This window comes from Melanostigma gelatinosum, assembly GCF_949748355.1.
Source record: "Melanostigma gelatinosum genome assembly, chromosome: 13".
NCBI classification, from domain to species: Eukaryota; Metazoa; Chordata; class Actinopteri; order Perciformes; family Zoarcidae; genus Melanostigma; species Melanostigma gelatinosum.
Window position 1 is genome coordinate 11,432,039 of NC_136646.1, and position 144,179 is coordinate 11,576,217.

The following is a 144,179-nucleotide window of genomic DNA, read 5'->3' on the forward strand; positions in this document are numbered from 1 at the left end:
CACACACACACACACACACACACACACACACACTGAAACACTTTGTGAAGTGGATTGTTGCAGACGTGCTGCAGTGTTACTCCATTTCCTCAGAGAGAATTGTTTGGGAAACTGTAACGTCTAATACAGGATGAACACAGGGTGGGAAAGTAGCTATTCGTATAGTCACGTGCACCGCTGGAAAGAATGTCCAAATGCTTTCGCGTCTTTTCCCATAGTCATGTTCTAAAACAGTCCAGAGTATCTCGTTTCTACGTTCTCTTACGTGAATTTGTAAATACTTGTGTGTTTCAGGGGGAGCCTCTGCCTGCAGCCCTGGTGGAGCTGGTTAGAAACAGCCCCATCTCCTCCATAGAGGACCTTCAGCTGCTGCTGCTCACTGACTCCGTAGGTAAAGACCAGCGCATTCTGATATCACTGTTGATAATACGCTCAAACCAGACTCAGATTTGGGGCTGTTATTATGGATCCTAACACTGTTACATTCTGTTCACATCTTATTTTAACCTTAATAACACTGGTTGGATTCTTCATTTTCTGTATTGTACAAATAAAATGTTGGGCAACATTGTTTAGAATGCAAAGATACTAAGGCAGAAAGTATCAGATATGTAGGCAACAATTTCATGGGAAACACATGCAGTGCACAGTGAGTTATCATTATGTATCGTTACATAAGAATATATGTTTCTGTATGAGTGCATGAGAGCGTTGCGCAGCCTTTGTGCTTACGAGTATCCTTTCAAAATAAATGCTTTGAAATCAAGCAAAGGCGGCACTGTAGATATACAACACATGAATAGTGATGATGAATGATGCACAGACAACACAAATCTAAATACTCACTTATGTAATGATGTTTTCTCATGAATGCAGACTTAGTCATTTGTAGTTTGCGATGATAAAAACTGAATCGAGAGATCACTAAATAATACATGCAATGCAGTGATTACCTGAAAACTAACAAGACATAATAATAAGTGGCTACATTTCGACAATGATTGTGATAAGTAAACATCGCGAGTGATGAAACCAACTCGAACAAACAAATGGAGTTATAACAGGGAGCAGAGAGGATACATGATCTTATCAACACAGATGGAAATAAACAGAGTAAGAATTATAACAACAATGACTTGGGTCTAAGTCTCTCTCTCTCTCTCTCTCTCGCTCTCTCCCCTGTCCACATGCAAATACTGTTTCCTCTCTGTACATGCAGAGGGCGCTAGAGGGCCTTAGAATAAAACGTACACCACATGGCAAAAACGGACCATTCATAAATCAGTTGCCGTGTTTACGTAAGTCAAATGCTGTGTTTGTTTATTGTTCTGTCTCAGATGAGGAGGACGGGACTTCTGCAGCCAATGGAGTTCATAGACTACCAAGGAGCCTCGGTGAGCTACCCCCCCCCCCCCCCGCTCCTTCCTTTCTATTCCCCCACAGTGTCATTTGAAAAACTGGTTCCTGGTTGTGATCAAGGTGTCAATTGTTTGTACATCACATAAGATGGAAACATCACTGCTGTTGCTCTTCTTCGGCTCTCAAAAAGGATCATTCTCATGGTACGGCTGACACTTTGTGAGGATACATCTGTGTGTATTCATATCTATTAATGGGTTAATAGAAGGTTGTCGCGCTGACATGGAGGATTCCTGATTTTCCTCATGAATGTAAAAGTACTCCATCCTCATTAGTGGAGGGCTGCGGGTGTTTTCAGTCCGCCTTCCTGTGAGTTGATTAATGTGACAAGTATGGCTTTAGTGACACGGTAAAATTCCTCGCATTAACCTTTTTTTTCCCGCTATCATAATAAAGCAGATGTCTGAATTACTGGACCCCAATTTACAACCGTCTGGGTGACTTTGTTGGATTCCCTCTAGCATGAGGAGATACTAATGGCCTTACATTAATCATCGTGTAAACTATACCAAGCATCTTCTTCATGTGGCCTTCTATGTTCAAACAGAACGGTCTCGTTGAACAGTGAACCTTTGTGGAATGAAATTCCCTCATGTTTCTCCGTAACTGACCAACACAATGCAATATTAACAATAAGTCTGATTCGAAGAAGCTGTGACATATCTACTCATTTGAAATGCCTGAGTTTCATTTTCACCTGCTTGTTTCTGTTCAACAACAGCAAGAAATCAGTCATCCCATAAATACACATGCAAACAAGCTAGGTGAGTCACTACGGACGCTTGAGTCCGCACAAAGGGATTGAACGTAATTAGGCCGCTCATATTTGCCACAAGCTCAGCTCCTAGCAACTTGGGAGGGTTTAGATTTCTGCAGCAAATCATAAGGAGTCCCATGTGCATGTAGATGTTTTACTTATTGGTTGAACAAACACTCAGGGAGGGGGTTTGCTAAAGTCAGTGGTTAGTTGTCTTAATAGTCAAATAGATCAAAATTATAAATTTAACAATAGCGAATAATAATGCTAACACAAGTTCAAACAGTCATACTCACACTCATGGATGGATTACTGAACAGGCCTACGGGGCAGAGGCCCAGGGGCCAAGGGGTCAGGGGCCCCCTGAGTTTTGCCTGCAAAATGTCACAGAAAGAGACGCCAAATAACCACAAAGACACACAGAGCCACTACAAAGAGATGCAAGATGACCAAAAGACCAGCAAAACAACTATGAAGAGACGCATTAGTGACCACATAAAAGACACAAAATGACCACATCGAGATGGAAAACGGCCACAAAGAGATGCAAAATTACCATAAAGAGAAGCAAAATGCGTTAAACAGATGCAAAATGATTTTGTGTCTGTGCTCAGGAGCCCATTGTTTCTTAATCCCTCCATGCTCAAACTCAGTCCATATCTCGTCCCTCAGATGCCCAGCCGGCTCAGCAGGCTCTGTGCAAAGTTCGTACAGAGGTGGTTGAGGTCACCAGGGCGATGTTGGACCGCAGCAACGCTAACTTCCTGTTATGGCCGCCATGCGTCGAGGTGCAGCGCTGCTCTGGTTGCTGCAACACCAAGAGCCTGCAGTGCGTCCCTATCGTCACGCACACCAGATACTTGCAGGTAAGTAACCAGAAACGCACAGAAACATACAGCACACAAAAGTCTAAAACACACACATGTAAGGCTGAACTATGTTTGTGTTGTACTCAGAATTATTATTGCCATCGTCTGCAGGTAATGAAGATCGAGTACATCAACAAAAGACCCACTTACGCTAAAGCTGTGGTGTCAGTTGTCGATCATGTGGAGTGCCGATGTCAGCCGGCTCCACAGCCTCCTGTGCCCAAGAAAAAGGCATCGCGCAGACAGCATAACCACCAGCATCGAAACCACACACTCAGCCAAGGACACGGACAGGTAAATTATGAATGCTATTTTGCATGCTAATCTGCTGCTGGGTGAGTGCTATAGAAGTAATATTTGTGGATATGTAAATGTAGATATCGACCAAACTCTAACCTTCTACTCTGTGTGACTGATACATTGAATTTGTAGGATTAATGAACTGTACTGAGATTTAGCTGAACTGTATGTTGTTTTGTTTTATTGTGAAAGGTCAAGGTGCACACCAAGGATGAACTCCATCAGTGGGATGATCTGAAGCAGAACCAGAGGGCCAACCTGGAGGACCTCCTGGAGCAGCACTGGAGCCCCAGAGGAGACACCTTCACTCAGCCCGAAGAAGGGTACAGCCTGGCTGGGAAAGACACATCTCGCACCGGAGAGGCTGTTCTTTTTGCTCCACATTGGGCGCATAATGCCACCAGGCTCCTTGGGACTAAAGACCAAACTGAAAATCTGGAGGATGTGGAGAAGAAAAATGGAAGGATCTCAGATGGCAACAAGACTGTTTCCTCAGTGGATAATGTTGGCGTGGAGGTAAAGAACGAGTTGGTAGAAGGTGGGGAGGGGTTGCTGCTCCTCAGCACTGAAGGGAAGGTTAACGAGGGAAACGGTAGCAGGGACGAAGGCACGCAAACACACAGTCCATTATGGCAAGACGACAAATCCAAACTTTCAAAGAGCCACACGAGTGGATCTTCTCACCCTGGTGATCAGAATCCTGAAGCCAAGTTCAGTCCTACTGAGGCGCCCAGTGAGAGAGTTGGGAGCAGGTTAAGAGCGACTAAAGAGCCAAATCCGGAGCCTCGAGAACAGGCGAGACGGAGAGACAATGAAACTCCTGAGGAGGTGAGGATATTACAGATTGAGGAAAAACTGGAGCAGGAGAGAAAAGAGCTTCTACTTCTCCACAAGAGGCTGGACCAAGAGAAGGAGATACTGAGACAGCAGCAGGTGAAACGAGAAGAGGAGGAAAGACATCGCCTGCATGGTAAACATCATCATCATCTGCAAACAACGACACATTATTTAATACTTTGGGTTAATAGAAATAACACAAATAAGAAGAGCATTTAGATACATGTCAGTAAAATGATGTGCTAAAAGAAAAATTTGTTGTTTTCTCGGTTGTTCCATTGTACATTTTAAACTCAAGTATTTTCACAATAATAAGCAAGAAAAAAAAGTAATATATTTTTGGTAATATTAATTAATAACATGTAAATCCTATATTAACAGCGGCAAAATCTACGACCACCACACGGCAGCCATCGGCTCCAGCAGGCCCCAGACCCCCAGCCCGTCCAAGGAAAAGGATGAGGAAGAATCGCAAACGAATCAGCAAGGCAGCTATGAGAGCAATGCTAATGTAGAGCTAAAATAAAGCCAAGTGAGTTCACCGAATATTTAAATAATGAAGAAAAACATACTGAAATCATTTATGAACCATTTAAATTGCAATGACTGAGTGTAATATTTCTATTTTCTGATTATGAAGTTTAAAGTACGTCTTCATATGTTTCCCCCCACAGGACACCAAGTGAACTTGGTGTATTTCGTGGATCCAGAGGTGAAGCAGAGTGACTCCCTTCATATAAGTACTTATTCACTCCGTAACACTACTAATGACTGTCTGGTGAACCTGTAACTACACCTGTGTGGAGTAAGACGAGGGTAAGAAGAAAATGGAATTTAAATAAAAGGTGGACCTTGTCAAGAAAACTCGCTGGCCTCGACAACGACAGTTGCTGGTATGAACACTTACAAATTGTGTTCAAGCGCAGAACCTGTGGGGGACTGAAACGGCATCGCTGTAGAACTGTGGACAATAGTGCAATTTCAAAACTCTTCTTGAAACCTTGTTTTGATATCAACAGAGAGGAACTGCACTTAGATAATGACAGAACCAAGTCTATATGGGGTTTAAATGACAAAGTCTGTGGCTGAAAGACTTTTGTCGATTGCCACAATCAGATGGACGACAAAGGACATTTGATGGAAAAATGGACATAAAAATGGACATTACTCTTTTGTGTCATTGAAGATTCTGTTTCATTTTAATCAGATAATCTTAGAAACAATCATCTGCAACAACGAGTGATGCTGACTAAAATGAGCAGGGAGGGGCTCAGTGTTGGGAAGATAAGGCTGTGCAGATCTACCGTACCAAGGCCTGATATCATCTATTAGCTCCGTAAAACAGCAATGGTCTCTCATTAACCGTATTTAATTATATTTAACTCATTGCAAACACTGGAATTACACAGATGTGATAAGAGAACAAAAACATAAATTGTTGCATTTCAAAATCTCATCGCAGGTGTGAAGAAAAAGGTGTTATCTGAATACGAGGTGATAGCGTTACACCTGTGACTTGACGTCGCGCTCTGTTTCTTATTTATTTATCTCTGCCATTTTCTTTGGATTAACTTTTTTTTTATACAACATACTACAAACAAGATGTGGTTCGTGATGGCTGGGCGGTTCAAATTGAAATATAAGATGGCAAGATTATAAAAAGATCAAACACTTCTGTGTTCCTCCCAGGATCATGCAGTGTTTAACTTCTATGTACAAAAAAAAGTGTTTGTTTTGTATGACTAAGAGTGGTGTGTGTAAGGGCTTGGCCCCACACCTACACTGCTGTCATGTATCTCAATACTCATGTAGAAGAACTAATCTGTTTGTCTCTCTCTTTCTCTCTTTGATAAAGACATGTCTCTCTTCCACTGAAACAATCATATTCCTTTAAACTCTGGGAGGAGGGGAAAGAAATCCTGACCTACACATGTTTCTTTACGTGCCCCCACTGTTTTATTAATCTACAACACATTGTTTTTGACATTTCAATTACAGGAAATGAGACGGGTTAAAACAAGAAAATCAAGAGTCACTTAAAAGGACAGCAAAAAGCTAAACATTGCAAATTTAGACACTGTTTTTGTGTCCTTTATATTTCCATTAGTAACAAAATGTGGAAACATGCTGTTGATGCTATTTGTGTACAATCACCCATAATCGGCCAAACATCTTAAGTTATTGAAAACATGACCCACACGTTCTTTATGCCAACTTACAACTGTTACTGTTTTTGTCTGTTTTATTATGACAAAAAAACAAAATGTTTGCAATAATTAATGCTATTTTCATATGGGTATAAGAAGCTAATGTGCTTAAATCTACTTTGTTTTGTGTTTTTATTCCATTTTCACCAGTTTCTCTTCTATATCCACGAATTAGCTTCCAAATGTTTTGTCATGAAATGTATAACATGCCATTCAGAGAAACTCTCACTGGGCCATGAATACCAACACGTGATGAGCAACAGACAAATTAGAACGAAGCTCATTATGTTATTTTAAGAGTCCATAGTCATGCTAGCTGCTCTGCGAGGTTGTGCTTATGCACAGCGATGCTTCGAGCTAAATGCTAACGTCAGCATGCTAACATGCTGATGTTAAGCAGATTTCATTTTCACCATGTTTTGCATCTAAGTTTAGCATGTTAGCATGCTAAAATGTGCTAATTATTATTACACAAACACAATGTAGAGCTGAGGCGGCTGGGAATGCCATTAGTTTTGCTGGTATTTAGTCATAAACAAAAGATTTTGACAAATTAAAATGTTGACCTGATGATTGTACTAGAGGAACTGAAGGTATCACCAAAGTGATTGAAATTCATCCTTTTGTGGCACATTCATGGAAACCCATCTAATAGTTGTAAAGGCATTTCATTATTGTCCAAAAATGACACGCTCATTGTGTTTCTAGAGCTAAAGTCAGGGGATCACCAACGTCGGTAGGATTCTCCCTCTAAATGCTATGGATGTCTGCATCAAATTTGAGAGCAATCAATCCAATTACTTTGGTATTTTAGTCTGAACCAAAGCATAAAACTCTAAACTCTTGAAGGAAGAATAAAACCTTTTTATGACACCATGAACTCACTGACTTTCCTACCACCTCGTGAACCCAGGTGGATTTATTTAGTAAGCCTGTTGTGTCTACACAGTGCATCTGTAGCCTCCAGAGACGTTATTGGCTCACTAAATTCAGAGTTCAGCACTGGCTTGTATTGAGCGTTAGTCCCAGTGATGTGCAATGAGGTTTGTTCAATCTGACAAAAGAGAGAGAGAGGGAGAAAAGAAAGAGTGGGGGTTGATGTACTGTAGGTGAACTCTGGCACACGCTCTCTTTGTGGTTTTTCACATTTACCCACTTGACTCTTGGCTGAAAAAACTCCCTAACTCAGCAGCCAGCTGCACAGTTTGTCTGCTAATTATCTCGTCAAGAATCTGCTCCACCGTCTAAATTAAATCATACGAGGACTGGCTTTCACAGTAAATGTCCTCAGATGTAAACCATCTTTAGAGTAAAGGAGACTTACTTACATGTATGTAATTACGGTCTTCACACATTTAGTACTTAAAGAGCTGCGTCCTTGGTCTTCACTTTATATTATGTGCATTAATCACTGGGTTTGATGTGTGTACCAAATGACAATTTTGAAGACCGCTGTTAGCATCTGTCTCACCCTTAAACCCCCTTGTACGCAAATTCAGTGTGTATTCTGGGATTCATGCATTCCTTCCTGTTACCCCACTGTCAATCTCACACTGACGTACTACCTCGAAACAGCAGACTATCTCCAAATTCAGCATGGAGGTGGGATGCCTGTGTTTCCGCGGGTGTCCAAGTAGCTCCCCACCCCCCGCGGACTTCAAACAAGAGCGGGAAAGAGAAGTGCGTGGAGGCTTGTTGGCTGTGACAAACACACACAGGGGTCGACCACCATGACAGAGTGGGAGGTTCTCTGAGGGACCAGAGACCGTGACTAAAGACACGAGATGGTTCATAGCTCACTGATTGACCTTAAAGGACGATATGGCTTGTTGGGTCTAAACAACACCGTTACCTAACCAGCAAACAACCACTGGGACAATATCATGACCCATCAAGCCCAGTACCCTACAAACAATATATGGAAGACCAACCAGCTTACAAACCATGACCCGACCATTATCATTAGTTAGTTCCAATCAAAGCCGGTTGCTTAATGTTGTCTGTGTTGGGATTTATTGGTGGAGCACAGTTGGTGGTTTAACTCACGTCGTGGGGACATAAGTCTCACAGTCACATTGTGGGGACTCGTCCCAATGTCAGGAAAAAACGGTGTGTCCCCAAAGAGTTGGTTTAAAGTTTGGTTTAGGTTAGAATAAGGGTTGTGTGAAGCGTAACGTGGGGTATGGTTAAAGTCAGGGTAAGTTTCTAGAGAATTACTGAATACAAGGTCCTCCTAAGTAATAAAAACAAGTTTGTGTGTGTGTGTGTGTGTGTGTGTGTGTGTGTGAAATCATGCATTGAAACATGTGGTGGGCCTCTGGGAGTGTGCATCCATACAGAACAGGAGCAGCTTCCATTGTTATTTAACTAAAAGCCTGTTTAGGTTCTATTCTTGTTCTTTTCCCCTATCTCGTTGATCGGAGGGCGGGGGACTCCCTTCATTTTTTTTTAAATGTCAAACTGCACATTTTCAAACATCAATGAGAAAGCATCGTTATTTCTATAAACCTCTGTTCCAGTTTCGTCAGAGTTAGTAGTGAAAAGGTCATTAATCGTAATTCTTTTAAACCGCTGTGAATGGTGGTAGTTTGTACCTGTGTGACAGAGCATGCAACTTTATATTGTAAGACCGCTTATTTCACACTGATTTCAGACAGAGAGCAGAAAAAAGGGGAAATGTATTTTAACATCAACAACAACAACAACAACAACATAGTATAGTGCCCTGACAGACTTCCTTTAAAGACATTACTGTCTGTGTTTTGGTATGACCTGGATTCCCTGATGTACAGTAGTTAGGAAACAGGAGGCCTCTGAACAGGAGGTTACACAAGCATCCGTGTGGAGCCACGCACTCCCTACACCTTCCAGCACTTTGATCTTCCTGTTTTTATGTACGACAAAGGAAAGGGACATGTTGTCCACAGATGAGCACACAACTACCCCGTCATCAAGCACATACACACCTACTCTGGTCTTTCCATTAACACACTCAACGTTGTTCTTTCTTTTATGTTTTCACTGATTCATATCAATATGAAGCCTTCACTTGTTCACTCACCCTTTCCTTAACAGGGAACAATAGCGGACCGACGGCGACTGTGAGGAATGTGACTGTTTTTTTGGGGGCTGAGCATCTGAAAAAGCCGGGAATGCATGGGAAAACACATCAAATCGGTCAAGGCCAAACAGAGGAGCGGGTGAGCGCCTTCGCGGGCATCATGACTCAGTCGGTGAGTGTCAAAGTGCTCCTCAGCTTCATCGGACAGGAAGTTGTACCTAGCGATGGGCTGAAAACACAGGAAGTCGATATCGGCATGCCTGGAATTCCAGCATTGTGTTTTCTCTACAGAGACGAGAAAGACTTGTGCATCGCTTTATGCACATGATATAAATGTGTTACAGCACTGCAACCTCATACGCGCATGTACACCACACACTTGCTTCCATAAACTGACAGACCCTGAATACTATGCACAGCCCTGTCAGGCTACACAGATGTGCAGTTAAACAGAGCAATAAATTAGATCACAATGTGTGTGCATGTTAGAGAAAGAGAGGGCCTATACACAGTTCTGCAAAATCCTTTAATCTAGACCTCAGCTGCCAAATTATGTCCAGGCCACATGTGCACTGGCATTTTAGCTTTTTCTATGCATTGTGGCCTGTAGTCCACACCCAAATGCCGTTTTATGTCACTGAAAACTGAGCTTTTGTTAAACTCTGGCCAGGGTGAAGTTATTCAGAAACTACGATACTAGACAGGGAAAACAGAATTTTTGGCATTGGAGATTTTTGAGAATGAAGGAGAAAAAATATGCTGTTCACAAAAACACCGGTGTCCGTGCAGACTCTTAGAAACATTACAGCTCAGGCACGTTGTAGCACTCCCTCATTCTTTGGTGCTTGCTGTCATTTCCCTTTTCCCCCCAATTAATTTTCGCTGAACGTCACAATTCCCCTGAGTTGATTGGAGGGTTATTCAGATCACCTGTTGAGCAGAGTGTGATTACCGGCTCCTAATTAAGTATTGAGAGCAGCTTGGTCCAATCAGAGTGTGAGGACATCCTGTCTTTAGGGCTTAAATGAGGTGGAGAACTGAACACTCAGGGCATTCTGGGCCTTCCTCGACTTAATGTGGACCTTATTTTAGCAGATTCAGCCACAAACTCTGGTCTTTAGGCCCATTTGACGTTTTTCTGCCGTCTTTTCTTTTCTTCTGGTTGAGTTTTTTTTTTAAGATGATGCAACACCACTTTCTGCTTGGTTACCTGAATCTGGGCAGATCTTATAGTGTTAATCATGCAAGAGTTTGTACTTGCTTAACAATAACGCCGGCAGGCTTTATTTTGGATTGTTGTGAACATTTTCATTGAAATCCCTTTTCATGGACATTTATTTTTTGAGACATTTTATGACAATACAAGAGTGATCGATATTTTAAAAGATGAGGATGACAGACACAGTTTGAAAACCACTGATCACAATACAATTCAAGTTCTCTCTATAACGGTTTCAACAAATACTGAACATTACAGCCTTCTATTGCAGGACAGTTCCATCAGACTGCATTCGTTTTTAGCTTGTTTTACCTTATAAACTGGCAACTAAGAGGCCAACGCAGTTTGCCAGCCAGCCTGAAAACTTTAAACACCTTGTTTATGTCTGGGTTTTTGTGGTGAGAAGGCTTTCTTAAAACATAATTTAAATTATGAGCACAATGCAAAAGTGCAGCAGACATTACTAACTTACATTATTTTATCAGCAGTTCTAAAGCCTGTACTAACGTACCTGAAGGAGATGGCAAGTCTCATGTATTGACACTGAACATGTTCTATGTACATTGTCATTTCATTTAATGTCTCTGTAGGCCCCAGTCGACAACTAACGACTTGCACACAGCGACATTGGTGGTGCCACGCAACATGGCAGCACATCGGCGTGTGCATAACATACTGTATATATACATTCAGCAACACATTGGCTACAGTATTGACAACAAGGTCCTAACTCACACACCTTTGTGCAAACGTGCATACATGACCGCAGCGAACATGGCTGTCAGCAAACTTCCACACTTTTCCCATGAAATGCAGTTGACATAATTCTGCGTCTTCCACCTCAGCTGTGAGAGAGAGACGGGGAATTCAGGGAAGGAATAATAAATGGCAACATCTCAACACAGCTCTTAAGAATCTGTGTGTGTTAGACATGTCCATACATCCTGTGAGCAACATATTTACATGTCTGGGAAAATATACAAGGAAGGAAGTGATGATTATGATGAATCTCTCTGACCAGGAAATGAAACCATCTGAACTTCACAAAGGTATTTATTTTAAGGGGGGCGGTTGTATTGTACTATATCAGAGTGTAAGGTGCTTCTGTTATTCCATTCTGACCTGGAATGTGTGAGGAAGTTTAAAAAAAAAAAAAGTCTTACTGAAGTCCATCCCGTAGATTTACTTGCATCCCATAGACTCAAAAGGCTCAGCTCACTACTGCCCTCCATTGTCCAGGCATCCAGCCCGATGTTTGGTCAGATATAAACCAATCAAAATGGTTAATTTCTAACATATAAAATCTAATTCAGTGAATGCATTTGTTCACATGGAAGCATATGTAAATCACAGATTGATTCATTGTTATATCTGCTGAGAAAGCCTCATAGGTCCTCCTTCAGTTGACTTTGCTGCTCTCATGAAAGCAGCGGGGAGGTGGCAGTACCCTGAGGCCAGTGCGGTGCCCCCCTGAGGCCAGGGGGTGAAAGGTTCTGAGGTGTAGGCTGGAGGCTGAGGGCTGCTAGCGGCCTCGCTGGGGCCCGGCTGGACGTCCGTTTCGTCTGGACACTGTGTGTTCGCGTCGGCGCCGCTGTGAGATACAAGATCTTGTGTGGACCTGGAGACGCTGCGGCCGGGCAGACACACATAACCTTCCCCGTAAAGGGCAAAATTCACCGGCGAAGGAGATGGAGAGTCGTCTGATGGGGTTTCTTGGTCCTTCTCTTTCTCTTCACACTTAACATCCGCTGACTTGAGGCTTGCCACTGACGACTATCGGATAGAAACAATGCAGTGGGACACTTAATGTCGGCAAAGTTTAGAAATGAATGACATTTCTTTGATAACGACAAGAAGGAATCAGCTACCTCACAGATGAGGGCTTAATGCCGACACACTTAATACGTATCAAAACTCTGATGCAATGTTAGGAATACGTTATTGGACAGTATTTCAGCAGTTATTGCATAGTTGATTTAGAAATTCTCAGCACCTGGGTACCTGACAAAAGACACTGGTTGTGAGTAACTAACCTGACAGAAGATGTAGGGGCCGCTGAAGCTCATGGAGGATGTGTCACAGTGTTTATCCTTCTCAGCAGGGGGGGGCAGGTTATCGTACTTCCAGCAGCCCTCGTCCTGCTCCAGACGCTTTTGTTCCGTGTCCTTAGTTGGCCACAGCAAAGCAACTTTGTTGATGGTCATGCTCTCACTCTGCATGAGGGTCCGGTTGGTGGAAGACTGGATCACAAAAAATACATCATGTTTTACACATTACAACATTCCTTGATGCACCAGAAATGGAGGTAATTACAACAAACTGTAGAATTATCAAGTCTCACCTTGATCTCAGACAGGATCTTGCTTTTGCCTGGAGAAGGGACTGAGTCCACCCACAGAATTGCCCTTCTGTTTGTTCAAAATATACCACGTAAAAAGAGTTTTATTAAAGACGACACGTCGTTTATGAAACTTTATTGGGTATGTAGTAAAGCCTGTGTGCTCCTTTTTAATGTTTTACAAGGCAATATATTTCCATAATGAAAACATCTGTTGGTTCAAAGTAATGTGAGGTATTGCTTGTATTAAAGTACATAAAGTACCTTTGACAAGCTGGAATGGTGCAGTAGAGTGTGAGGAAGACAGCGGCCACAAACACACCGATGGTGAAATAGATCAGCGTTGTTGGGGACCAGATGGCTGTCAGGGGACAGAAAACAGAATTAATGATGATACTGATAATAATCTCTCATGGTATGTATTATGATGGGGTTTTTTTGGCCCCATGTTGTTTACCGTTGAATAAACCGGACATGAATAAAACACAATAATATAATGTAAGTCCCGCAGGAAATAGCTGAAATCGGTTTCTTTATGTTTGAGCTGTGCATTATTTTTGTACTGTCTGTGCTGCTATTGTGAAGTACCCTCTTGCGAGGTCCAGTCCACAGGATTGGTCCATTCAGAGGGGATTCCTTCATAGTGCTTGGGGATGACCAGCGACCTGACCTTGACTTGGTAGTCCTGGGACGGGTCCAGAGAGGCTTCCAGGATGCTCAGGGGCCCCTCTGAAATGTTCTGCAGGACATACGATCCCTGAAAAAAACCATGTATGGAGTAAATTAACTGTTCATAGTTAGCATGAAGGGATTGCAACACAGGGGAAAACACTCACCTGATCATGTTTCCTGTAATAGCACACCTGATAATACAGTCTGGGTTTTGAAGCTGCGCTTGGATTCGTCCATTCCACCATCCAGTTGGTGCCTTTCGGCCTCACCTTCACCTGATGCGGCGGGCTGGGACGAACTGCGCAACAAGAAAGTGTTGTAGCATACAGTCTTGGAAAAGATTTGTTTTTGTATTGAAACAACCAAATCACGTGTAGGACATTTTAGAGAGGGTTCAGTATTTAGCAGTAAGTCATGGTGAGTCCTAAATGGTGAGGCACCAGACTGCTGTGTTTGAGCACATGGATGCAGTAGTGCCAATCAAACACTAGGTGGGGTCCCTCAATCACAGCTCTATACCCAGCGCTGTATGTCTATCTGCACGGCTCCCTGCAGTGTTACTGTATGTCTTCGACACGTGATGTCAACTCCCTCCACCTCTCGATCTCTCTTACAACGTATAACGCGTCCGTCTCCTGTCCACTCACTGTGTTTGTCGACCTCAAAGCTCTTGGCTGTGCGTGCTGGAATGAGCTCCACCAGCAGATGTGCGGGGTCTGCGACAGCCAGTGGGCAGCTGTACCTCAGCACAGCCCTGCTGAGGTCAGAGCTGACCGTTGGGTTCACACAGCATCTCTCGGACCTGAAGGCAGGGAGTAAAAGGAGGGGAATGAATGCATGATAACGGGATGCATTTTGTTTTTCAGCCTCAACCTTGTGGCATTGTCCACTTACGGCGCACTCTGGTTGTGTCGACATTTCAGCTGGTAGGTGATGAAGTGATCCACCTCTCTGCTCACCTCCCAGCTACACATCACCGCCTTCTCTCCATCCAGCACGCAATGCAAACTGGGAAACTGCCCAGCGTCTAGAGTCAGAAAGAGAGAGAGAGCAAATAACAACAGCTGCAAAGCATCTGAGTACTCCCATGAAAAATGGTCAGAGGGAGAAGATTAGAAGTGTGAGGAAAGGAGATAAGGAGCAGGGTCTGCATCAGAGGAAAAAGACCCGTCTGGAGTAAAATGATCCAGTACATAAAAAATCCCGAGCCAAATGGTTTCACTCACAAATGTCAGAGACGAAACTAATTTGTACACACACAGAGAAGTATGCGCAGTTAATGGGTTGCATTTAGGTTTTGACTCGCCTTCAGTGCGCCAGGTTACCACAGGACTCCAGTCGCTCCACTGACCCACACTGACCCGGGCCCTCACCCTGGCCTCATACCTGCAGCCCGGGAGCAACAGTCGCTCCTCTAGTTTCACACTGGTGTTTGTGAGGTCCTCAGTCTGTAGAGAATGGAAAGAGACGCGTGAGAGTTCCAGGAACTGCTGTGCATTTATTTTGGCATTGTGAAGATTTTCTTGCAAAACCTATGTGCTACACGGAAAAACACTCAAGTATACACAATTACTCCTGATATTACAATAGCCAAGCTCCATATCAATGAATGTACATTCACATGAAAGAAGAAAAACATTGCTTATTGCCTTTAGCAATGAGTTTAAACAATACATTCAATCATTCAATTCAACACTCTCCCAACCAAAAAGCAAACTAAACCGTTAGTGCTTGTACTGTGTTAAGAATGATTATTTATAGATATTTAACCCCAGCCTCATACCCCAAAGTGAAACTGAAACGTAAGTGTTTTTTCTTCTTCTTCTCTTTATTATGTGTTCCCTTTTGTACATCTAAGTTGTCGTTAGACAGAGAAATCAAGGCGCATCTCTTGAAGTGGATTTGTTGGTAAAAACCCTTGAAAATGTAAGATGTCTTTATTATAAGAAGGAAGGACACACAAAAAATAAGATTCAGTTAGTTTACAGAATATTCAATTTCATCGTTTAAAAAATATTTGGAACAGTGCTTTCGTTTTTTGTTTCTGCTTCTGTGTGTTGATAATAATTAAGATCACTTCATATATTAGTGTTATCAGCGAGCTAAAAGTCAACAATGCCTTTTGTTTTTAGCCAAACAGTTTAGTTAGCACAACTAAGCTGGTGAATGTGGTAATTATTACACACGCTGAACATTAGCATGTTAGCACTGTCATTCTGAGCGTGTTAGCATGCTGCTAGCATCACTACAGAGTAGGCCTTTGCAGTGGATGCTATTTTACAGTTTTATATCAGAGGAAATCGCCAACATGATTTACAGACAACAGCTTTTGTTATTTTTACTAAATACAAAGCAGGAAGCTATTTTAAATGTCAGTTATTACAGTATGTCGGGGACTGCAATTGTACAAGAGTCCATTAATGCTACTGTGTTAAAAATAGACAAATGCTAATTTCAGTTTTAACTTTTGACATTTCACTCTATTTCCTGACCTTTTTAAAGGCCCACGCCATGATTTCATAAACGTTTGTCACTTCAGTAATGTGTCTCGTAGTGAAAGGCTGGCAGCAGATTGTGTCGCGTAAGACATATGCTAACCGTCCAGTTGTCCTGTCTGTCTGTCCTGTAGCTGAGCTGATAGGTGATGTGCTTGTTCAGGGAGGAGGAGGAGGGGTAAGGGCTGGACCAGCTGAGCCGTCTGCCTCCATCACCTGCACCACGTGTGGACAGATTCACCGGTGGGCGGGCTCTCACTGTACAACACAGACACACATAACAGGTCAAGTGAAGCGCTGTCAATATTTCCTTATGAAACTGTAATCATTGCTCTCTGTTATTATCCTCACAGTAAAAGTGGCCGCTATGACAGACGGGTAAACTCACAGTGCTCAGACAGATGCAGGCGCTTGTGTGGGACAGATGAGCAGAAGGTCAGCGTTTTGTTCTTGAGGAAGAACACGGTGTGTACGATGCCAATGGAAAATGCACGGGTTTCATATCTACACTGGACAGTCCTGGGCTCGCTTGGATCCTGTACTTCACCGTAAGGCGTGCACTGCTTCCTGCGAGGACACGGACACAGAGCTGTGGGACGGAAGACGTTGGTGCCGAAATGACATGTTCCCCATAATCCCATATCCTCAACAAACGCTGTTCCCCCTGCTCTTGTTCTTACCTGTTCTTTCCTTCCTTGAACCAGAGCTGCAGTGTTTCGTTTGCGCGTTCCCTCCACGTGCAGTGGACATGAGACCTGTAGTCGTTGTGGCACTGTAAGGATTTCAGCAACGGAGACGCTGGTATAGGGAGAGAGACGAGTTGTTTTCAGATGATTGCCCATGGGTTAAATTACTCTTTGTGGCTTTTGGTTTGTGTAGAATAGACATTGTAACAAAAAGTATTGAGATTCTTGAGTTTATATATCGATGTCAAAATACTCCGTTAGAATAAAAATGAATCCGTCACTCAACCTCTTTCTCAAGTCAAAATATAGAAGTATTGTAAGTACATATACATCTTTTACAGATCTTCTACAGCTTTTTATTGTTGCAGATAACTGCTTTAGTTTTGGGAATTAAATCATCAAAAAACTTAAATATTATAAAGGTATTTCTGTCCTAATAATCTTTGTGCAGTAAAAATACTTAAACCTGTTTTTAATTTAAATCAACATCTAATGATGTTCTAGAAATGAGCTTCGGTATCTTAAAACATTGGAGAAGAAGTATCGGAACATAGAAGTACCCAAGTACAAGTACTTACTCAAGTATGATATCTTTTTGAAATCCAATTGTTATTGAGATTTAGGACATGCATTGAAACTATTAACTAGTAGTCAACGATAGTACTAGAGTAAATGTACATAGTTACGTTCAATCACTGATTGTAACTGCCCCTGGTATATTTATATGATGTATCTAACAAAAGACATCCCAGGATGTACAGAAGTAACTGAACAATGATCCAATTTAGAATCTGACATATGATCAAACTGGGAAATGTTCTAAGATTTGATTCCTAAAAAATCCTGATGGTGCCAGGAGAATACTGTGGAGACTTACTTTTCTGCAACTCGCTGCTCTCGTGGACGATACAACAGTCTGGACCACAGGAGAGAGCCAGAGGAGGGAGCATGAACCAAAGCACAACCCAAAAAAGAGGCATCATTCCTGGGGCGGGGGGGGGGGGGCCCTTGTTTTTCCGACTCTGCCTCGGGAAACGTTCCTGTGTGCATTCACATCATCCAGAAGTCTGTCGATGAGATGAGAAGTCGGGCATATACAGATAGAGCGAGGGGAGAGGGAGTGAGAAAATTAGTACAATTACTAGAAATACTGAAGAAATGAGTCATGACCACACTGCCAGCACTCACTTCTGCTTTTGCTTTAGTTTGCTTGTTGTGGGATGTTACCACACATCTGCCTGCTTCTTATCTCTCTCTCTCACATGTGACAGACCAAACACACAGTCACTGGGGTCCATAAGCGGTGACACAGATGAGCGTTTTTATACCACACTGCTTTAATATACTGTATGTTAAAATATACAGCCTGGCACAGAACATGCTTACAACGTTCAAACTGCAGCGTCTAAGGCAGTTAATGGAAATCTCACCAGTGTTACTGCTGGTACAGTACTATGAACACTTTTTTAAAGATATAATACCATCAAATAAAGCGATAAATAAGCAATTCAAGAAAAATAACGTGAACGTATAACGAGATTAAAGAAAAAGAAGAGATAATCTCAGTGCTCTAGAATAATGCTAAACCTAAAGGGGGGATTTAAGGGTCACTCAGGCTTAACAGACTCCACTTCTGCCTTTCTGCAGTAGATGCTGTTTACGGTAGCAGGTTTGGGGGGAAAGCCCCTTCAGGAGAAGGTGGGAAACCAACGCTGACTTTGAAACCAAATAATGTAGTGCAGCAGGTCGCACAACGGCAGGTCTGACACGAGAACAACCACTAGACTCGTGAGATCAAAGGCAACCCCAAAAACAAGCAGATGGAAAACAAATAGCAGCATGCATAAAGCATCTGAGAAGATATGAAGAAATCACGTTGATGTATAATGATGGAAACTGATTTTGCTCTTTGCACACTTAATACCTACATTTCCTCCCGCGTTACTCTGTTACAACATTATCGTCTGATTGGGAAAATTTACTGTAAGTAAGTCACATCTGAGTCACAGGATGTCAACATGTAGGATTTCATGTCGTCACTCAACACATCAGTGCCAAAGCAGGTCCAGTTGCCGTTGACTTCCTCCTTTCAGATATACTAACACGATGGAAAATGAGTATGAATATCACCACACATGAGCTCTTTGACACGTCAGGGCCGTCACAATATCATATATTCACTGAGAATTCACGAAAGCAATATTGCGGCGATATCTACTGAAAAATAGTAACGTAAGTAAGTCAAATTGATCTTTAACTTTGTTAATTGTGATGTGAAAAACGAGAGAGTTTGTAACCATATTTGTGTATACAATTATTTTAGAGGCGCTGGATTATTTACCTCCATATTATTATATTTGTATGAATATTTCCTTTTAAAATATCACAGTTCTATTGAGACATCAGGTGATATTTACAGCATTCAGACAATTTCAAGCTGTAAAATGACACATTGGTTCAAAGTACAACAACCTTCCACTAAAAGTCCTCTTGTATGTCCAGCTAATCTTCCGGTCACATACCTCTCATAATGAAGACTTTCAACATCTTTCTTGGTCCGTCTGTCAGCGCCGCTTCCTTCTTGTCAGCCGGCTCCTCATCAACACTGTCGAAAACTCTGTGGGAGTTTCCTATGTGACGACTTCAGTTTCCCCTTTCTGTCCTAATGTCAAGTTCACTTTAATGCCGCTTCATTTTGTTACTGTATTCTGGAGATACAGCTCAAGACAAAACCTATAAAACACAAAAACACTCGTACAACGATTAGGATGTGTTGCCGGCACTGTTTGGCACAGAAGGTGGGAAAAACATCAATTATAAGCACTAAAAAGTTGTAATAGTGGTTAATTGTTATGGCCTGCTGAACCAGGACACCTGCTACAGCATGTTCTAACAGGCCACGAACGTGCACGTTTTCTTTCCTGTTGAAATGCAATGAAGCAAAAACAATGTATCTCTCTGGTGTCACAAAGGATTTTGGTTTCATAATACACCTACTGAAGGTTTGTTGTCGAAATACAAGTATCAGTGGTTAATCGACCGCGTGCTTGAGATAAGGTTGCACATTTCCTGAACGTATCTCGGCCACATGCAGCTGTCACGCTCAGGATATTTGTTTACATTTTGAAACATTGTAATTTGATGAGTTATGTGTCATTGTTTATAGCTACTGCATCACTTAAACAGCGACTTTTCATTTTCCTACCGGTGACTTTAAAGTCCCACAGACCTGCCCTGACCTTACTGCTGTCAGTCAAAGGTGGGTGAAGTGAAGAGAGTGTGCTCATTCTTCTGAGGGGGCACAGTTTCACTACTCTGTGCTAGTAAAATGTGCAATAGTGCCTCAATTCAGAATTTACTTGCGATCAAAGCACAAGTGGTTAGATTAGATTTGATTAAATTAGATCGACGCAAGAGTAAAATAATTTAGTTTACAAGATAAAACGTCTATTAATAATCTGTATGATGGAGATACAAGTTAGATGTTTTTAATTTATGATTGTGAGGTAGCTGTACTTTGTTATGCTACTGTGGGCCTCTACTCTAGTACATTTCAGCAGGAAATACTGTACTTTTTTTTTACACCATTCAGTATTTGACAATTATTATTTTGCAGATTTTACACACAGAACATATGATCAGCATCTAAAATAAGATTTATATCAATAAACAGGATATAAAGTAGATAAAGTCAGCGCCACCTCGAGCAGCCAGAACATCAAATTAGCACTTGCATGTTTAAGCATCAATAATAATGTTATGTATAATATTGTAACAGTCTAAAAAGCCATATTCTACATGAAAAGCACTTTTGATAATTTAAGTATATTTTGCTGATCGTATTTTGAACAATAAGGTACATTTACACAGTTCTATTTTTACTGTGAGTAAAGAATCTGAATTCTTCCACAGAGAGGGAGAAGCAAAGACTTTTTCAAACACTGAGATTTGATTTACATATTTAATCATGTAGTAACTCATGATAAGTCCTGAAAGAATCTCTGCGAAAACGTTTGTCCCGTTGAAGACTTGTTCCATAACATATTAAATCCCTCATGTAACATTACAGCAGCAGTTAAATGTTAAGTATGTTGTTTAAAAAATACGATCATAACCATCATTTTTTCAATGAGCGCTCTCTCAATGTTTCTCTGCTCTGATACTGAGTCATTTGGGTTGGACGCTTTCTAGTCCACACAAGTCATATTGAGTCAGAACATCTCAACCACATTAAATACTTACCATTACACTCGTTCCGAATACGCACATTTATAACACACTACATCTTCACACCAAGAGAATAAATTCAATAAAAAAATTTCTCTCTTTTCACCTGTTTCGACCAGTTTAGAAGAATAAAAAATACTCATAAACTGCCTTTTCATAATACAAATGATCTTTTACTCAGTGTGCATCAGTACTTGGAGCCCCTTTCACTTTCTCGTCATTGCAATAATTCTTCGAAAACCAAAATTAGAAACTGAACTCTTTCAGATCGTCTTTATCTGAAGCACGGCCTTTGAGGCTTGGCTTCTGGTCCCCACACTGCCCTGCCTCATGGACCGTTACACAGCAGCACGCTATGCATACATTCATGCTACGGTTACTCTTGTCCTTTCAATAAGTCTGCATGCTGTCCGACAGATCCTGCAGTTTACTTGTCTCGGATCATGAGCCGCATCGCAGTCTGACAGCAGTCTTGGCTTGATGCCTTTTGAGTCACGAGGGAGAAAATAAAACAAAAAATGAAAACAGCTAAATGAATGTGACAAAGATAAAAAATGTAAAGGACATTTTAAGGCCATGTTGGAAGGGTAAAAAAAAACATGCATGTGCTGCATTAGATGTTAATGACCAGAAATAAATCTGGAAATCTGACAAAATAAGAAACCCCATCAGTTTAATGTTTAGTCTTTCTGATCAAAAAGCCAGTTCATGTCAAGTCAACTTCTTTATTCGCCCTACTTGTCATTCAAAGCTGACCCTCTCTCTCTCTCTCTCTCTCGCTCGCCCTTTGACTTCCTGCTGACAAACATCTTGAAGGCCACAGCCTGAGAAAAGTTGATCATGAGTGAAGATGCAGCCCGACCAATTCCTCATTTCAGCTGCTGCCGCTTTGCTGTGACTCAAGCGATTCACATTTGCTCCACATTTTCATTTTAAAGCTAATGGTCGCTGCCGAGCAGTGTTAGCTGTACAGTGGTGTTGCAATCCCGTCATTAACTAGTCATTGAATCACAATATGCTAAAGGTATTATTGATGTGCACAAGGGGCTCCAAACAAAAAAACATCCTCCGTTTCTCTCAACATGCACAGGTTGTCATTCTTTTTTCATTTTCATACAGACATGGTCATGGTTCACGGAAACGACGAGGAACTCGCCAATCAACCTGCTGATCTGTACACATCGGCCACTTGAGGTTCATTTGTGCCATGTCATGTGGTCGAAACGGGGAGGAAATGTATCAGAGTGTGGTATTTTGCAAAAGAAAAGCTCAATAAATGTTCTTTGCGCTGCACAAGAAAACCCATAGATCATGAGCTGATGAAGTCCATAAAAGTGAAGTGAATAGAGCCAATAGTGCTGTTGAGCTGTAACTTCAGTTTCCAATAACATGAAAGTATATTACAGGTCATGTTGCAGGTCTTATGTGGCACATGGGTCACCATGAATAAAGGTACTGAGCAGACTTTTTCCTGTATACAGTACATGCACGCTGCATTATCTTCATGTTATTCAGTCATGAACTCTGAATCAGACTACTTCATAAACCTCTACCGTGCCACCTAGTGATCGCTAACTAACACTGCTCTTTACTGTGGGCTCACACCCTGCTGTGGATAGCAAGAATGAACACAATGGCATGCTTGTAGTGCTTTATTTCAGTCCTTGTTCTTATTCTGGAGTGAACAAAGCCTTTAATTCCTACTAACTGGAGTGAATTTAACCAATTCACAGGACAGCCAACAAAAACATCCAGCCGTGCCAAGTAGTGCCAAAGGTTCGGGTTATAATTATGCAGCCACCTCTCGGGGTTCAAATCGGTTTCTGTTTGAATGACTTTATCTCTGTTTCAAAGAGCGGTAAATAACATCCGTCCAGGGGCGTTTCTAGGATTCAAAGAAAGGGGGGGCCGAGCCCCAAGGGGAGTGGCATGTTTGCGCGCGGACCGTGTGGCAATTGTTTTTGGGGCCGCGGATATCCATTGTTTCAGACAGTTCATAGATTGGTTCAATCAGAAAGAGTGTCTGCAGTTTTGCTTGCATTCAGTATATGATAACACAAGAGATAGAATTTCAGGGTCATAGTGAAATTTGACAACATAAATATGAACTTTTCTCAAATAAAGAGAGAAATAATTTTCCTGCTTGTCAAGGAAAGACGGATAAACTAGCTTTCGTATATATTGCTATATATAGCAAACTATACAGTGCTTGTTACGTATATCCATGCAAGAAACACACCATTAAGGTCATATTTTCAAAAAGAAAATCAAACTGAAATGGCCAGACATTGTGTGGTACATCAGTCAACATGCGGAGTTTAACTTGATCTCAGTTTAAGGAACAATATTACCTTTAATGTTAAAGTGGTAACTGCTTTCTAATACAGTACAAGCTCACATGGTGAGAACAGACGGGAACATTTTATTACATTTTCAACACGATCAGCCGTGTGGGCAAATGTACAGAAACAAAACAAATCACAGAAATCTGATTTGACTTTCTTTATTATGTATCATATATTTTGTTGTTGGTGGACACCACAGCTTTTTTTCTAAAGGAACATTGTGGACGAGGGAACATATTGTGCACTGCTTTTAAATTACAACCATTTCCGTCGGATGCGGCGCTCTTCTGCTGCTTTGTGATACCGATAAGAAAGATGCGGAGGTATAAATCTTGCCTTGTGCAGCTTCAACAGTGCAGGGCATGAATTGATGGTCTCAATTATAGGCTCACATTCACAGAGATGCAGTCGTTGTTTTTGGTCATCCACGCAACAGTTAAGTAAAAGTCATTCGCTTGCAAAATATTTGTATTGAGGTTTTACACAGTCTTACACAACACAGCATCATCTTCAAAATGCCGTTTTAGAGTGGAATCCCGCTTTCCCCTCAGAGAGAGGAATCTCATTTATGAAGACACAGAACTCTCAGCATAAATAAGCATTGCAATTAAAAACAGGCAGAGGTTTGATTTCCACACCGACAAATCAGATTAAAGGGTTGTGCCCTGCATCTGAAATCATTGTTTTTGGGGAAAATTTTACAGGTGAAATGGAAAAATAAATCATGAAAAAGAACAATACAGTTTGAATTAATCCAAATCAATGCTGATGGCATTTATACACAGCATGACCTGAATGCTTGGCCCCGTCTGCTATTGTCAAGTAATAGTGCTGCTTTCACCATTGCACAGCCATCAACCAGCTGGTGTGAAACTAAATACTCTTTGAGGCTAATGAGAATGTAATGCAAATGAATGAGATCAATAGTGAGTGTTTCAGAGGGAGAGAGGAGGACCGGAGCAGGAGAGAGAAGGGAGACAGTCAATTATCGGACTCTTTATTAAGAAAGACATACTTGCCCAATAAGAATACATTATAGTAATTACGAAGTAGTTGTAGTTTAATCTGAGCAGAGTGCTCTGGGCTGATAAACAGTCTTGCTCTCTTCCTCCTGTCTCATGAATTGTGTTCATTCTCTTTCTATCACAGGACACACACACACACACACACACACACACACACACACACACACACACACACACACACACACACACACACACACACACACACACACACACAAACAGTTGAGAACAAATGAAAGCAAGGCTAGAAAGCACATTGAAAGTTCTGCAGGTGTGAATGGCATTGAAATGAAGCACTTAAAAGCTCTCACATAGGTCTCCAATGATTATTTGTATATCAGTTACTCAACCTGTGTTGCCTTGAATTCTCCAGGCTCTTGATGAATTGAAGTGAAGGGAGGTTGTGTTTAACAGCAGCAAAACTAAATCCAAACATCCGTTTACAAACTTTTTGCAAGCAGAGGCGTCACCCCCCCCCCCCCTGTTTAAGTTTAAGACACTCACACATTCGCTTCCCCTTTCAGAACCGGAGGTTGCCGTCTGATTGCTATTTAAAACGCGTCTGCACAAACAGTTTTGCACGTGTACAGCCACGCTACACATTACTATGCATACGTGTTTTAAATAGTAGGGTTTCAGCGAAAAAATGCATGCGTTTGGGAAGTAGTGAGCATAAATAAGACTTTGATTACCTGCCCAAGTTATGTGTGTGATATATGTCGTTTCACTTCGGAGAGCGTGCACTTTCTTCCTCTGGTATTGCCGGTGGTGCTTGTGCAGGACGGACAGCCAGTCTGATCTGTGATGCTGAAGCTGCTAGAGTCGACAGAAACGTAACAATGTAGAAGACAAAATCCCTCACAGCTGGCCTGTATCTCTTGCTGTCCATCATTTGGTACAAACACAAAATAGAATAAAGAATAGAAAAAATGGGCTTCATTTGCAGCTCAAATTCATGCACACACAATCCGTGGCGGGATGGGGGGATGGGGGGGGGGGGGCTGTAAAGGCCATAGTGCAGCACATCCGCGTGTGGAAAACAACACATTACAGACAAGCCCTGGGAAATTCTCCATTTTTTTTTCTGAAGCTCTGTATGGTTGGTTTTGAAGGCTTTTGTTGAAATGGACTGTCACTGTCAGGAATGTGTTCAAACAGCTGAGCACAGCTATTTTTGAATGGGAGACCGGCCGTTCCAGGATTAAGCTCCGTGTTGGCCATGCGTCCACCGTGCTGAAGTGTCCTTGAGAAAACGAATCCTCGCCTCGTCCGCTCCAGAGAACTGTATCTGACCCGGACCCCTGACACGGGATACAAGTAGAGATTTTCAAATGCATCACATGTATTATCACAGGTCCTTTTACGGCCTTCGGGAATAAGACTTGACTCGTAAATCAGTACCGTTTCCCAAAACCATGTCCCGAAGCCATTCTACCGTCCAGAGAGGGATTCACTCATCTGCAAAACAGTCACATACACAGCCACACACATGCACAGAGAGAAAACACTCAAGCTTGCCCACAATTCAACACCTCACTGGATTTCATTTCATTGTAATCATGGATGCATTACTGACCGGGCCTATTGGGCGTTGGCAGGCAGAGCCTCTGTCTGTGTGTGTGAAGTGACTTTTAACATTTCTTGTTGAAAAGTCAATCAAATGTGAGAGATGTCGAACAACTAAAAACAGACGCAAAGCAACCACATGAGAAGATGACAACAGAAATGCAAGATGACGACAAAGAAATGCAACACGACTGCAAAAACCAAACGAGTCTACAGAATTACTTGACACTCCAAAGAGATGCAAATGACTACACACACTTCCCAAAAAGAAACAACCACAAAATACCAGAGATGCAAAAAGGAGAAACATTACAAAAGATACAGCGATGTTTTTTTTGCATATGGAGTCCTGCTCTATATGGGGGGGCATTTTACTCGTCTGTGCCCAGAGGCCTGTTCTTTCATAATTCGTCCATGAGTGTGTTTCTAGGTCGCATGCGGTCAGTGACAATGTACGCTACCATTCACATACCCCCCCCCCCACCTAAACTCTCTGAAAGGCACATGACAGATCAGTGGATTCTCACAATATCATCATCCTCCATTCAGCCTTCTTCTTTCTTTCCTCTCTTCTTCATCGTCCTTTCATCTGAGTGCATTTAGCCAGAGGCTAATCTGCTCCTCTGATCTCCAAATGTCCTGTATAATGCCCTCCGTCATTATCACTCCATCCTTATAGGCTACCATGCTCCCCAATTTCATTTTTGCCATCAGCGCTTCGAAAAGCTCTTCCTCCGTCACCTTCTCTTGATTGTCTCCAGCGACGGCTGGACATGAGTTGTACTTGTGTGTTTTTTGGTGGCTGTGAAAGGTCACAGTTGTAATGGAGTTCAGAGTTAAAATCAAAGCCCTTTAGCGTGAACATATATGTGTTCATGCTGTCTACCTTTTTGCCTTTTTTCAATGTTTCTGGTTATTCCCCTTCTCTTTCTCTCCTCCAACCAGAAGTCCCCCTCTTTCTTCTGTGTCTGCATCCTCCCCCTCTCTCTAACTTTCCTCTCCCTCCCTGCAATCCCTCCTCCTCCTCCTCCTCCTCCATCTCCATCACACAATCCCCTCCTATCCCAATCCAGCGCACCCTCACTCTCTCCCTCCCTCTTCCTTTATCTCTCCCTCCCTCTCTTTCTCCCCTTCATCTCACCTCCAGCCAGCCGGAGCACCCTCCTCCTCTTCCTCTTGGATCCCACATCCCGCCTGCTCTCATCCACTTCCTCTCTCTTTCTCTTTATACCTCTCACTCTCTCTGCTTTCTCTTGTCTTTTATCTCTTTCTGTCTTTCTGTTCTTCACTTCTCTTCAGCCGCCAGAAGCTCGCAAGCTCGTCGCTCTTCCTTCAACTACTGAGGATTCAGAAGCACTCGGGACGAAGACTCTGTCACTGGAGGTAAGTGTCCACAGTATGTCTGTGTGTGTGTGTGTGTGTGTGTGTTGGTGGTCATTAACCTTACATGCATCAGCTGCTGCTTTAGGAGGCAGGTGGAGTGACTGGTGAAAAGAAAAGAATAAAAAGGGTAGTGGAGAAAACCAGCTGTTCTGCAGCATACGGCAGAGTGACGTAAAAGAAACAAACAGAGCTATTTGACGATGATGATGATGATGATGATGATGACGGTAATGGTGTGTCAGGGGAGAAATGAAATAAAAGCAAGGAAAAAGAAAGGGAGTCAAAATCGACTACTGCATCCAAAAAAGACAAAACAAAAGAGACAGAGAGAGTTCATGGAGATAACGGCAAAAATTGGAAATCAGGGCGCGAGACAAAAAACAACAAAAAACATTAAAAATGAATTATAGAACAGTCAGAAGAGAGTGGGAGAAATAATTCAGAAATGAGAATGGGATGCTGATGTTTCCCGGTGAAGCCGCTGCATGCCTCAGCGGTGCCTGCCTCCTCCTCTCCCGTAACAATCCCATTCACAAACAGGACCTGAGAACAGGAGCTGGTGATTGGTTCCCCGAGCGCTGTGTGTCTGTGTGTGTGCTCCATTGTGTGTCTGTGTGTGAAAGAAAGAAGGGGAGTAGGGGGATGACATCCCATTACATTCCTATGCGGTTGATGCTGAGGCTGCCGAGCAGAGGCTTGAATGAAACTGCAGGGTATGCGCTTGTACAATAACATCCATACTATACAGTAATGTAGAGAAGGTGAAAGATGTATCGTGAAACAACATTGGCACAACTCCACAGCATCACAATGACATATGTGTGGACAGACTGGGGCGCGAGTGGTGATTATTCCCCCCCCCCCCCCCCAGACTCAAATTTCGTCTTTCTCCCTCATTGCGTCATTCCCAGTGCTGCTCCAGATTTTCGTCCCTCTCCCTGCCACCGCCGCTGTCAACCCTCTTAGATTAACAGCTGTCCAAAACGAAAATGCTCTCCTGCCTTGCCAATGCGGGCCAATTTAGAAAGTGACATTTGTTTGGGGAGGGGGGAGGTGCTGTTGGTGCGTAGAGTTGAAAGGCAGGGAGGTGATGGAGAAGGGAGAGAGATGGAGGTGAGACAGGGAGGAGGAGAGAGAAACCTTCTCAGGTCACAGTATAGAGCCAGAAAGTGAGATGGGAACAATCAGGCAGCTATTTGATGAGAAGTTCAGGAAGTAGATGTTGAGATATCAAGAGGAAGACATTCACACAATAATCCAGATGGGACAAATAACTTTCTCTGTGTCATAAAAATGGTTTGATCCAGGCCGGGGGTTTAACATGTAATCCCACTCTTGCCCATGTTGAGATGGAGAACATTACATGTCATGCAACATCTTCAAATCAGTCCTTTAGGGCTGCCACATTCCAAGAATCAGCAGGGTTGACGGGATGACACAATTGTGTATCAACTGCATATATGCGACACTGTATTATACTATATACCTTGGGGAAATAGAAAAAGGAATAGGGTCCAGAATCAATCCTTGAGTTACACCGCAAGTACGTTTCATAGATGAGGAAACAGACGGATAGGAGTTGAACCGCTCGGGAGATAATGGTGAAACAGAGGCTAGAAGAAAAGCAAGAATTGTTATCAGCCTTACAGACGAGAGAATAAAAGTAAGAAACCATTATTCTCCTCCTCTCACTCAAGTAGGATCCTATAGATGACAGACTATACTTCAACCAATCACCCTCCTCTCTGGACATTCCCTTCTGCTCGTTGCGATCTCTCTCTCTCTCTCTCTCTCTCTCTCCACTCTCAAACCCACACATCATACGTCCCTTTTAACTTCATCACCACTTCTCCATTACATATAAAAGTCAGGAGTGATGCATGGTGGCATCCTCTCCTGATTTCATGGGAAATCAGTGATTTAACGAGTGTGGAGCTCTGTGGAGTGTGAAATACCCAGGTGTGATATAATGCTCCTGGGGGAGGAAGCCTGGGTGTGTGTGTGTGTGTGTGTGTGTGTGTGAGTGTGAGAGAGAGAGAGAGTGAGAGGTTTTGCATGTGTATCAGTTGTGTGAGGGAGACAGACAGGTAGAAGTGTGTGTGAGAAGGACAATGAGAGAAAGAAAGAAAGGTACGGTAGGTGTGTGTGTGTGTGTGTGTGTGTGTGTGTGTGTGTGTGTGTGTGTGTGTGTGGAGCTATGCAGTACTGATGACTGGTGCATTTAGGGAAGTGTAGAGAACCAGTGTAGGAGAAATTTCAGACCGGTGTCAGTGGGATTGACACCGGTCGACTGGGAAAGGCAATAAAGCACCACACCAGTCAGCCTGTGGATTCATTCAGCGGATGTACGTTTGTTTGTATCGACAACATGTGGTGTAGTTGGTCCTTTAAAGCGCTCTGACGATATAACAATACTCGAAGTGCTGCTAAATGCTGGTCTGAGGAGGCTCTTATGGACTGTGAATTGAGATAAAAATGTGTTAATCTGTGTGTGCGTGTGTGTGTGAGCGTGCACTTCCCTCTCTCCATCACAGCATACTGATCCAGACACACTTCACACTTCGGTTCAGGGGCAAACCACCAACAAAAAACAGAATTCGTCAAGGAAAATTGCCACAACAAAATTCACCACTTGGATAAGCTGACACTCATTTCTGCAAAACGTTTAAACTAAATCCACACAGTCATTTTTCTACTACTGTACAGGCCACTCCTGTAATGTGTTCCCTCTTGGCGGGTGATGAACTGTTCCTTTGTCTGTACCACCGCGTAATGGCTCATGATTGAGTCCATAATGAGGTGAATGATCCGAAGATGACTTGCTTCAATGGTTTGTTTTAAAAGTCCTTATCGTTAATGATTATCATTAATGAGGCATGCAGTCATCTGCCCAGATGTTACCGCAAATAAAAAAAATCAATCAAAAAGTGTGAAATCATTTAAAACACTATTAGGCATGGTCATTTTAAATGTAAGCATCTCAGCTGGTTTAATTTCAGACCCATTGCAACGGCACGAATGTAAAACAAGACTAAGAATCTGCAGCCATGCTAGCAACATGGCAAGGTTGTACCGCAGTGCTTTGGGCTAAATGCTAAATGCCAACCAAAAAAAGAAGCAAAAAAACCCAACAAATGAACCTCTGTAACAAATGTCACGACGATCCATCCAATAGCTGTGAGGCACCAAAGTTGGCCGATGTTGCCATTCCTAAAAATGTACAAAGGAACAGAAACGCACACAAACAATTTGTATTTTCAACCCGCACATAGAAATTGATTCCTTATCTGTTACTACCGTGCAGACGCATGCAGACGCATGCAGACGCATGCAGACTTGATGCAAAACCACACACAATGAAAAAAGACACTCCCATAGCAGTTGTGGTGATGGTTGTGTGTAGCGTGTGTGTGTGTGTGTGTTTATTGTCTGGCAGCCTATCATTTGTGCTACATTGCCAATTGCCCTCTGGTTGTCTATCTTCTCTCCTCTGCTGTGCATTGTTGTGTGGCTGCACAACGGTGAATGTGAGCGAGTATGGAAGACCGCCAGTGGGCGGACTGGATAGAGAAAGGCCATTTCACTGGGAAAGATAGAGGGATGGTTGTTTGTGTGGGCTTGTTATCTCAGAGGCAGCACGGCCCTTATGTAGTTATTGTCTCTGGTGCCTTTCTTTTGATCTTGTTTTTCATCTTGACTTTTATTTGTATTTTTTCTCTCCTTCTTCCCATTCCCTACTTTTCCTCATTTAACCTTTGTTTGAATCAGTTGTGATCTTTTCTGCACATCCTCCACCACCTGTGAGCTGAAATGCGACCGCAAGATACGTTGCGACTGCTGAGCTTATGGTCACCACAGCCTGTCCACCACTTAGGAGGTTTTCTGGATAATTAAAACAATGTTTCCAGCCTCGGCACAAAGCTCGCCCGGAGACAATTTGCATTTGGGCTGATATTCTCATGAAAAGCACCCGGTGTTCGGGGCCCTTGTTAAAATGCATTAATTAAAACAGATTTTGATAAAAGAGAATGAGGAAGAGTTTGTTCTTTTTTTTTGCTGGGGTGACCGATTTAAGAAAAGAAGGGAAACTGGGGGGGTTGGCTGCAATCACAAACACTTAGAGTCATCTTGTACAGCTTGTATAGCATGCATAGCGTACTTTATGCTGTATTTGCTTATCGGGCTGCATGCAAAGTCCTCTAGGTTGATAACACACGCAAGTTCTGATATACCGTATAGCAGCACGGGTCACTGGACCTCGTCCCGCAGATGCAAACTGATACAAATTGGCCCATGCAGGTGCGCACATGTACAAACTGTGCACTGATGCAGAGCAGGTCACAGATAACACAAATCTCTCCCACCAACCACAACCACAACACACACACACACACACCAGCATTTAGAAACGATATCATAATGGGCCTATTGACAGAGGGCTGCAGACAGGCTCGTCACCAGTGAGCCCTCATCGCCACGGTCAAGGGCAGATGCTGTGCGAGGTGTCTGGAGAGCGCTTGATGGTCGCACTGATACAGAAGTTGATCAGTGAAAAACGTGCCCGACGCAGCCGGTTTGGGGCTTGTTAGTGTGTGTGTGTGTGTGTGTGTGTGTGCCTGCAGTTGCTCAGCTGGACTCCGTGAGGTCATGTGAAGGTGTTGCACCCAAAATAAAAGCTCTCAGTTGTTGTGCTGCACTTATGGTTGGATAAGTTGCAATACCTGCATTACTATGAATACCTTTTGGTTTGATTGTGTTCTCTGTTGTTGCTCCTTTGCGCTTAATTAACCCCTAACCCTCTTATAGAACCACACATGCACACTAGAGAGTCACTCACCTTTTGTCAAATGTTCTTCATGCAAAGCACTTCTTTTCCTCAAGGGGGGAACTCGGGTCCAAAAGGTGCTTCGAGCTATTTGAAGGGTTGTTTCTGAGGACCGGGCTGACAGAAGCGTGAGCATTTTTTAATAAGGTCAAAATGTTTGAAACTAACTTTAGACTGTGACAGGTCAGGCCGCTTCCAATTAGAAAACCTGTGACCTCTTAAATGAGAATTTTAACGAACCCGTGGTCAGATGGGAGCGAACGTGAGCAAAAATGGATTTTTTTTTTTTAGAAAAGAAAAATGTAATAGGATGATGATGTGACCTATTTTATGAAAGCCACTTCAAGCTTCCATCTTTTGGGAACAAAGTCAAGTATTTTTAGAGTTACGTTGGTTTTCTTAGGCAGTGAATCAATCCTCAGGTGAAACGTTTACCCGGTCAACACATTGTCATTTTGTTCTGTGTTGGGTTGTGCAACGTCGGTGCTGAATAAAGCAAAAATCTGCTCCCTCTGTGGTTCTTCTGTCACACAGTGTGTGTCTTCTGACACACACTACGATCTTTGTTCAAAACTTGAAACAATCGACTCATTATTCATGCAAATATTACTGGAAATGAACTCGCATGAGAAGATTGATTGAGTGTTATTTAACTCAAAAAAGGAATAAGCTTTTTTTCAAAAATGTCTACAATACATACATATTTTACAGCATTTATTTAAAATTTTAGAAAAAAACCCTCTATAAGGCTGCATCCCTTTCCTAGGGGTTAATCTTTAGTTGCGTTCTTCAAAGTATAACTTTCTGAAAATGGAGCACCGCTTAAAATTCTTCACCTGTTTCCTGTTCCACATCTAATATTTTCAAAGTCGGATTATTCAAAGTGAGAGAAAAGTTTCTTGCCTCCCAGCACAGCACAAGTGGGAAAAGGAAAAAGCTGCCGTACAGGCCTGTAGTGCCGTGTATGCAAAGCAGAGTTATCTTGAAACAGCTCAAGTTAACGTGGAGCAACGAACTGTCAACGGTCAGATGGAATTACATCGTCAAACCCGCGAAGTGACTGACAGCTCATGTCAGTAGCGGAGATTAGGCGAGATGAGCCGCTGTTGTGGAAAGCAGCGTTCATTGTGAACAATATCCATCACTCCCCGGCCGCATCCCGCCCCTCAGGAACAAAGGCCGGGGGGGGGGAAGTTTCTCTTCCATGTATCGCTTCCTCCCCTTCCCGTATTCCCCCTTTTCGTCTGACCTTTATTTCCAATTGCCTGAGTCTACATTTCATGTAATCTGCATTCCTCATCCCATCACCCTCTCTCTACAGGTGTAGAATCTCTGTAATTTCCCTACAGTACTTTGCTGCTCGGCTCAATGCTGAAACATTCCCAGCGGAGTGTGGGCCGGAAGACTCTGAAGCTGGGCTGATTCATTCGGGGCCAGAGCCATGGTCAGGGCTTTGGCTCAAAGCTTTAGGCCCAAATCTGACCTGAAGCTGGCCCGAACCCAAAGCTGATGATTTAACATCATTGCTTCCCGCGTCTCTCTCTCATTCTCTCTCTTGTACACACATTTGCTGTGTACAAGAACACAATATGTATGACTCTACTTCATGAACAGAGAAGGACAAGAAAAATAACTGAATAACAGAATCAAGTCAGACTTAACAGAACACAAGTGAATATTTTGTCTCATTGTCACGGATCAAAATGGAACACAAAGGCTCCGTACCTCCTGTAAAATACAACGACAAACACGATTGAACTTGCATTGTATTTCCCTGTGGGCTGTGAGCAATAAAATACGTCTCAAAGAGTTTAAATACTGTGATGTTTTCATTCAGGAATTCATATCAGTGATCTGATCCAGCAGGATGAACAAAAGGCAGCAGCAGAGGCAGCACTCAATTACACAGTTCATCCGAGGTTTGCGCTCCCATTCACCTCAGTGTCATTCAATCTGGTGACTCCACCCTGAGGCATCATCGGCGAGAGGAGTTGGTTTGGAAACAGACGACGCTTTTCTGAGCCTTCAAATTGCACTTCGAAGGAGCAAACTCTTTCGAAGTTGACTACTGTCATGGGTGATTGTGTGTGTGCTTTTCTGTGGGAGTGATGACACACATTACCTTACATGTTAAGAAGCCGTGTGCTCATGGAGATTTTTTAGCATGTACAGTCATACAAGTACGCAGGACTTTGTTCACGTCTTCCCCTGAAGATATACCTCGTTTACACTGTCTCTGTCTTTTGTGGCTTGGTGAATGGCTGCACATTTCTTTCCTTTGCGTGCATATTCCATCCTCAACCCCCTTGCCTTCCGTTCCATCTTCCATCCTGCTCTCGACTCTTTCTCTTGCTGTGTAAGACGGCTGGCCTCGGCAAGCGGGCCCGAGGCCAGTCCTGAGCACTAGAGTGTGGACCGAGTGCCAGAATGAACATGAGAGATGAACACAGGGAGAGTGCGTGAGTTGATATGCAATGCCCCTCTTGGAGCGCTTGTCTTTGTGTGCGAGCAGCCGAGAGTGTGCTTCTACTGCTGTGACTGTTCGGGTTTTCTGCTGCAAGGTCAATGGAGCTCCATCCCCCCCCCCCCCCCCCGTCCCACCTCCTCAATCCCTCTCTTTTACTGCAGGAGTTGCTGCCAGTGACAAGAGAGTGTCAGCTGCTGCTGCTGCTGCTGACCGGGCATCACTGCCGGGGTGAAGGACACAGGGCAGCGCACACATACTGGCATGAATTGGCACCAGTGCGCACACTCGTTTGTGCGGCCCGGCGCTGCTCGCTCGAGCGAATGCAGATTCTAATGCATGTACGCACACCACGTCGTGTTGCAGCGCTGAGGAAAAGGGTATTGACGAGCGCTCGAGTTGATGTGCGGCTCTCACAGACTCTCGCACGCATCCTTATCCAACTGTGAGGCCACTCGATATTCAGACACCACTAAACAACCACCAAGCGCAGTGCAGTCATGTCATGTATCAATATACGAACCACTTGTGTAATGACGCACAGAATTAGATGGGTGAATAATACTCAAATAGAGGAATGTCTAATTGCAAGTAGCAGCAGAAGTGGGACTCATAATTATGATATAAAGTGGATGTCTTTTGTCTTTTGATGGCTTAAGGTCAAACTTCGCTCCTTAAGAAGAAAGAAATCTGCCAACAATGTAGGCGAACGCCCCCAGATACTCTATGTCCGATGGATTTAACCAACTTCAAACTGTGACTTTAACAACCCCCTCCCCTTCTCGCCCCCACCCTCTCTCCGCTTTCCTCTCACATCGCAGACGTGGCCCAGAATACAAATTGTGTTTTCCTTTCTTTATTTGGGTGGCCCGTAATGCTGTGGGCCAGAAGACAATGGGAGAGGGGAGTGTATGCGTCCCACCGCAAGAAAAGGGAGGCGACAATGAGGTGGGAAAGCTGCTCGACAGACAAAAAGACGAGAAGACAAAGAGAGGTAGAAATAGAGACACGCCGAGAGGGAGAGAATTTAATAGAGATGAATGGAAGGTACGGGAACAGGGTGAAAAGACACAAAGACAAAAGGTAAAATGATGACAAAGGAGGCTGTACTTGAGATGTGTTTGATAAAGGACAGCCTCTTGAATAGTCAAAGATGTGGCTAATTTTTTGTTCCGAGCAACAATGACACAAAGTCTCCCCAATACTGGCCGGAAGCTGCATAATGCTGCAGAGTGGGGTGTTGATTCTCAGTGGGATCGACAGTACGAGTTATAGCGAGTCCTTTGATTCCATGATCAGATCAAAAATATCGATTGATGTAACTTTGAGTTTTCCCAGTTAGATAATACAACACTCCAGGTACCGCCTGATTAAATGAGCTTGCACAGGGTATATCAGATGTGGCTCGTTGTGTAAAACAAAGAGCAACGAGAAACAGTGTCCTGGGACAAATTTAGAAAGAGAATCAAACTACTTATTTTCCCTTCGGTAGTTTTTAAAGCACAGATCAAACTTTCAAAAGCTCTTCGGTCTGGTTTCCTAAAATTACATTCCCATACACCGAGGGAAATATATTTTTCATCCTGACTTATCAAAAATACCTTTCTCATCAAAGTCTGTTTAAGTCCACGGAGGGAGGAGGTGGCGTAAGATGGAAAGGTCAAACAAACATGGGACTTTCACCCATGAGACCACTGTTCGTGTGTGAAACCAGAACGCGTGTACGTAGGTTTACTTACATAACGTACTAAACTTATGTAGCATAGTCTACTTAACTTACATAACTTAAGCTATGTAACAAACATACTTGTTTTGACCACACTAGCACAAAACATGATATTTTTCTAAAATAAACCAAGTACTGTCGTTTCGTTGCCAACCAAGTTTTTGTTTCAATCCTGTTTCGCTTTTTGAATTGGGGCTGAAAATTTCAGCTCTTTTTTTTACCGTTGGCCAGACCTCAATCTTAAGCCGAATTCTTTGATGCAAGTGGTTCAACAGGAGTCCCACCATACCTCCGACATGCAGTTTATTCAGACAGATATCTGCCAGGGACAAAAGAAGAACAGGTGATGAGACCCAACAAGTTAAGAGGGCACTTAGAAACATTTTAGCTCAGTCACGTTGTAGCACTCCCTCATTCTTTGGTACTTGTTGTCATTTCCCTTTTCCCAATTAATTTTAGCCGAATGTCACAATTCCCCTGAGTTGATTGGAGGGTTATTCAGATCACCTGTTGAGCAGAGTGTGATTACCGGCTCCTAATTAAGTATTGAGAGCAGCTTGGCGCATTTTAGCTCTTGGCCAATCACAGTGTGACGACGCCCTTTCTTCAGGGCTTAAGAGAGGTGGAGAATTAAACACCCAGGTCACTCTGGTTCTTCCTCGACTTAATACAGACTCTCCTGAGCAAGACCTGTTCCAGGCATGGCATTGCCCCCACAAATGGTCTGCCTGCCCCACCAACTCCAAGGAGTATACTGTACGCTTTACAAAGCCTGCTCAAAACTACATTAAAGCATGATAAGTGCTTCACTTTAATGAAGTTGGCAAGAGACTGTTTGAAAGGGTCAAACTCGAAGCAGTAGAGGCCGAGATATCAGTTGTTGTGCTGTAGTATCGGTGAAGCTGAAAGAACACTGATTTCCCACAGTGCCACTCAATAACTCTTTCGTTACTACCACCCTGCCTCCTAAATGCCCCTTCTTTTTTAAACCCAATTCAAACTTTGTAAAGCTTTCTCCAGAGCCACCGAAAACATGACCCGGTGGTTTTCACTGGCTGAGTAGTAATCCAGTTGATGGGTGAATTGAACTCTATGCAAATGTATCTTTCAGTGACCTAACAGGGAAATCAAACTGAACTTGGAGGTGTAACCCCTGTGTAGTTCTGCAGGATGCAGAGGCATCAGTGGGGCATCGTGAGTGTCCTTCTGTTTGTGTGGTTGTGGACGCCTGTATTTCATGTTGTGTGTGTGTAGACCACTGAACATTTTAAAAAGGAGACATTGGACGCTCCCCATTTTCTCAGGGCTCACGCACTTTTTGTGTTGTATTGCCCTAAGTGCCACAGCAGCACGCACGCATGCACGCACACACACGATCAATGTCTGTCTCATTTGATTTAGTCTCTTCCCATTACAAAGCACAGCGCAACTAGACTCCATCACTTTCAAGCAGCCGAGGAGAGAATAGGCCCTTACATCACACTGCTGTGAGCCAGCCAGGCATGACGAAGACTGCAGTATTTTCAGCCAGGGGAGACACAAACACACACACTATGGCCCCGCCGCGCTTCTAAGAAACTACAGCAAACACCCCCTCTATAATGCCGCACCATCAGCGACAAAGATTCTTATCTCGTCGAGTATAAATTGGTGAGGAAATGGGTAAAAGCGTGAATGTCTCCTGGTGAAGGTTAAATTTACGCATTGGTTTTTTTTGTTTTTCCATTGCATGAATCCCTCAGTGTCAAAGACAATCCTAAATGTTGATGATAAGATATGTTGAAATGAACTTTATGTATGACAGTGCTTTGACTCTTCCGGTCAGTAACTCGTCCGGTTGTGAAGTGTGTGTGTGGGTGTGTTTTAAATGTGTGCTGCAGTACCTGCTCTCTAAGGGTGCATGAGTGTGTGGGTGGATTTCTGAGGTGTGTGTGTGTGTGTGTGTGTGTGTGTGTATTATGGCAGCAGAGCCTGCAGGACGCTGAAGTATGTTTTAAATCTCCTTTACTTTTGCCTTTATACTTTTAATGGTTTCATGTGAAGCACTTTGAATTACCTTGTTGTTGAAATGTGCTGTACAAATAAACTTGCCTTGACACAGATCACCGAGAACGGTTAGAAACAGACATTTCACAAGTCAAAGTCAAGGGCATGTGTATCATTCAAAACATCACATCCTGCTCTCAGTGGGCTCATATTCGGTTCAATATTCAAAATGGGAAACAAAATGCAAGGGACTTGATGTTGTCTCGTGGTATCTGCTCGGGTCAGAGTGGGTTTCCTTCCACAGTCCAAAAATGGACTCGCAACCTGTCCAGGATAATTTGGCTCTCGCCCAATGCATGCTGGGATTGGCTCCAGGGAGTATACAAAAGGCGAATGAAACCCAACTCTGTAAAAAACAGTTAAATGATCTATATGCCTTTTAGGATTTGCAGAGACTCATCTTTCTCGACAGCGCCAACATGCAAATAAAAACAGGTTTAGAATGTAATGACTTCTGTTATTAAAGCGTTTGTAGGGGAGGAGATGAGGTTGTGGTGTACTATTCCCGAGAAGATTCTCAACCTTTGTCAACATCACACAGTACGTCCTAAACTTGTTCTCTTTTCTGCTTGGTTGCGCAAGAGAAGAGCCCATCTCTCTCGTTCTTCACCCTGAAGTAAAAGGCCAGTGAAAGCATATGCTACGACAGAAACAGAGCTACCTTGCACAGCTAGTTAAGTACAATTTTCTCTTGAATACCAAATAACTTGATGCAATAACAACTTGTATACTTGACACAGGCTGTTGTGAGTAAAACTGTTTTGTAGCAGCAGTGTTGACTGGTTAATTAGCTGTTTAATTTATCATGTCCACATTGTTTTGCTGCATTTCAAACCCTTTTATCTACTTTGCCAGATTGAGCTTATACTAACAATGGAGCTATTTCCATTTTGTGATGAATGCAGAAACTGCATCAATCTGTCCCTCAAGGCGAGCTCGCACAAAAAATATCAATAAAAGTAATTAATTCAGAAATGCTCCCCGGCTGTTGCAAATGTCTTGCTGATTTACCGTGAACGATGACTTCCATTCACAAACTCCCATCGAGATACAATGAATCTTCTGTCTCTCCCAACAAGTTATAATCGCCATTTTTACACCTCATTGAGCATCGAGGCAAGATTATGATAGCGCAGTCTTGACAACTATTGATGCCGTGGCCTATTTAATCAGCTGGTTGAATTAATCCATTTGGAATGAGAGAGGAAAGAGAGAGAGTAATGGCTCTGACGAGGACCCAGTGGATGAGGAGATGGCATGGAAGACACATTTGTCCCATGGAGACTTAGACCTCAAAAAGGACTGGACCATGCTTATTGGCACAGTAAATAAGCATATAGTTATATATTATATAAGCCCATGTATTAGTCACAGTGTGACAACACTATTATCTGAATCGGTTATTAAAGCAAAGGCTGACTGGCAAAACATAACAGATAGTTTTCCTGGAAAGAGAAGAAAGAAAATAGGAGAAATGCTGGTTACTGCAATGATGGAGCCATTGGCTGCTCACTGTGTGTGTGTGTGTGTGTGTGTGTGACATCCTGGTCCTCCTGTGGTCATCATTCAATGCGCCACACCTGGAGCACAAGAGCCCCTCTGCTGCAGCCAAATGATCCTGCCAGACGAGTGGAGGGACACAGGAATGGAAGGAGAGAGATAAACGAGAGGGAGGGGGAGGGTGAGGGAAAATCAAGGATTTAAGGGTGAGAGAATGGGGGATACAAAATGTGCCAGGGGAGGAGGATGATGCGACCACATAGATGTGTGTTGTTAGAAAAAGAAAAAAAAATGTAGGGTGTGTGTGTGTGTGTGTGTGTGTGTGTGTGTGTGTGTGTGTGTGTGTGTGTGTGTGTGTGTGTGTGTGTGTGTGTGTGTGTGTGTGTGTGTGTGTGTGTGTGTGTGTGTGTGTGTGTGTGTGTGTGTGTGTGTGTGTGTGTGTGTGAGAGAAAGAGAGTCAGGGAAGGACAACCAAATGAGAGGGAGGAGATGGATGGAGAGGAAACGAGATAGATGGCCGTGTTAATTCGGGATGCATGGGGACACATTGTCTCGGCAACTTCAAGAGGATGGAGAGGAGCCACACAGACAAACGATGGGAAATTAAATAAAAACATACAGAAAATCAACAAAGCAAAAATCAGGAATGGAGGAGAAGATGAGAGCACACTGAAATTGAAATAAGATACAAAACAGACAATTGGAAGAACAGGTAGGAAAGCATCGTAGTGTTGCTAGTCAGAGTTGAGCTCTGCTGTCCAATCTGGCTCCAGTCCCAATTTGATTTCAGAGCTCTACTTTGGAGCTACTCTATCGTCACTCTGGCTTTAAATGAATAAAAGTAAGCTCCAAGGACACCCCCTCCCCCTCCCCCACTCACACTCACTCACCCTAAATAAGCATATTTTAAAATGTGAAGCTGGCAGCGACAGGCGGACACAGTGTGTCATTACTCTGTAATACGCAACCCATGAAAAGTCTTTTTGTTGAGTTTTTCCTCAGGTTGGTTCTTTTACTTTGGTGTGAAATTGGAAACGAATGAAGTGTGAGATGCAAGGTTAAAGTAAAATTCTGTTTTAAAAGACCACATTTTTCTTTACCAAATTCTCTTAACTGCGCAAGTAAAGCGCTCGTTCCAAACTGATGAATGTCTCCCGACCAAACACTGGTTCAAGTGAGAGACTTGCGTGACCTGGAGGCCACCGTAGTTCTCCGCCACGCTTGGCAAAATCGCGGTAAGGTGAGTCGCTGAGTGCAAGCCGATGTCTGACGTCTGTTGCTCTTCAAGTAGTGTTATAATGATAAAGATGGCTTCTGATTGAGGTGAATAGAAGAATAACATTGCCTTATTTTTAATCTAGTTTGAAAACATGCAGTGAAAAGTTCGGGAAATGATGGAAGTTTGGATTTAAAATACAGCAGCGCTTTTAAAAAAGCTTCCTCTCAGGATACTTTTATTTACTGTAACTCAGTAAAAGAACTGACCCATTAGGAACTGTCCTTTCTGGGGAAATGCATTAGTTTCAATTTTGGTCTTAAAATGTTTTGGTCTTCTCCCGTTCTCGCTTTGAGCTGTTTGTTGATATCTGCTCGACATGAAGCATTTGGTAGCTACTTGAGATGCAATGACAAACACTTACCCATTGAAGCGCAGCATCTGATCTGGACTCGTCTCACCTGAACAGAGAATGGCGTGATGTCGAAATGAGGGGGATGAGAAAACCATCAGAGACCTTGATGAAACTGACAGATGGCAGCACTCAGCTGAGAGACGGATGTTTCACCCAGAAGGACGGAAAGAGAGAACGCATTCCTGTGGCCTGGAGTCAGATGTTACCGGGACAAGAAAAGAAGAGAAGACACGGGATGGAAGAAAAAAAGCCGATAAGAGGAGACAAGTGAAATAAACCTGAAAAGCAAACTAAACCTATGTTTATTGTGCATGTACGTTTCTGCTCGGAAAGTGACACCACGTCCAAAACGGACACTGCATGGGTACCTAAGAACGTCATAGTGTGAACTGGGGAATGGATGGATTATTGAACAGGCCTACTGGGCACAGGCAGGGGCCCTAAGTTTAACTGGCCACCCTGGCCTTCACCTCCAAAATGTCAAAGACATACGCTTCAACAAGGAAGAGATTCAAAATGACCACAAAGTAACACCAAAGGACAACAAAGAGACACAAAAGGACCATAAAGAGACCAAAACAACTACAAAGAGATGCAAAAATGACTATGGAGACACAAAGTTTCAGTATTCGTCGTGTTCGGAGTGAGAATAGCTGAGACATTTAAGTCCGGACCAAAGTGGTACACCGGTCAACTGACCGTCCCCGCCATCAATAGTTTGGCCCCTTATCCGTCTCATCGCAGCAGTTGAATCACGCTCGCCACTGGATGGGGGGGGGGGGGGGGGACGTCAGTCCTGTTAGATTCCCTCCTTCACCCTTCACCCCACCTTTCCACTCTCAGCTATCCGTCTCATCTCTACAGTCACCTTCCCCCCCCCATCCCTCCTCCCCACCCCATCGCATGCCTCTCCTAATTACTCCCCCTTTCCGTCTCCTTGTCTCCCCCCCACCTCCCCGCTCGCCAACTCACCTGTCTCGTCTGTCTCCTCCGATTCCATGTCAGCAGCATTTATTGACGGCCCCCATTCAACGACTCCTATAACCGAAATCCTCTGTGTGTGTGTGTGTGTGTGTGTGTGTGTGTGTGTGTGTGTGTGTGTGTGTGTGTGTGTGTGTGTGTGTCTCTGCGAGTGTGTGTGTGATGTGATTTGAGAGAGGGTGAGGATGTGTGTGTGTCCGGACTCCTGGCAGGTGTTGTTAATGTTGCACGCAGGGGGAGACGTACAAACCGCTGTTGAACGAATGATAAAGCTAAGCCCAGCGAGGGGACTGGAGGAAATCACTCAAACACACCTTCTGCTCCTTCTCTTTCAGCCACTCACTCCCTTTACTCTCTCTCGCTTTCACACATCATCTCATTGCATCTACCTTCTGTTCATGTCTTTATGTTCTGCGAGATGACAGAAGTAAAGAGTTAAGAATCTTTGGAATACTGTGCAGCATGTCGGATGCACTGTGACCCCTGCAGCTGTATGTGTGCTGCATCTAAACACACACACACACACACGCTGACACGCGGTAGTGAGGTGTTTAAGTTTTGAGCGCTGGCTCCCGTGGGTGCGGCAGCTACCCTTCGGGTGGCAACAACAAAGGTCAAAGTATTGATCATTATTCATTCCCACGAGCTCTGTGAGTCAGTGAACATACTTTTTCTCCCTCTTACAGACACATATACACACATGCTTGCTCTATAGGGGACGGACCGTGGTGTGATGGTGTAGAAACTGAACATGCAGTTGAACCCTGAGGTTGTTGATGATTTTTCAGAGAAGTTTTCTAAAACAACTCTCTCACTTTTCTCTCCTCTTTTCTTCTTCTCCTAAATTAAATTTAGATAAGTAGTTACATTTCTACCAAAACATACGCCATTGCATAAATATTTAAAGTGTCCACTGGCCGACTTGTTCCTTTGGGGATTTTAAAACTTTCCATTAGCAGTAAAATATCAATGACATCAACACTTAGTGTGGCGACCAAAACTCTGGAGCCACGGTCATAACTCAGCCTGAAGTTAACTTATTTGTGAACTAATATTCTCAAATCCGGGATGATGCAGGTGAGTGGTGATGTATCTCTGCAGGTGGAACAGCGAGGAACAGCGAGAAAAAATGCCAGTCTTTGAAAGATGTATTATGTCTGTTTCTGTTGAGAAGTCATGAATCATACAGTATGTTCAAAGGCTTGGAGACACTATACCCGAACTGCTCGACTATATCTCCACTCTGCTTCTACCTCCTCCACAAAACACACTGCAGCTAGTTGTGGATGAACTCATTCTAGGAATTAAAATAAACCAATTTCTCTTTTCACGGGCTATAAAATGAAACACCGTGTTGCGTTTTCTCGCTGTACTAAGATAAGAAGACTTTGCATTTCTGGGCTGCACAGGGAAAAAAAAAAGAAAATCCATCATTTGCGTGACTTCATTAAAACCGTCTTTAATGCTGCTGCATTCAATGACAGCACCAATGACTCAGCGTGCAGGTTGGGTGGATGCCCTCTGAGCCGATCTAATCCGATCATACTGTGGTTGTAGGTGTGCACTTCATAGGTCCAACAAGTCAAGCTGCTGTGGGACATTAGCAGGGAGCGGATCAATGCACATGAGATGCCAGTGCATTAACTTGACTGAATCATAGTGTCTCTCAAGGGTCAAACCCAACCTCTTCACTCGCTGCAACACACATACAGGTCTATGCCTAGCTAACACTGATGCAGTCATTGTTGTAATGCTCAGCTTTACACGTGTTGAATTAACGTTGTGCTCATTTTGTAGGTGAGAGTTTGTGGCGCAGTTGAATTGCAATGTCTTCCCATTCATATCTATGACAGGCTTCTCCTCTTTGTGTCATAGTTAGCAGTGTTCTCTAGCTCCTGTTGGCTGGAGCGACCACATAGACAAATTGTATTTTTTATTTTATTTTTGCTCTAGCTAACAGAAACTTGGTAATAATAATAATAACCACTTTATTTATAGAGCACCTTTAAAACCAGAGTTTACAAAGTGCTCTGACAGACAAAGCAGCCAAAGCAAGGCAATAAAACAGAAAGGTCAACAGTATTATGGTATGGTAGTAATATCAACCAAGCCAGGAAGAGCGCCGGGCTTCGAAGAAACATTTCATTTTCGTTCTGAGCAAACATTGGAATTTAGCATCTTCTGGGTCCGTCATGCGAAGGCATTGGACCCAAACTATTTTTTTCCCATAGACTTACATTGGGAAACAGTTGTCTGTAAATTAGAACCAACTTCTAAATAGGAACACTTAAATATCCCTTACCTAAATCATTAGGTCCTACAAGTTGAAGCCATGAATAGCCAGAGTGGTCATCTATTAATTATAAATGAGCCAGAGAACAAGGGCTGGGAGGCGAGGTTAAAGGAAATGCTGGTGCGCTGCTCTATGGGCACCACAGAGCCGGAAGATCCGGTTATTTCATCACTCTGCATTTGAGCCATCACGCACCACTGAGCACCTTTTCATAGAAATGAACGGGAACCTGCCTTTCAACACTGACTCCAGTTCTCGTTATACATCCGTGGAACGAACACGCAACAGCAACACACACACGTGTTGAAGACACGTCCATACACAAATGTGAGCGCCTTATGGACATAAATAAATGAGCTCAGAATAATCTGAAGACAAACACACACACACCCCTCATTTAATGTTCACTCATGGCTTTAATCTGCTGTTTAACTGATTGATGGATATAATGATAGAGGACCCTCCTCTCTGTCTCGCAACTGGCAGAGTGTTGTCCAGGAGGATCCTTCACTCGAGCGAGTCCTTGACTTACATTAGATTGCGACTGCAATGCGGCTGGCTTTCACAGCACACGGTTAGCATAATGTGTGTTAATGGCCCATCCACTTAGGAATGACTCTTCAACCTATTCTGGCCATAAAAGAGCAAATAAAATCAGACGTCTGCAGGATGAGAGAGCAGAGCAGGTGCTGTTTTCCCCACGAACGCCGGTCTTGTTATCGGCCTGATGTTTTTATATTGTGCAGCATTTAGTAGTGTGTTGACACAGAGTCGCCCTCGGATTAACAAATGGATCGTGTAAACATCAGGCCGTCTGTGACAGACAGGCGTCGTTGCTTTTTATCATAATGGCCAGATGTGGCCATGTGCTGCTGGTGTGATACAAGCTTGTGTGGTTCTATTGTATATGTGCATATTTGCACATATGCTTGTAAACATGAAGGAAACAAACATAAAATCTGTGACTATGCTACATTTACTGCCATTTAGATCAATTCGCATGTGAAAACGGATCAATGTTATCCTCCGGTTACATGTTGGATGATGGGCTGATCCATAACTCAAACATTAAAGCCACAACATGTGACTTCCTGACGCCGCTCTTTCTGCCCACCTGCCACATCGACTCAACAGAATTCACATTGTCTTTGCACAACGGACATTAGAATATTTAATAAATGTGATCTGAATTATGACAGAAAAAAATCAATCAATTATTTCCACAGTGAAAGGTATACTATGCAGGATTTTCCTAAAAAAAAAAAAAAAAATGTATGAAAATGAATTATGTATAAAAAAAAGTAATCCCTCTTAGTCATCACTTATCATCAACATCAATTCATCCAATGATATATACAACCCAACCTAACTTTATGTGTTACTTTGGTGGAAATCTTTGTAACGTGTCTTTGAATATACTCACTCACCAACTCTCATCACAAGGTGCTGCAGCTCATATTGCTTCTGAAGTCCGTCTCAACTCTTCTGACACCTGTTGTCGGGGTTCACACTGTTCTGACAGCCAAGGCCGGCACCAGATACTCTGTGAATAACACAATCGCCACAATTGGTACACATGTGCATATCCCCCTCTGTATGAAATCTTCATGTAGCGCCATCATCAGGTCAAACATTTTAATCTGAGGTTTATGACAAAACACCTGCAAACCAATCACATCCCCAGTATAGTCTCTGTTGTACTAATTAGCAAATGTCAGCATGCTAACTGCTTTGCAAACATTATGTCTGCTACAAAAAGGTAGCATTGTCTGTGTGAGCATGTTAACATTCTACCGATAGCATTTAGCTCAAGGTGCTAGCCTCACAGGGCCGCTAACGGCTGTAGACATCCTTATTAAAGATTCCCACCTGAATGGACATGATTGAGCTTGCATATTAAGTTGGAGACCTGATGATTTGATCTGACTTTTCGCCTTACAATGTATTTACCAGTGTCACCACATCGCTATAACTCAACAACATAGTAAGACAGATGGTAACATCTGTAAAACATTAGACAATATAAGTCAACATTCGTCTCTGTAATGGGAAGCTCTCCATCTTCTAGTGATGTTAATGTTCCTTATAATGTGTGGTCTGCAGCCTTGGCCTGCTAATCCTGCGTCACATCAATGATCACAGCAGAGATGAAGTGATAAAAGTGCTGTTGATGGCTTTGCTAGAGACCTCATCTTCCAGAGAAACGGACTGACACTCGTCTGTCATAATGCTTATGAGTCTTCCTCCCCAAACCACATTCAACAAATCTTCTCTCCCGCTGTGCAGCCTTTTGCCCCCTCATCTTCTCTCTTTCCATGCATCACTGCCCTGTGTGTCTACGGACAGGTCAATCAGTCCTCCTGTCCTCTGAGACTCTTGGTGTCTTTGTACATCTGATATCTGCCGGCTCTGCAGCGAGGACTGCCTCGTTTGCATCTAAAGGATGTGATTATACAGTGTTTGTCTAGATGCCCTAATCTTTATGCAGAAAGAACAATGTTTAAGCAGGTGGATCCTGCTGCCCGAGCATCAGGCAAACATACACACTTACACAGAAACAGACAGCAGACGAGATTGGATTGGATTTCCTATTAACAGGAAACTCATTCCTCTCCTCTCCTGTCTCATTCTCATTCTTGCTGTCAAGTATCGTGTTACCCCTCTATCTCTCCATCCATCCATCCTCCTTGCTCAGCATTTGTCATCTAATTCACTTTTTTTCACTCTTTATTTTTTTCATCAATCTCTGCCGTTCTTATTCCACAAATTGTTTTTCAATCTGCACCCTTTTCAGAGTGAGAGAGACGGATGGAGAAATAACTGCTGAGACAGAGTAATACAATAGTGCTCGTGGAGGACGGAGATGATGCCATACAACAGCTCTTTTCTCTCTGTCTCTCTCACAAACACGTAACTGTGAGTCATGATACATTTTGTGCCTTCATGTATTGAAATTTCACGTATTTACATGTACCTTGAGTTTTTTAATGGATTTTATGGTCCTTGCAATGGCTGACACGACACATAGAGTTGATTTGTTAATGATATAAAGGACATTTTATTTCCTCACAGTATTTGCATACTGAAGCGTCCCAAAATGGTCCATGACATTATTTACCTACAAGCATCAAATCAAAATTATTTTTGCTCCAGAAGTAGTTTGCTATTGTTGCGAGTGAGATGCACTCATGCTGAAGTCAGATTCTACTTCAGCATTTGTTCCATGCAATCGTTTTCTTTTGTCATGTCCTCCTCCCTCTATCGTGTCTGCGTCTATGAAACCTGTCACTTTGCACGAACTTCGGCACTCTGAACTAAATAAATCAAACGGACTGACTTTCTCTAAATGCGAGCGCTTGTCAAAAAGATGCTGACTTTGTTCTAAAAGCATAATTTGATCAGATGTTAGGAAAAGAAAAAGCCTTCCTGCTGTGTGGAGACAACCTGCTCAGTGTTGAGGACAAGTGAAGTCAAAGACCTGCAACATCAGTTCCCATTATTTGCTATTTGGGCATTTCGCACATGTTCTCATCCAGTGACTATGGTCCAGTTACCTCACTAATGTGTGTGTGTGTGTGTGTGTAACCAAACACAAGGCGTGGGGCAAATGTACTACTGAGTTAGACGACACTCTATTTGTTGAGCTTGTTTAGTAATTCTGTTCAGGATTCCAAAAAAAAAGGCCTGCGATGCGACAATCTATTCCACATGATAATTAACCTTAATTCTTATGATGCATTAACATGATTGTCAAAGAACTCCAATAATAGCAGAATATAGAATGGAGGAAATAGAATTGAGCATCTGCAGAGCAGGATAGTGGCTCGTCATACCTACAAGAATATCATCTACAAAGACGGTACTAGACAGATGACAACAACATTGTAGGATGATTCTTGAGATGGTACGTTCACTTTTGTCAACTTCTGGAAGACAACCACAACACTGACTCATGTGCAAAGAGAATGTGACCCCATTGCAGGGCGACCAAATGAAACGCACCGTTACCTTGAATAAACTATGGGTTACTTATCGGTCTCTGGGTTTGTAAGTACACAACTCAACAAATATGTAACTTAGGTCTAGTTGTTACCTTTGTTTCCGATGTAAAGTATTTTGGGATAGTCCGATCATCTGAAGCAGTGGGACAACTGTTCTGATGCTCTTTTGTGTCTTGTGTTCCATGTTGCCATTGATAAGAGAATAGTGTAAAACAAATAAAAGTTTCGATTTCGTCTCCGGCAGCAACCCCTGATGGTTTTCTTAGTCAGGCCGTAGCTATGCAGGTTTTGGGTGAGGTAAAGCCTTCCCCATGATGTGAATTTCTCTTCCTTATTTTCTGTCATTCGGCTTTCTCTCTCTCCCCTGCCCTCCACGAGTCATCTAACACCGGCATTCCTCTCGCCCTCTGCCACTTCACTGGCCTCAACCCTCTCTTTTTGCTCTGTCTGCATTTCCCTTTTAATTTCTCCTTTGCCTTCCCTCTTTTCATTCCTCCTCTTTCACCATCCACTTCTATCTCCCTGCCGGCTTTGCTTGTCAGTATTCTCCTCTCATTCCCTCCTTCCTCCTGTCCCCCCTGCTGATCCCAAAGAGAGCTGCAACACGCACCCTGGCACATCGTGGGATCAAGGCGACCCCCTCCGATTCATTTAAAGGAGTCTAGCAGCAAATAGATGTACAGAAATAGAAGGAGCTGAGAGAACTTGTCACAAGGCTGCACCAAAATGAAGTACGAGATAAAAGAGAGAGAGGGGGGCATCTAATGGTTAAAAAGATTTAGGACTTTGAGGGGAAGGTTTGTGAATTGGACTGGGAGTGATGTCCCTGCACAGTTGTGCCAAAGGGAATGCAGAGGACAGAAAGAGACAAAGAAAACGAGAAAGAGAGTAAATAGTTTCATAGAGCTATGCAGATCGACCCATGTGATACAAAATAAGGTTTTGTTGTCCAGATACCTGAGAGAAGCCAAACACCATTAAAATGGTCTTTGTCAGCATTAATCATTTAAAGTAGTTTGATCAAATGACTCATCTTGACTGGTGGGGACAGTCCCTGGCATATACGAGCCTCTGGAGAACAAAAAAACCATCCAACATCAATAAAACGTCAGTCACAAAATTGATAGCCGTCTCATGAATTAATACCGTGACAGTAATTGAGATGATCCCGTTGTTGAAAGTCGCTCCACAGCGGAGAACACCCAGTTCCTATTGTAATGGCTCACGCCATTCCCCGCAGTCCAAGGCCACACAAACATTCCCAGCACCGACACAGAGAGTCAATATAAAGCCATGTCTCCCAAGACAACTTGTTTATGGCTTTCACGTACGGGACAGTAGCCCTTAAGTCTCGCATCCGCCTCTCCCAACCCAACCCTTCCCAAAGGTCAGCGTGAGAGGCTCTTCTGTAACACCGCCGGTGGAAACAGCTGATGTTTGCTGCGATCTATAATCACTTCACGTCTATAAGTGAACCTCAGGGAGGAGTGCTGCACTGTCCCAGAGGGATGTATAGCCTGGCAATGTCAAAGTGTTTTATCGTGTAGGTTAGCAATGAAGAGCAGATTCTTTTTCTCTCTGCAGTCACCATACGTCCTGCATAATGGACCATGGAGTTTCTCTGGATCTCGGTTGATCTTAGTCACACAAGCTACTGCTGATAAAATCCACCAGCAGCAATTGGCATTTCAGCTGTTGACATCTTGAAAGTAAGGACCCAGAGTTTCAAAGAGTATGAAGAATTGAGAGAGGGAAATGTTCCCTCGTTTTCACTGTAAACTGCATGTATGACATACAAGAGTGGAATGGCTTAGTGAACATGTAATGTAAAAAAATGTAATTATATAAATACAAACGTGGATGGCTCCATCACTTCCAACCATTTTCACCGCTTTTGTGTCGGCACCGATACTGTAAATTCTCATGTAAAATCTAATATATTAGATACGGGTAAGATATTAGTTTTTCTCAATTGCTAAGACACATTTCTTGAAACGGTCACCCATTCTCTCAAAACTGTAAACACAAAACCTCATCTTCAAGCACTATTTACAAAACCTCTGAATCCTCTTGCAAAATGAAACTTTCACATCAAAACAGTTTTACCTGTGCTCAAAATCAAACACTAATCATATCATAAACAAAGTGATCAAAATAATATACACCATCAATCAGTCAGTAAACAATACACCAATAAATAGAAAGCACATTGTTCAAAACATATAGTTCTCAGGGAGAAGTAGATTTTTAATCTCAAAACTAATTTCATATGAACGAAAACATGTTCTATTACAGTAACTCAAAATTAATCAGAAATGACTACTGTGCTTTGCTCTTTGCAATTTCTTTTGTTCTTCCTCCTCCTTGTACCCCTATTTTTACAGTACTGTACCCTGCATCTCACAAACGTGTCCTTTGTCTGTGATGCTGTAATTCTTGTTCTTTGTTGATATGAACCTGCAACCAGTCAAAATCTATTGAGCAGTCAGTACTGTGATGTAACAAATAGAAAGCACCATGTTCAAGGCCATACAATTTGTTTATTGTACACTGTCGATTCCCTGGAAGTGTGTGTTGTCTTGTATCACTCGTTCCTGGATTTCTCTGAGTCGTATTACGGTAAATGATCTTGAAGGACCATGCCCACTATAACGGTCTCTTGCTCCTGAGTGAATATAGCTCTCCTTCCACCTGCATGTGGCAGCCTTGCAGTTCTACAAAAAGTAGATGTGCAGTTCCAAAATATAGTCATGCAGTACAATACATACAGTGATGAACTTTACAAATGTCTATTGAAACAGCTGCATATAGTGTCGTACAGTCAATTTGCAATTACAAAAATACAGTAGCATACTGTACCTGTTCTCTTCTCTGAATGTCCTTACTATGGTGGACACAGAAAATCGGCTCAAATTGGGGTGCACTCTAAGTCCTGCTTCCCTCATTGTCAGTCCGTGGACTATAACATGGTCTATGACTGTTGCTCGAATTTCATCAGATATTTCCACTCTTTGTCTTCCTCTTCCTTGCCCTCCTCTTCCTCGTCCTCTCACATTGTTTCTTCTATCCACTCTCAGACTTTCTCCTTCCCACCTTCAACCACCTGTTTGCTCTCTAAACTGGCTTATATTGGTTGTGTCACATCATTTGATACAAGTGAAATCAATTTTGAGTGATTGTGTTTCATCAATGACATGTGTTCCCTATTTGTGTTTGATTGTTGCCACTTGTGTTTACCAGTATGGATGACATGTGCATTAGAGTGCAGAATGTGTTTTGAGACTGAGAATGTGTTTAGAGTTTTGCTGAAAAGTCTAAGTGAGATCTGCAAATTGTGTTTTACCATGCGACACAGTTTAAGGTATTGACAACAGACTGCACAATTAGCTAAATGAGTTCAGGCAACTGAGAACTTTGTTCAGCCAATGGGTTTTAGTGTTTTAGCAATTGAGAAATACTGTAAAAACACTAGTGATAAAGGTAGAGGAGGTCTGGGCTTCATAATGTGTCACTGACGATTCTGAATGCCGTAGAGGAGGAGGTGGTTAATGGGAATTAAAAGTGAAAATGAGAAGTTTGAGAGAAGGGAGGAGAAACGGATCAGAGGGGATTGGAGGACAGAGGGAGTGTCCCTCGGGTGGGAGGTGAGGAGAAAAGGCAGGAGGGAGTGTTGGAGAAAGGGAGGGGCGAGCATAAGAAAAGAAGTGTTGCTGGCATGAGAGCCGGAGATTGATGATTATTAATAGTAATGTTTGATTAGCACGAGTGCAGTGAGGAAAGCGATACGGGGCCGGCCTGAGCAGCCGAACATCACTGACCCCGTGCTGAACTGGACGCCCATTTTTCATCCCAAAATAGTCGGAGAACATACGTATAAAACAGAGAGAGCAGAGCCTCTGACCTTTTCACTGGACGTCCCTCCTGCACCTATCTGGCCCTTCTTCCCACCTCAACCATCACGCGACCTGGTAAGACGAAGATGTATCTCAGATATTATTTTGAGCGTTAAAGCTTTAGATAGACAGTAAATCAACCAGGTAATAACTTTCTGTTAGCAGCCGTTTGCTGCTGAAATAAGAGACCATTTAGTTGCAGGGCTTGCTTTGCGATATTGTTCAAGGTCAAATTTGAATTACACCTCATGAGATTGAATGCAGTCTCCACCCCGTGCTCCGGGAAAGTGCAACTTTGTCAAAATGCTGATGTAGTGAAAGGCATGAAGCTCCTCTTGAGAATTAATTTCTGATTCAACGGCTGATCACAGAGATTTAAAAAAAATCCTGCGTGTACTCGTACAGCATTAGATGCGATGAATATTCATACGACCCTTAAGTGCATGCGGTCTCAGTTAATTAATGAGGACGCAAAATATTTTGTTTGTGTCACGATGAAATATGTATGCTTTTTTAAAAACTCGACGCTGTTGCTTTTAATGGCAGATTAAATGGAATTTACATCTTTAATTTGTTTTGTAATCATTTATGCAAATGCATATCGAGTCTGCGCGCTGCTTTCATCGCAAAGCTGATGTGTTTTGTGATCTTATTAGTTATTATTAATCGTAGGGGTGCCTACATTATGTTAAGTGGGAGTGAGTAGCCATGGCAAGGCTCCTTGCATAAACAATTGATGGATTCCCATTTTCTACAGACAGTCATGTTCTCCTGAGGATGAACTGATATAACTTTGGTGATCCTGACTTTTGCTCTATAGTGCCACCAACAGGTCAAATTTAGTTTTTTGTCCAGTACTTTTGTTTATGACCAAATATATTCAAAACTAATGACATTCCCATCAGCTTCATCTTAAGAAAATACAATGTTAGTGTGCTAACATGCTAAATACCTGCAGAATCTTAGCATCGTCATTGTTAGCAACTAGCACTGCTGTGAGAACACAGAGTTCACCATGGCTGTAGACTCTTAAGGCCTTTACATAACGGGGCATTTATTTTTTTGTGTGCGTGATTAATTCGCACCAAACGAGAATATTGCACGGCAAAAAAGCACATGCACAATTAAAAACCCCCAGACATAAACTTTGCATAAGGAGGAACTACCAGAAGGAACTCGACTAGATATCTTACCGTGGCTTAGGCTGTACAACCATTTACCTCAGACAGACTGCCAGACACTGCTCTGGGTCAGTAAGATCCCGGTAGTTGGTCCTCTGCCTGCCTGAATCTATTCCAGCCTTTTGTTGAAAAAGTGTAAATGCAAATTTGCTTCGCTGCCAGTATGAATAGTTTTGACACGAAATATTAGCAACAGAGTGTTTTTCGTTTGGCAATACCAAAATACATAAAAAGTTCCAGTTTATTACAACCATGTAACTATGATCATGTGACGGAGAGGTGCCAGAAAAAGAAAATTGCAACACAAATAAAGCCTATACTACCTAATTTACATTCAGTCAATCAGGAAGGCAATTAAGTACTGTGCAGACACACGCGCTCTAACTGTGCAGTTAATCCTGTTCTGTACCTGCCAGAGGATTGGACAGTGGTGATGATCCTCAGGCCTCTGTAGTACTTTTATCAAATCCTCCTTGCTGTGTGTGTGTGTTTGCTTTTGAATGAACACCATTGTACTTTATCAACAGCCCTACAAAATCAATAGACAATGTAGTGCACACTGAAAAGGTAGCTCTCGCTACATTCAACCATCGGGTTTATTTGAAGATCAACTGTGCAGATTAGTAGCAATTCAGATAAAAAGCTTTCATGGAGGAAGAAAGTCACTGGGGATCCTTTGATGTGGTGGCTGCGGCTCAGTGGCGAGAGCGGGGTTTGATTCCTGGCTCTGAATGCCCTCCCACTGCTCCTAAAAATACTAAGGATGGGTAAAATGCAGAGGTCAAATGTCATGTATATGACCTTTTTAAGTTGTATTCAGATTAATGGTGCAAAGTAGCAAAATAGTCTCTTCATCGAAACATGTCATCTTATGTGAATTTAGATAAATAGGCAATATGTCAGTGTCACCATAATGCATTTAAATATTCTCAATTTTATTTGTAATAATATCCAAATGTGCTTGCTTCTGGGAACAATTTTGATTTGAGTCATTTCGAACTTCTCTATCAACTCCATTAGTCACGGAGGCCTATTTCTGATGGAGACCACCAATATTGTAATAATCTGAATCCTGTCATATCTCTAAATATTGTATCAAAGTGTTTTTATATTAGCCGCCAAAGACACATACAGAGGAACAGCCGTTCTTATCCAGCCATTCATCACAAAGACATTCTAATATTGGTGACCTCAACTTAAACTTAAAGCGGCATAAAAGCTCCAGTGGTGTACGAGCCACAACACAATGCTCATTGTTAAACGCCTCATTGCAGTACACTGACGCAGCAGCATACCAGGGAGAAAAACACACACAATACCTCCAAAGCCTATTCGTGTAGAGGACAAGAGTTCACTTCTAGTTCACAAACTGATACGATACTGAGGAAGCATTATTTTTCTCCTTTCTCCCCCACAAACAGACACACAACAGTCGAATGAACACAAGGGGCTCGGATTTCTTGAAATGAAAGTACATTCTTCTTTAAGCCTTCCATCTCTCCGTCCTAGCCTGCTTGGCGCGCACACACACGCACAAGTTGGCAGCCCAGCATGCTTAGGTTAGGTTTCCCACACCTATGAGGCCGTCAGGGCGACGGGACTTCCCACAAAGGAAACCCCACTTTCACATACTGTACATTCACAGGCCTCATGAAGGAGATCAGTATCCTGCAGAAACCTTTAAAACTCCATTTTCATGTCACGCATTGTTCGCTTACTTCCCTTTTTTTCTCTCCACACACTATGAAGCACATACATGACCCCTCTAAAACGGCAGTTCCATGGTCAGATATTTCCTTGCTGTTGTAATACTAATAAAAACCAATTTGACCAGACGTTTGTGTCAGCTCAAGCTTTGTTTTATTCTTTTTTTCCCCTTTTGTATTGAGACTTCTGAGCAGGCATCTTACAGCCTGCAGCTTTCTGCTTCAGCAATGAAAATGTTGATTTCTTGTGAGTTTAAAGTAGAAGTACACAACACACCTCAGGGACAGGCTTTCAAGACTGCAGAAGTCAGTGCAGTAAAGAGCGAAGGAAAAACAAGCAATGTCATCCAGTACAATTCACGTCGAAACATTCTAGATGGTTCTTGGAGACAACGACTGTACACAATAAATTCATCATATCAGCGGTGCAGCGCAGCAGACTTCAACCTTGGTCGAGTCTGATTATGAAAAGAACATTATTTGAATCATCTTCACAGCTCAAATTTATGAAATAATCTTTGAAGATGAAATTATCTGTGGCTGTAAAAACATTCACAGCAATATTTTTTATAAAAGGACGCAGTGCATCTATAGTCATGTAAACAAACCTTTGAGGAATTTAACATTGAACTTGATTAAATATCATAATAAACAAGAACCACAACTCTTACCAATCAAATAGATAGTTTACATAAAGGTTCTGTATGTTTGTTGAGCATCCTCTGAAATATACAAACATACCCATGTTGACACAATCAACCCACGCAGTTCAATGTTTCCTGTCTAATTTTGATACCCACCTCCTCTCTCGTTGCAGAGCACTTCACTTCCTGTCTTTGTGTGTTTTCCCGCCTGTGTGATTAATTGCCCTCCCTGATTGTTCTCACCTGTCCCTCATTAGACCTGCTGTCATCTGTACCTCGTTAGCACCCTTCCTCCCTTGTGAGTTTGGGCTACGTTCACGTTACATGGCTTGAAATGACCCACATCTGACATCAGTGTGAACAGATCTCACGCCTCACATACAACCAGTAACACATACACACACACATGAGGGGGCTGACCCCATTGCTCCAAAAACACACACTGGGGTTTTTGGAGTCCAGTGACTGCTAGAAAACATTAACATATTGCTCAATTTAACAGATCTGGGGTCCCCGTGTCCCTGTGTCACTCCTAAATCATAGCATATGACTTTGTAAAACTCATATATATTTAACTTTAACAGCTCTTCTGTTGACTCAGTTAAAGAAACTTAAGATTTGTAACATTACTCCTCTACATACATCTCGAAACACCAGCAGTCAGCACGACTTCGCAATCTTTATAACACGTGATTTCATTAAATCAGAATTCTGCTTTGTGAAGACAAATTTATCACACTAAGTGAATTGTGAAAAGTCTTTTTGTTTATTAAAGTTAATTAACATTTTAAATGCATGACAATGAGGTAAATAAAGTGTTCAACAGTCCCCTCTGTCGGGGGGGGGGGGGGGTATTGCTAAATTGAATGAAGCCAAGCTTACTGGTAAACATCTACTCGATCTTAAACAGACACTGATTCATTCGGCCATGATTTAACAGACTTCAGTATGAATTTTAGCTCCATGTAAAGTGAGTAAACGTTATGTTTGTGACTGCCGATATGTTAAATCAGAGTTCTACTGAATGAAACATGACGCTGAATTTAGCAGGTGGACTAGCTGAACCATTGAAGAAGGTAAAACTGACTGAGATCAAGAATCTTCAGAGACAAGCCTCAGCGCAAACGCAATTGGCCTTTATACTTAATTTCCTGTAAATAAATCAATGTGGTGTACGTTGGACAGTTCCACTGGCAGCACACTACACTGAGATATCTCAGTAAATCAATCTCATCCTCCTCATTTCACGGCGAATTGTCTATTTTCCCCGCGGACACCTTTGTGGTAAAGGTCAGAGAAGGAGGTTGTGCTTTTATAGTGGTAAAAGATTGGATGTGTGGCCACACAAGTTAAGCAGTGTTCAGTATTGATCTGTGTGTGCAGCAGTATGTTACTGAACTAGATAACACCAAGAAGCTCGAACATCACTGAAGTGGAGTGTGACACCAATGGAAGAGAACATTGAACTACTTCTAATAGAAACACTGCATTTCGCTGTTGGTAGCTAATATCAAAAACACTTAAAGATCTAGCCAGGGTACATTTAATTTGAATGTAACATATTTACCATCCTCTAGGTTATCTCTTAATTGCGGTTGATTTCCCCACACTGTGGTAAATATTTTACAGTTCTAGAATGTAACCCACATGAATAGCATTATGTTTCTGTGATTATTAGCCTCATAAATCCACAGTGTTGCAGACTACGAAGCAGATGTTATTACAACCGTTGGACTGCTTGAGGCGTGATGCAGCAAAACACAGGGAAATGTACAGGCAACTCAGACTGTATTTCCACTGAGGACAGGGCGATGATGATGATATTGGCCAGCTCAGCATTATAGGCCGCACACAGGGAGCATAGTGATGGTGATGATGGTGATGCTGATACCCTGCCATTACTGTGACCTTTCTATGAGACATTTCAGTCCACCTTGCTTCGCATCAACACCAGAGATGAAAGGTTGAAAGATGTTTCATTTATTATCTAGTAAGCTGCCCTCACCAACAAAAAGGTTTGTTTTTTGTATTTTTGTCCAAGAGCTCTAGGGTCCACTGCAGATAAACTGCAGTAAGCTTAGGACAGAGAAATAGAATTGGACATTCCCATTCATATCAACGTAGCAGGATGGACAGAGCGGCGGGCAACGCAGGGTGGAATTACAAACTGCTCGTTCCACCATATTTTAAGGCTGATGATGGAATCAGCAAACTAGCTAGCTAACATGCTAATTCCACCGTGCTTTAATGCTCCATTGGTTACAGGAAATGAACCGAACAGCTGCTGGCCAGCGGCAGCACTGGGTCGAACGGTCCCTCCTCCTTCTCACTACGTAGAAGGTCAAGCTACGTAGCTAACTAACCAGCCATCCGTCTCCGAAGCTGCGTCCGCTCTCTTCCCGGCGAGTTGCGTCAACCCTTTAAAGCCCCACTGACCTGTGTTGTCACCGCAACAACTAACAACCAATTGCCATTTATTTTTTTGGTTCTAGTCTATTGAGCGAAGAGAACAATTCAATGTCTGTTCTACTCCTATTCTATTTCTATGGCTCAGAGCTCAGGGGTTTACAGTACGTTCTCCTACACAGGATCCCAATAGCCTTGAAAAGCCAGACCACATCTCACAAGTGCGGGTTTTTAGCCATGCTTCATGGCTCTGGGGATGGCAATGTCTGTCAGTGTATCACTTTGTTCTACACTAAAATATCTGAGGGGAAAAACCCATTCTGAGGAAAATGGCGGCCAAATTTAAGTCAGAGTTTGTTGAAAGGACTTGATGCTTCAGTAGTAGTAGTCACGCTTTAGATCCGGAGTTCTAGTCTTGTCAACAAGAGATTTTAGTCTGGAAAAAGTCCATTGAGCCGGGAAGCTGGACCAAGAAGCAAGATTTTTATATGAAGATGTCTCTCTTTGCATGTTTAGTTTGAGCAAAATTTGACTTCCAAGAAAAAGGTTTTTTGTTGTTGCTGAAAGCAGACACGGCTGACTGCTCAACAAGTTGTGTGTGTGCTCAGTTTGGTGCCGGTGAGGTTTGTGTGGAAGTCTGAGTGAAATGTCAATCATCTGTCGAACAGCGTACTTGAAATAACGTGTGCCCCAAGCAAATCCCGATTGAGGTTTGCCAGACCGCAATCAGCGAAGTGAAATCAGAGCACCGCATCCTCCAATCCACATGTCGCTCACTCCTCCTCAGCACCTCCGTAGATTCTCTTTGTGTTTGTCCATCTCTGTGTTCAGCGTCAAGTAGCAACAGAGGAGAGGAGGGCGTCGGTCAAAGTCGGGGGGGGGAAGGTGACAACTTCATATGCAGCGATCGGGTTCGGTCACACGCACGGAGTAAAAAGCCAAAGGGCCGCTTCGTGCCGGGTTCACCTTTCATAGTGTGAGGTACAAGACGGTTCTCCCCCTGGACCGGGCTGACAAACTGGATTCTCCTATGGTATTTCAGACACAGCTGACTCTGTGCCCTGCTTTCATCTTTAACAGCTCATTGATATCAGACAGATTAAGACACCGACAAGGACACCACCCTGGTTGTTCTGGTTCCGTCATATCTTCATTTTGACACAAGTCCCATAGCACCACAACCAAACCTCCTCCCCCTCCTGCTCTCAACTCCGTCCTGCTCCAGTATATCTTCCCCTTTCGACAATATCTCTCCCTTTGTCACTCCTCTTCGACAGGCACTGAGTCAGTCTGTCACTTGCCACATGTCCTGGTTCCCTGCTCCATTTCTACAGTGTCACCAGTGTAACAGGAGAAAGTCTCTTGAGTTCTCTCTCTGCTCTCTATCGACCTTGTTTTTAACCTCTGTCCTTCTCTTCCTTCTCTGTCGCCCTCTCCTCTTGTCTTTTTATTCTCATCTCAATTTTCTTCAACAGCTGAGATGGCAATGAGCAGCATTCTCAACGCTGATGACATCAAGAAATCTCTCGATGCATTTGCAGGTAAAAGTAATTTCCAGATCTGGCCAATGGCAGCTGTTTCTCGAAGTGTTTGTTTTTAGCCCCAAACTGTATTCCCATAATAATTTCTTCTTTATACAATGTCCTTATTGTTATAGAACAAAGACATACATGACTCTCTTAGGTACTATAACAACCATATGGGTTTATGTCATGGCCAACAGTGTCTATTTAAATTGCACATTGGAGAAATCATGTTTTGTCATTTCAAGCATTTTGATATCCAATTGAAAATCTGTGTTTTTGTATGACTAACATTAAAACCCTTTCAATGCAAAAAGTCAATATTTTTTGTGAAATGTTTGTAAAGTATTGACATTTTGCATCTGTGTGTGTGTGTGTGTGTGTGTGCAGTTGCTGGCTCCTTTGACCATAAGAAGTTCTTCGAGATGGTCGGTCTGAAGGCCAAGTCTTTTGACGAAGTGAAGAAGGTCTTCTTGGTGCTGGACGCCGACAACAGCGGCTTCATAGAGGAGGAGGAGCTCAAGTGAGACACGCACACACATATAAACCCAAAGGATGCAACACGTGTTCTGGGACATGTATCCTTTCTGCTTTTCTGTCCCTGCTTAGATTCGTCCTGCAGGGTTTCGCCAAAGATGGCCGGGACCTGACAGACAAAGAAACCAAAGAATTTTTAAGAGCAGCCGACAAGGATGGTGACGGCAAGATTGGAGTCGATGGTAACCATTGTTGTATTAGTGGGAGCGTCACCAGGTCACACAAACGGACACCAAGCAAAAGGATTGTGGAGAGAACACACACATACACACACATACACGATAGCATGAGTCGACCCATTAAGGGACTATCCACAAATGGCCGGGGTTGGGAGGGGTCAAACATTAGGAGTGAAAATTATGGTAAAAATAACAAGTGGTGCATCCTCTTCATCGCAGCTGCTCTCCATTTGTGAACCAATAAACACTCATCACCACCGTCACTGAATGAGCTAATGGGGCAGCAGCGTTTTAATGCTTTCACTTCACCCATTAGTAGGACTGGTCGGGTTGTGCCCGGCATGCATTACATTAAAGGTTTAACTCTTCATGATAGGTTTAAATTTATCATAGATCACAATCAAGTGAACGTGACTGTGACTGCGAGTGAAAGGTTTAAATTTATCATAGATCACAATCAAGTGAACGTGACTGTGACTGCGAGTGAAAAGAAAATGTTACATATTGTATCCCAATTTGACTGTTTCTCAAAACATTTTAGTCCTACTATCTACTAGAGATTAAAAGCCCTGATTATGACAAAACATTAATGATGCATGGTGCACATTGAAAACAAATCAAAAAGTAAATAATGCATAACTCCCATTTTTTGACCCACTTTTCCGCCTCATTGTGTACAGTCCCTAACTACAAATTGTTCACTCTATGTATTACTATTAGCATTTTTCAAAGCATCAGTAACTTTTGAGACCTGACCTAACGTGGACACCATTTTTACTGTACATTTTTTTAAAAAATATAAAGTGAAAATATCTAATCCAAACAAATGTGTTGTTTTTCTTCCTGTCTTGCAGAGTTTGCTGCCATGGTGAAAGAATAAATAGTCACCCAGTGTGACTGACTAGCACTCCAAGATCACCTCGCAGCCACCGCTACATCCCGCTACCCGCTGGCCCCCCCTTCCTCCCCTGCACCCAGGCCTCACCACCCCAGCCTGACTCACCACCCCAGCCTGACTCCCAGCCAACAAGACTGCAGCCGACTCCTACTACATACACTCCCCCCCCGGATGTCTTCGCTAGAAATGCAATGCGGCACTAAAGGAAGTAAGCTGTGGTGTGCCTCGCTCCTCTTCAAATGACCCCGCAGCTATATTCATCCTATTTATTTTACCCCTTTTTTATACAAACCGTTCTTGTTGCTGTTCATGTATAGATATAAAACATGCCTGCAGGAATAAACCTCACATTTTAAAGCATAAAGTAGATATTTAAAGAGAATAGAGATTAATAAAGGAAGACCCTAATGTCCTTCCATATTTCTGACTTCAACTTCTTCCTCTCACTTCCCCTCTTTTCCATTTTTCTGTCTCTTTTCTCTCTGTCGATTTCACTCCTGCCTGGCACTGTTCCCTTCCTGCATTCCCTCCCACACCACCACCCCCCTCCACCCATCCATCTATCCATCCCTTTCTCCTCTGGTAATGAGCTGTTGTAAAACATACCAAAAGAAGAAAGAGGTCAAGCTGTGAAAGAATAAAATTAAATGAGAGAAAAAAACAAAGCCTCGAGAACACTGACTCCTCTGTTAATTCCCTTCTTTGATGAGACGCTCTTATCTGATTCTACGCTCTCAATCCAGCTCTCCGTCTCTCTCTATCACTTGTATCAAGCGGAGCAAGTGAAGCATATCTTGACAGCAACCCAGTAATGTATAAAGGGCTGTGCTTAAAGAAGGTCAAAATTACCCTCTGGCGTCATTTGTTAGTATTCATTAGCATCGGCTGTGTCGTGGGAGCTGGGAAAGAAACTGCATGAAGACAAACTCCGCACAATCACAGATCACTGAGGAGCATCTCTCTGTTGCATTATGAATGTCACTTCTCTGAATGAGGAAAAAGGAGGCTGAGGCCACATTATTCCTCTCGCCAAAGAGTCTTTGTTGAGAAGCGGCTGTGCTAGTTTAGCCGAGCCGTGCTGTCAAGCCATTAGCAGAATTGGATTCAAGCTGAGGTTCAATTTGGGTTAAGTATCCCCGGCGGAGGACCCAAACAGGCCTCTTTAGTAGGCCATTTTACTGCCTGAGCAAATAAACACAGATCTGAAGCTATCACTTAAAATACTGTTAAGCTCAGAAAGGCACTAGACTGCTGAGGCCGGTGTCGTTCACAAGGAAGACGAGTAAAATTTTTTTTTTAAACTGAACTTTAACTCAGTCGCTTATTTAGTTTTAGAAAAAATACTAAATATTTGAAATGAAGTCGCCAGGGGCTGATGATTTAATATCACTATTTTTTATGAAGTATTTGTTTTGTTTGATGAATCAATATCATCCTTATGCCATCAGTAAACCTGAAAAAGCTAAATGAATGGGTGAAGGTAATTATATGATGCTATGAAGACGGTATTACATTATCCATGAACGCATTGCATTTTTCATTAGGTTTCTGGCTCGGACTACATTTTTATCCTTTACAAAATATAATTAACATATTACATTATCTGCCAGAGGTTACATTTTCATTTTTCCACAAGCCATTTTCCAAAGTAAATTAGTAATGCAATTAATATGTATTAATGCGGACCGTGCAGAGAACAATGGTGGAGGTGCAATACAATGACAGAGATTATTTATCACGCATCCATCGCTGAGCTACAAAGGACATATCTCTCAGCACTGGCTCGTAACATCAACTGTACACTAACACATCGTAGACGGGAATCATTTATTTCCAAGTGGAACATATAAGTCATCCTCATATCTTTTACTGTCAGAATGTCAGAAAACACAGAGAAGGAACGATGATTTAAAGTCAGGTAAGGTCAATTAGTTCGTAACATGAACACATTGTTTCATAGTGATTCAGTCTAACAAATGTTAAAACCAGAGCCAATTATGAAATAGTCAACAAGATAAAACCATTATAGCCTAAAAAAACACAATGTTTGTTGTAATTTACCAAGATCTAAAAATATACATCAACGGTCCTTGTGCGAACCCAAAAAATTATAAAATAAACATTTTTCTGTCCTTTCTCCAGCTTTGTGTGTCTCTTAGCAAACCGAGTGTTTGAAAGTAGGAAAACACTAGACAGCCTCCACTCACATATATACTCCATTTCGAAAGTCAACATTGAACTGTCAAGCTCGACGAAAGCATTTTGTTTCGGGGTGAAGATGTCATCGTCGATATACGCTTGGGGCCGATCTGTCATCGGTGGACGTGGGCTTCAGCTTAACGGTGGCAAACGGGTTGGTGCCCCTTCAAAATGAAAAGGAGAGAGGGAAATAGATGTTGGAGGAGGAGAAAAAGACAAGAGGCAGGGTGGAGAAAAAGCATCTTTGAGCCTCACGGTGAAGTTTATAGCAAGAGAAATGAGAACTTCATTTCACACTGTTCCAGCCTCATCTAACAAACTGTTCACCTGAAAGCATAGTGAGAGTGATAGACATGGCCGTGACTGAAACGACTTCGGCACTAAACTGCACTTCAAACTCTAATGGAAGGAAAGCAATCCTGTGCCATTTAGAGCACTGCCCTCATCTGTTGTCCTCTCATTTAATGGGTTCATGATATACTTCACAAATATCATTATTTTCTGCAGAAGAGAACACGTGGTCCATTTACACATATTACAACCAGAGAGAGAGAGAGTGTGAGAGCCACAGGTACATTAATGTTACCTCGGGAAGAGTTCTGGCTGTGATCCATGTGGTTTTGATCTCTGCGGAAAAAAATATGAGAGAGGTATGGGTGAGTGAAGGCCGATCCAAAACATAGAAAACATAGACGTGCTAATGGAGGCTCAACAGGCTCCGGCCCTCGACCCCTTCGCCTTCCTGCTTTCAGTCGGTCCTCCCACAAGCTGCTCATTGATGTGTTGTACCTGTCAGCTCCACACACACACACACACACACACACACACACACACACACACACACACACACACACACACACACACACACACACACACACACACCTCAGAGTGTGTCCAGTTGACACACTCTGCTAAATCATATTTTCACAATAGAGATTGAGAACGGAGCGACAGAAGAGACGATGCAGAGACATCAAGGAAAATGCATCAATGTCACAGTGAGATATAATCAATGTGCTTTGACCAATGACCAAATATTTGGGGTCATCCTGAGATGTTCAAACCGCTGTGTGCTTGATTATCACCGCAGAGAAAACACATTAAAAAGTATTATCTCACTGCAGCAACCTAAAGGTTATGTATCGGACCTGTTTAGTCACCAGTACTTCAAATAGGTCCTCAGTCTAATCGTCTCAAGTTACAGCATGCAAAAACAAGAGCACACACACACATGCGCACACATGCACACAACCTCCTCGCCCATACACCATCAGCAGGTGGAGCTTCCTCCCTGCATCCACCAGAAATACGGGTGTGGAGCCGTGGAGAGCAGCACCTTGCCACAGTGCCCCTGCTGGACAGACTGGCAAACACCACCAAAGATGTAAAAACTGTGTGTTATCAGAGCTGTCCCCCTTTATGCCACCGTTTGTTGTGAATGAAGTACAAATCGATGTGGTACAGTAGCTCTCTCTCTTATACGGCACCTTCTCTAAAGGGAATCACTCACTAATGCTTTAGATCTAAACCATGTGATAACTTGTTTTTATTAACAGCTAATAAACACTACAACTGCAGACCTGATGGATCAAACTCCTATATTTATGACTTATTACTTATTGAGATTGTTTGATGACAAAGTAAAAACCCATCAAACTGTATTATTACCAAGTAGAAAGTTGTTCTTATTAATGGCTAATTCAAAACGTATTGATAAAAGATTTATTAACCACTGATAAAGACATTAGTTACATCGTACAAACGATATAGACAAGGTGTCTCATTAAAAAGTAGCCCCGAAAGATCACAGAAGACACAAAATGCCATCGTCATGTAGACTACATTTAACAGAATGCTGCTGGTCTTTTGATAAAAAAAGGGAAAGAGAGAAAAATTATTGACATTGATGTACCTTCTTTTCTGAATTAGACTCTGCCCTTCTGTCAGGTGTCGGTGTGATCGGTGGCATCTCATACTGTTTATATGAAGGTGGTGGAGGTGGAGGCGGAGGCGGAGGAGGCGGGGCTCCGCTGTAGCTGCTGCTACCTGGTTGGTCGAGCAGTTTGTTCATGCTGCTGCTGCTGCTTCTGAGAGAGGAGCTACTGAAATTACAAAACTCAAATCAGTTGTCTGGTATAGTCATTTTTTTTCACTCGCTCCTCTTGAAATGATAATTGTCTGTCATAGTTAAATAAATATTCGATATGAACACAGTAAATATGAGTTATATCTTGTTTTCCCTTTTGAAGTATATGAAATATGTCAAATTCATAAGCTCAGTGCATTCACACTGCTTTTAGATGTGGCATGTGTCCACAGTGACTGACATTTTAGTTTAAACTTCTTATTGGTTTTGCCCACAGCAATGGGTAACCCAATTATCTCAAATAGTTCATGTTATTATTCCAGGCCCGAGCTTCATACTGACCCTCTTTTAAAAGTGTTGGGCCCATAAAACAATAAGGAGAGCCTGGGGAGCTGCAAAATATGGCAAACATTATCAAGTAGATTCAGTAAGAAGAGTAACATGGGAGCATAACAGATGTAAATCTGTTTGTAGTCCTGAAATGCATGACGAGATGTTTGTTTGTCATCATGACTAGTAACTAGCTTAGCAGAGTAACCAGTTATGGCCAACATGCAATGAATGCCACTCTTAAAATCGTGAACACTGAAAAGATCCTCCGTAATGTGACTGGGGCTATTAAAGTGCAATTTCGACAGCAAATAATATGCTACGTCACTTTAGTAATTTCCTCAATTCTACACTGGTTGTCTGACAACCTAACGGTGACGACAAGACTCCCGTAAATAACGCAGCCCGGCAAAGAAACCTCCTTAAAACCACAATGGACTGTTTTTAAGCTTCGGCCGTAACCCCATGTCGATTAGTTAGCTTTAGAGGTTCTGATACGCAAACTTTGTTACGTTCTACTGAGCCAGGCTAGCTGTTTGTTTCCAGTCTTTTCGCTAAGCTAACCGGCTGTAGGCTGTAACTTTATATTGACAGTATGGTCGACCTTAAAACATTTCGCCATGCTGGCATAGTAAGAATCAGTAAGATATGTCAATAATTTCTCTAACTGCTTGTCATTCGCGTGACATTATTGTTATTTGACAGTCATACTTGTTGAATTCATTTAATTGGATGTTTACCCAGAGCGGGTTGTCTTTGGAGGATCATCCAATGCTTCCACATAGGTGACTGGAAACCATCCTTCACTGAAAACAAAATAGAGAGAAAGTAAATAGCAATGAAATTTTGTACAGATATTCACGGTCCCCAGAGGATGAATCCTAATTAACTTGAGGTCAAAATTTGAATGTGCCCAATACTGGTTGGTTTATATACTTATACTTGGTTTAGTATCAGACACTTGCTAAATTAATGACATCAGCACTTTGGGTTTAGCGCTACGGCTAATTCGAAAACGTGTCAGGCACGCTAAACTCAGATGGTTAACGTAGAAAGCATTATGCTAATTATTAGCATGTTAGCATTATCATTGTAAGCATATTAGCATACTGATGTTAGCATTTAGCTCAGTACAGCATCCCAGAGCAGCTAGCATTGCCATAGAACAGTGGTTCTCAACTGGTCTGGCTGCGGGACCCACCATCACCCCTTAATGACAAGCCGGGACCCACCACCCAAATTATATATATATATATATCTATATATATATATATATATATATATATATATATACCCAAATATATTATAGATATACCCAAATTATACATATATATCTATAATTTGGGTATATCTATATTCAAGACGTCTAGTAGTCGTAACGTCTCTGTGTAGTAAACAACTGTCAAATCAAATAACGAAAGCACACATCAATTATATTTTAACAAATATTATTCTCATTTTTCAAATTTAACTGGATGGATTAGAAATACATGAATACATGTTCTTCTCATTTCAAGTAAAATAACAGCTGGATTAAAAAATTTATTCCGTAATGAAATTCAATTTAGAAAAAATATTTTCACTGAATTGCCCTGCAGCTTTAAACTCAGTCCATTCAGGGTGAAGTGAAAAATCCACAATATTATATTTTTATCATCTTCCAAAAAGAGAAATTAGTGTTTGAAGAATTCACCTCTATGAGTCTGTCCAGTCAGTCTAATGACTCTGGTCTCTCTGGACATTTCTCTCTTTTGGAGATCGTCCTATGATTTGACTTTCACAACCCACAGCTCAATAGTCCTGCTCTGCTGTCTGTATCCTCGTCTCTCCCCCGTGTGTCACGTGTGTGTACATCTCACTGAGTCAGGAAACTTGTCAGAATACTCATATTTGATTGGCTGAGCTTCATCACGTGATCTGATTCACAACGCATTGGTCGGTGTTTTTCCTGCACCACTGAACAAGTGCCGTAAATGCTGGAATAATTCCGCTGCATAAAAAAAATGCCCTTCAAAATAAAATCAGGCAGGCAAAGGCCCGCGACCCACTGAAAACGGGTCCGCGACCCACTTTTGGGTCGCGACCCACCAGTTGAGAATCACTGCCATAGAATGTTTTCTTTTGCTTTTCTGTTTCTCCTTTTAGGCTTTAACATGTTATTGTTCTTTAAATGTCTCTCCAGTCATTTTGTCGCTGTTTCTTACTCCTTGCAAATGGTTGCTCCGATATCATTTTCTCACCATTTCATTTTTCCTTATAATAAAGGGACTGTGTCCAGAACAATAAATGTAAAACATTTGTCAGTAGACTTACAGAACCGTAACAGCGAGAAGCAGAAAGTACAGCAAAATAAAGTAGACTGATTTACAGTTTTGTACTGTAACAGACATTAACAATGGGTACAGATAGACAGTGGTTAAGCAGCCTTGACAGACACGCGCACACTCACCGTGAACTGCTGTCAGCACGTCCATACAGCCAGCCGTTTCTGGGCTCTTGGACCAGCACGGTTATCATCTCTCCCCTGGTGAAGGGCAGCAGGGTGGGGTTGGAGCCGCCAGGCTGGTGGTCCACCCGGGCCCTCGTGGATCTGCCTCCTGTAGGGCGAGAAATGCTTCCCTGGGGAGACGGAGCTGGAGAGATGACAAATTAAACACTTAGGTGCACTGAGGATAGTTTGTTAGATGATAAACAAGTGTAAATTGCCAAGAAGGATCTCTGATGAGATGATTAATTAAAAAGCGAAAAGGATTTATTTATTTAATTATGGCCCTGGAAATCATGACTCAAAGGGTGAGCAGACTACTGAATATCTTTCTCGATGTAAAATCATTTCAGGGACGGGATGCATTTCAATGAAGTATACCAAAGAGGGTGCATGGCTTTGTTTATCTCACGAGTGAGCATCGGTTGGGTAAACAACCTGCTGCACATAATGTTTCAGAAGGAGAAACATGAGATGAGTTGCTATTTAATATTCTGGCAATTATTTGTTGTCTGTTTTTGATACATCGTTGCTTTATCTATTTTTACCCGAGATAAGCAAGCCAAGTAATCAGACAGACTTTATGCACAGGAACTTACAAATGGGGAGATATGAAAGTGTGTGATGTGCAAAATTATGAAGAGGGAGAGAAACATAGATAAAAGGCTTAAAGGAAGATAAAGCGGGTGGCGGAGGGAAATGAAAATGAGCACTGGCGGAGGCATTAGGGGCAGGAAGAAACATAACATATGTGGCACTAAAGTAAAACCTAGCAGGTGTTTTGAGCACTTGAACAGCTAAAAGGTTGACATATCAAGCCCTCACCCCTTGATGGGACGTTGCCGAGCGGCAGCTCCTCTCTGCTCCTTCTCATCTCCTCCTTCATCCCCATCTGTGCAACAATCACCTGCACATGGTACAGACAACTTGTCAGTCATCTTTTCTGATGCTAATATATCTTGTAAACAAACAAAAGAAGGATGTGACGGATATTCTTGATGTTACAATGAGTAATGTATCTCATGTGTGACTAGAAGCACATCTCAAATATGTGTCCAAAGCGGCTTCTCGGGCTCTCAGGCTTCTCTCTCTGTTAGAGGCGAAGGAAACAAACACATAATCCATGTTAATCCTGCGATTGTTATTCGAGGATGTGGGATCTGTGGGGTTCGTCGGCATGTCACCTTCCAACGAGGAACCGACTGAAACCGACAGGGTTTATCTCTGTTGTTTACTTGAATGGTAATTTCAGCCTTCACACAGAGAATCGTGTGGTTTCAGTTTGTGAATTATCCGTGTTAATCCCACTGTATTGAGACGTGGATGTAACTCAAGGACTCGTTTATTCAGACGATATTGAGGTTCAGATGTTGACTAAAGTTAGTGTTTGGACAGAAACATCTAGCCGATCACAATCACACATTCAATTCTTTCATGCCAGACAATCTGTAATCGCTGTCCTCTTATTTCAGATACAGGTTTAATCCTCCTCAGAAAGCTTTCCTCTGACAGGAAACTCATTTCAAATTGAATCAGGCTCCAACCACTAGAGGGCCCCCTGGTAACAAGAATATGATTACAATAATGTACAGGTGGCTGAGTATTGTCCATTTTCTTTGTTGCACAAATTGAGACAAACAAATGAATCATTTTGAATCAAACAGATCTTCCCTTTGAAAGATTCCAATGCAACATCCAGCTCTCACCATGCTTGAATGATTTCTATGAACTGAACTCACAGAGTTCACTACAGCTGTGTGTCGCCTGGCCTCGGGTCCTCTGGTAGCATCGACCTCCTCATTCCAGGCATCAGCTGTCTGCTGGAGGGATCCTCCTGTCTGCCACGCCGCACACACAAACACACACAGATGCAGAGAATGAGTTCATGTTCAGCGCTGCACAACAAGAGAAGAGACGTAAACAGTTTATCGACATATGATAAGCAACAGTGCGCTATGTTTGTGTTTAAATCTATGAAAGAAGTCGTCAGTGTGCAATATCTATCGGAAAGCCATCTGTTTGTTTGTCTGGTCTCATCAACAAGTTAAAAAATGAAAACTGAGGATTATGGGAACTCATTTACACCAGATAAAAAAGTAAAAGATTTTTTTATCTTTTAATTTAGACGCAATGTAATTTATCTTATAGGTTTTTGACTGAGACAAGACTCCTACTTACTCAGTCAAAATTCTGACTTAAAATCTCATAATTTTGATTTTTATGTCATCATTTAGAATTTTTTATCTCATAATTGATTTCTTTCTTGATTACTGATCCTTTCTTTTTCATGATTCTTTTATCTTGTCATTTTGTCTTTTCATCTCATGTTTCTGACTTTGTGACTTTTTATCTTTTTATATAATTTTGACTTAAGCCCTGTATTTACATTGTAAATAAATTCTTAATATAGTAATAATAAAGTATTAACTTAGGTTTTGTTCGGGGGCCACAACACATGTCAGAACAGTCCTGAACGGCTGATACAGTCTCAAAGGGCTTTGTGATAGCCTCGTTGTGATAACTGAGGTGAGGTTTACAGCATGGAGGGTGTTTAATTAGGTCAATGGAGTGATACCATAACAATTGAGCAGGGAGTCCAGAGTTCAACAGACTCCCTGTTATTCTAATAATAAATGAATTTACACAGCATTTTTTAAAACACACAGTTAAGTGCTGTTAGTGTGGCATCAGTCCTGCTGAACAACTGGAATGTGTGTCTGCTGTTCTGTGGTTGACCTTTGTTATAAAGGAGAGGAATTTCCCCCACGGAGACCGATAAAGTCTTGTAATCATTACACATCGTTGAGAAGTCTCTTTTGAGTGCCTTCCCATCATTGCTCCTCTGAGATCCATTGCAAATGAGTTGCAAGACAAACCCGACCCATTTGGCACTTGTGGTCAATAAGCCAAAACAAACCATAAAACATTGAGATCAGAAATGCTATTCGGACAAAGTTATCTACCTTATTAATGAGGTGGGCGATGGATTGTATCAGGCCGCAGTGTTTCTCCGACAGGAAGCGGTATCGCCTCTCCTCCTCCTTCAGAGCCTCGTTGTGGCTCTCCCTGAGGAACTTCATATACTCGCTGCAATCCTGCAGATACACATGATTGACAGTTCATATGTACAGGGACATACTCATATACAGTGGTGCTGAATGTTTTTGCTCCATGGTGCAAAAACATAGAGACGGAGAGAAACCTGGTTGTCTCCTCTCCTCAGCTGCCTCTCCAGAGCTGCTGACTGGTCGTGGACTTCCATCTCGTAGTGCTTCCTGCTGCCCTGTATGAGAGACGACTCACATCACGTCTGCGCCAAATCATTTCAGTCATCCAGGTGACAATCTTTCTCATAATTCTAACGGCGTTTGCCCTTTCTAATGACAGATTCACATGATACACCGCAGTTATTCATTTCACATTACTTCCTGGAAATGAAGATGAGATAACAGCTTGTCATCTGTAAGAAGCCCTTTTGACGTAGTTGTGCCCCTGCTTTGACCCTTCACTCACTGATATGTAATCTTTATCCAGTTTAATGTTGGTGTCCATCTCCTGAAGCACCTCCATACTGAACCAGCGGAACTGGAAAGGGACAAAATCACATTCAACGCAAGAGGAAAAGGAGGACATACGAGTCGGGTCACACATTTAAAGGTTGTGATGGACGGATACGTGTGTTGATGTAACTTACGACTCCGTCTAGCTCCGCCGTGAGTCGTCGTTGGCTCGCAGAGATCTGAATCAGGACATCACCTTAAACACAATTGCATCAGGCTACATGTCACATTATTATCATTACTTAATATCCAACTATCAAACAATGAAATGCCGTTGTGCTGATTAAATCCATCCCCTTTGTTCACTTCTATCTACTCAGTCAAAACTTGTTTTTGAATCTTTGTTACCAAGCTAGCCACTGTGCTAGCTGTGTGAGGCTAACGTCTTGTTACACAACTGCCACGGCCAACTGTCAAGTGTTTTCCTGTTTCCTCTCGTGGACTATGTACTTTGTTTACCAGATGAATCTCTGTGCTGTACTTGGTTCTCTGGAACAATGTGTCACTCGTGATTCTTGTTGCTTCCTGAGTTGAAGGCCAAGATAACTGACTTGACAGTTAATCTATATTTGTTTTCATCCGGTTTCCTTGTTACTCTGCCAATTCCGTTTACAATACCTTTCGTCTGTGTTGATGGTTCTGAACCTGTGATGATGTTCATGTTCACTGTTTTCTGCTGTGTACGCTGGTATTGAATGAGCTGCCAAATGTTGTTGTGACAGTTGCACAGTTGCCTCCAGTAAAAGGCCAACTGCTGTCTTAAACCGTGATTAAAAACTGTGCTGAGCTATATAGCTAGGGGCAAGCTCCAAACCATTTCCAAAGCAGTTTGAATATCACGTTTCATCATGCCACAACATTGCATTCTGGAGAGTGCCACTTGTTTAGTTTGGCTTGTCATCGTCCCTGAAATGCATGCTGGGAGTCGTATCCTCACTGAGGAAACAGTACAGTGAGAGGAGACTAATGATCCAGTTTGGACAGTGTCTTTCACTCCAGCCACTAAACCTAACATGACTCCTTTAGGGCGGCTGAAATTGAGAGTCGTCGTCAATTATTCATGTTCCCAGCCAGCATCTGATACCTACTCTGGCAACACTTCTTGGCTTGAACTCACAGAAAAACAGACTTAAACATAAATGCGTTTGAACCCTACTGTTGTCGTACTTTAAGTAGAAATCTAATTAGTTAGTTCTGCCAAACTCTTGACTTGACTTGAGCCCAATAGGCCTCAGGTCAGGTTAAAGTTGAAAGTCCTTAAAAGCACTGTAAAACACACTAATTCAGCTTATGAAAGCAGGCTATGTTTAACACACTTCAACATCAAAGAATATGTTAATTACACACACACACACACACACACTCTCGCTCTCTCTCGCGCGACACATGCACTATGTCCTCGTAGTTGTGAAAGGAGTAATAAAGCGCCAACAGAGGGTAAACTTTGGTCTTCATGACGCTGAAGAATACTGTTGAATTAGTTTAATCAATGACCATGAACACACCAAAGACACAACGCTCACATCCTGGATTGTCGATTCAGCAATAACTGCTTTGTGTTGCCACTCAGCGTTCATACGTGTCTTCATACCTACCGAGGGAGCGAGACGATATGGTGTGGAAAGCATTTTCTCCGATCTTTGAAAGTGCACTACAGTAGGCCTCACTTGTTATAGCAAGAGCTGAAACAACACAAACACAATGGTCATTTGAAATGCTAATTGATTTGGTGCAATTCATTTCCCTGGCATGGAACTACAAGTGCAGGTAAACAGGCCAATTAATTACCCCAAAAAAAAGGAAATTATTCAACAATTCAAATTTCCATACACACAAATATCTTTCTGTAATCAAATTGAGATATGTTCACTTAAAAAAAGTAAGCATACTTTCACAGGGAAATCACATTTTTCTAGCAATAACCATGAAGTCCTTCTTCGCTCTCATTGACCACCATTGATGCTGCTTTGTTTCTACCACAGTAAATCTCAGGTTTAACTCATCAGGTGGAATTCATGATTACATTTGATGTGGTTAAGTTGTGTTTTTTTAACTACAGATTTTAATGTACTAAATTGTAAATAACATTATCGTATTGATTTAAAGGGGATTTTTAACAAATGGTAGATGAAAGCTACAGTTTATTCAGTCAGCCTGAACACTTTAAACCGCTTTTTCTCTCAGCCTCTCTCTCGTTACTGCTATCTGCCTTTGTAGGGCAGTCAGAGACGAAAGTGGTCAAATCACAGCTTGACCCCAATTAAATCTGCATCCTGGTGTTGCCTCAGTAATTTGAGCGCGTAATTAGATCCCTGTGTGGAGTCCTTCTGGTCTTTTATTTTTCAGCAGGTGAGAATAACTTTGTTTTTGGGAGCGAACCAATCAGACAACGCAATCCCAGAGGCTATGAGACAACGAGACGGTGCTGCAATAACAATTGATGTATGTAGAGTCTGAGCTGCATCCGGTACTTATTTGAATTGGATTTTAAAAATGTATACGGAGAAGCTGCATCAGTAGAATCTATGCGTTGCATTTGTTTTTGCTCTTTGAGCTCATAAACATGTCATGAGGTCATTGCCCTGAACACACATGAGTGAACTAACAGCCTCTGTGAAGGTGGGCAACAGAAGACAAAATCATCTTTTTTTTTTAAGGAGCTTTTGGTTGCAACTATGAATCAGCTGTTGTGGATGTAGCATCACTGTTCTCGCGCATATTAAACAAACACGTATAATGGAACACAACGTGTGAAAGCATCACCGCGCAAAAACCACCTCTGTTGCTGAATATCATTTGCATGTCAGCCTTTCACATTTCATGCATTGCACGGAGATTAGAGGTGATTATGACGCGAATAACCGAGACATAAAATATAGACGCAATTACTGTGCTTTCGGATTCAAATTAAAAGTTTCATCCTGACCTCTTCTCTTCCTTACAGGACTTAAATGGCACACAGTCAGATAAAGAGCGTAGAAATAAATTCAACACGACATACAGTATCCTAAATCCCTGCCTCTGTATATGGAAATGTGTAGCTGTGTTGTTATATTATCACAGCCTCTGCAGGCCTTGGTTACAGGCCTATAATCAAGGCTGTAATGGCACCAGGATATCCCCAAAGCATGATGGACTTTAGAATTAGGTTTCGTGAGATAGATGCCTGACAGCTCCCATATTGCAGGGAAAGCTATTAGAGTTTGTTTCGTTTATTGCACTCGTAAAGGTAGCTGTGTGGACGGCATACACAAATTACCTAATAGGGAGAGAGTCTCTTCAGAACATTGTGTGTCTTTTTTAAAATCTTACCCTGGAAAGCATGCACGTAGCTGTTACCCAGTGAGACCAGTTTCTGTAGGCTTGGGTTGAACTCATCCATCAAGCTCTGTTTGGAAAAACACACACATCACAGTTTCTGTTGCGTTTTCGAAAGTCACAGGAACTTTAAGACCCGCCTAAAGGAGAATCAATCAAATCGATCTTTAATTGAATCTGTATTTATGAGCACAAACCCCCAACATCAGAGCACAGACAGCCTCAGACTAAAGCAGAGGAAATACTCCTTGAATTTGAAAATGACTTTGTGCATTCACTTCGTGTTCACTTGGCAGAATTCAGATTAAAAAAAAAAGAAAAAGGTCGAACTGAGCTTCACTCCTCAGTAACCAGGACATATTTCTATGTTTTCCAGAAACTTTCCAGAAACTTGTCACTTGAAAAAGCAAGAACAAAACATGACTCCGTCTGTCTCACAGGTAAGTTTGTTGTCCAATTTGAGCCCACACAAAGAATCTGTTGCTTACCGAGTAAATCTTCAGGGTGGAGCGATGCAGCTGATCACTATTCATCGCCGACATGTTTGTATCCGAAACAGTGCAGCCGTCTGTGAAACCTCAAGAGGCTCTCCGGGTCTTAAACCATCCAGCGACTGTTCCAAAAGCCTAAAGTTGATAGCATTGAACTGGACTTGGAGTTGAGGAGAGGAGGCGGCGGGTGAGTGTGCTGGTAACTGACACCACTGTGGCCCGAGAAAGACTGGAGTAAATAATTAAACATGGCTCAACCATAAAACACACGAACATATGCTGTAAACCCTGACAGGCCTGTGCGTGCACTTTGTGTACTTGCCACATTTTATTTAAGACTATAACAGAGATCTGTTTTCATGACATCATTACAGGTATGTCTTTAGAAATGAGTCATTAATATCCATTCTTAGATCTGTCTTTAGGTATTTGGCTGAATCCTGAGCTTACAGGATTCTCCTTGTCTTGGAAGGGGGTTAATGTGAAGTCATTCACAGCTCTAAAATAGCAGTTTGATCTACCCTGACATCAGTTTTGAAGGTTCAAATGAAACACCTTTTAGTTCACCGGAACATATCACGGAACATATCACTTGTTGGTGTGACAGGTTTTAGACAATGGAGGACTTTGGACCCACGGAGCAGATGTTAATTCAGAGGACAACAAAAGTAAAACATGTCGACGGGATTCTGGGCTACATAAATGAAAGTGACTTCTATAAAACTGTCACAAAGTGAATTTTTAATTCAAGCATATTTTGAAATCTGTGATCCCAATCCTTTAATACAGGAACACCACTAATAGTTCTCCTTTTTTATTGGTTAATGCAGAATTCAGTGGTCATATGTGCTAAAAATCCTATAATCCTCGTACTTTCATCACTTCGGATGTCAAAATCCGACGGACTCATTTTATCCTCAAACAGCCGACTTATTCTGTCTTTGACATGTCAGAGGCAGTGAACTCCTCAAGGCGATGTGCAGGTGTCATTCTATTAGATCAGCGGTTCCCAAACTTTTTAGGCCGCGCACCCCCTTCTACATCCCGACCGGGTTCGCGCACCCCCCCCCCCCCCCCTTAATAATAAAAAAAAAAAAGAAGCAACAGAGCCTTTTAAGCCTTCATAGCCGCATAAGAATCGGACCAATGAGAGAACAGTTTGCTCGCGCGTGGCATTTGTTTACAAGATTTAGTCCGCTGTTAAATGTTGCAGTGTGAACACAAACCGAACAAAGGAGCAACTGCAACATTGTATCATATTAATCCCTGAATCGGAACAAAGCAAACAAACTGAAGGTGTGAAAACGCCCTGAAACACTGCAACAAAGTTTCAATATCTTTCAGTGACACAAGGCGTCACTTTTAAAGAGCAATACGGATGCGAGGACACACGCACAGGCTCAGAGGCAGATTATCACATTTAATTTACAATTAATGAGCGACTAATGTAGCCAGGATGTCTTCGGACAAAGCATCGATGCGGCGCGACACAGTGTTGTTGGACACCGGGATCATGTCCAACTCTTTTGCTTCTTTCTCCCCAATCATACATTCCACCATCTCTCTGGCAGCTGGCAAGCTCACGTCTTCAGTGATTGTGTGCGGTAGCCCCTTTCTCGCTATTCTGTAACCAGATATGAAGCCCGTAGTGCGTCATTTATAGACCAACACATGAATGAGACTCCAGTTGTTTTTGGCTGTTTTGTAAGTCCTCCAATTTCGATATAAACAATGTAAGGGGCTTTTGACTTGCACTGGCATGCTTGGTGTTCAGGTGGCGACGTAAATAAGAGCTTCAGACTGTTAGCCAGAACCTCACTGCACACCACGCACTGTGGCTTTGGGGAATCTGCGTTGCCAATCCAAGTGAAGCCCAGACACAGATACTTTTCATCATATTTCCTCTTTTTTTTCGCAGTCTGATGCTCACTCTCGTTTCCTCTTTTTTCACCTTGACTCCGCGATGGGCCGATGTGCTCCCGATTTGTCTGTGCTATCCCTTCCTCCTTTTCGGTCTCCTCTGTCTCATCTTCCTCTGACTCTGGCTCGATTTCTTCTCCCGGTCTCTCCCCACGCACCTCTCCGTTCCCCTCGCCTCCGATTCCTCTCTCTCTCTCTGTCCCTCTCCTCTTTTACGATAGCTTCAGATGTCCCACCTGACAGTTTTTAAATTAAAATTACATATTTTTTTTATATTTAATATTATTACACCATCAGACCGCCATTACACTTTTCCTCTCGCGCACCCCCTAGAGGCAGCTCGCGCACCCCCAGGGGTGCGCGCACCCCACTTTGGGAATCCCTGTATTAGATGAATGTGTGTGAGAGAATGCACACAGGAAGTAAAGAGTAAACTGGAAAGCCTTTGGTTCTTGGGTTAGTTGTATTGTTTAATATATTACTGAAGGCCCAGAGAGAGAGAGAGAGAGAGAGAGAGAGAGAGAGAGAGAGAGAGAGAGAGAGAGAGAGAGAGAGAGAGAGAGAGAGAGAGACTTGTACACTAGATGGCACCATAAACTTACTGCACACATGACTTGAATTTTAAACAGCTTCATAACACTCCTGATTTAATCTCTTTCTTCTTCCCTCATCTTTTCTCCTCATGAAAAAAAAAAGGTTTTAGCACATAAACCCACTCTGAATACGAACACTTTGTTACACAAATTGAATTGAAAAGCGTACGAATGCAAAAGTATACAATTGGAAAAAATGAAATAGGTAAAAGCAGAATTTACTTTGTCAGAGTTATAATATTTCATATATTATATAATTTGATTATTATCACTGCTGCGTTCATATTTTAATGCAGTGAGTAAGAAGTAGCACTATTCAAAATCTATCTAACACTTCATTGTAGTTTATGAACTGATCACATGTTTGGTGTCTCTTTATCTGCACAGTAACAATCAGCTAAATGCTAAAAAAGTGCAGTATTTCTCTCTGATTTGTAGTAGAGTATAGAAGTATAACGCATCATGAAATGGATACAAAATAATACCCAAAGTACAAATTATACTTCAGCACAGTGCTTTAAGTAACTATACTTTGGTACTTTCCACCACTGCAGACCATTAGTGGCTCTCTGATGTACATTCTGCTGACACAGTAGACATTTAAATCGCTTATTTAATTACAGCTACAACAATCAAGCAGCAGAGGCAGGAAATACAACATTCACACTGAAAACCTTTTAAATATGTCTAAAAAAATGTTTTTCACTGGCACAATTCATTTAGTCTCCCATCCCCCCTACAGAGGTTAAGTCCCCTGCTTACAAAGAAGTCAACAGAGAAGAGGTCCCACAGTGTTTTTAGACTTCGGAGTAGCGGCTCTGACCAAATCCCCATCACAGCTGATGGATAAAATCCTGTGGAAAAAGTGCATTAACACAATGATAAATTCCCAGCAAGGGAAACTTTAAAAGCTCTCACGCCACTGCAGCACACAGCATAAAGGTCATGGGCGACTTATGATGAATCAAGCTCAGACTTACTGGCCACAGAGTCTCTCATGCTTTTACGGACATAAAAGATCAGCAGTATATTGCCATCATTAACCGGGATTGTCCAGAATGCTTCACCCACGCTGGCCCTTTTTAATGCACTCGTACCCCCCCCCCCTCTCTGCAGCGTAATAAAACACAAGTTTATACTGTAATCCCCAAATGCATTAATGTACAGAGCCGGTGTTTACACCTTCATCACCCTAAAACCCTGAAATAAAAACCAGTCAAAGCTACAAGCGTCGCCACAATCATCATTAGATGTAACGCAGCGACGAGCATATGGGCGGAAATGACTGCAATAAGAACCCACACTACTGCTGCAACGCTGGCAAAAAGTGCATTTAGTGTGCAGCACGCTGAATACAGAAGTGTGGAGCTCCAATCAGTCTTGCTTTTGTGTGAGAAGTGATTGTTTTGTATTTGCTTTCCCCCGCCTCTTGTCTCCATCTCTGCAGGAGTATACTCAACAATCTACTTTACTATTCGAGTGTTCTGGTGTAGACTGAGAGCCCAAGCTACTTTTTTTGCTGCAGACACGTCTCACGCCGTCTCACGCCGTCTCCCCTCACCCATCTTCTATTAGAGCTCTCAGCGCCTGGGACTTTGAGAAGTCTTAGCTTAAATCCCACTTAATACTTGTGTGAGAATGCACATCACACACTCACTTTATACACACGGCGAAGAGTTTTCTCACTCCTGTCTTTGTCTGTCTGTGTGTGTGTGTGTGTGTGATTCATTTTCCCTAACTCAGTTTCTCTCATGCTCATAAATATGTTTTTTAATTACGTGTGTGTGCATGTGCATCACAACGAGATTAAACTGTATTTTTAACTGCCAAGCATCATGGTTTAATGAGACGTACCCTAACATCAGCAGGTCTGTATCGTGCTCTGCAACACACACACACACACACACACACACACACACACACACACACACACACACACACACACACACACACCTACACACACACACACACACACACACACACACACAAACCCCCAGCTATAGGGCCATCATTCTGTCATCTCTGCTGCTGTAGAGCTGTTCTACTGAGCCTTTAGGCTGACTTATGGCCATCCACACATTGCATTACAGTAGGTCTGTAATGTGTTGCTGAGCAAGAAAATATTAAGCCCAAGGGAGGAGGGGGGGGGGCAATTTCCTGATGTGAGACCGATTATTATGCATGCCGAGGAGATCCAATTTAGAATTTGCATCTTCGATGAAAGCTTGAGGAGAAAACAAAAGTGATGAAGAAGACAAAAATGCACCCTCTTCTCTCTACAATGTGGCTTCGAGCAGCAATGTAAAGATATTTGATAGGATATACCTATCAGTGATCACAGATTACATGTTAAACACAGCTGGAAAAGTTCGGCACATGCTAAAAAGATCAAATGGATAAATAAATGTGCTACTACATGGATCTCCATCTCTCTCTCTCTCTTCCTCCCTCTCTCACTCCCTCTCTCACTCCCCCTCCTCATTCTGCTTCAGCATGAACAGGCTGGATTCTGCCTGAATACAGAGGACATGCGCGCTGAACAGGGGGGAGGAGGTCCATCACAGACCGTTTCTGATGTTTTGTGTTGACTCGATTATGGTGCAGAACTCTCATTTTCTAATCGCCTGTTCTTGTGGAAAAGAGGAAAAGTGAGGAGTTTTTTTTTTTAAATTTTCTCTCCAACATTTACAGACATGAAAATAAATTGACGCGTTTGTTGTTTTGGAGCTTTTGGTTTCTTACGGAGTCAGAGTTATTATTCCTATTATTATTAGATTTTTCTAATAATCGATCTCCCCCGCCGCCACCCTGAAGTTCATTGTTATTATCTTGGCCGCCGGGATGGTGGCCTTCATCGGAGCGGTAATCTGCATCATCGCAGCCGTCCACACCGGTTCCTCTCGGGCTGCCGCGGCACAACAGCAACCAGCCACCGACAACCACTCGCTGTATCCGGACGCGGTGGCGCAGAGCCCCGCTGCAGCGGGCTCCGTGGCCCGGTCCGGGTCTTTGGGCGCTCTCCATGTTTCTGAAACGCCCGATTCGGAAGCACCGACCTTCAACATCGGGCTCAGCGGGCTGGACAGGGTCACTGTACTCACGGGTCACGACCCGACGGTCAGTCGACTCATCTGCACGCCGATCCCCGCCGGGGAGTGCAACCCGAATAACTTTCAGCAACAAGCGGAAGACCCGTCGCTGTACGCGGGGGAAGACTGGGGCTACCTCCGCACCACCGCGGAAGAGCTCCGGCAGACCGTTCTGCAGCAAAAGGACCAGATATTAACGGACCAGCGGACCATCAGGGAGCTGACGGGGAAACTATCCGAGTGCGAGAAGGGGCTGGACGGCAGGAGCAGCGGCGCAGACAGACGCCGGAGCGCTGCGGGGCTGTGGGGGGGCAAAAGCGCGGCGGAGGAGACGCACCTGGAGCGGGTCATGGTGCGGGACAGCCCGGGTTCGACGCCCGACGGCGTTCACCTGCTCACCGTCAGGGCTGTGGATGAGCTGGAGCAGGCGATCACTCAGCTCAAAGACCGCATAGAGAAGCTGGAGGTAGGTAGAGTGTGAAGGAGATCACCCCTCCACGTAGATCATCTCCTGCGTGATAAAACAATGCTTGGGAAGCAGTCTTGGGTCCCACATGATGGGATTTTGAGGCCATAAAGAAGGATCCCTCTATAAGTTTCACCTAGAATGGTGTTTCATGGCCTGAGAACAGCTTTTTTTTTAATTATTGAAGCCTGTAACTCAAACTCTAGCTACATTTTGCTGTAGTAAGTGATGATCAGAGTTATTTTAGTCTTTTCTCCACTCTTATAATACATACAGGACTCCTGCGCATGCATGCTTATGAAAACAAGGGGTTTGAATGTTGAATGAGAACAAGTGAGTTATCCAAAAGCTTTTGCGTGTGATATGGGATGTTGGCAGCCATATAAAGAAACAATATGAGATTTATTTTATTTTCATACTTATAACATAATATTATCAACTGCATCCATTTGAAATGATATCGATGTTAATTGCTGATAACATCAACATTTAGTGATTTCGTATAATCATAACTTGCCATCTGTTTATGTCATTAATAATACATGAATTGATTGCTTTGGCGCAGCAGATGCTCATTTCTAACGCCAAGTAAACAGATTGAGATTTAAAGTCAAAAGAAGGAGAGAGAGGCGAGATGAGGATAACGGAGGAGTGAAAAAAGGAGCAGCAGGAGGTGGAGGAGAGAGTATAGCAGAGTAACATGAAACAAGCTCTCATCTGAACAGAATCCAATGATGTATAACTTCATTTTTGGCGAAAGACACATACATAATGTATGAGTTGCCTATATTTGTAGAAAGCGGAGTGATTCTCTGCAGTGTAGTACTCATCGCTCTGTGCGATCACATGTACATGTCTGTGTGGGTCATTGTCTTTGCGGATTATAAACACTTTGTTATTCTATGTGGCCGCTGACAGATGGAATCCTCTAGAAAGCAAAAGGGTTGAATAATCACCACGTTTTGCGCTTTTCAAGAACACATATTTCCCTTTTGACAGAATGAGATCTGAATGGATTTCACAGGTCTTTGTAGTTCAACCTAAAACACAATCCTGTAGCGCGTGTGTGTCTTTTACCATCCAAGTCACGTTTCCGAGTGCGCAGGAGCTGCATGGCCTATACTTCAGTAGCACATTGTGGTGTTTACATCAGATGCTATGGTGAATATAGAAGAAGAGCTTTCATCTAGTCAGGTCAAATAATACTCCAAATCGGATACGTTTTCCTTCTACTTTTCGCACACACTGCAGCTGCCCGTTCAAAGCCCGCACTGTTGCATGCTGTATGCTTTCAGTTGAGACGTACTATACTTCCTCATAACATTGCACATTGAACTTTGACCCTCTTCCTTATATATCCGCTGCACAGAGGATTGTGGGTCAGAGTAGCCAGAAATATATATGCTGGCTTGCATACTGCAAAAAGCGAGCGGATGCATCCTGGTGTTTTTGGCATACTGTCATACTATGTATTAGGACATGCGAAATATTTTTCTGGCACACTAAATGGTATATGGTTGTATGGGTATTGGAACGCACAGTATGGTAAATTCCTATCACCATTAGCGTTCAAGCGCAGACCACATGCAGCACACAGGGTGATATGGCTGCAAATGGTGTGAATGTGCACTGACTGGAATGCTTTTCCATTTCTAGCGTACCTACCAGTACACTTAGTACCACCGTTTCTGATAACAGTTTGAGCAATTGTGAATTTCTTTCGACAAAATGATTAAGATTTCCATCACAACCAGCAGCTCAATGATAGTAAGCGCTCTGTAATATTGCACTGATCCAGCTGCAGGGTGGATATCTTTTGCACTGAGCTTTACCTTTAGTATTGGCTCTTGTCTTCCCTATTTTATGTCTTAAGAACAATAATCACCCACGTCTTATCACCACACCTGAGACAGGGAGGATAAAACAAACGCTCCCGCCTGGAAATGAACCGCCCCCTTCAGGTGCAATCACTTCCACTCAATGAGAGGTTTATATGCTGCCTTCCTCCCTTTGCTCCCACTTTTTTTGACCTGAGTCATGATGTGCGCTTCCTGTAAATCCGTTGACTTCTTTCTTGCTTTGATTCACGTTATACCGCACAATATCTGTTGAGAGGATTTCTATTTGTACTGAGTCTGTTGTCCCCTTGCGGAGCTAAAACCACTCACACAGAAGTGACCGAAGAATGGATGTGAGATCTTCCTTTGAAAAATGAAACAGCTCTGCATCAATGAAACAAGCTGACCTCTTCTCCTTCTGTGCTCGTATCCATTGAGTCAAGTCTAGTGCATTCATGTCCAGCAATGCCTGCACCACAAATCTACAATACATTTTCTTCCCAGAAGATATTGCAATTTTGATCATTTTCTCGAGAAATGTGTGACATCTGCACATGTACATACCTGCATTATAGCCTCGTCCTGTGCTCGATAAAATAACTATTACATGTTGAGGGTAGATCATCATGGCAAGACTCTGGGAAAGCAAATGCATCACAGTGTACAGTGCATGTCAAGGTCCAGTTTTAAAATCACTATTACATCAAATGTGTTGGTACTTAATCATGTTTTATGACTTCCTGGTAAGACAATTTGCAATAAGGACATTTATTTTTGCTCAATCCTTCGATCGGTATTTAAGGATAGTGATAAGTCGACTGCAGAGCACATGTCAAATATGTTGAACTGAGGATTACATTGGAAATCCCATCCATCCTGACGAAGGATCTTTTTTGGGACAAAAATCAATACTTTAGACTCTTTATGCTTTACTGTGGTTGTCACATAGTAGTTGTCATTATCGTGTCTCATAGCTACATGTAAGCACTGAGAAATGTATTCTGTATTGATTGCTCTGTGGTTCCTCTGTATTTCTACAGTAGACTGTAACACAATGCTCAGTGGATACACTGGACCGCGCAGGTTTTAGAAATATTACAGCGTCTGTTTTTCCCACATTCCCTCTCTTGTGGTTTGGCTATTTATTTCGGTGACCCGTTCTGAAAGGGATCCTGGTAATTTCTTGTTGATGGAAAGAGTTGATTATCTTGGCTGACCTTTAAGATGGTCTGTCCAAAGACTTCCCGTGTGGCACTCGGACACAGACAGTTTTGTTATGCTTCTCTGTGAAATTCTTTGTCACAAAAGAGCTTAGAGGTGCGTGCCAAAAATCCCACAGTAATATGAAAACATCGACAAATAAAACCCAGAATCAATTCGAAGTAATTCTGCAAAAGCAGCTAAAGCCAGCATTCAGTTAGCTTAGCTTAGCATAAAGACATGGAAACGGCGGGAAAGACCTAGCACGGCTCTCTCTGAAGGTGGAAAAATCCAAAAGTTCTCTAATCAAGCCGTTTAACCTAATTTGAGTAATCTGTACAAAAAACAAGGTGTAAAAACAACATGTTGTTGCTTTTATAGGAGATAATGTTGTGATTTTACTGTTATGTTCAGGACTATTTCTTGGCAGGGTATCTCGCAAAAATGTTGAACTACTCTGTAAGGACAAAACATTAACTACAGCAGAGTGAAACCTTAATAAATGAGCCCCGCTGTATATCCAGCAGTGATGTAATGTCTCAGCAAAATCAGTCATTAACTGGGTGTAATAGCTTTGCCTTAGGCATGCAACCGAGCTAATGTTGAGATTCACTGCTATAGTAGTAAATACATAATACCTGAACTGTTAGTTTGATTCAACATAACAGAGTACTTTACAATGTTTTCCTGTAAAAACACCCCAGTTTTCATCCACTGTATCCCTCCTCTGCAGTCAGACATCGGCTCGTTTCCTCACAACCAGACGGACAGCAGCGCCTCAGGAGCGCCAGTGGAAGGCGACGTGTCGGGCGGCCCGGACCGGTTGGCCGATCCCGGGCACAGAGCCGGAGCGGACAGGGCCTGGAGGATGGAAGACTTGGAGGGGGAGCTGGAGAAGAAGGTGGAACTGCTGGAGAAAGAGAGAAAAACCATGAGGCTGGAAACAGAGACGCACAGGCAGGAAATCGACCGGGGCATCAATAAACTACACCATCGACTCTCGGGGCTGGAGGGAGGTCGGTATTGACAGAGGGGGAGGAAAAGAAGGAAATGATGTGGCAATGAAAATATAATAACAAGAGGAAGGGAGACATGTATAAGTGACTGTAATGAATCACTTGCAGAATGACTCAATTCACTAATGAGAAATCATTTGGCATAAAAATGACCTCATATGTTTCATTTTTGTATTCCTCTTGATAAAACAGGCCAAATCAGGGTTTCTTTATGATAAATAAATGATGTTTAACTGCTGGAGAAAAAAAAAAGATCAGAGACTATAAAATCCATGCCCCGCCTGAAAATGTCAGATCAGATGAAGAAGTTGAGTCACAGTCTATGAGATTAGCAGGAAATCTATTTTGCCAGCTCGATGATGAAATAGATTTCTCTCTTTTGCGTGCATATACTCTCAGGTGTGTCAGGGCATTCCTTCCCAGAGGGCTACAGGCTGTCCTTCCCAACTCGGACGAACTACATGTACGCTGTCGTGAAACACTCCATCCCGGCGCTGCGGGCCTTCACCGTCTGCCTGTGGCTGCGGCCCGCGGAGGGAGGGATCGGGACGCCTCTGTCTTACGCTGTTTCCGAGCAACCCAACGAACTGGTGCTGCTGCAAGGCCTGCACACCCCCACTGAGCTGCTCATCAACGACAAGGTATACGCCGTCACTGTGTATCTGAACTGACCCGCCCACTGCTTGACAGCAATTCATTTTCCCCGAGGAGATTTATGTCACGGTTTGCGGGTTATGTTTCAAACTGTTCATTGATTGATATGATGTGTGTTATTAAGCCGACACAAACCCGAGTCTGTAGAGAGCACGTCATTATGAGTCCATTTTCTGCAGAACTTTATTTTAATGAATGCAAAGGGATATAGAAACTGTAAACACCGACATAAACATGTATTACCGTAATTATTGACAATTGACAATCATTTTATAATATATTAAACAGCATAATGCCAGGATAAATTGCTCAATTATTGCTTGATAAAAAGATCAAGATTTACATGAAGAGTGCATGCATTCCATTACTTAGTCAATATATGTGGAGTACTACATCCAAACAAATACCGATTTGAACATACACGTTGTGATTTTTCAATCTGTGTCAATATGTTTGTGTTACGTGTTAATTTGATGCAATGGTGCAGCCACGTAACAATCTGCTTCAATTTAGGTTAATTAAGGTTTTCTTTAATAATATGACAGTGCCTTTTGAATAAAAAAACATATAGGATAAAAAAAACTATAATTTCAACCAGAGAACGCTGTTAATAACTTTGCTGTAAGACACAGTAACTGGATCCAAGATCCCCCCCCCCCCACTATCACCCACTGCTGCTTTCTACTCGGCTCACCCACTTTCTGGAATGTTACCAGTATCACTGCGCTGTATACAAACAGCATTATAGTCTTGATTAGAATCTGTAATGTCTCTTACAGAAGAAGTAGTGCACTGCATTAGCATGCAAATAAGTCCAACACATCAAACGACAGCAGACAAGCTAAATCGCCTCATTCATGTCTTAAATTACACATCAATGCACCACATTCACAGCACTGCAGGGTGGTGTAGTGCAGTGCAGTGACTGGTATAATCCAATGAAGTCATTATGGTAAAAGATGCCTGGAGGAAAGATTTGTGTCCTTGGAGGTCGCTGGATGTCTTTGGGACTTTGGGAATACTGCACAACAGCCAACAGAGGAAACAGGAGAGAAATAAGATAACAGAGGGACGTCACTATACAGCTACATCCTGTCTCACCTCCAAATAGGTGGTTCTTCTGAACTGCCCTCGTGCTCTACCCCGTTGCTAGGTGGCGCAGTTGCCTCTAAACCTCTCCAGAGGCAGCTGGCAGCACATCTGCGTGAGCTGGAGCCAGAAGGGAGGAGCCTGGCAGGCCTACCAGGGGGGAAAGCTGCGGGGCGAGGGCCACGCGCTGGCAGCCGGACATCACGTCCGACCCGGAGGAGTGCTCATACTGGGGCAGGAGCAGGTGAGTGCATGAATGAGGGAGTGAAAGGCTAAATGAATGACGTTTTCAGTGCTTGGATGCAGGTAATGCTTACTTGCTGGTTTGTAAGTAAAAGTGTTTTTGTCTTCAATCACACACTCTCTGTAACGTCACTCTTCTTTCTCTCCAGGATTCTCTGGGCGGAGGGTTTGACTCATCCCAGGCCCTGGTTGGGGAATTGTCCCAGGTGGGTCTTTGGGACCGGGTCCTGTCTGCTAACCAGGTGGCCAGCTTGGCCCGCTGTGGCAGGGTCACCCAGGGCAGTGTGGCCCCCTGGACCGAGAACGGAGTTGAGGTTTACGGTGGCGCGACCAAGGACCCGGGAGAGCCTTGTAGCAAACACAACAGGAGTTCTCAATGACCGATGGGGCAAAGGGAAGGGACAGAAAGACGGGAGGGGTAAAGTTGTAGCCCTTTCAAGAAAATAGGATTCTGACCATTATTAGCACTGCTACAGAATTGTTTTAACATCTATGTGTGGCATGGACTGACAAGTTTGTAAAAAATGGAAAATTGATGGTATGCATATCTATATGACGTGAGTACTTGAGGGTTTGCAGTTACTTTACCACTTCTAGTAATCAATGGAGGCCCACTGGAAAATTGTGCAATACAAGATGAGATTCCTCATAAATGAAGCTTATTAGATTCATGTCCAGCTTCAGGCCACACTAAACTATTTTGTCATTGGTCCAAGCTGATGTCAGCAAATAATGTAAACAGTAACTCTGTGAATACTAGGAAGCAATTGAAGCTTCTGCTGGTTATTCATTTGTGAGCAAACGGAACAGCAACGACACAGTGCTGGTCAGCTGACCAAAAGTAGTATGATTCGGTAACAAACTGTTTTTTAACCTTTTAGAGGAACTGTGAACATTTTGGAAAATATGCCTATTTGCTTCCTTGCTCATGTCTGTACAGTAAATCAGTAGCCAGCTGACTTAGCTTAGCATGAATAATAAAAAAAGCGGGTAAATGTTACCCTGGCTCCGTCCAAAAGTAACGAGATCTACCTACCAGCATCTCTAAAGCTCACCAATTAACATGTGATATTTTGTTTGTTTAGTCAGCACAAATATTGATTAAAATTCGTCGTTTCAATTCAGACTTTGTTGTTTTGTACAAACACGTTCATTTGTGAGCTTTAGGCGAAATGCGTTACGTTCGGACAAAGCTGTGCTAGCCTTTTCCACCTGTTACCAGTATTTATGCTAAGCAAAGTTAGCCTGCTGCTGCTGGTGGCTTCCTGCTGGCGTGCATAGCTACATGCGAGAGACTCTCCTTACCAAACGCTCAAGAAAGACTCTCAAGAACGCAAACAAGTGTATTTCCTGAAATGTTGAACAGAAATGTTGAATCAGATTAGAGGAAGCTGATAAAACTGTGCAAACATGCCCACTATCTATATTTATTCCTTTGAGACGGCCGAGCTGGGAGAACTTCAATGGGTCGTTCACAGCTGCTGTAGAACAAGAGTTGTTGGCCTCCACTGCCAGACCTCGTGTAAAACCTCTGAAATCCCTCCATGAGTGCAGCAGGGTCTGGGTGGAGTTAATTAAGAGCCGAGACAGCTTTAGAGTAGGGAGTCAAGGTAAGGTGATGAAAATGGTAGGAATATTAAGTCGTAGATGGCACCAAGGGATGGATGATGAAAGAGAAGGGAAAGGGGGGGGATTGAGTACTTTTAAGGCTTGATGCCACATTGTTTTCACCTCTGCATGATGTATTCATATACCTGTGATGTCTTGCCACTGCACAGTGCCTCCTGTGAACAAATCTAAAACAAGTCTTATTCCCGAAGGAATTCACCACCGCTAGCAGAATGTTACTCTTTGTTGGGGAACGGGGCATTTTATATATATTTCTGAAAAGCCTTTGCCCCATTTTATGTCGTATGTCGGTGCTTCAGCTTGTACTCTTTAAGTTCTTTTAAAAACAATACACAACATTCAAGTTGACATAATGCACTCACAGTCATTTTAACAGTTCTGGATGCTGACTGCTTCTCCTTTGCCATTTTATACGTGCAGCCACTCAATAATGTGGTTTGATGAATTAACAACCTGCAACCTCCAACTCTTCCAACCTTCCGACATTCCATGCATGAGTTGTACTCTATGTTTGTTAGATGCCTCGGTGCATCCATGTTTCTGAAAAATCCATCTCTGATCTCTTTGATGGTTATTCTTCACTGTTGTGTGAGACGTGATGTTAAATACAGATTTGTCCATTTCTATGAAAAACCGGCTCTCCCTATAGCATAAAAAAAATATCCTGAGTGGAAAGTGCCTGTCCGGCTGTTCGAACCCATGTAAACAAATCATCTAATTGAACGTCCTGATGGAGAATTCACACTGCAAGGTGTTTTGAGCTAATTGAGCATCGGTGTTTCTGTGAACTCCCTGGTGGATTTTTAAGATTTAAGAGGTTTGATAAAACATTTTGAAAACACAGGACTTTTTTTGCAGTTCCGCCAAACTGATGCTAAATCAGGTCAAAATCATCTTGCTGTGCCTAATAGTGTCTTTGATGATGCCGCTCAGTCTGCTGTGTTATTAATATTACTATGCCTGGTGTCTGTTCAGCTTGTTTCAGAGCTTCTTTTTTTTGGGCTTTTTGATAGTGGTGTGGCATTACTCTCTTTACAGTCTATTGGCAATGTTTTTCTTACATGACATACTTTTTTTTCCACTGTATGCATTGGTTTTTGTCTATTTTCATGTTGTAGTTTGTATAAATACTGTATGTCCACGTCTTGTATGGTGTTGTATTGTTCTGCATATGTGCTGTGTACAAACCTCAAATCTTTATTAAAGTCCTACTTTTCAGATCAAAAGAATGTCATTATTTTCACATGTATCTTATATCATGTCCGCTTCAGAAAAGAAGTGCAGTTGATGAAGTCTATAAGTGATTCTGTTAGCTCTCTTATTCAAGGACACGCGCACACACTTGTGATTCAAGGGCAGCAGCTACAAAACCTGCTGTGAGAGCCAACGACACCACCAGGCTCCACAAGAAAAATACTTGTTCATTCTCTTCCCAGGCGAATTAAAGGCGAGAGTTTTAAAGAGGAAAGCCCAGAGCCATCTCCCTTGGGTGCATCAGGTGCAGATGTGAGTTAAGAGTAAATTTAGGATTTGGGATACCCAGTCACTCATCTGTTGTGTCTGAGAACTACACATCTAGATGTGTAAAAAATGTGTTCTATTTCAGTAGTCATGCGTTTTATAAAGGCATAATGGGTTCAAGACCTCACATTCAGTGAAAGTCTAAAATGGACAGCACACTACAACGAGAACACATGAAGCACATGGTTGATATGTAAGCTATTAAATGTGGTGACTACCACTGAACAGATATAGAAAAAGCTTGTCTGTGTAGCGTCCATTTTTGAAAACTGAATAAAGACAGTCTATGCCATGGTATTTGACATTCTGTACATGACCATAGATAAAGGTGGTATCATCTAGTGACTTGTATGCTCTTAATCTCTCGTTGATGTAACGTTACACGCTAGGTTTCTCCAGCAATACATGCATATATTGGGCCACTAAGTACTGGGCCACTTGCTGATATATTCTACCCACTAGCACAAGCATCAGGGAAGTCAGTTTGTTTTGGTTGCATTAGCAATCTTTAAGTGGGTAATGCCCTTGCACAGCTTGACAGGCTATTGCTCTCTGCCATACTTACGTTGCCAAACATCAGGTGCCCGATTATGTACGTCATCATTGTCGACAAACAGCCTATATCCTCGCCTCACATACTTATTTGAATCTTCAAACACAGCGAGGCTAGCTGTTTCCCTCTATTTACAGTCTTTATGCTAAGCTAAGCTAACTGGCTGCTTTAGCCAAAGCCTTATATCTAAAGGAAAATATATGAGAATAGTATCAGACTTCTCACCTAAGTCATGGCAAGAAAGCGATTAGGGGTATTCCCCAAAATGTTGGACTGTCCTTTTAAATTTTTTTTGGCCTACTTGAGCTCCCATACCATGAAAACATATAAGCTTAGAAAACCTGCAGGTCTATTTTACTGAATCCTACAGGTACCTTATAGTATCCCTTCATGCCACTAGTGCTCAATCTCCATGTCTCCGTTTTGTACATATATTAAAAAAGACATTTTCAATTCTCACTCTGCAATTATTCTCCCCACCGCTCCATCATCCTTCAGTCTCACCTCCCCCTCTCCGCCTCCCAGTGGACCCAGCGTCATCTTTTGCTCTTTGTCGACTGTCGCCTGCTCTTTGCTCAGTCCCTGCATTCCTCATGTACCGTTTATTCTGTCAAAATATCCTGCACCAGTCTACTGACAAAAACAAAAGAGAGACACAGTCGTATCCTCTTGACTTTTCAAGAGGATCTGTCATCTGTCATTTTAACAGATGTTTGGGGAAATTGGAGAGAGCAAGCATATGAGAGATTTGTAAAAAAACACATCTCTATGAGTAGAGAGCAAATACATTTAGTATGTATACCGCTACACCTCAAGACATAAATCATGCAAGACGTTTTTGATTTTCTCTTGGGCCTGTGCAGGCTACAAACACAATATGATTTGACAAAACCTTTACGTGGCTTATAGTGAAATGCCACGAACACGATGCCAGCAGCTAACATCTGCAATCCCGAATTAGAATGAGTCAATCTGTTCAACCGTTCCAGTGGATGAGACGCAACTGAACGTTGCTTGTTCATGCACTCCTCACTTTTGCTAATGGACTTACAACTTAAGTCCATCACCAGCTCTGCTGCTCGTGCATGAGAATCACACTCAGTCATGTTTTTATTGGGTGAAATATGAAACTGTCTCGTTTACTTTGCTATCTAATCTACATACATGTTGTGATGGATCTACCTGTTGAGGCTGAAGAGGTTAAAACTTGTTCCAATACAAAAGGCATTCAAGTTGCATGGCTGTAGAGCAGGGGTATTCAACTAAAATTCCAAAAGGTCCAGATTGAGAAAATGTCCTCGGACAAAGGTCCGAAACATTCCAATCATATCTAACTCGCGCTATTTAGTGCCATATATATTTAAATATGTTCAAGAAGCCTAGTAGTAGTAACAGCGTCTCTGTGTCGTCAACAACTGTCAAATCAAATAAAGTACACATCAATTATATTTTAACAAATTATTACCGGTATTCTCAGTTTTCAAATTGAACTGGATGGATTATAAATAATACATAGAAATACATGAATAAATGTTCTTCTCATTTAAAATAAGGTCTGGATTAAAGAATAACTGACATAACAGAAAGCTTTTCAAAAATGCGCATTAAAATAAAGTAATTCATTTTAGAAAAATGTATTTCACTGAATTGTCCTGCAGCTTTAAATTCAATTCATTCAGGTGTGAAGTGATGTCAATAAAAAAAGCCACAATATTATATTTTTGTCATCTAAAAAGAGAAATCAGTGAGCATGGACTTTATCTGTGGTTATTAACCCACTTGTTTCAGCTCTATTCTCTCTGGTAACATCATTGGACAGTGAATTACTGTTTAGGATTCTGATCATTTTGGGCTCTTAGGTTTATTTTCTGTCTTCATTTCAGATGTGAGTGGGTACGTTTGTTCAAAAGAGTTGTGCTTTGCCTCGTAGTGCGCTTCATTTGCCGCTTTTACCAATAGTTACGGTTTCTGAACATATGAGACATTAAGATTAACGGAGTCTGTTCATTCTTGCTTATAAATTATATTCTCTGATTAGCGCAATGTTCCTGCTCTTCTTTCTATTTCCTCGTCTCTCCTCCGTGTGTCACGGTGTGTGTAAATCTCACTCGAGTCAGGAAACTTGTCCGAATACTCACATTTGATTGGCTGAGCTGCATCACCTGATGCGATTTACACCGCATTGGTCGGTGCGTTTCCTGCACCGCTGAACAAGTGCCGTAACGGCTGAATAAACTGCGCCGGTGAAAGTTGAACAAACTGTCTGACATGTATAATTCCAAAACATATATATGTTCTGGGTCTGGACCGCGGTCAGCCAGTTGGGGACCCCTGGTTTAAAGCACAGCTAATTGAAAATTAGTTTCGAAAGTCATGACTGAAGAACGACTCTATCTGCCTCATTCAGTGATTTATAGGTCCAGTCTTTTTGAAAACTTATTTCCCCTGTAAATATTCAGCTCACGCTTTGTGTCGAAACGATTTTACATCTCACTCCTGAGTTGTTTTGCCTTCAAGACAAATTACTGGGCCAGTGATTTGAAAACAACCAAACTGACCCCGGTGAATAAGTTCAAGTACTTTTGGTGAAATCTGTTTAGATTACCCTGCACATCCCTTCTATTACACTCGACACTACACTACACTTACATCTCACTTGTTTATAGTCCTGTTATCTGTTCGTTTGTGCACTTTATTTTATTTGATATATCACTTTATTTTATATTCCACTTTATTCTATATTTTACTCAATTTTATATTTTCTGTAAATTGAATACGTTTCTTTCTGATTACAGTCCACTGCCTTTTTGTTTCATGAACACCTCGGATACTGTTTAATCGGAAGCCGCTGTATGCAGCAGCCATTTGTCAACACAGTGCTCCCTCCTACTGTTCACTGCTGCACACATTTGCCTCTTCGTCACAGCACAATGTGTGAACTGAGCGCATATTTCTCTTGGATGGAGTCTTTACTCAGTCAACCAAAGGCTAACTTGCTAATTAGATCTCAGGCTACCTGCTGTGTTTGCCCTTGAGTAAGGCAGTGGTTTAAAACCAGGGAGTTACTGCAGATTTCTGGGCAATGAATATGTTTGACTCCGTAAGTGTGTGTCGATGCATGCATGAATGGCTTCATGCATGCATGTACAGCACTGCAAACTTCAACGTCAACAATAAACACGTAGTTGAATCAACACCTCTCTGAAAGTTAACAACAACTAAACATTCATATCTGAGCTGTTGTAGTGGATTGAATTAGATTATACAGTACCTAACAAAGTGACCAAGGAGTTTAAACTAACAGTAAAATGACTGAGTTTGTTATTTTCCTGGTGGATCTTGTTGACATATCTGAACAGTGTTCACATTATGCAATATGCAACAGGCTTACAGGCTTTTTTTGTTGTTTTTGCTTCATGTCTCCCACCTGCTATGGTGCTGTGGCTCTAACAGAATTGCCTGCCACCGCTGGCTTGTAACTGCTCATAGCAGCCTGTCGGGTGTTAATGCATTTCTCTGCGCTCTCGACGCTTCTCTGAAGCAGCAAGCGGCACGGAGACGTGGGAGGACACACAAATCCAATGTGTGATTCGTACACATGAAATCAAATCTCTTCTCAGATTATTCTTTTCAGTTTTAGCGCCTCAAACAAAGATACAGGAATTGGCATCTTTGTATTTCTCACTGAACAGCCTGCAACTCCGTTGGAGGACGCTCTGATCCCGGCTGTAGCAGGGATTATAAACCTCTCTGACCACCAGGATGACCACCTTCAACACTTATCACGCACAGCCATGGGAGGATATTCACTGCTGGATCATCAATCCTGATATAATCCATATTGTTCCATCTAGGAATGGAGAGATTGTAATCCCATGTAATCCATGAATCGGGTGGACCATCAAACGGAGAGTTTGTCTCATACTAAATGATCTCTGGCAGTCCATTAGTCCACAGTTTATTATGTCGCTGAAAGGGCTGACCTTGATTGTTAAGTGTGTGTTCAAGCTTCCTTGACGGTGGATTAGAGACCAGATGGGTTGGCTCGTATGGGGGATTTTATGACTCAAAGCTGTGTAAATTAAACTCACTGGGTTTTAAATGCTCAATAAGAGATATGCTGCTCATTCATTGGAAATCAAATACTGGTATATTGAATTTTTTTTAAATGTACTCTTCCTGTGTAGCAAAGTGAGGAGTGAAACCACTGGAGCTCAGTGCTCAGTACTCAGCCTCCACATGGCGGTGTACCAGAATGGTTACACTTCATACACCCACACACACCCACACACACACACACGCGCACACACACACACACACACACACACACAAACACACACGGTCCAAAATACCCACTGAGGCTCCATCTGGACAGGAACACGCTTTGCTCATCCTCCGTCTTTGTCGCCCACTTTGCATTTCATATCCTTCATACAATATTCTTTCAAGTGAAGGTAGGTGGCCTTGTGTAACTCCCTGGACAAGGCAAAGCTGCAATAAAAAATAACGTCAATGGTTTAGCTTCCTCTGAGGCAGCTTGTGTTAAAAATGTGTACACTCGTGGTACTAGAGAACTTCACCCCAAAGGACATATTTGGTGATAAATAAACCAGAGGTTCTGGTTATTTGGTGTGATGTGGCTTTGTTTCACGGGATGATGCCGTATATTGGTAAAAATAATATTCCAGCAGTCTTGATTCACCTGTGGCATGTGTAAGCCATGTTTCTCAGTCAGTATTTTTGTTGGATTTTGGAAAAAAAAAGCTTCAGTTCACACGTTTTTCCCACGGTCCATGAGTGAACAGTCATGTTTTGGGTGACAATACTGCGGCATGAATAAATATTGTGAATGCATTTTCATTTCGTTAATAATCTCATTTTGCTTGGTTCTTGGTCACGGCTGTCCCTTTGTGTCTTCATTCATCTATGAATCATTCTTCATCGTTGGAGACATTCTTTTCTGCATGAACCGCAATAAAAGGAAGGACTTGGATAGTTAAAGTGTGTCGTGAAGGCAATCAAATATGAGACTCTGAGAGGAGGGTGGGCATGATGACGGTGAGAGGAGCAGAACAACAATGCGACAGTCCAAAGTGTCCAATTTTACAATAATCGTTCGCACACACAAAAAGAATGAGGAACAAAAAGAGAAGTTGAAACTATGAACAGCAAATCAATCAGTCTTTATAAGTGCAGTATCATTAGAACATAACTGAGCGTGTGTGCAGTAGACTGCCATCAACCTGTTAGCTGTGTATGCAAGCGACACAGTGATCAGTGTACACGAGCAGCTAACGAGAAATAAAACACAGAAATGTGTTGTGCACTCTGTCACCCTCCAGTCTTCCTGCTGCATTTCAACGTGCAGCATGTGTTCGTCTGGATAGACTGTTCAAAAAGGCACTCGTCTTTGTGTTTTGTCCTCCAAATATTTCCTGAGCGAGCACACACTCGTGTCCTCGGAGGGCTTTTCATGCAATCTGCTGGAAATCAATTTTCTGCTGGGGAGAAAGACACTCACTCTCACACACACACACACACCTACACCTATACTTACACACAATTTACAGTCTTGGATTTTTGCTGACAACCTTATCTTGAGCAAATCAAGGTCTCTCTCTCTCTCTCTCTCTCGCTCTCTCTCTCTCTCGCTCTCTCGCTCTCTCTCTCTCCCTCCCTCCCCATGTATCCCCTCAGCTCTCTCCTCTCCAGTATTTAAAAAGGCCAGTCAGGAAAATAAACCAACACCCCACGTCTTCAGTAAATCACTGAATAAAACTCATCAATTAAGAATCACGAGCGTGTATCAGCAGCTCGACAGTGGCGCAGCTCTCTGAGTCACTCCTGCTAAGTGTGTTTTTTTTCTGTCTCTCTCCCTCCACATGTTGTAAAGTTGAGAAAGCTGTCATCACATTTCTGCGACGGTATTCAAGGTGAGGTGTAGCAAACAAGTAGAAAAGAGTCATTACCAGCGTGGGATGCTTGCTTCTGATGTTTGTAGGCTGTGATGACCTCTGACCTCTCTGTGGAATTCATCTCAATACAACCCACAGCGCTCTGCTGGGAAACAAGCCCCCCCAGGACCAGAGCTCGGCTGTGTATCCGTCTTGACATTCAGTGACATTTGAGACAGAATGCAATAGAAGGAAACAAATGCAGCACTTGGAGCTGCTGTAATGCCACCAATCTAATACCGCAGGTTCAGCCAAGCATGGCACAGTTAGCATGTGAGCTGGCTCGCTGAGGCACACGGGCAGACTGGCGCCATGAAAAGCACCTGTAAAGATAAAACAGCACAGATCTAAGAGAAAGGTGCATTCGAATTTAGTTTGTGATTGGGCATTATGAAAAGGATGAATTTAAAATCAGGCAGGAACAATAAAACTGTCAGACAGTGGCAGAAAAATACCAGGAATAAAAATGATGACCAAGACAACAGCAGGAATACAAGAATATAGAGTGTATAAAACATTTCATGAAATTAAAGCATGGTAATTAATCCAAGAATCAATAACACAGATAGATAGATAGATAGATAGATAGATAGATAGATAGATAGATAGATAGATAGATAGATAGATAGATAGATAGATAGATAGATAGATACAATACACTTTATTCATCCCGCAAGGGGAAATTCTCCAGCAGCAAAAAATAAGCAATCAAAGTGACAGAGTAAAAAAAATATGTATAAAAAATGCACAATATATACAATAAAGAGTTTGAGAGGTGCTAATAGACAGGTTATCATTGCCGTTGATTCCCACAAGCCCCCCTTAATCAAAGTACCGCTTTAACCATACATAGAATGTGTTGACTCATGAGGCTATATTATGACTCAGCTAATATACCAATCCTGAAAACTGGTCTGGGGTAATAGGGTCATTGTTTGCATTTCCACCATCAATGACCATTTAACTTGTGCACAGTGGAACTATCCAGCAGTCGTGTCGTGTAGGATGAAGCAGTGTAGGATGGGGGGGGGGGGGGGCCTGTGTGATTGTCCTGTGTGTGACGGGCCTCTCCCTCCAGGAGCCTGGTGGGCGGAGTCATGTCGTCAGGTAGATTCAGCTCACCTGGTCTGGCTGCGAGACGATGAAAGCTGCTGGTCAGTCTTTCCTTCTCTCCCCGCTGGCTTAGTTTTATCATGTTTCGTACATTTTTATCCAAATGTCCCTTTTAGTCATGTTAAATAAAGTTCTCTCCAGTTTTAACTCCTGTGTGGTCTCTCCTCCTTTGTCCAGCCATGAGCCGGGTTGTGACACATTGGGCGCCGTCCGGCGTGAAATGAATCATTCTGGTAGGATGAAGTCTCGGCTTTGTGGTCAACTGGCCTGGTTTGTGTTGTTGCCACCTTCTGTGACGATGGGGTTTTGGTTAAAAATTGCAGACTCTGCCTACTGCAAATTTAGGGAGTATCATGCATGACTTTTGTATTTCTTAATGGTGAGAGAAATAGTCTTGTGCTTTTATTTATTGTTGGTCTACATTTGTTAAGTGTATAAGTCTATTTTGCGTTTCCGTGTTCAGGTTTCTGTTTGGTTACTGGACCTTTCTGCCATTAGGTATGGCAACAGTCTTAAACAGCGTGAACTCTTGAAGAGTGAAAGCAGAGCGCTATGCTCGGGATTACGTCTGGATTTCTGGGGGTTACTTCACAGCAGGAACTTTCTGGACCCACTGGCTCACAGTGTATACGGAGCTGAATTAATGACAATTCAAGTTTTTTTTACTGTTGTGTAACTTTCATTCAGAGTGACTGGGTCGAAACTAAAAGTGACAACATACGTTAAAAGTCAAATAACACCAAATAATAACACCTGGTATTGATAGAACACACACGTGAACAAAAGCGTGTTTCTGTCGGTAATGTTGTCTTTTAAAATGAAGTTTATCTGAAAAGTCTTCCTTTCATATCGCCTCTCCACATTTGGCTGAGTGAAAACTATAGAACGTGTACACTAATATTAAAATATGTAGGCCTCCCCGTACAGGAACAGCATAATATGAATGATTGTCCCATGTGTAGAGACGCTTGATGAGATTATCCCACAAACTGTCACCTTTTGAAATGTACGACCAGAGAGGGGGGGAGAGAGAGAGAGCGAGAGAGAGAGACGAGGTTCTGAAAGATGGATGGAGTGAAGAAACGTATAGACCATGGGAAAGATTAAAATGACTCTACTGGGAATACAAGAGGGCTGGTTTGCAGAAGCAAATGTATATTTACTTGTGTATGTGTTCTGTGAGTTATGCAGAGTGTGTGTTCACAGAGGAGTAAATATGTCACCCTAATATAAACTGTGGGTATCTTACACATTGTTTCTCGAACTGTAGTTTGTATTCCATGCAAGTTCTCTCCTCACAGTCTCCACATCTCTCTCTCTTGCTCTCTCTCTCTCTCTCTCTCTCTTCTGTCTAACCCTCTTTTATTTCTCTTTCGTCTCCCACTTATTTCAATCCCAGACGCCCTCACTTCTCTCCTCCCTCTCTCTCTCCCGAGATGAAATATTCATGCCCATCTATACTCGGATAGCAGCAGCAGCAGCAGCAGTAGGAGCCACAGGAGTCAATGCTTTCAAAGACTTCAGGCCTTTCAGAGAAAGAGAAAGAGAGGTTGTGGGGGAGGACTAGAGGAAGTGGGAGGAAAGCGAGCGAGGGGGTGGAGGCAGAAGAGAGCAGGTGAGAGAAAGGAATGGAGAGATGAGCTGTGATGGAGTGAGAATGGAAGAGGGAGATGAGTGAAAGACCACTGAGCCCCTCCATCACATCAAACACCAGGCAACACGTGATGAAACGCTCCTTGTGCATTTCTCTCTTTCCCCCACACACACACACATTTACACACACGCACACACACACACACACACGCACCTGCAGACACCTACTGTAGGTTAAACACAAAGAGAAAGAAACCCACAGAGATAGGGCGCCTCCAGCCCTTCAAACATCAGCCAACACATGATTAAACACGTCGCTCTCTTTGTAATTCCACACTCGCACGCGCCAAAAAAGAACTAACACCCTTGGGTGCTCGCTCATGAGGCTGTTTAAGCAATTTTTACATCCAGGCACAAACGCTCACAAACGACGTGTTCAGGATAGAACACACACACACACACACACACACACACTCGCTCTCTAAACAAGCGTAATGCATGCAGACACGCGCACATTAGAGCCTCCGAGGCTTTCGTCGGCCAACCCGCCACATGATCCGATAGGCCCTCTGCGGCTCGCTCGCCCGCTAATGTGGCAGATGTGATCTTAAATTCACTTTGTCTTTTATCCTGAGTTTGCACATCAGGGTCGCCGTCTGCCTGCTAGCTGGATGAAGCACCCGCGCGCTCCAATTAGGCGCCAAAATTCTGGGGTTGTTTCCAAGCAACCTATATTAAGCTGCAACTGCTGTGAGGGAAACAAGGCTTCAAAGCTTTTGATGGATGTTTTTCACTGTTTGAATGCAAGTGTCTGAGTATGTTTGGTGTGTGTGTGTGTGTGATCAGAGCACTGCCATAGCAGATTCACTGGATGTACAGTAGGATTGTGCCTTCATTGATCCTTCCTGTTGTTGAGCAGCTGACCCCAAAGTGACGTCGGATCTCCCTCTGGAGGAAGAAAGCGGTAAAGAGACGGCGACCATGACATAACGCTACAGTTCATCACTGTATATCTCACACTGATGCACTGATGTGAGCTCTCATTATGCCAGTGCATGTGTAACCCTATGTCATCCACTCAGGCATCAGTTGTCAGTATTACAGACCAACTGTTGGTGCCTGTCACTTAGCTGAGGCCTGTTAAATGCTCTGTGCTGGCACTGCTCATCCTCCTCATAGTCAAAAGGTGACTGTGACATATTCCCTCCATTACCTTTTTATTTTGGGTCAATCCTCTCACAGCCCTGCTGCTCACTAATTCATATCAGTCCACAGCTGACAATAGTCCCCAGCAAGCACACTATATACTCCAATTTGTGCGAACTTGGCTGTAAAACTGCAGTGCCCCAGCTGATTTGGGGAATCATTATTTTCCAAAGATGAAACTATTTGAAACGTGTTTTGACAGATTTAGATCTGCAGTAGGAACCAGTGGGCTTGGGGCTGAGAGAGGGAAACCGGTAAGTGTTGACAGAAAGACGAACACACCAGTTGGTTTTGGTGGTTTCATGGGATTTCTTGACAATAAAATAAATATGTAATATGTGATGCGCCTGCCTCAGCTTCACAGATGATACCCCTCTTTGCCCATATCCAGAGTAAGGCTGCCGTCACTGTGAAGATGGCGATGGCGGACTTCACCCACTTCAGAAGCCTGATGGGTGATTACACGGAGACTATGTCCATGTTTTAAACAGTCTCTGGACTCACCAAGCGTGGCTGTAGTATTGTACTATTGTACATCACTGCCGAATATCATACGGTATTATACAACATACAGTACACACAATATGCAAAGCTCTATTCCAAACACAATACAACATCCACATTGATTTACTGTGTTGAACAATGACACCACTGTGACATATCAGACCCTGAGTTTAATGAATCCCGAAACTATATACTCCCAGTTACACTATTCCGATTTATAATTGCAAGGGTAATATCAATCATGATGAATAATTAAGATGAATTGCTGATGTCATGCATTTAGATTTATCCAAATTTGCTGTATTTTATTACCTCACTTGTGACATTCAACAGTTGTTTACATGTAATGAAACACTTTCTGAGGCTGCATACAATACCACAGCATATTGCCCCAGTTTTGAAAAACATCAGCCTGCTCTGCTGGGACCTGCTGCATACATAATGCATTCTCTCTTGAAGCGAAGCTAGCTCATTAACAGGAACATATAGTTGGTTAATTCGCAGTATACACCAAACTACCCCCAGAGGACAGAAAGCACTGAATGTCAGAGAGAAGGATTTAAAGTCATAGCAGGTATAACGGATGATTTATGATAAAAGAAGAGGGGACAGGTTGAAAAAAACAGACTGTCTCAAAGAGATGAATGTTTGATTTAATCTGTGCTCCTTTAGAATATGAATTCATTGCTCTGCATGTTTCTCTGTGTGAACTTTAATGTGATCCAGCTCACTGCTTTTGACATCAGCTACATTTTCATTGAGTAGAGTCATTGAGACTATTAAAGGAATCCATTGTGCTCAATGAAAAAGGGTCTCAATGAATTTACAAAATGAACACAAACCACAGAGAGAGTCCTTTTCAAAAGTCAATACCAGAGGTTGAAATAATTTACCTGAGATCAGAGAAGGAGGCGACACAACACGAGACTCGAGGAGAAAATGTGGACAATAAAGGAATCGTTTGACATTTTGGGAAATACTTATTTGCTCTCTTACTGGGATGTACATCAGAAGATTGACACCACACTCATGTCTGTACTGTAAACATGAAGCTACTATGAGCAACAACTTAGCTTAGCTTAGCATAAAGACGAATAAAAACCAGAGGGAAACCACTAGCCTCTAATGGTATTTAGGCCTTTGTGCTAACCTTTTGGTCACACTAGATTAAGAATCTGAATCAATCAAGTACATTTGCCCTGACAAGGAATTTGGCTTGGTGATTGGTGCATAACAATAAACACAGTGCAACAGTATAAGACATATTTTAAAGATAAAATTATGAAAATGTACAATAGAATAAACCAGCAATGAAGTTAACATGTTAAAATGAGTCAGTTATGAAAGTGTCATGTGTACATTTGAAGTGAAGAGTTGTGCCGGGATGTAAGAGAGTCAGTGGACTAAATTAGCTCCTTTATTTGTGACATAACTGTGGCAGTTTGTAACCAAGTGAAACCAGATTCAAGCCGTGTTTAGCTCCACGAAATTTGTTGAATCAATTGTTTTAGTGTTTGATGATATTTTGATTTTGACTGCCTGCGGTGGTGAATTTTCAGCCAATCTACAAACAGTTTGTAAGCTTTAAAAGTGCTGTTAGGTGAATTGCGTTTGCTTTGGACAGAGGCCTGGCTTGCTCTCTTTATTCTAAACTAAGCTAACCAGTTGCTAACAGTATAGCTACATGTCAAACATCGTCTTAACTCTTGGCTTGCTAAGAATATTTCCCAAAATGTGAAACTGTTGCTTTAAAAATAGGATGTTAAAGTTATTTGTTAGCATTTATTTTCCCCAGCGCTACCCCATTGACCCTACACCTGTGCTGAGATTACTCTTATGAGTCAGTGATACTGTGTCAGCCCTTTGCACACTGCTGTGTAGCACCGCCATGATCACCCACCCTGCATTGATCCAGGCAGACTGTTTGGCACTGTATTGTGATTCCCTTCCTCTTTACTGAGGGTCACGTCGACACAGGTCACTGCAACCGCAACACGCCAGTCCTCTTACTGCTGTTTGGATTGCAGTGGCCGCACAATAAAGCTTCTTCCTGGGAAAAAAAAAAAGGGTAGAAATGTCACCGAACTCTGAATATCTACCTCATTAACAGAGGAGAGAGGAGCGGAATAGAGAGGGGGAGAAGAAGAAAAGGCATTGAATGAGAAAGATGTAAGTAATTCCTCCAGCCTGATGGTCCACACGGACCAGTGAGCTGTTCAATCATGTATTGATTTTCTTAATGATCTTTTCTTTCTTTAGAGGATTTGATGAGGATTTTTTTCTTCTTTCTTTGCTTAATCTGTGCAGTGTGAATGTGTCTGTCTGTCTGACCATGTAAATAAATCAGTGGAGAGTTAAATCCTCTGTTTGCTCCTGAGTGCATGTGTGTGTGTTTGCCTTTGGTACAGGGTGGGGAGAGTTTAGCAGAGAATAACAGCCCACTAATACATAATATGATGTATGTGTAAAGTGAAGGGCAACTATACGAACAGCTGCAGTTTCATTACGGGGATCCATTCTTGTGGAGTTACCCCTAGAAATAGTCCTTCCAGAGGAATAAAGGATGCAGAATTGAACTTAACACTTGTGTTCCTAACGTCCCATGACGTCTCCATTAGTGTGATGTTTAAACTGAGGGGGCATAGCAGGTGTTTAAGTGCTGCTGAATTTCTTTAAAAGTGAGACGTAATTGTGGCAGCGTGGGAGCTGCGTTTGAAGTTGTTGCCATGCTAGCAGCAAAGATCAGTGTCTGTCTGTTGGTTGGTCGGTCTAACCACCACTTTGGTCCACACTGAAATAACTCAACAACTGTTGGATTGACGTGAATATATCTTACCGACATTCATGGTCCCCAGAGGATGAATATGACTGACTTTAACTTTTCATCTGACGCCAGCGTGATGTTCACATCGAGATGTATTCGTTGGTTTGTCATGACATGTGGCAACTTGCTGACATTAAGAGTGCCCTCTTGAATGAATGTAAAAAAGTTTGGTGATCCCTTAACGTTCATGTAGCGTCATTATCAGGTCATTTGTTTATGACCGAATACCTGAAAACTGGCGACATTCCCAACAGCCTCAGCTGTTATTTGTATGAAATAAATGTTGGCATGACCCTGTTCAGACAGTGAGCATTTTTGCAAGTGGAAAACACTTTTTTTCTGCTTGCTGCGTCTTTTACAAAAAATGTTTCTTGGCAACTGATAACAGGTGTTAGCTCAACAGAAACCAGGAACTTTTCAACACTCATGTAAGACAAAAACCTGCTAAAAACCTGCTCTGTCTGATCAGGGCCTCACTGAGTGTGCTAACATTATACATGCTAAACATGTTAGCATGTTGAAGCAGTAAGCTCAAGTTCAGTCTCACCGTGCTGCTAGCATGGCTCTGTTCCGCTTACCAAATGTGTCTGAAACCTCTTTTTAAAGGTGGCAAATCATCAATTGGAATTTACTTTTATACTGCTGCCTTTCAGAGCAATTTAGTTACTTCAAAGTGGTATTTTATTCTTATTCTGTCCACTCCTGTGAGTGGAATGCAATGACCAGAAAATGTTTCATCATGATCACGATTGAAGGGTTGGCAGGGCTTGATGGTCTGTTTGGATTTTAAACGTCTCTCTGTTTTTGCCTCTCTTTTCTCCAGCATGATAAAACAGAACCTGGGTCCATCCACTCGCTCCATCTATCTGGGTCTGGCGTGCCTCTCCCTTGCTCTCCACCTCCTTCTGGCATTTTTTTGTCTCTCTGTCCTCCAGACAGCCTGTGTCCTTCCCACCTCCTCCTCCTCCTCCATTCCAACAAGAACAGATACTCGGCACAGTCAGTCCATCTCCCACTCCTCCTCTTCTTCAGCTGCCTCCTCCTCCTCACAAAAACTGCCAACGATCCCCCAGAGTGAAGAGCAGCACAGACTGAATGCCAACACCTTCCACCATGAAAAGAACCACTCATTCAGCGATGCCACTGAGAGGGAAAAGGAAATGATTGGAGCTGGAAAGGGTCAACGGGTCGAGGGTCGCCCTAAACTGGAGGAGCTGTTCAAGCACCCGCTGTACAACCTGCCGCGTCCAGAGCTGCAAGACGATGATTGGCTGCTGAGGGTGAAGACAAATGAACATGAGAGGGATAGAGGAAGTGAGGAAGAGGAGAGGGAAGACGCCATCGATGATGACAGTCAGTGGTAAGGGGAACTCTGTGTCCTCTAGATTATTAACATTGGTTCTGAATGTATACTTTACACAGATGAGGAGGATGAGGTACAATATAATACTGTGGTCCCACAGTTTCATGAAAAAAAATAACTGGCGATATTCATTTTGACACCTCTTATTTCACCCATGCAGCTTATTTCATATCTCAAAGTCAACGTGAAACAAACTCTCTCGACTTCAGCTCGACTGAGCCTTTCATTGACCAGTTCTTCATTTGTTTAATTCTTTAGTTATTTATCACCACCTCTTCCTCTCCTGAAGGCAGAGTGACAGCGAGGAGGAAGGCTACGACAAAGCCTCTTGGACGAGGGATGTGGAGACCCACCCTCCCTGGCTGCGGTTCCACCTGGGCATCTCTCGCCGGGAGCTGTACGACAGGAAGGATCCCAATCTGGCCCAGTTGACTCACTATTTGGCAACGCAACGTGTCCTCGGTGCTGGTGAGCAAATTGGGAGGCGGCGGGAGATAACAGGTTAGAGGACAAGGAGAAGGAAAGACAGAGCCTGGGGAAGCCACCAGAAACAAAGGAGACACGTTAGAGGAGGGTGCACAGGGAAGAAGGTTAAGGATCACCAGGGATTTCAACACTCTCCCATTTCATCTGTCTCTTCCTAGAAATAGTCCCTGAAGTGTCAGCCACACATGTTTTCTTCTCACTGGCACACAACATACTGAAGACATGATTCTAACCACAACCTGTAAAACCCACTCATGTGAAAGCACTAGATTTAGGCATTAACATATTAAAGATCTGGATCTGTATTCCGCACCATATTTGGGGGATGAAGGTGTTTACTGAGAGGCCAGATATTAGTTAGAAGTGGTGTCTAGTTTGCTAGATTTGAATATGCATGCCAGTTCAATTTCACAAACTGTTGCTTTTTTTAATTTGTATGTCTCATGTTGATCATAGTTTTTACGTGTTATGTTGTCTAGTCGGGTTCAAGGCTGCACAGATAAAACACAGCACTTCACTCTGAAGCTCAACATTACTCAATACATCAACCTTTAACTTAGAAACTCATCTTCAAACCGGGAATCGTCCTTCAAGTGCTAAGGTTTTCATTTCAGTGCCATCATTCGCATTCATCTTGACAAAATGACAAAGCCTCAAGCAAGCTGCTTTCTCCTTTTGACTCGAATCCCTTCATGCAAACGCGCTACTGTGTGAGAGCCCGAGGCAGCACAGTTTCACCAAAGTTCTCCGGCAAACTGTGCCAAAGTTCACATTTAGAACAGTGGAGATTACATTTTTAGAAACACTCATTCAAAACAAAGTTACACAATGTGAGATGACAGATCTTTAGGTGCTCCCATTGGTGCTTTTTTCCCAAAATACTTTTCCGGCACATTTAAATGAAAGACTGAACCCAGGAGGATTCAGCGCGCTGTTTGATGACCCACAAATCCTTTTGAAGAAGGCGGAACGGCAAACATAGAGGAGGCATGTGTGTGTGTGTGTGTGTGTGTGTGTGTGTGTGTGTGTGTGTGTGTGTGTGTGTGTGTGTGTGTGTGTGTGTGTGTGTGTGTGTGTGTGTGTGTGTGTGTGTGTGTGTGCGTGTCCCTCTAAAACGTCACAGAAGAAAAAGCTTGCAACAGTAAATATTTGTTGAGGCCGAGTTTGTGCTGCCGTGTACTTGCAGTACATTATACTGGACTAAACCATGATTTTTATATAACTTAGAACATCAACATGGTACAAAGTGAGGGCGAAGGAAAAAAGTGATTCATAAAAAACAGATCATCTGAAATATATATATTTTTTGTATGTCTATAATCCTCCCACAAATTTACATTATCTCAACACTCACACACTGACCCGAGTGAACGAGTACCACACACACACACAGGACTTTCCTTGCATCAACACACATTCATGTTGTGTGTACTCCTCTCAGACACCCTGTGCCCGTCTTCAGCACGCCGCACAATAAATAATGCATCGAGATCTGTGCCACACGCTGCAGATTAAACAGGAATCTCAGCTACAGGCTGATTTGTTTGGACTGCATCATCTCTGATGTTTAACTCTCGCCACAGTGTACATACCTTTTAAACATTGGAGTTCAGATTCATTCCCTTTAAATCAGACTTATAAACAGATGTTGTGGATCAATAGGAGAGGATTTCAGTTCTATCTCAGGATTTCTATCTTTTGAATAATTTACTGGACTTGCTCCTACAAGCAAAGCGTGCCAGCAACCAACGCAGTCTCTTCTTCTCAATGTCTGGGGCCGTGACATTCATTTTACCATCCGGTTGTGCAGTGAGGGTGAGGTGGCTCAAAAAAAGACTCAAAAAGTGCCTCGGTGTCCAATTTAATTTTGAAATTTCCATTTAGTTGCCAAAAAAAAAGAGTTGAAATCATTTGAAAACGAGTTAATGATCCACTGACGTCCTTGTTTATGTGTTGGTAAACATTCACCAAAGAGACCATCCAGACCATCTGGATGATGACATCAATGATGCATTATGGGGGCATAAAACTGATTCGATCAATTTCGCTGAAAATTGTATCCAGGTCTTACTGCAGTGTTGTACCTGATGGAGGGACTGGTGGCAGTTGTTGGTTTAACGCCACCATGTGGAGAAACAGGTGTACTGCACTGCATTGAGCGCGCAGTGCAGTCCTCATATGACCTCAATGTGCAACAATCTATCATCTAATATTCCAGTGTGTGATGATTCCACTTCATGCATATCTTTCAGTTCAGAAGACAGGAGGCACCCAGCTCAAACTGCTCATATCGTTCCCAAACTACGGACAAGTTCTGCTGAAACCCATGAGGTAAGAGGCCGCGGTCCTGATGCTGACTGACTGAAAAACATGAACGACTGACAGTGTGTTTGTGTTGCTCCGGGTTCAGTTATGCTGCCTGCAGAGTCACAACTCGAGGTCACATAAAACAGCACAGCAGAGCATCACTCCGCTGTTACACGTCACGGTCCGCATACGGCCTCGTGAAATCCTGCTTCTTTTTGTCTCACAGGCAATCCAGAGACGCCGAGACGGACGTAAACCTCTTCTACTTCTCCGACTTTGAAAGACACAATGCAGAGATCGCTGCCTTTCACCTCGACAGGTACAGAGCCTGTAACCACTCGACCCATCAGTGGAATTACATCTTCATGAAGCTGCTTCCAGCTTGAAGCATTGAACAGCATAACAGGGCTTTACTGAAGGGTGAAGTGATCAGATTTTGGAGGTTAATGATCATATCTCAAGAGTTGATATGCTAAGTATGACACTTGAACACTAATAGCATAAAAATGATGAAGTGAAGACATTTTGGAAGAAACTGCAACTTGACTGGTTGGCGGGGGCAAAACAACCATAAGGCACAACTTCTAGCTTGTGTGTCTTTTTTGTTTCTTTTTCAGATTGCTGGGCTTCAACAGGATCCCTCCAGTAGTTGGCCGACTCATCAATGTCACCTCAGACGTCAGAGAGATTACCACTGACAAAAAGATGTCGAGGACCTTCTTCACTTCCCCCGGTATGTGTGAGCATTTTTATTATTATTATGTATTTAGCTTTTATTTAACCAGGTTTGTGCCATTGAGATCGAGGATCTCTTTTACAACGGAGACCTATTGGCCAAGAAGAGCAGCAGCACAGAGTTTGAACAATCAACACAAGAGCACGTTGGTTTGAGAACGTTAAAATTTATATGAAGGTGCAGAAAATCTAAAAGCTTTCTTTACCAATTCAGTTCTGAGTTTGGGAACACAACGTCCTGCGAATGACGATTGTAATTTCCTAAAAATTCAAATTTCAAAGAGAATACATATCGGTAGGAATTTTACAGAGAATAGCTTTGTTATTAAGAAGAACATACCAGTGCCATACAGCAGGCTGATTCACTTTTGAGTATAAAACACAGCAGTGAGTGAGAGATCAACAGGTTGTGATGGATCTCAGAGGCCCCGTGATACGAGATGTCCAGCATGAAGACCACTAAACTCCGGCTCTCGTCCCTCCAGCGGGGAACGTGTGTTTCTACGGCCAGTGTGAGTACTACTGCTCATCGGAGCACCCGGTGTGCGGCCGTCCGCATGAGCTGGAGGTGTCCCTGGCTGCCATGCTGCCTGACCTCGCCCTAGCTCCCCGCAGGTCCTGGAGGTCACCGTGGAGACGCTCCTACAGCCGCATCAAGCTAGCACAGTGGGTCCACTAACATGTGATACTTTTATCTGAAGTTATCAGGTCATCACTGTGTCATAATGTTCACAGGACGTGTGAACAACATTAAACATTTTAATGTGCAACATTAAAATTGTGGTTTACACACCGTCAGCGTAATTAATATAGACGTCAGCAATATTACTCATTATGCACATAATTATGAGAAACAGTAAGAGGCCAGCAGTTTGTTACACACTCCTGTGCAGTGGAATGCTGTTGGAGGTCCATCTGCACATGATAGTAACAATGTGAACTCATTTGTTCCTGGAGCTCATGTGACTCTATGGTTTTGAGGCCCTCGAATCACAACAAAGTAACAGTGATATAAAAACTTTACCGTGCCAAATTTACATTATGGGTCAAACTGATTTGATTTAATTGATTTGTCAACTGTCATACTGTCACTGTCTTCTTCTAACCTGCCCTGCTGTTCTCAGGTGGGAGAAGGACCCGGCCTACTGTGACTCAGTGAAACAGAGGCCTCCTTACAGCCACGGCACCAGGCTGGTGGATTTCATAGACATGGCTGTGCTGGACTTCCTCATGGGTCAGTCTCTCCGTTTTCAACTTGAACCGGTAGTCGGTCGGTTTGCAACTTAAGCGGGCTCACAGGCAGCGTAACTAACCGCTTTGTCCTCCTTTAACAGAGGGGTAAATGTGGGGTGAAAATAATGGGAAAATAGATTAGTCAGCAAGAATATTATCACCCAGGTAAATGGACTCAGGCTGTTGTGATGAATTTTCATATGACATTATTAACTCTACCAAAATGTAGACAAAAAAGCCTAAATTAAGGTGAATGTCTTTCATTCAAAGGCAACATGGACAGACATCACTATGAGACGTTCGAGAAATTTGGCAACGAGACTTTTCTGCTGCACCTGGATAACGGACGGGCGTGAGTATGAACATCCGTCCGCTACTGACATCACTCAGCTCAGGCTGTTGATGATGTTGCAGTGGAAACAACATGCGTATAATAAAACACATATCTGACAACCAAATAATTAAAGTGACACTATATTAATACCTTTTTTTTCATGAAATAAATATGTTTTCCAGGTTTGGGCGTCACTCTCGGGATGAGCCGTCTATTCTTGTTCCTTTGCAGCAGTGTTGCAGGTAAAACTAAAGAAAAACATCTCTCATCACACTTCAAAATTAGGATGGGGGAAATAAATTGTAAGCCACTTGAGTAGGCCTCATTCAAGAGTTGATCAAGTTGGAAAGTGTAGTACAGACATGATTTGACTGAGTATAGACAAAGTAAAGGACCCAGAGAGAAGGAACCCTCAATGCTCTGGCCACTGCGGTTGTCTATATTTATGTTGGTCTTGCTCTCCACCCACATTTGCAGGATCCGTCGCTCCACCTTACTCCGCTTGCGCCTCTTGTCCCTCCCTGGCTTCCGTCTGAGTGATGTCATGCGGGAGTCGCTGCTCCAGGATCCTCTGGCAGCCGTCGCCCCGCTCCTCTCCGAACCTCACCTCTCTGCTTTGGACCGACGCCTCGCATTCGTCCTGCAGGTGGTGGAGGCCTGTCAACAACAACACGCAGATGTCATTTACAACGACTTGGAAGGATACGAACCACAGCCTGACTGAGGAGGGGGGGGGGCACAAAAAAACAATAAATGTTTACAAAATAAATGTTTTTTTTCTCTTGTCCCCTATCATCTGGGGCCCCTCAGAATGTAGTAGGGGCCCTACTGATAAAGAATGCACAGGATGAAAGTGAGTGAGATTAAAGCTCAACAACTGGATGACTTAGTGTGACTCCCTCCTGTTCTGATGAGCACCATATTCATTTCTTTGTTTGTAAATAAAAAATACCACAACATATGAATAAAAGAGGATCAGGGAGGATTCAGTCAATATTGTTTCTGCAGTGGAGGCCGCCCCCTGCTGCCACTGACCGCAACTGCGACTTGCCAACAAAATAAAAAATACTTTCACTTTCGAAACGTCACCGACGGAGGGGCGGAACAGGCCAGTCGGCCGAGGGCCGGATACCATTTGACGAAAGGAGGAACCGAGAAATCTGGAGAGAGGCTCCATATCGGACATGGAAGGACTTCCGCCTATTTTGTAAATCTGCTACTTGTTTGTGATTCCTGGCACAGAACGGGGAAGTTGTTGGAGCTCATTTTTAGTTTCGCTGTGTCCAAATCCTGTGGAGCAGAACATTTTACGCAAAGGGACTCGCTGCTTGGTGAAACAGCGCAGGGAGCTGTCCTAAGCACTTTATTTCGTGCCACAGTTTGGGGGAAACAGCTACAAAACATCTGGAGCGGCTGTGGTCTCTCTGGGCCTGGTGTTTTGTTGTTGTTGTTTGCAGAGGAGTTGGGTGGCTGCGCTGACCACCGATGGAACCGATGGACTGGCTGAAGAACGAGGAACTCCTGCGGTTTTTCCACTGTAAAAAAACCGAAATGTCCTGCATGGAGAACCCGCACACGTTTCTCAGCCAGCTCCGGGATCACGACCTGATCCAAGAGGACCGATACAAGGTGAGGCGCTGAAGTGGAAACGTTACTACGCATTAGTTGTGATCCTCCCCGAGCACTCAACGGGTCCTGTTTGGATGAAACGCGCGCCAGCGTGAGGCGGGAAGGAACTGCACACACAGCGACATACGGGGATTTACGGGGACACAACTCACGCCACACTTTACAAACAAGACTATTGAACAATATAACTTACACTTAAAAACAGAGATAGCCTACTAGAGCTGTTGGCTTACACATATAGACTGTTGTTATTATTTTATTTTTTAAATTATTTATTTATTTTTATTTATCTCTTTTATTCATATTACTTCAGTGACAAAATAAATCTATTTCATAGCCATGTTTAAGTACTTCAATAGAAATACTGATTGTCCAGTTCAGGGAAAAGGTTGCTACAGTGATTCAATTCATCTTGGATATTTATTATGTGTAAACTAATTGATATATTAGTGGTGAAACAAATCTTTAGAGCAATTGACAAGTGCGTGGTTAGATATACTAATGGAAACAAATTGCTAGATTATGTGATAGAAAAATAATCATTCGGTGCAGCCCTATCGTCTCTCGTGACTAGATGCACCTCATGATTATTATTTTCATTTATTTTGAACAGACCGTAGTGCAAATGTGAAAGACAGCAAAACCCCTGTTGCTGAGGACCGAGGTAGCATTTGCTACTTTGATTGTTACACTATTTTCTTTCTAAAAGATTAGAAACATCCCCCTTCAGTATGAGCAGTGCTAACCAAGGTAAGGAGGGATTCATAAAAACGCAATTTAAGTGTGTACGTCAGGCGACTGTCGCACGATTAAACCCTTATTTTCTCCATGCTTTTGTGTGTTAAAATAATGGACAGAATCATGTTTGGAACAAAAAAAGTTTTTTTTTCTTTTTTTTAATTGTCTAATCAACCAACAATTTCACGGCCCCCTGCAGTACCTCCGCAGACCCCCTGTTGAAGACCTCTGCGTTAGGCGACTGTCGAACTGTTAAACCCTTATTTTGTCCATGCTTTTGTGTGTTCGCAGAAGGTGAGTCGTATGAAGAGTAAAGACAACATAAGGAAAGGTCTCTATGATTATCTGGACTGGTTGGAGAGAGAACGATCACAGAACGTCAGAGAGTTCTGGAGCTGCGTCTTCAAGGAGACCATCCTGAACCAGTATCCCACCCTGCGAATGCTGCGCAACAGCCTCATGGACGGTCAGTCTTTTTATGGTCACAGGAGCGTTAATCATTGGGATTCTGCTCACTATGTTTTTGTTCTTTTTGCTTTGGGAAGGACTGGATTAGATAACAAGGCTGTGTTCAAAATCGCATACTAACGTAATACATACTCAATCAGTATACTGCACACTGCACTACTCAATGAATGATTAAGTATCCATTACCAGCAGACTGTTCACACTGTAGTAAACTCAAGCAATACGTTTTCTCTGCATCACATGACTGCATCTTGATCTCTCATCATTCGTCCACTGGAAGTTGTCCACGATGTGTACTTGATGTGTACTATATACACGGACATCAATTGAAATTTCAGGGTCTTTCCATTTTGACAAACAACTACCAGAGAGGGTGGAAACGGAAGAGTCAGACGAAGGGAAAAGGAAGGAGCTTTCAGAAGGTGAGGAGGGAGAGGAGAAGCAAGAGACCTCAGTGAAAAAGAAGAGAAAGCTGAGAAGTAGGAGCGTGTGCGTCGATGAGGAGGAGCCGGCCGGTCCATCAGCTCAGATGACTCCCAGGAAAAGGTCCAAGAAAATATGCTTCTGTAAGTCACCCCCCACTTATTTCTTACTTTTGTAAACATGACCGTGTGTTGAAAGTTTCACTGCTGAAAAAGTGCACCATTACTCTGTAAATTATGATTGTCTTTATGTCTCGGTGAAAATAAGTTTCTCACTTGGAACAAAGAAGTCAAAGTATTTTCTTCCCTGTTTTGCAGCCTCTCCCCTGAAGAAGGGAGGAGAGAACAACATTTGGAGCTGGCCCATGTATAAGTTCCAGCTGCCCGTGACCTGTGGAGACCAGGAGGGAACACTGAACAGAGACAGACTGGCTAAAGGTATGAAAGACTCAATGACTGAAGTATCTGATTAGGGCTGGACGGTATACCGGTTTCAATTTCCCATACGATATGAATTTTTCATATACCGTCATGCACAGCCAAAACAACTTCTGTTGCTCTTCAACAGGCAGCAAAATATATTGTTCGCCGCTGACGGTGCTATCGACGGAGCTAGTTGTCTTACCTGTAGAGGGACCCCTACTCATGGTTTACTTTATAAGTTGATATCAACAATTATAACAACAATTAACCCACAACTAATGCTCTTTAACAGGGCAAAACACCACGACTCAACAGTTTCTGACAGATAAACAATTAATTTGTAGCACCAATAATTGTACATTTCTAGAATTTCTCCGCCGAACTGCATGCTGGGTAAAGCTCGCCGACAGTCTGCTCACAGCTGTGAGAGGCTCTGTCGCGGCACTAACGTTACATTGAAGAACAGAAAAGAGCGATGCAGGATGAACAAAGACTGAACAACAAAAAGGTATTTAGGTCAGACACATATGCAACGCTGATTACCATAATATGTGTGGTATTTGTTATTAAGGTACATAGACGGTGACAAGAAGCTATAGGCTACATGTAGCGGCTTCTTCTTCTTTAAATTCCATTGGCGGATGGCAACCAACTTGCATAGTGCATACTGCCACCTACTGTACCGGAGTGTGCATTTTCAGGGTAACGTTTCTTCACTGTTGTGATAATAAAATAATATATATATATATGTATACTTGATGTGTATATATATATCTATATATATATATATATATAGATATATATATAAATAACTAAAGAAATAAACCTAAACAACACCTACGAACAACTAAATCCTACGGTCTAATCCCGTTTCTTTCCATGGAGGGGCTTAGCGGCCAGGGGAATGTAGCTGAACGAAACAGGAAGTGACGGAATGGAAGACACGCCACACAAACAGCTGTTCACCGCTGGTTGACCGGCCGTTCTTGTGTTAGTTTACGGCGTTAATTAATTAATGCATTAAGCCAGTGGCGGGCCGCTCAGTGTCCATGTACAGGCTCTGCCGCGAGGTGCAGAGTGTGCTTTGATTGCTCAGTGGGCGAGCAAGTGACTATCGTGAAACGAAATTTAACAGCCAGCAGAGGCTGATGAGTAGTGAATCACATCACGTGATGCAGTTCAGCCAATCAAATATGGGCATTCTGCCTGTGTGAGATGCACCATGAGAGAGGAGACGGAGACAAGTAAAGACCTTGCAGAGCAGTACGTTCAACATTCAAGTTGTGAAAGTAAAATCCCATGATAATCTCTTTGGGTTGCGGCTTGTCATTAAGGAATGACAGTGGATCCCACAGCCAGACCGGCTGAGAACATTATATTTTCCTGAATTTAGGCTTTTGCATTTTCTAAATGCTCTAGCATTATTCAAACGACTCATACATAGTTACAGCCTTAAAAACGAATAGATGCTGTAGTGCCATAATGTGGTTATACGGTGGTATTTCAGCTGCAGGACCACTGCATTGAGGCGGAAAAAAATACCGTGAAACCGGTAGAGTCTTAAAAAATACCGTGATATGGGTTTTTGGTCATACCGCCCAGCCCTATATCTGATTATGAAAAATAAATATGATAATCATTGTCTTGAGGATAAATGGTTGACATAAACACTTCCCCCATCCTCTGAACGTTTCAGGGGAGAAGTGCATTGTGGTCGGGAGTGAGTGGTTCACTCCCAATGAATTTGAGAAGTTTGCGGGGAGGAAGAGTTCCAAGAACTGGAAGTTGAGCATTCGATGTATGGACACCACCCTGGGACAACTTATAAAGGTTTGTTGAAAAGTGAATTTGGAATATTCACGTCGACGATGACTTGCATTTCTTAAACATGCGCCATGTTACGTGCTTTTGTTGTGAAAATTGTTTTATTTTTGATTCACTGCAGGACGGTCACTTGACAGCACCAAAGTACAAAGGAGGGTGTAAAAAGGTAAGAACAGAAACTGGTGAAAATACATAAATAGATATATTCCGACTTTATAGTGCATCTTGTTGTTGTTAGTGATCCTGATGTGAGCCATGTCCTTTTTCTTCTTCTTCTTCCTGCTAGGCCAAGAAATCACTGTTCCCATCTGGTCATTCAACCACAGGTTTGTTGTATTAGTGCAGAACTGTGATTTTAGAAAACTATTACAAGATCCATCTTAGAGCTGGGCGGTATACCGGTTCAATTTCCCGTATGATGTGAATTTTTCATATACGTCATACAGGTGCACAGTCGAAACAACTTCTGTCGGAGTGAGCGACGGTCGGAGCTAGTTGTCTTAAGTGTATTGAGAGGGAACCCTCGTCATGGTTATAACTTTATAACAACAATTGATAACCCATATCTAACGCTCTTTAACAGGGCAAAACACCACGACACAACAGTTTGTGACACAAACAATTTGTAACACTCATAATTGTACATTTATAAAATTTCACCGCCGAACTGCATGCTGGGTATAGCTCGCTAACAACAGTCTGCTAACAGCTGGGAGAGGATCTGTCGCTCCAGTAACGTTACATTAAAGAACAGAAAAGAGCGATGCAGGATGAACAAAGACTGAACAACAAAAGGTATTTTGGTTAGACACATATGCAACACTGATTACCGTAATATGTGTGGTATTTGTTATAAATGTACGTTGGTACATAGAGGGTGATAAGAAGTACATGGAGGGGCTTAGGACCCAGGGGAATGTAGGTGAAGGAAACAGGAAGTGACGGAACGGAAGACAGGCCACGCAAACAGCTGTTCACCGCTCCCTGGCCGGTTACTTTCGGTCAGTATTATGTGATATGCATTTTTGGTCATACCGCCCAGTAGGGCTGGGCGATATGGCCTAAAAAAAAAATCTCCGATTTTTTTACAAAAAATCCGATTCACGATTTAAATCGATTTTTTCCCACACAAATTTTTGCAGATGACAGAAGCTGTTGAAAACAATTTTTTATTTTATTTTGTGATGATTTTCCCTCGTAGGTTGATAAAAATAAAGTGCAAACAAAACCTGAACATTGTAGAAAGGTGCCTGTAGTATACAAAAAGTATTTGGTCACTCTTTTGTTTCCCTGAATCATTTAAATATAAAATTAAATTAAACATAACATTAAATGGCATTAAATAGTAGCCTTCCATTGTAAACAACTGTGCAAATGTAACTTTTTACAGTAAGCTTTTCTAACTGAATACACTGATACAAACACAGCATGAAATAAAATGTATGTGACCCTTTACCATTCACATTTTCAAAAGTCCAACATCTGATCTAACATCAACATAACATATTTTGCACAGTAAATAAGTGCATGTAAACAAAAGCAAGTGCATTCACAACATAACCAACAGTATTAAACAGTAGTGCATGTTTTTTCTAAATATCTTTTGCCAGGAAGACAGCGTCGCTTGTGCTCCCGCGGTCCTGCTCCCTCCTCAGGGTGCAACACTTCTCCCACTCGGCGGCATGCCTCTGTTTGAGGCTGTTTGTTCTGTGTCAGATGACACGAACCCGAACTATTTCCAGACCACCGAAGACACATTCTTCCCTCTCTTAAGAACGAGAGCTTCACTGCTGGCCGCCATTGTTTTCGTTTGTAAACAATGCGCGCGCACTCAACTACGGGAACCCAACGGGGGGGAAGGGTAGGGGCGATTTTCTCGATTTTCAATAAAACACATCGCCTTAAAGCACACATTCGAATTAATCGATTAAATCGATTTATCGCCCAGCCCTACCGCCCAGCCCTAATCCAGCTCTCTAAAGTAATTGGCTTTAATCTAAGTCGCCATCTATGAAATTTAGACATGATACATTTGAGAAAAAACAGGCAGAGTGAGTGTCTTCACTGCTGATGAAAAAGCAACAACCTCCTCCTTGTTTTAGTGTCTGACGAAGACGAAGGTGAAGAGGAGGTGAGTGACCTGGACGAGGAAGACAAGGTTTCTTCAAGCAGCAAAGAAAGTTCCGCAGCTGTCACAGGTGCTCGTCTCTACAAAGTGATGTTCAGAGTTTAAACACATATTTGCTTTTGATAGAAATGACCTGCTATCCCAGTGCAATGGTGATGGAAATCACACTTCCCTTGTGTGTCCATAACAGACGAGGAAGAAGAGGAACGGGCTGAGCAGCAGCCAAAAACCAGCCATGTCAGTAGCAGGAAGGTGTTCAGAGTCACATGTGGAGCTGTAGCGGGGACATTACACAAGAAACGATTCGCGTCAGGTCGCTATACCTCACTGCACAAGAAAAGCTAAAACATGTGTCATGAAATGTGTACTAACCAGCTTACACTTGCTTTGACCACCAGGGACTTGTGGTAAGAGTATTCGTACTGAGACGAGCTGGATGACCCCGGTGGAGTTCCTAGAGGTGGCACCACGTCAGACGAATGCCTCTTGGAGGAAACACATCAAGTATGATGGGGAACCGCTCAGTGTCCTCATAGAGGTAGACACCATACGTTAAACTGCATGTTTGTGTGATGCAATTAGACAGAGTGAAAGTTCTGATCCTTAAGATTTCAGTCCTGGTTGATATTTTGACAGCCGTGGGTCCCGTGGTAACAGCCAGTTCAGTTTAATACTACAACAAACGCCCTTTGACTTTGAAACAAAACTCGCAAAAGAAGCCCGCTCTAACAACAAAGCTTTTTGGAGCTACATCAACAGCAGGAGAGCCACCAGGGTCAATATTGCAGACCTCCGCAATACGGACGGACAATTCATTAGCCACGACATGGGCAAGGCCAAAATCCTGAATCAGCAGTATGCAAATACATTCAAATTCGAGGATGTGACCGCCATTCCTCAACCTGACCCGAAGCTACTACACTCCGAGCTTACTCTTTCCATCACACAGGAATTGGTTCTGAAGAAGCTGCGCTCACTTCGAACTGACAAATCAGCAGGCCCAGACCAGATCCATCCCCGGGTCCTGAACGTGCTGGCAGATACCATAGCTCTCCCACTAAGCATTATATTTAGTACTAGCCTATCAAGCGGCAAGGTACCACAACAATGGAAATCAGCCACAGTGACACCAATCTACAAGAAGGGCGACAAATCCAACCCAGCCAACTATGGACCCGTCTCGCTGACATCGGTGGTATACAAGGTCCTGGAGCATATTATGTCAGAGGCAATAGTAGAACACCTGAAAAACAACAACCTCCAATGCGACCAGCAACATGGATTTACATCGGGGAAATCAACAGTGACTAATCTCCTAGAGGCACTTGACATGTGGACGGAGGCACTAAGCCACAGTTTACTAGTAGATGTCATATTCCTGGACTATGCAAAGGCCTTCGACACAGTCCCGCATGAACGCCTCCTTAAACAGCTTTCCTCCTTCGGCATCCGAGATAATATTCTGCTGTGGATCAGGAACTTTCTGACAAAGAGAAGACAGCAAGTAACGGTGAATGGAAAGCTCTCAAACTGGACTGAAGTAACTAACGGTGTCCCACATGGTTCCGTACTGGGCCCGCTACTGTTCACCCTCTTTGTCAGTGACATTCCCAGTCTCCTCAGCAACTTCATATCCATGTTCGCCGACGATACAAAAAGCAGAAGAGCAGCTGGTGAATCTGTTTAAGGTGCAGCCAAACAGACTTGTGTTGTATTGATAAAGATCATGAATCCAGTGCAGGGATGGCGGACTCCGCCACGAACAATTAAAAAACAACCACATAGAGAGATGATTACAGAATGTAATTGCATCAAATGTCTATTGTAGAAAAAAGGCAGAGCATGAATAATATCACAAACTGAGTATGATGTCAGGAAATTCTTAAAGATTTTAACTTTTTAATGTGACTTTTGTCAATTTGCACACACTTTCAAGATCACATGTTCACCAAATGTACTTTACTGTAAGCCAACGTCACCTCCAAAAGCTTTCCATGTGCAGAAAGAATGTCAGTCCTAGAAGTAAAGCGATGAAGTTGAAAGACAGAATAAAAATATCTCATAACAATAGACTGCAGAAGGAAATCTACCCCATCTTGGACTTCAATCAGAACAGGTCATAAAAAGTGAGGTAATTTAATTTACAGAGCGGAGAAATGCTAGCGTCTGATTGAGAAACATGGCATTAACGATGCAGTTACATGTCAGACATGGCACCGTAGCCAGGGAGCTACAGATTGAGCCACAGGATCTGTCAAGCCGAAAAGAGCTAAACTATGAAACAAAGAGGAAGACACTGTTGATTTGTCTATTTCAGGCAAACATCTTGGGGATCCACTCTCTGCTGTGTAATTGCAGACTGTGCAAACCAGAAGACGAAGACCTGGTAATTATGTTGATCAGTCAGTTACAGACGAGCAGCGTTTCCTCATTCTGCACATGTTCTGCATTAACCAATGCGACGGCCATAGCTGATGTTTGGGTGACGTTAAATAGTCCTGCGTCTCTCGCAAGGAGCTACAGCTACAACTCTTCTCATAAACAAGAAACCTCTTTCTCTCAGATGTATCTGATATGTAATTGTGTAATCGAAAGTTGCTGTCTTGGCAGGAGAGTGAGAAAAACGATGACGAGTGCTGCATCTGTAAAGAGGAAGAAGGGTTGGTGATGTGTGATGACTGCCCTCGCTCCTTCCACCAGAAATGTCACCTGCCTCATGTAGAAGACGTCATTTTACGGTGAGCTTTGATCAAACTAGGAGACAACTGAAACATTAAAACGTATATATTTGCCTTCCTCTTCTCATTTGAAATGAAAGTAGCAGCGGTTGAATCAGGGAGGAGCATCTTTCAGTGTAGTTTAAATTTACTATCTTATTAAATGACAAACCAAGTTAATAAATTCACACTAAAATACGCATGTTACATGTTACGTCCTGTGTCAGTGAGATTAATTTGGTTACGGTGAAACAAAAATAAAGAGGGGTCAATATTCTGTTCAAGGTTGATCATTGTCAGATCTTACATATGATTGTTTAATTTGTGTGTGTGAGCAGGGACAATGGCCTGTGGATGTGTACATTCTGCATATTCAGAACAAGCCGAGGGTATTTGTACTCTGAGGAGCTGGAAAAAGAAGCAACCATGTTGTGCCAAATATCCAAATGCATACTGGTGAGTAAACTGTGTGACTCTGTCTTTATAGTGGAATGAAAAACAATAAACAAAGGTAAAACATGTTTGTTCGTCTTTGTCCAGCTTTGTTGTCCCTGTTTTTATATATACCGGAGTCAGATTCTGTGTGTGTGTAAACACTGACTCCCACTAAAGCGGAACCTGTCCATCTGTCACACCGCCGTCACTCATCCCTCTTTCCCTTCCATCAACAGCAATGCCAGTATCTCCTTCTGTGTCTGTGCAGTGCTGATGAGGAACAAGCATTTGCTGCGAACCCATGCCTCTATGTAAGTCTCTCTCTGCCGTTCCCATGCACTGGTTAGCTGCCTTGCTATTCGTGACAAATGGTGCCAATTCATTAAATGTGTAGCTGTCAAAGTGCACTTAACAATTAACTATTGTTATCATATCAGCAACATAACTACCTGTTTGACACAGACATGCCACCCTTGTTTTTTACTTTCTCTTTCAAAATAAAAGCCCTCTTGCGTCTTTCTGTGGACAGAATCCCTTCATTTGCTAACACAAGGCTTTTATTCTGAAACATTTGCAGGGCAGTGTTGTGTAAAATGCGGTGACTTGCTCTATGAATAGAGTACCAGCTTCTAAATGTGGATTGTTATAATTATTTACAAATGAGCTCACACTTTGGACTCCTTTTCTGTCTAAAATAGATATAAATGATATGTATGATGAAGTGAAATAAAACACGCCATTATGAAAGGCAAACTCTATGCAAAAACAACGCACGCATGCTTATCACACAGGCAGCGTAGTAGCCCGGGCGTCGCCCTGTATCTTCCATCTTTACTTATGCAAATCTGGAACTGATGTAAACAAATGACAAAGGTGATGCACTGTGTTGAGTACCTCTTCATTTGCTGCTTGGCATCCTCAGTTGAATGGCTACTCCGCCGTGATCCAGACTCCGATGTGGCTGGGTCATATAGCAGACAAACTCCAGAAGAATCTCTACCAGACCGTTGGAGAGTTTGTGACCGACGTCCAGCTCATTTTCTCCAACTGTGCTTCATACAACCGGGTAAGAAACAAGTGTCAGCAAAAACCCTTCAGATGACATGCAGGGTCAGGAGCGTTCATCAGTTAAAAAGTTAAGATGAATCTTTCTGCACATTTTATAGTGACAACTGTCTGTTATGTTCTCTTGCAGGACAATGCTGAATTCCTCGCCATGGGCAACAGACTGAAGGAGTTATTTGACAGAGAATTTAAGAGCGTGTTCAACATCAGTGAATAGGCTGGTGACAGATCAACAGTGTTCTGTTGTCAAACTCACAAGCAGCTGGGAAAAGGTTAAGAATGTGTAAATATGCCTGTGGTACATATCTTTTTAAACATAACCCTCCTATGTGGTTGAAATATCCCAAAAGAAATGATTCCCAATCAAGAGAATGCAAGGGACTTTTACTTGAATTATGACAACACGTTTCAATCTATAATTCCACTACAATGCATTCAAAAAATAGATTCTTCCCACTATTTATTTTCATTACTCATAAAATAACCAAATGTTTAACATGTCAACACCTTCCATACGATCATGCAGCCCAAAGTTCACAGAGCAAGATTAAAACAGCACAGATCACAAGTATTTTTAAAAGTAGAAGTATTTACCTGTTTGTTGGTCTCAACATTCTTTTATTGCCATGTTTTTCAATGTATGTTTTACGATGGTGTTACACCACGTGTGAGGAGGGTTTCAAAATGAAAGTCTTGTAAAAGTCAGTGTTTGACTTTTAAAGTCCAATTAATTTGCACTTCCTGTCTCGATCTCTGATCTGTGGCTTGTGGATTTCTTTTTTCTAAATCAAATACTAGCTTGTGTACATCTTCAACGGCATGTCTTGTTTCCATAAACCTGCCTCTTAAAGGTGAAATGTATTTTTCAGAACATAACTACAACTGTGAAGATGAAACCTAAAACAATAAATGAGTGTCTCAAACTGAAGTCTATTTCACTTATAAGATCATTTAATTTTGCAGGTTTTTGCAAAGATATCGCAAGCAGTATGTCACAAGAGGGATGCGACAACACAGAGAAAAGTTTTACAACATAAACATGTTTTTTTGCTCTCTGGATGCAGGAGGGGCCCTACTGATAAAGAATGCACAGGATGAAAGTGAATGAGATTAAAGCATACAAATTGGATGTGTGTGGAAACTTAGTGTGACTCCCTCCTGTTCTGATGAGCAGCATCTTCATTTGTTTGTAAATAAAAAAAGACCACAACATGCACAGTGCTTTACAGAGCAAGATTAAAACAGCACAGATAACAAGTATTAAGAGGATCAGGGAGGATTCAGTCAATATTGTTTCTGCAGTGGAGGCCGCCCCCTGCTGCCACTGACCGCAACTGCGACTTGCCAACAAAATAAAAAAACGTCACCAACGGAGGGGCGGAACAGGCCAGTCGGCCGAGGGCCGGATACCATTTGACGAAAGGAGGAACCGAGAAATCTGGAGAGAGGCTCCATATCGGACATGGAAGGACTTCCGCCTATTTTGTAAATCTGCTACTTGTTTGTGATTCCTGGCACAGAACGGGGAAGTTGTTGGAGCTCATTTTTAGTTTCGCTGTGTCCAAATCCTGTGGAGCAGAACATTTTACGCAAAGGGACTCGCTGGTGAAACAGCGCAGGGAGCTGTCCTAAGCACTTTATTTAGTGCCACAGTTTGGGGGAAACATCTACAAAACATCTGGAGCGGCTGTGGTCTCTCTGGGCCTGGTGTTTTGTTGTTTTGCAGAGGAGTTGGGTGGCTGCGCTGACCACCGATGGAACCGATGGACTGGCTGAAGAACGAGGAACTCCTGCGGTTTTTCCACTGTAAAAAAACCGAAATGTCCTGCATGGAGAACCCGCACACGTTTCTCAGCCAGCTCCGGGATCACGACCTGATCCAAGAGGACCGATACAAGGTGAGGCGCTGAAGTGGAAACGTTACTACGCATTACTGGGAATGAAAAGTTACACTGGAGGCTTTTTATTTATTTAGAACGACCCCCCCCCCCCCCCCCCCCCAACATAAATGTGGAAACCAAAATGAGTAATGGCCTATTAATGCCACTGCCATGCATAAACATACCTGTTGTCTTGCATACAGTACTGAACTATTACAATAATGGACAGATTCATGTTTAAAAAAAAAAGAAAGTTTTTATTTTTTTTAATTGTCCAATCAACCAAACATTTCGCGGACCCCCTGCAGTACCTCCGCGGACCCCCTGTTGAAGACCTCTGCGTTAGGCGACTGTCGAACTGTTAAACCCTTATTTTGTCCATGCTTTTGTGTGTTCGCAGAAGGTGAGTCGTATGAAGAGTAAACACAACATAAGGAAAGGTCTCTATGATTATCTGGACTGGTTGGAGAGAGAACGATCACAGAGCGTAAGAAAGTTCTGGAGCTGCGTCTTCAAGGAGACCATCCTGAACCAGTATCCCACCCTGCGACTGCTGCGCAACAGCCTCATGGACGGTCAGTCTTTTTATGGTCACAGGGGCGTTAATCATTCGGATTCTGCTCACAACGTTTATGTTCTTTTTGCTTGTGAGTAATGTTTTTATTTGTACATGGTCCCTGATACAGAAAAATAAGGGTGCTCCGATTGATCGGCCACCGATCGTTATCGGACGATATTTGCTCTAAATGGCAAATTGGTGGTCTCTTTAAGAACCGATCAAAAGAGCCAATCGGATGACAATCTCTCTACGTGCCGCTAAAATGGCTTCACCAGAGTTGTGTCTCTATGGCCCCTTTTACACTGTCTGTTCAAGGTGCCGTCATTCCACCTCGCTGCTCTGTATTAAAAGGGGCTTCTGAGTGACTCTAGATTGGAATATGTTGCACATGTTGCCTACCAATAAATAAACAGTTGTGAATTTGTGATACTTTCTTATCTCTTTATTTTGATATTTCATAAACAGTGTTTAGTAAAGAACAGATAAATGGTTGAAATATTTGGATTCACCCCACTCAAAGTAGGCCTAGTATGAAGGCAAACCTGACAGGATTGACCTAAACATTTGCTGAGGGGGCACAATGACGAAAAGGCGAACGGTTGGGAAGCACTGGATTAGATAACAAGGCTGTGTTCAAAATCGCCTGCTAACGTAATACATACTCAATCAGTATACTGCACACTGCACTACTCAATGAATGATTAAGTATCCATTACCAGCAGACTATTCACACTGAAGTAAACTCAAGCAATACGTTTTCTCTGCATCACATGACTGCATCTTGATCTCTCATCATTCTTCCACTGGAATTTGTCCACGATGTGTACTTGATGTGTACTATATCCACGGGTATCAATTTCAGGGTCTTTCCATTTTGACAAACAACTACCAGAGAGGGCGGAAACGGAAGAGTCAGACGAAGGGAAAAGGAAGGAGCTTTCAGAAGGTGAGGAGGGAGAGCAGAAGCAAGAGAACTCAGTGAAAAAGAAGAGAAATCTGAGAAGTAGGAGCGTGTGCGTCGATGAGGAGGAGCCGGCCGGTCCATCAGCTCAGATGACTCCCAGGAAAAGGTCCAAGAAAATATGCTTCTGTAAGTCACCCCCCACGTATTTCTTACTTTTGTAAACATGACCGTGTGTTGAAAGTTTCACTGCTGAAAAAGTGCACCATTACTCTGTAAATTAGGATTCTCTTCATGTCTCGGTGAAAAGAAGTTTCTCACTTGGAACAAAGAAGTCAAAGTATTTTTTTTCCCTGTTTTGCAGCCTCTCCCCTGAAGAAGGGAGGGGAAAACAACATTTGGAGCTGGCCCATCTATAAGTTCCAGCTGCCGGTGACCTGTGGAGACCAGAAGGGAACACTGAACAGAGACAGACTGGCTAAAGGTATGAATGACTCAATGAATGAAGTATCTGATTTTGAAAAATAAATACTATACCGGTAATCATTGTCTTGAGGATAAATGGTTGACATAAACACTTCCCCCATCCTCTGAACGTTTCAGGGGAGAAGTGCATTGTGGTCGGGAGAGAGTGGTTCACTCCCAATAAATTTGAGAAGTTTGCGGGGAGGAAGAGTTCCAAGAACTGGAAGTTGAGCATTCGATGTATGGACACCACCCTGGGACAACTTATAAAGGTTTGTTGAAAAGTGAATTTGGAATATTCACGTCGACGATGACTTGCATTTCTTAAACATGCGCCATGTTACGTGCTTTTGTTGTGAAAATTGTTTTATTTTCTGTTTTCTTTTTGCTTTACTGCAGGAAGGTCACTTGACAGCAGCAAAGTACAAAGGATGGTGTAAAAAGGTAAGAACAGAAACTGGTGAAAATACATAAATAGATACATTCCGACTTTGTAGTGCGTCTTGTTGTTGTTAGTGATCCTGATCTGAGCCATGTCCTTTTTCTTCTTCTTCTTCTTCCTGCTAGGCTAAGAAATCACTGTTCCCATCTGGTCATTCAACCACAGGTTTGTTGTATTTGTGCAAAACTGTGATTTTAGAAAACTATTACAAGATCCATCTCTCTAAAGTAATTACCTTTAATCTAAGACGGCATCTATGAAATTTAGAGTTTCAACATGATACATTTGAGAAAAAACAGGCAGAGTGAGAGTCTTCACTGCTGATGAAAAAGCAACAACCTCCTCTTTGTTTTAGTGTCTGACGAAGACGAAGGTGAAGAGGAGGACCCTGACCTGGATGAGGAAGACAAGGTTTCGTCAAGCAGCAAAGAAAGTTCTGCAGCTGTCACAGGTGCTCGTCTCTACAAAGTGATGTTCAGGGTTTAAACACATGTTTGCTTTTAACAGAAATGACCTGCGATGTGCATCCTATCCCAGTGTCACCATAGCAATGGTGATAGTAATCGCACTTCCCTTGTGTGTCCATAACAGACGAGGAAGAAGAGGAACGGACTGAGCAGCAGCCAAAAACCAGCCATGACAGTGGCAGGAAGGTGTTCAAAGTTACATGTGGAGCTGTAGCGGGGACTTTACACGAAAAACGATTTGTGTCAGGTCGCTATACCTCACTGCGCAAGAAAAGCTAAACATGTGTCATGAAATGTGTACTAACCAGCTTACACTTGCTTTGACCACCAGGGACTCGTGGGAAGAGTATTCGTACTGAGACGAGCTGGATGACCCCGGTGGAGTTCCTAGAGGTGGCACCACGTCAGACGAATGCCTCTTGGAGGAAAGACATCAAGCATGACGGGGAACCGCTCAGTCTCCTCATAGAGGTAGACACCATACGTTAAACTGTGCATGTTTGTGTGATGCAATCAGACTGAGTGAAAGTTGTAATCCTTAAGATTTCAGTCCTGGTTGATATTTTGACAGCCGTGCGTCCCGTGGTAACAGCCAGTGTTACCGTCGGTTTATTCTGGACCCAAACGCAGACACCGGGACAGCAGAGGGTTTTATTTGGCTTGTCTGTGGATCCGGTGGAACATGCAGGTGGAGCAGCAAGGCGGTGTGTGCGGCGGCGGCTGGGCGCGGGAATCGCTGAGGCAGAGGGAAAACACAAGTTAGTTGCAACGTCAAAAAGGCTAACTTGCTCTAACAAGAGATTAAAACTCAAAAGGGGCCGAGGTTGTAGCTACCACTGAGCTGAAGGAACAATCTGGCGATGAGACTGCAGGAAGCCGGGGTATTTGAGCTGAAGGTGATGAAGGTCTAATTGTTGTCAGGTTGAGGAGATGAGCCCAGGTGCCGGATGATTGCAGCCGCGCTCAAGCCACACACACAGAGGACTGGAGGAAACTGGCTTGAGCAGTGAGACGTGGAAGGTAGGATGGACCTTTAAAGAGGCTGGGAGTTTGAGCCGGACCGCAGAGGGATTGATGACTTTATCCACCTCGAAGGGTCCGACAAACCAGGGTGTCAACTTGCGGGATTTCACTTGAAGAGGTAAGTCCCGGTATGACAGCCATACTTTTTGGCCCGGACAATAGGTGGGTGCAGGGGCTCGGTGACGGTCAGCGATGCGCTTGTTCCGGGTGGCCGCACGCTGGAGCGCCGACTGGACCTCCCTCCATACCTGTCGGCACCTACGGAGGTTGGCCTGGACAGATGGTACAGCTATCTCCCTTTCTTGGGCCGGAAACAAGGTTGGTTGATACTCCAAGGAGGCCATGAAGGAGGCCATGAAGGGGGACATGCCAGTGGTGGTGCTAGTGAGGGAGTTGTGCGCATGCTCGACCCACGGCAAGTGTACGGACCAGGAGGATGGGTGGCGGGCAGTGACACACCGCAGAGCCGACTCCAAATCTTGGTTGGCTCGTACCGTCTGGCCGTTCGTCTGCGGATGGTAACCAGAAGAGAGACTGGCGGTGGCACCCAGCGCCCGACAGAAAGCCTTCCAGACCTGTGACGAGAACTGTGGCCCTTGGTCAGACACAATATCCAGGGGAATGCCGTGGAGTCGGAAAACATGGAGAACTAATTGGTCAGCAGTCTCAATGGCCGAAGGCAATTTGGGGAGGGCAATGAAATGCACCGCCTTGGAAAACCGGTCCACAATGGTTAAAATGGTGGCATTGCCTCCAGATGGGGGCAGGCCCGTGACAAAATCCACTGCGATGTGAGACCAGGGATGGTGGGGGATAGGCAAAGGCCACAACTGACCAGCCGGGGTTTGGTGAGACGCCTTGCTGCGAGCACAGACTGTACAGGCTGACACGAATGCACGGGTGTCTCGGGACATGGATGGCCACCAGAACCGTTGGCGAAAGAAGGCGAGCGTGCGGTGGAAACCAGGATGGCAGGTGAGTTTTGAGGAGTGTCCCTATTGTAGTACCTGGGATCTGACTGCATCCGGCACAAACAAACAGTTGGGAGGACCACCACCTGGATCCGGATGGTGGTCCGGATCCAGAGACTCAACTCTCCATGTGACAGCGGCCAACACGCAGGAGGAGGGAAGAATGGGTTCAGGCTCGAAGGGGGTTCTTTCCGTGGTGGACTGCCGAGAGGGCATCGGGCTTGATGTTGCGTGAACCAGGCCGGTAGGCGAGTGTAAAATTGAACCTTCCCAGGAACAACGCCCACCGAGCCTGTGGGGAGTTTAGTCTCTTGGCAGAGCGGAGGTAAGAGAGATTGTTATGGTCTGTCCAAACGATGAATGATTGTTCAGCTCCCTCCAACCCGTGCCTCCACTCCTCGAGTGCAAGAACCACTGCCAATAGTTTACGGATCCGAATGAGGTGGTTGGCATTGCGGAGGTCCAGTTTGGAGAAGATGGTGGCTTTGAGAAGGGGCTCACAGGCGGGGTCAATGAGAGGGAGAGGATACTTGTTCTTGATGGTAACATCGTTGAGACCACGGTAATCGATGCAGGGACGAAGGGTGTGGTCCTTCTTGTCCACAAAGAAGAAACCAGCACCCACCGGAGATGAAGAGGGTCGGATTAACCCAGCTGCAAGGGAGTCGTCGATGTACTTCTCCATAGCCTCTGTTTCAGGACGGGAGATCTTGAAAAGGCGGCTGGAGGGCAGGGGGGCGTTAGGAAGCAGGTTGATGGCACAGTCATAGGGCCGATGTGGGGGCAGTGTTCGGGCTCGCTGCTTGCTGAATACCTCCCCTAAGTTGTGGTAACTGGGTGGCACTAACGTGAGGCCAGGGGGCTCAATAGTGGGTGTTGCAATTATGTTAGTGGGAGCTGAGGCTGACTGGAGACAGTCAAAGTGGCAAAATGTTTTCCAACTAACTACAGCCCCTGTGGACCAATCACTGTGAGGGTTGTGGCGCTTCAGCCAAGGTTGGCCGAGGACCACTGGAACATGTGGTGAGGAAATTACGAGTAGTCCTACTGACTCGTGGTGATTACCGGACAGGTGAAGACTTAGGGGAGCTGTGTGGTGAGTGATGTGAGCCAGGAGTTGTCCATCCATGGCGTAGACCTCCTTGGGAACAAGAAGGGCTTCCGTGGCAATTACAGATTGGGGACTCCCTCTCCCATAAAGCGGTGGCCCACTGGGCAGCTTTGCCCGTAAGTAAACTGGTTATAAAGGCAATACGTGACCTATCAGGGGCGTAGGTGGGTGGCTGCTGCTGGAATACCAGGGAACATTGCAGGAGGAACCGCCCACAGACTCCCAGATCTCCGGCGTAGCATTCCGGTGTCGGAATGAACAGCTCACGGTCACGCGGAGCTGGAAAGGGGGGAGCCGAGGGTTCTAGGGGTGGCACAGGTGGATCCGCCGTGGGAGCAGCGGAAACGCCGGGGGCAGAGAGGTGAGTCGTGACCTGATCCATTTGGCCGCTGAGTTGAGACACGCTGGTGGAAAGGCCTCATAGAGTCTCCATTACTTCCCGGAGAAGTGTCTCATGCTGGCCGATCAGAGTGCCCTGGGAGGCCAGTGCTTGACGGAGGAAGTTCGGGTCCGCTGGGTCCATGATGGCCAGATTGTTCTGTTACGGTCGGTTTATTCTGGACCCAAACGCAGCCACCGGGACAGCAGAGTAGGTGAGAAAAAAGGGTGCTCCTGCTGTGTTAGAAATACAACAGAAGAGCAACTGGTGAATCTGTTCAAGGTGCAGCCAAACAGACTTGTGTTGTATTGATAAAGATCATGAATCCAGTGCAGGGATGGTGGACTCCGCCACGAACAATTAAAAAACAATGACATAGAGAGATGATTACAGAATGTAATTGCATCAAATGTCTATTGTAGAAAAAAGGAAGACCATAAATAATATCACAAACTGAGTATGATGTGAGGAAATTCTTTAAGATTTTAACTTTTTAATGTGACTTTTGTCAATTTGCACACACTTTCAAGATCACATGTTCACCAAATGTACTTTACTGTAAGCCAACGTCACCTCCAAAAGCTTTCCATGTGCAGAAAGAATGTCAGTCCTAGAAGTAAAGAGATGAAGTTGAAAGACAGAATAAAAATATCTCATAACAATAGACTGCAGAAGGAAATCTACCCCATCTTGGACTTCAATCAGAACAGGTCATAAAAAGTGAGGTAATTTAATTTACAGAGCGGAGAAATGCTCGCGTCCGATAACATGGCATTAACGATGCAGTTACATGTCAGACATGGCACCGTAGCCAGGGAGCTACAGATTGAGCCACAGGATCTGTCAAGCCGAAAAGAGCTAAACTATGAAACAAAGAGGAAGACACTGTTGATTTGTCTATTTCAGGCAAACATCTTGGAGATCCACCTCCTGATGTGTAATTGCAGACTGTGCAAACCAGAAGGCGAAGACCTGGTAAGTTGATCAGTCAGTTACAGACGAGCAGCGTTTCCTCATTCTACACATGTTCTGCATTAACCAATGCGACGGCCATAGCTGATGTTTGGGTGACGTTAAATAGTCCTGCGTCTCTCGCAAGGAGCTACAGCTACAACTCTCTTCTCATAAACAAGAAACCTCTTTCTCTCAGATGTATCTGATATGTAATTGTGTAATCGAAAGTTGCTGTCTTGGCAGGACAGTGAGAAAAACGATGACGAGTGCTGCATCTGTAAAGAGGAAGAAGAGTTGGTGATGTGTGATGACTGCCCTCGCTCCTTCCACCAGAAATGTCACCTGCCTCATGTAGAAGACGTGATTTTACGGTGAGCTTTGATCAAACTACGAGACAACCGAAACATAAAAACAAATATCTGTCGCTGTTCTTTTCTTTCATGTCAGAGGTGTTGTTTTTAGTGACGAGACCACAGAAAATGATTAACTGACTCTGCAATTCCGCTTACAGTTTTAGGTTTTTCACTCTGCAACTTTGTTATTTTGGGTCATTGTCATCAACCTCGTTATCAGCTGTTTTCAGGGAAAAGTTCTGAACTAGCAGGTGAATATCGTGTAGCATTTTGTCACTCTGCCCCGAAGTGACCAAATAAATCAGTTCGTCCAGGTTCTAATTTATTGTAGCTGTGTGATTTTCTTTTTTTTCTTTGCCTTCCTCTTCTCATTTGAAATTAAAGTAGCAGCGGTTGAATCAGGATAAAGCCTCTTTCAGTGTAGTTTAAATTTACTATCTTATTAAATGACAAACTATACAAACCAAGTTAATAAATACCCTCTTAAATACGCATGTTACATGTTACGTCCTGTGTCAGTGGGATTAATTTGGTTACGGTGAACAAAAATAAAGAGCGGTCAATATTCTGTTCAAGATTGATAATTGTCAGATCTTACATTAGATTATTTAGTGTGTGTGTGTGTGTGTGTGTGTGTGTGTGTGTGTGTGTGTGTGTGTGTGTGTGTGTGTGTGTGTGTGTGTGTGTGTGTGTGTGTGTGTGTGTGTGTGTGTGTGTGTGTGTGTGTGTGTGTGTGTGTGTGTGTGTGTGAGCAGGGACAATGGCCTGTGGGTGTGTACGTTCTGCATATTCAGAACAAGCCGAGGGTATTTGTACTCTGAGGAGCTGGAAAGAGAAGCAACCATGTCGTGCCTAATATCCAAACGCATGCTGGTGAGTAAATTGTGTGAGTCTGTCTTTATAGCACAATGAAAAACAATAAACAAAGGTAAAAAATGTTAGTTTATCTTTGTCCAGCTTTGTTGTCCCTGTTTTTAGCCGTACGTCTATTTCTGTGCATGTGCATTGAGTGCAAAAAATATATATATACAGTTCCAGAGTCAGATTCTGTGTGTGTGTAAACACTGACTCCCACTAAAGCGGAACCTGTCCATCTGTCACACCGCCGTCACTCATCCCTCTTTCCCTTCCATCAACAGCAATGCCAGTATCTCCTTCTGTGTCTGTGCAGTGCTGATGAGGAACAAACATTTGCTACGAACCCATGCCTCTATGTAAGTCTCTCTCTGCCGTTCCCATGCACTGGTTAGCTGCCTTGCTATTCGTGACAAATGGTGCCAATTAGTTAAAGGTATAACGATCAAAGTGCCCTTAACTATTAACAGGTTAGAAGAGGGCACACTGCCGGCTTTAGCTCCGTCTCCTCTCGAGATTTGAGATCTCCCCTATTTTTTCGCTTGAGGTTCACAGTAAAAATTAAAAGTGAAAATGATCTTTGACAGTATATATATTGTTGTCATATCAGCAACATTACTACAGTTTTGATTGATATACCTGAAGGACATGTCACAGACATGCCACCCTTATTTTTAACTTCTTTTTTCAACATAAAAGCCCTCTAGCGTCTTTCTGTGGCCATAATCCCGTCATTCGCTAACAAAAGGCTTTTATTCTGAAGCATTTGCAGGGCAGTGTTCTGGAAAATGCGGTGACTTGCAAGGCTCTATGAATAGACCAGCTTTTCATTGTGGATTGTTATACTTATTTACAAATGAGCACACACTTTGTAATCCTTCTTCCATCTTTACCTATGCAAATCTGGAACAAATGACAAAGGTGATGCACTGTGTTGAGTACTTCATTCATTTGCTGCTTGGCATCCTCAGTTGAATGACAACTCCGCCGTGATCCAGACTCCGATGTGGCTGGGTCATATAGCAGACAAACTCCAGAAGAATCTCTACCAGACCGTTGGAGAGTTTGTGACCGACGTCCAGCTCATTTTCTCCAACTGTGCTTCATACAACCGGGTAAGAAACAAGTGTCAGCAAAAACCCTTCAGATGACATGCAGGGTCAGGAGCGTTCATCAGTTAAAAAGTTAAGATGAATCTTTCTGCACATTTTATAGTGACAACTGTCTGTTATGTTCTCTTGCAGGACAATGCTGAATTCCTCGCCATGGGCAACAGACTGAAGGAGTTATTTGACAGAGAATTTAAGAGCGTGTTCAACATCAGTGAATAGGCTGGTGACAGATCAACAGTGTTCTGTTGTCAAACTCACAAGCAGCTGGGAAAAGGTTAAGAATGTGTAAATATGCCTGTGGTACATATCTTTTTAAACATAACCCTCCTATGTGGTTGAAATATCCCAAAAGAAATGATTCCCAATCAAGAGAATGCAAGGGACTTTTACTTGAATTATGACAACACGTTTCAATCTATAATTCCACTACAATGCATTAAAAAAATAGATTCTTCCCACTATTTATTTTCATTACTCATAAAATAACCAAATGTTTAACATGTCAACACCTTCCATACGATCATGCAGCCCAAAGTTCACAGAGCAAGATTAAAACAGCACAGATAACAAGCATTTTTAACAGTTAGAAGTATTTTCCCAGTGTGTTGTTCTCAACATTCTTTTTATTGCCATGGTTTTTTAATGTATTTTTTACTGTGGTGTTACACCACGTGTGAGGAGGGTTTCAAACTGAATGTATTGTAAAAGTCAGTACTTGACTTTGTGTTTGTCATGCATCATGCAACATTGTCACTGCACAGTACTTAAAGTGCAATTAATTGCACTTTCTCTTTCTGTCTCAATCTCTGATCTGTGGCTTGTGGATTTCTGTTTTTAAAATAAAAATACTAGCTTGTGTACATCGTCAATGACATGTCTTGTTTCCATAAACCTGCCACTTAAAGGTGAAATGTGAAGATGAAACCTAAACTTTTAATTCGTATTAGAAATACACATTTGCTGTTAAACTGACAGAGTGGCTGCTCTTTTATGAGTCATGACATGATGGAGGTTAAATCCTGATGAGAATCTAATTTTAAAGCTTTTACTGTTTACTGCATTCGCCATAGACTGTGTGGTATCTGCGGCTAGCTGACGTCACTGGCACAGTTGCCAGCAGCAAATCTGTGCGGAGAGCTGCGCAGCCGCCCTGCGCATCCGTCGGCCGAGGTGGACAGCGCAGCCATTTCTCTTCCCCTCGTGAAAAACACACGGGGGATGTGGCGTCTGTCCGTCACGCACCCAACTAACCCGGCGCGCGCGTGGGGTAGTCATGACGTTAGCAGCGCACACCGGGGCTGAACACCATCGCTGACGGAGACCCGCGAGCTGCAAACTTTCTCCCGATTCAACGCCTGCGCAGACAAAACGGCCTCTCTGCTGCTGTCTGTTCCCGTGTCGGCCATGGAGGGGAACCTGCAAGGAGGCTGCAGCCACGTCGCGACAATGCATGTGAAGACCGAAGCGGTCGACGAGAAGACATCTGCGCTGGTTGTGGGCAGCCGAGAGTCGCCTGCGTCCTGCGGAGATACCGCATGCAGAGGAGGAGGAGTGGATCCGACTGCAGAGCAGCTGGCTGACACCACAGCTACTCCCGTGTTGCTGTGTGAGTGCACACATCAGCTGGTTTATTATTCAATTATTTTATTTTGGGGGTTCATTTCTATCTAATATTGAGATCAGCATGCGCCATCTTTAAAAAAATCTTTTTTAACACGATGTGTGCCACTTATATGTGTCCCCACCATCAGATCCCGTGAGTACAGACCGCTTCTTCACCACAACAGAGGATGGAAAAACGTACCTGAAGATCGCTCCAGGTGAGTGGATCACACTGTTGTGATTGTTGTCACAATACAGAATCTATATTCTGAATTTCTCACACATTACCTTTGTTGTGTTAACAAACCTAGAGATGCTGATAGAAACCCTTTTTTTCAGTTTGGCTAAAACTTATAGAAATACAATTCAGTGGCAGTGAGTTTTTTTATTTTTTAAACTTAATTAGTTCTCAAGCTCTTAAAGGATGGTTTTCAGATTCCAAAAACTTTCATAAATTGGAGCTTTTTAAAAGGTTTTACAAATAGAAATATATAAACTCAATCTTTCCATTGTATTTCATGTTAAAGCCTCTTGAAACTGGGGTTTAAAAAAAAAAAAATCCACAACAATAAATATCCATGACCAAATAAACAACAGCAAAGTTTAAAACCAGCTTAAGCTGTTTTTTATTCACATGTTTTAATGCTCAAGGAACAACTCCCAACAACTGTCCTCTGACTGCAAATGTTGCCTATCCTGAGTGGAGCACAGGAGTATGTGACATCATCTTTTCCCGCCCACATCAGACCAGCGAGAAGAACAAAGGAAAAACAGAAAATCAGTTTCGAAACAATTGAAAACTGTTCTAACTTTGGCAGACATTAATGCGTTAATAGAGCTAATAGAAAGATGCTGGTTGAGAAAATGTGTTCATGGGGCCTTTAAATACATTTCAGGAGACCGGGTTCATGCACATTTTTACCAAGACTTTTCCAGGCCATTGAGACAAATTTTCATGACCATGCGTTCTCTGAAACGTCTGTGTATACGTGGGGAATAAAAGGCCAGAGTCTTGACGTTACCCGACGCAGACAACAACATAACATCAAATGACGTGACTGATCCTCCCAAACACTCCAGTCTAGTTTAACCAATTTGCTGTAGATCTTAAAGAACCACACATCCTCTCTTATACAGGAAGTGTGAAGCTAATTTCCATGACTTTTCCAAAACAGTCTGGCTGGAATTTCTACTTTCAAAAGCCATGACTTTTCCAGCTTTTTCCTGACTGTACGAACCCTGACTATATCTCCTTCATACACATTTACATATGAGGAATAATAAGTCGCCTGTGTCCTGTCCTCTAGCTTCAGCGATGCCACCCGCCCCCTCAGAGAAGACGCTCCCCTCCGGCTCCGATTTCTCCTCCAAAGCCGTGTTGTGTCTGATCGAGGCCGTCGGGCGCCGCTGGGGCCTGTACGAGACCCGGGAGCGCTCGCAGCTCTTCCAGAGCGTCCAGGAGGAGATGGCCTCCAAGGGCCACTTGCTTCCTGTTGAGAAGATCCGCCGCAAGTGGAACAACCTCATCGTCACATACAAGAGGGTTAAAGACCGCAGCCGGGAGACGGGACACTCTAAAACGTCCTGGGAGTTCTTCGATGTGAGTGTTTCCTTCCAGAACTGAAAGACAAATGTATTTGACCGTTTGCTAAACCACTGTCCTACAACGGACGACTGTGGCTAAGTGGAGAGCAGGGCCGTCCTTCAATCAGAGGATTGGCGGTTTGATCCCCGGCTCCGCATGTCGATGGGTCCTTGAGCAAGGCACTTAACCCCAAAATTGCTCCCGTCGCTGTGCCTACTGTGTATGTAGAAATCTATAGAATCTGAATTGTAAGTCGCTTTGGATAAAAGCGTCTGCTAAATGACTGTAATGTAATGTACAACGGCAGCAGCTGTGCAAGCAGGCCTGTCCTGCCCTTCTTTAAAAAGTCGGATAGTGGAAATAGTGGCGCTCCAGGTGCGATGCTAATGCTGAGAGATCATCTGATCTGGCTGCTGCAAATAACTTGGGTTGTTTGTTTCCTCTCTCCATCTCTTTGTGTCGGTCTCCTCTCACTCTAGCTGATGGACGCAACACTCTGCGACACTGTTGGCACTCAGATCGTCCACAACAAGAGACACAAAGTTTCCGCGCTGCCCGCTCCTCTAGCAAAGATCGCCGCAAAGATCGCCGCAAAACCGCAGTTCCCGCAGCCCACCACCATCATCCGCTCTAATGGGGACTTTGCTCCGACTGGTGGGGCGGACTCAGCGGGTCACGGGGCCACCGGCAGCCAAGTCATCAGCAGCGCTCCCGTCATTAGCTCAATGGCCACGGCGACGAATGCTCCAGAGCTCAAGCCCCTGATCGTCCTCAACAGCGACGTTGTTGCAACCAGTATTCACTCAGCCACCATTGTGCCATCTCCATCTTTCATCTCCTCACCTTGCTTCACAGGGACAGGTTCTACTCCCCCTTCGCTTGGCCCGAAGGGCAACGGCGACCTCAACGCGTCGTGCTACGTAGGCCGCAAAGCTCCGTCGTTCTCGCCAGGCGCCGTACCCTTTCGCCTCGGCAGGGCGCCGCTGAGCGACAGTCACAATATCCTCGGCCTCTCCTCCTCCCCCTCTTTCCCGCCTACTTCCTCCTCTCTCACCTCCTCCACTTCCACCTCGTTGTCTGCGACATCCCTGTCGGGGAGCGAAGGACAGAACCGGAAAGGGGACGCCACGTCGTCCCAGGAGGTCCTGAAGCGGCAGGAGGAGCAGGCCTACCTGGATCGGGTGGCTCGCCGCAGGGTGGAGGCCAGAGAGAAGAGGCGCGAGAGGAGGGAGGTGCGGATGGCCGAGTCCCTCGGCAGGATAGCCACGGCCCTGGAGCTGCTCTCCTCCAAGCAGGACACAGTCATTGCCCTCCTGCAGAGACTGGCTGAGCGGAAGTGACGGAGGGGCAAAGCAGGAGCTTATTAAAACTTCCTAATCCTCCGAACATGTAGTGCCCCCCCCGAGTTCCATAATGCTACTGAAAAGGGTTCCACTCTCCTGATTATAGTGTAAATGAAACTTTATAAAAATCACACAAGCTGCTCTCTTTTCTACATTAAGCATAAAGTCAAATGGGGTGCTTTTGTAACAGGCTTTACATTTTAGAGCATTACAGTTTTCTTCACTAACATCAAATTAAAACAACATTCTTGAACCTTCAGTTGATTTTAGAAGTTTTGTCGTGAAGTGATAATGATACATATAGGTTCACATTGTCTCAAGTCTTAATTTAGAGTCAATACCGGGGCATCCTGATGGACGCTGAAACAGTTTTTGGTCTCTGCAGTAATTCCTCCTCTCCATACGGGCCAACAAGACGTGTCTCCCTAATGCTATTCCAATGTGTGATAACTGATTGGTTGCAAAATCTACAGTGCATGTTCTGTCCAAAAATGCATTATAAAGTCGGGCAGAAGCTAGTATGAAGCTTTAGCAGTTTCTTTTTGAAAAATCAAATATCCTACAAAGTTATAGTCTTTAGTATATAATCTGCATATATAATCAGTATATAATCTCCCTCCCATTTAGGCTTCGGCTGAACTCTATAATGCATGAATGTGCAAACCGAGTACTGTGGGTCTTGATTCCCATCACTTCACTCGAAGGTGTGGCCAGTACAGGCAGGAGGAACAGTTACAACCAATGAAGCCATGTTGTTTATAGATAGACTTGAGAGACTGCGACTCTATCCTTAAGGCAGAAGTCTACCCACTGTGGATCTCTCAAAGGCTTTTCATGGACCTCTAGTAGTGGATATTTTGCCCACTAGATGGCACAGTTTATCTACCAACAATTTTGTTTTGTTGAAGTTTTCATACAAAGTACAACTAATATCACGATGAATTTAAATTGTTTTCCTGTCGTTGACCACGTGACCCTCAGAGTTCACCAACAAATTCAGGTTTATTCCATAGTCAACTGTATACACACACACACACACACACACACACACAGCATGTGACTTTCATTTGGTTTCCATCAATAAACCAACAAAAAAGAAAGGTTTAATCGTGTTAATGTACCATGAATGCACTGTAGATGCAAGTTTTACTGTCATACTTTGCTGTTGTAGGTAATTTAACAGTTTCCAGCCCGTAAAACCTGGTTAACTTTAGTTAGTTTAGTGTCCTGCGCTCATTACATTTCCTCTTCATTTCTCCTGGGCTCACTGAGTCACTTGGCTGGAGGAAACCGGACCGACCTGAACTAAATAAACCAAGAACTGCTCTGTGAAAGCTGACATTATACAGACATAATAACGTATGAGTATGAGTGAGAGCAGCCCTAACATGCCTGATGCAGAGCAGAAGGAGGAACGTAAGTATAGAAATTAAATATTAGTTGTCAAATCTTTTAGTTATTCTTTATGTTTGCCCATAAAGAGAAGTGCCAAATGATTTGAAATGAACTGAACTCCATTTCAAAGGATTTTACTTCAGTTCCATGGGACAAGCCTTCACTCTGTTTCTCATCACAGGAGTTTTTAGTCACATGTCTGACTTTCCGAACAGCTCTCTGCATGTTGACCAGCTGCAGGTCTGGATTAGACCGAGAGGTGGGTCAGCTGAGGTCTTTATTTCTGTCTTTCCAAGACTGAAGCAACTCCGAAGGCAAACTGAGTAAAAGACACGTCCTGTCACGTCTTGTCCTTCGTTTCTTATCTCAATTACACTGAACAGCAAAAAAAAGGTCTTGTCATCTTATTTGCTCTTGTGCTTTTATTTGTGTATGAAACTGCCAAGTAAATAATTGATACCATGACCACATGTCACTATGTGTGAACCCTTCTTTTCAAGTCAGTGTTTTGCATTAATTGCATTTTAATCCCCTTGATTTGTATGAAGGTGAACCGACATTCGAACACTTGAAATGTTTATGTGTCATTTATGAAACATTTTATTTTATTCATGCAGTGGCGGGCTGTGTATGTGGGCCTTCATGTAAACTTTATTTAAACAGGATATCTTTGAATCTCTTTTAGAAGAGGGTCCTGGTCTATTCCCCCACATGAAAACATAGATAACAGACTTCAAACAAAAAGTGAAAAACAAGAAACGTTTTTATTTATTTTTTTAACAAATGTAAAGTTTGTTTCTGGTTGCATGTGCTGCAGTTTTGTGAAACAATTGTACATGGACACAATAAACCGTTGTACTTGCATAATGCAGCCTGTTGTAATGCGCACCGGTCATAGCAGCTATAAATGCCTGATGGGGGAAAAACCCATGAGTCACTTGGCCTTGGCATGGATTTGTCAAACAGATATACAGGACAGCTTTTAAAGATGAGTGAAATTCCACTGTTTCAACGACTGGGTCAACCCTGCTGAGTTGTCTTTAGAGTTGATAAAGATAATAATTTCAGAGAGTTGTTATTTTTATTCTAAAATAAAGTTGGATGTAGTTAAAATAAGTACTTTTTTTTTGTCAAGTAAGGAGAGAAATTGTAATTTTATGGAAATTGTCTCTGGGCATAGGACCTTCACTGCATTCCATCTTTGTAGCCTGTCACACATTCTAGCATCCTTTAAAACTAAAAGCAGTCATTTTAATAACACGTAATGCTGACTAATCTGACTGCTCTCCTAAATCTTCATGGTTTGATTTCTCAAACTTCACCACAAATAAAATTGCCAATATATCTTTGCATTATCTTCATAAAACTCAGTCCAGCACTACATGCATGGGACGTGCAAGTTAAAAACACCTCCGACACCCTCTGGTCCAGACATGCACCGGCTGGACGGGTATTATTGAAAGGTTTTTTAATGAGGGCAATATTTGTGGGGATCCAGTGATTTGACACTTAAAAATGAAAGTCATTCAGGGCTGTAAAGTTGCTACTTCTGGCGCCCATGATTCACATCCAGATTGTTTGTAACATCCTCACGGAGAGTTCCATTCATGCATGTGAAATGGTTGGTTCTGTATTGAGGAAGCATACCTATTTGTCAACAATGCAATAAACTTGTCACGATTAAGCTTTGCCTCCTCAGTCCCTGTGTCTGTGTGTGTGGCTCCGCCCTGGTCTCCTCCCTGCTTCCTCCTGATTGCACTCATTCAACTCACCTGCCCAGTTCACACAGCTGCCTTCAATCCACTCATCATTGAACAGTATATCTACCCCAGTTCTACAGCCACTCGCAGTTCCACATCCACTCGTAGCCAGATCATTTTAGTTCGGCCTTCTTTTTAAGATTTTTCCAATTAAAATAACATTGTGACAACCAACCCCATATCTGCAAAATGTCCTAGCTTCTTACACTTGTGGCATCCTGCATCATGTGCGGTACAATTGTCTTCTTTAGCATGCACTCTGCCACACCTAGAACATTTGTGTCCCTCATCACCTTGTTTCGCTCTGGCCTCTTTTGTATGCCAGCGTCCGTTTCTCTGTTTTTCATTGTATTGCGCACGCTGCTTGTAAGCTACTTCACTCAATTCAGAACAGTTAGCATTAGCTCCCTGCTGGCTAATATGCCCTTTTACTTGTTCAGACTGCCGCACTAGCTCTACCGCTTTATCGAGCGTCAAGTCTGGCATTAGCTGTAGCTTCTCTGATAGCGCTTTATCTAATATCCCTATGACTAACCTGTCGCGGATATTTTCATTTTTCATATTTTCATTTTTCTCCGTGCTTTTGACTGCACTGATGGAAACGTGCTCTTTCATGAATCGTATTCACCTTCGGTACGAAATAACCATCCAGTTTCGCCATTACAGTATCATAATCATCTTCCTCGTCCTCTTCCATAAACGTGAACGTTTTGAAACCTCTGGCGCCACTCCGGCCATTGATCCGGGCGAGAGAAGTCGAAGTTTTCGGGAGGTGGGAATTTGGCCATCTTCTGACACCATGTAGTGTTATGTGTAGAATGAAGTTAGGAGACCGTCATATCTTTGGCTAACTTTATTAGCTCAACATTAGCATTAAACACAGAGACTGTTGACTGACTGGATTCGTACAACTCCAAGTGCGGACTGCGGACTGTACACGCCCACGTCTGACATCACACACACCTGATCACTCCGCTCTGCATGTCGATAAAGTAGTACCATTACATTACAGGAATCAAAACACCGCGGCTTTGAGAGCACTTGTTTGCAATAGAGTGGTCTCGTGTGACGTCACAGTTTTAGCAGTCGGCCATGTTGGAGTACACCCAAAGCCACTGGCATGCACGGCTGAGTCGCATAACCTATCGATCATGGTGAACTTTTGTGCTGTCTTTGGTTGTGGCAGCAGAGCTGATAGAGACAAGAAATCATTCTTTCGCTTGCCAGCGGTCATTACACAACCAGGAAATGACACGAAGGAGCTATCCAAGCGACGTCGCGAGAAATGGCTGTCACGCATCTCTCGAGATATAAAGGAATGGAATTTGGCATACACTACAGCAGCGGTTCCCAAACTTTTTAGGCCACGCACCCCCTTCTACATCCCGACCGGGTTCACGCACC

The 144,179-nt window shown here is 43.0% G+C and overlaps 9 protein-coding genes across 15 annotated transcripts in view; 7 read left to right on the forward strand and 2 right to left on the reverse strand.

Moving 5' to 3' along the window:
- pdgfbb (platelet-derived growth factor beta polypeptide b) overlaps positions 1-6,050 on the forward strand; it is a 10,936-nt gene extending 4,886 nt beyond the window's left edge. Inside the window, exons 2-8 of the mRNA XM_079281392.1 lie at positions 295-391; positions 1,338-1,394; positions 2,849-3,042; positions 3,157-3,339; positions 3,538-4,315; positions 4,564-4,714; positions 4,857-6,050. Of these exons, the coding sequence (XP_079137518.1) occupies positions 295-391; positions 1,338-1,394; positions 2,849-3,042; positions 3,157-3,339; positions 3,538-4,315; positions 4,564-4,697 (1,443 nt within the window). The 3' untranslated portion in view covers positions 4,698-4,714; positions 4,857-6,050. The remainder of the gene's footprint in view (positions 1-294; positions 392-1,337; positions 1,395-2,848; positions 3,043-3,156; positions 3,340-3,537; positions 4,316-4,563; positions 4,715-4,856) is intronic.
- A 5,838-nt stretch (positions 6,051-11,888) lies between these two features.
- On the reverse strand, positions 11,889-17,843 carry csf2rb (colony stimulating factor 2 receptor subunit beta; the record flags this gene model as incomplete). Its single annotated transcript, XM_079281411.1, has 13 exons — positions 11,889-12,442; positions 12,703-12,882; positions 12,942-13,077; positions 13,272-13,368; positions 13,596-13,764; positions 13,844-13,977; positions 14,327-14,481; positions 14,574-14,706; positions 14,986-15,127; positions 16,278-16,432; positions 16,563-16,741; positions 16,855-16,972; positions 17,738-17,843. 13 exons carry the CDS (start codon positions 17,841-17,843, stop codon positions 12,035-12,037), a joined length of 2,112 nt encoding a protein of 703 aa, XP_079137537.1. The 3' UTR covers positions 11,889-12,034.
- Positions 17,844-27,175: 9,332 nt separating this feature from the next.
- pvalb6 (parvalbumin 6) lies at positions 27,176-62,461 on the forward strand. 2 transcript variants are annotated; one of them, XM_079281089.1, is made up of 5 exons: positions 27,176-27,403; positions 60,176-60,241; positions 60,614-60,746; positions 60,833-60,942; positions 61,794-62,460. In XM_079281089.1, the coding sequence occupies exons 2-5, from the start codon at positions 60,181-60,183 to the stop codon at positions 61,817-61,819; spliced, it is 330 nt and encodes a 109-aa protein (XP_079137215.1). In that variant the 5' UTR covers positions 27,176-27,403; positions 60,176-60,180; the 3' UTR covers positions 61,820-62,460. The 2 variants fall into 2 exon arrangements, with proteins under 2 accessions (XP_079137215.1, XP_079137216.1); XM_079281090.1 differs by lacking the exon at positions 27,176-27,403 and adding an exon at positions 52,784-52,838 and having other exon boundaries at positions 61,794-62,461.
- A 1,605-nt stretch (positions 62,462-64,066) lies between these two features.
- On the reverse strand, positions 64,067-76,357 carry baiap2l2a (BAR/IMD domain containing adaptor protein 2 like 2a; the record flags this gene model as incomplete). Its single annotated transcript, XM_079282498.1, has 14 exons — positions 64,067-64,200; positions 64,623-64,663; positions 65,949-66,123; positions 67,193-67,258; positions 68,902-69,085; positions 69,763-69,829; positions 70,677-70,775; positions 71,901-72,032; positions 72,140-72,220; positions 72,451-72,522; positions 72,632-72,693; positions 74,093-74,179; positions 75,810-75,885; positions 76,304-76,357. The coding sequence occupies 14 exons, from the start codon at positions 76,355-76,357 to the stop codon at positions 64,119-64,121; spliced, it is 1,278 nt and encodes a 425-aa protein (XP_079138624.1). The 3' UTR covers positions 64,067-64,118.
- A 5,303-nt stretch (positions 76,358-81,660) lies between these two features.
- On the forward strand, positions 81,661-88,794 carry nptxra (neuronal pentraxin receptor a; the record flags this gene model as incomplete). Its single annotated transcript, XM_079282627.1, has 5 exons — positions 81,661-82,374; positions 86,146-86,428; positions 86,828-87,069; positions 88,236-88,415; positions 88,564-88,794. The coding sequence occupies 5 exons, from the start codon at positions 81,661-81,663 to the stop codon at positions 88,792-88,794; spliced, it is 1,650 nt and encodes a 549-aa protein (XP_079138753.1).
- Positions 88,795-106,135: 17,341 nt separating this feature from the next.
- Positions 106,136-112,493, forward strand: LOC306787380 (extracellular serine/threonine protein kinase FAM20C-like; the record flags this gene model as incomplete). Its single annotated transcript, XM_079282499.1, has 10 exons — positions 106,136-106,671; positions 106,964-107,142; positions 109,413-109,491; positions 109,694-109,786; positions 110,085-110,200; positions 110,688-110,868; positions 111,327-111,436; positions 111,706-111,787; positions 111,952-112,011; positions 112,247-112,493. The coding sequence occupies 10 exons, from the start codon at positions 106,136-106,138 to the stop codon at positions 112,491-112,493; spliced, it is 1,683 nt and encodes a 560-aa protein (XP_079138625.1).
- Positions 112,494-112,930: 437 nt separating this feature from the next.
- Positions 112,931-124,539, forward strand: LOC306786421 (nuclear body protein SP140-like protein). 3 transcript variants are annotated; one of them, XM_079281192.1, is made up of 16 exons: positions 112,931-113,398; positions 114,428-114,602; positions 114,943-115,170; positions 115,345-115,464; positions 117,146-117,279; positions 117,395-117,439; positions 117,560-117,599; positions 119,376-119,471; positions 119,592-119,714; positions 119,800-119,939; positions 121,719-121,787; positions 122,012-122,139; positions 122,457-122,574; positions 122,790-122,864; positions 123,476-123,619; positions 123,749-124,539. In XM_079281192.1, the coding sequence occupies exons 1-16, from the start codon at positions 113,255-113,257 to the stop codon at positions 123,833-123,835; spliced, it is 1,866 nt and encodes a 621-aa protein (XP_079137318.1). In that variant the 5' UTR covers positions 112,931-113,254; the 3' UTR covers positions 123,836-124,539. The 3 variants fall into 3 exon arrangements, with proteins under 3 accessions (XP_079137318.1, XP_079137319.1, XP_079137320.1); XM_079281193.1 differs by having other exon boundaries at positions 114,973-115,170; XM_079281194.1 differs by lacking the exon at positions 119,376-119,471.
- A 511-nt stretch (positions 124,540-125,050) lies between these two features.
- On the forward strand, positions 125,051-135,959 carry LOC306786422 (uncharacterized protein). Of its 4 annotated transcripts, none has more exons than XM_079281195.1 (16): positions 125,051-125,516; positions 125,899-126,073; positions 126,920-127,147; positions 127,323-127,442; positions 127,562-127,695; positions 127,823-127,867; positions 127,991-128,030; positions 128,221-128,316; positions 128,457-128,579; positions 128,664-128,803; positions 132,723-132,791; positions 133,014-133,141; positions 133,879-133,996; positions 134,263-134,337; positions 134,950-135,093; positions 135,223-135,959. In XM_079281195.1, exons 1-16 carry the CDS (start codon positions 125,373-125,375, stop codon positions 135,307-135,309), a joined length of 1,866 nt encoding a protein of 621 aa, XP_079137321.1. In that variant the 5' UTR covers positions 125,051-125,372; the 3' UTR covers positions 135,310-135,959. The 4 variants fall into 4 exon arrangements, with proteins under 4 accessions (XP_079137321.1, XP_079137324.1, XP_079137322.1 ...); XM_079281198.1 differs by having other exon boundaries at positions 133,918-133,996; XM_079281196.1 differs by having other exon boundaries at positions 128,233-128,316.
- A 381-nt stretch (positions 135,960-136,340) lies between these two features.
- LOC306787284 (uncharacterized protein) lies at positions 136,341-139,879 on the forward strand. The gene is made up of 4 exons (XM_079282400.1): positions 136,341-136,696; positions 136,842-136,910; positions 138,000-138,292; positions 138,757-139,879. The coding sequence occupies exons 1-4, from the start codon at positions 136,495-136,497 to the stop codon at positions 139,615-139,617; spliced, it is 1,425 nt and encodes a 474-aa protein (XP_079138526.1). The 5' UTR covers positions 136,341-136,494; the 3' UTR covers positions 139,618-139,879.
- The last annotated feature ends 4,300 nt before the right edge of the window (positions 139,880-144,179 follow it).

Coding starts and splice junctions, on each gene's coding strand:
- pvalb6 (XM_079281089.1), top strand. CDS start 60,181: ATGGCAATGAGCAGCATTCTCAACGCTGATGACATCAAGAAATCTCTC. Junction 60,242..60,613: donor ATCTCTCGATGCATTTGCAG/GTAAAAGTAATT, acceptor GTGTGTGTGCAG/TTGCTGGCTCCTTTGACCAT. Junction 60,747..60,832: donor ATAGAGGAGGAGGAGCTCAA/GTGAGACACGCA, acceptor GTCCCTGCTTAG/ATTCGTCCTGCAGGGTTTCG.
- LOC306786421 (XM_079281192.1), top strand. CDS start 113,255: ATGGAACCGATGGACTGGCTGAAGAACGAGGAACTCCTGCGGTTTTTC. Junction 117,280..117,394: donor CCCTGGGACAACTTATAAAG/GTTTGTTGAAAA, acceptor GATTCACTGCAG/GACGGTCACTTGACAGCACC. Junction 117,440..117,559: donor ACAAAGGAGGGTGTAAAAAG/GTAAGAACAGAA, acceptor TCTTCCTGCTAG/GCCAAGAAATCACTGTTCCC.
- LOC306786422 (XM_079281195.1), top strand. CDS start 125,373: ATGGAACCGATGGACTGGCTGAAGAACGAGGAACTCCTGCGGTTTTTC. Junction 128,317..128,456: donor AAGTTCTGCAGCTGTCACAG/GTGCTCGTCTCT, acceptor TGTCCATAACAG/ACGAGGAAGAAGAGGAACGG. Junction 134,338..134,949: donor CTACGAACCCATGCCTCTAT/GTAAGTCTCTCT, acceptor TGGCATCCTCAG/TTGAATGACAACTCCGCCGT.
- LOC306787284 (XM_079282400.1), top strand. CDS start 136,495: ATGGAGGGGAACCTGCAAGGAGGCTGCAGCCACGTCGCGACAATGCAT. Junction 136,911..137,999: donor GTACCTGAAGATCGCTCCAG/GTGAGTGGATCA, acceptor CCTGTCCTCTAG/CTTCAGCGATGCCACCCGCC. Junction 138,293..138,756: donor CGTCCTGGGAGTTCTTCGAT/GTGAGTGTTTCC, acceptor CTCTCACTCTAG/CTGATGGACGCAACACTCTG.